This window comes from Podarcis raffonei, chromosome 6 (assembly GCF_027172205.1).
Source record: "Podarcis raffonei isolate rPodRaf1 chromosome 6, rPodRaf1.pri, whole genome shotgun sequence".
Taxonomy (NCBI): domain Eukaryota; kingdom Metazoa; phylum Chordata; class Lepidosauria; order Squamata; family Lacertidae; genus Podarcis; species Podarcis raffonei.
In genome coordinates, this window is record NC_070607.1 from 59,373,380 (window position 1) to 59,504,456 (window position 131,077).

A 131,077-nucleotide genomic window follows, 5' to 3' on the forward strand; every position below is an offset into this window, starting at 1 on the left:
TTCACTCAGAAGTATATCCTATTATATCAGTAGGGCTTACTTCCAGGTAAGTGTGCAAAGGCCTGCAGCCATATGAACCCAGTGAAATCTATAGGACCTAAGTGTGCTCTTAGGTTCCAGGGCAGGCAGTTTGTTTTTGCTGCATCAGCAGCAGTTGCTATTCAGGCAAGTCAAACAAGGCTCTTTGGGGAACATGTCTCCAAAAGGGCAGGCCAGTTCTGAAAATGTCTTGATTGTGTACGTTAAAAAACAGAATCTGAACTTCTGTCACTTTTCCTGTATTGGTCTATTTTTATTTCAACCATCAGCTAACCACCAGCGGGGGGGGGGGGGTGGACATAAATGTCATGAGAAAATAGCACATTCTTATAATCAGATATGGTTTCTTGCCTGCCTGTTCTGAGGTCTTATCCTGATTATAAGATTCAATCGGTACAGCCTCATGAGAGAAATAACCCCTCAGGGTTCCAGTCACTAAAGGGAGACATTTGATTGAGTGATATTTCTGAATACTGGCAGAACTATACAGGCATCTGTATGGTGCAGTAAATCAAGCACACAGCTGAACTTACCAAGAAACAGATCCTATAAGGAGCACCAAGTGAACTGCCTCCTCTCTTTATCTCTCTGATTTTTCTTTTTTCAAATAAACTCTTGGCCAGGCAGGGTTTAGAGACAAAGATGGTGGCATTGCTGCCCTTTAAGTTGAAAACTTAGGTAAACAAGTTAGCTTTGTAGTTCCCCTTCTTGAGGCGAGGTGTTTGGGACCAGGAAAGATTTTACTGCAAATATTGCATGTATTTCTATCCAAGGCAAATAATTGGGTGCCTAATACAAATCAATATGTGAAATTCAGCCTCTTCCCTCCTGCTGCTTTTTACCCAGCGATGCTGCAGGGACAGTGGAATCTACAACTGACAGAATTCCCCTTCTCTGCAACTCTTAAGGGCATGACTGGGTCTGGACTCAAGATGGAGTGATCCTATGACCTCTTGACATCTTGAGCCCTTCAGACTTCCCTTGCCTGTCCACTCCTTCCTGATCATAATGCACAACCCTTCTTGCTGCTCTCTGTGTGATGTTTTACCCCAGACTCTCTTTTCTCATCCTATCTTCATGCTGTGTCACCTGCAGCTCTTGTTTCCTCAAGCCACTGCTTTTCAACCCACTTCCTGCTTTCATCCATTTGCTTTAACCATCCTTTCTCTTGGCCTACCTGTGCTGCATTCCTCATAACATAGCTCCCTGATAGTGGCTACCTTGGGGTTCATTCAAAATTCCTTTTGCAAGAAGCTGCTTGGTTTCTTGTTTCTTTTCCTCAGGCCTCCTTAATCCCTTCAAGTTCTTGTTTCTCAGTTCACAGGCTACTTTGTGCCCTTCCTTTAACCACCTTGCCTCTGGATCCTCTGTTGTTTAAGCTTCCCTACCTCCTGGGGCTTTGCACTGCCCTGCAAAGTTGTTCCTGTCACTACAGCTTCCATTCAGCCTTAATCTTCAGCCAGACTGCCATCTTTCCCTTCCCTCACAGAAGTTGAACAGAAAATATTCTGACAACTTTAGTTTCCTGAACCTGCAGATAAACACATTTTACATTGACACACCATTTCAGCCAAACTGTTTGGTACAAATAGAGCCTCTCAAAATAAGGTGGTCCCTGCATATTCAGAGGGTGCTTATGTATGCCAAAGTATTTTCATCTGTAGATTAAGAGGTAAATAAATGTTTAGAAGAAGTTTGACAGCCTGTCAAGGAGCTATGCACATGGACCTCCAAGATCTATGGACTGCAGAGGGCAGTTGAGTCAGGTAATGTTGAGTGTGTCAGTTGAAGTGGGAGAAGAAAAATGGGCAGGAGGATTTGCCTGCTTGAGTTTCTTAAGAATATTATTGGGGTGGGGGGGGAGCTAGGGTTAACTGGATGCATCCCATAAGTTAAAAAAAAACACCACTCCTCAACATGCTGTATTTTTTCCCCTCACTTTCTTACTCTCGCTCAGATTCAGGGCTGGCAGCCAGCCTCAAAACTCCATCCTTAAAGCTCTGTCTTTAAAGTTTTCAGGAGGATGGCACCTTCACTGCCACTCTACCAACCCTGTAGTGGTCCTGTTCCAACCTAGAACAGGCCCTTTTCCCACCACGATGTTTTGTTACAGGTGCCTTGTAGATTTTGCAAGAGTAAACTGTAACTGGAGGCAGGGAATGTGCATTTCAGCATGCAGACTGTTCTCTTAGAGATGCAGATTTCCATTTCTGAGTCAGATCCTGCTGTTGCTTCCACAGGAAAACATCGTGTGAGGCCCACTCATTTTGGTGGTGCTTCTTTATTAGTACCTCAGAGGTTGGATTATATAGCAGGCCTTACGACTACATATACATTTACACTTCAGAACTCTTTACATGCTTCTGTTTCTAAGTCTCAGCCTTCAGTCTTGTACTTGCTTACGTGAGAGTAAGCCCCATTGAACTCAGTGGGATTCATTTCTGAATAGACATGTGTAGGATTGCCCTATTAGTGTGGTGCAGGAAAAAGCAAAGCACTTCTCTAATCAATGGAAATAAATAACCAAGCACAGCTCACCAGCTTTTCTCTTCACCATATGCAAATGAAGCAAAGTTTGAATGTTTTTGTGAAGTCGGGTTATTAGACTAATAACATATGTCCCAATAAACACTCTGTTGAGCTGAGCTTATAATGGTATTGTTTACCTCATTCCATGCTCAGATTGGGTGCTTCAAATAATTGACTGCATGTGAATGCTAAATAGTTACTTAGTATTGACTGAGCTTCGCTGGCTATAGTGGCTCAACTGACAGTCCTATTTATGAGTTAACAGCTCAACTGCCTGTTTGATCCTTAGATGAAATTGCTCCCACAAGACACCGACTAAGCAAAGCATTTAATCGTATGCTAACGCTCAGCACCTAGGTTGCCTTATGGAGATCAATACGCTAAGAATAAGGCTTCTGCCTGAGTACCTTGGTAGCTTGCTGTAATAAATCTCTTCCAAGGTAATAGGATGATAATCCATATTTCTGCTTTAAAATAATGGGTTGGGGGCATATGCCCCTTTCCGTAAAACATACAAATAGATTTGTACACCAAAAAGCTGCCTTTGGTTTTTATCTCGCCCTTACGTAGTAAAGCTTGATTCCTGTAATTCACTTGCAGGGCAATCCTAAGCAACTTTACAATGAAGCCCCAATGAGTTCGGTTTTGCTTCATCCCTATTGGGTTTGTATTTAGGATTGCAGCATATGAACAGATATTTTGGCATAGTGGGGCTTACTTCTCAGTAAACATGCATAGCATGTTAACCATCTTGAGTCCAAATTTTTGCAGATTCTAGCTTCAGCACTTTTATTATTATTCTCCCTTGGTGTCTGAAAGTCCCATTCAGGAATCTGGCAGGATTTTCTGCCTCCCCTCAGGTAGTGGCTCAACAGAGAGTTCTGAGCACCTGAAGCAAAATAAACTCTATATAAATTCAAAGCCTGCTGATGTCATACTGGAGGAGGGGGGGCATCAACATAATCATACTATCAGAAACTCTAACAAAGGGTTCCAGACCTAAACAAATATACATACCTGTGAAAAAGCATCGGCTTTAATACAACACTTCCCTAGAGAGAGATAAGAGCAGTGTAACATACATCTATCCTTTTGGGAGCTGATGGAGGGGATAACAAAATTAATGTAGTGCAGTGTATATTGGGGCCAAAGTCAAATTAGTACAGTATTCCCCAACCATAGAATCATAGAATTGTAGAGTTGGAAGGGACCCTGAGGATCATCTAGTTCAGGCTTCCTCAACCTCGGCCCTCCAGATGTTTTTGGCCTACAGCTCCCATGATCCCAACTAGCAGGACCAGTGGTCAGGGATGATGGGAATTGTAGTCTCAAAACATCTGGAGGGCCAAGGTTGAGGAAGCCTGATCTAGTTCAACTAATCTCAACTAAATCATCCATGACAGACGGCCATCCAACCTCTGCTTAAAAACTTCCAATGAAGAAGAGTCCACAACCTCCCAAAGGAGTCTGTTCCACTGTCAAACAGCTCTTGTTGTCAGAAAGTTCTTCCTAAGGTTTAGTCGGAATCTCCTTTCTTGTAACTGGCAAAGGAGTGGCAGTCAGTGCCACCCAGATGAAAGCAGTACATCCCTCTTGACTTCTTTGAGTGTCTTCATCTACACATCTTCTTGAACAAAATCCCAGAGCTTGCTTAATTGAGACTATGAAAGCGACTCTCATATTGACCCAGCAATTTCATTGCACATGTACACTAGCAACTTTCTAGTGCTGTTCCATAATTCTTATACACCTCAGTGGGATTTTCCTGTGAAAAGAATCCCAGTGTCCTCAGTTTAAATGCCCACAGAACCTCAGCAGAACTTAATGCAGTCTCATTGCAGCTGATGCATGTAACCACCTCCTACAAAACCTGACCTAAGGGATACTGTAACTGTGCCTGCAAAGTCCTTGAACAGCAGGGAAAGGTTATCCTGGCATGTATATGCAATGATGCAAAAAGCTCCTGCTGAACTTCCTTTTGCCAGTCTGCTGTTAAAGCTCTAGGAGTTTTGCTGCAGGGGGAGGGGACGCTGGCAATCCTACATAAAACTTGAAGGTACTGTATGTAGTTTTTCTGCAAGAGTGCAAATGTGTGTCACGATTCAGCAGAGGGAGTAATACACAACTCTCTTTTGTTTCTACTGACCAAAAAAGAGAGAAAAGAAACAAAACAATGCACTGTAAAACATGTAGAAGTCAAAATTACATGCTTTAAAAGTTCAGTATTCACAACTATCAAAGAATCCTGAAGGAGCATCTCCACCGGCATCATTCAACCCTGACACTGAGGTCCAGTGCCAAGGGCCTTCTGGCAGTTCCCTCACTGTGAGAAGCAAAAGTTACAGGGAACCAGGCAGAGGGCCTTCTTGGTGGTGGCGCCCACCCTATGGAACGCCCTCCCATCAGATGTCAAAGAAATAAACAACTATTTGACGTTTAGAAGATATCTGAAGGCAGCCCTGTTTAGGGAAGTTATTAATTACTGGTGTTTTAATGTATTTTTAATCTTTTCTTGGAAGCCACCCAGAGTGTCTGGGGAAACCCAACCAGATGAGCAGGGTATAAATAATAAATTATTATTATAGCTGTTTTGCACATTCACATGCCCAACTTTTCTATTCAAATTTTGCTTCAGCCTCACTCTCTGCAATTCTTGCATGGCCAAAACTTTGAGTGACCATGGATTTGGGGCAGCTGGTCCAATAAATTTTGCTACTTGTGGGAGAGCAGCAGAAAAGGTGTTCGACCTCCCTGGCTGTAAAAATACAACAAAAAGTAAATGTAAAAACCTAACAATTTTCTGCTCTTTCATGACGTCCCAAGTCTGCTACCTGAGGCAGCTGCCTCACTCTGCCCAACACCAGCGTTGGCCTCAGGAGACCTGGACAATGGTGGCTAACAAGCGATTTAATATATCAGCAGGTTCTGTTTGATGCAAGACCTGTAAAGGGAAGCAGGAACATGTGCCGGCATTGTGTAGCATGGAATGTGGCCATTCTGTAACTCCACCGAGTACATGGTGAGCTACAGCATGCTGTAATAGAGAACCAGTACAATCTAAATCTTGCCATTCCCATTAACATAAATCCTTCACCTCTTGGCTTTGTTAGTACAGAGCAGATCCAGGGTCTGAAATACAAGGAAATGTCTGAGCAAAAGACCAGAGCTGAAAAGTGCTTTCCTATGGCTATTAGGGAGAGCGGAATTAGGAACCTTCTCTGAAGCTGAAAGCCTGTTCCTGTAACTTGTTCCTCTGCCTACTATTGAATAATTTAGCCAGGTTTCCCCCACAGCTCCTTCCTGAAGGATTTCTCATTGTCAGGACGCTGTTATTTATTAGGTCATGTCTGGCTATCGGTGTGTGTTTGAGATAACCGCTTTTGTTCCAGTGCAGTTCAATGGCTCTTTACTCCTATTCAGCTAAGGGATAATTGTGTGCAAATATTTGGCTCTAGGCTGTGTGAGCCTTGATTTATAATCCTGCTTTGCTTGCCCACTCATGTGGCTTGGCAGACTCTGTTCCAGTCGGTGGCTGTGTTTGTTTGTGTTCAGACGAACACACTACCTGTATGACTTTTCCTTTTCCCTTGTGTCTGAGTAAGCACTTGCAAGTCAGTAAGTCTGCGTAGGTATCATTCTAGCAGAGGCAGTAACAACACTGGCATGTTCCCTTTTGTAAAGTCACCTAGTCCCTCTGATTGTTTATATGCACTATCTCTATTCTCTTCCCTGGAGATGACCAGACTGTTATTAGAGCACAGTGGTAAGTGGCTGCCCTAATTATTTTGAGACATTTGACTCCTCTGTATACACTACCTGTGTCCACTGCAAAGGAATCCAGCTACTTGGGCAACTTGTGGTTCTTCAGGTGTTGTTGATCTCCAACTTCCACCAGCCCCGGGCAGTATGGCCAATGGTCAGGGGTGATGGCACTTGTAGACCAGCAATGTCTGGAGGGTCAAAGCAGCCCCAGCCCTGAGCTGCAGTCCTATACATATTTTCTCTCTCTCTCCCTCTCTCTCTCTATATATACAGTCATACCTCGGGTTGAAGTAGCTTCGGGATGAATATTTTCGGGTTGCGCTCCACGGTGACCCAGAAGTAACAGAGCGTGTTACTTCCGGGTTTCGCTGCTCACGCATGCGCAGACACTCAAAATGATGTCATGTGTGGAAGTGGCGAATCGTGACCCGCAGATGTGGGTTGCGTTCACTTCAGGATGCAAACGGGGCTCCGGAACAGATTCCGTTCGCATCCAGAGGTACCACTGTGTATGTGTATAAAGGTAAAGGTAAAGGTACCCCTGCCCGTACAGGCCAGTCTTGACAGCCTCTGGGGTTGTGCGCCCATCTCACTTAAGAGGCCGGGGGCCAGCGCTGTCCGGAGACACTTCCGGGTCATTTGGCCAGCGTGACAAAGCTGCATCTGGTGAGCCAGCGCAGCACACGGAAACACCGTTTACCTTCCCGCCAGTAAGCGGTCCCTATTTATCTACTTGCACCTGGGGGTGCTTTCAAACTGCTAGGTTGGCAGGCGCTGGGACCCAGCAACGGGAGCGCACCCCGCCGCGGGGATTCGAACCGCCGACCTTTCGATCGGCAAGCCCTAGGCGCTGAGGCTTTTACCCACAGCGCCACCCGCGTCCCTGTGTGTGTGTGTGTGTGTGTGTGTGTGTGTGTGTGTGTATATATATATATATATATATATATATTGCAATGCCAATTTTTCCTTTCCTTTCTTCATCCTGAAGAATTCAGTTCCTAATAACTATATTGATTCAACAACACAAAACCATAATCTGAGGGAGCTAGATGGGACCCATTTTCTAACACAAAGCTTTGCCTTCTCCACCTTCAGCCTGAAATCTTGTACTCATACCTAGGAGTAAGACCTGTTGAACTCAAAGGGGCTTACTTCTGAGTTGACATGCATGGGATTACGTGGCCAACTACCTTGCTTTCTCAGATCTTGGCGAAAACTTGAAGTGGGAAAAATACATTATTAATGCATAATTGAAATTTTTGATTATGTTATGATTACATTTAAATCCTCCAGGGAACTCAAAGTTGCATGCATAGCTCCCTCTCTGCAGAGAGCTAGTGCACTGTGATGGTTAGAGTGTTGAACTATGACCTGGGAGACCAGGGTTTAAATCTCCAATCTGTCAACTATTCTGCTTCTCATGGGGTTGTTCTGAGGATGAAATTGTTTGTTTTGTTTATTACATTTATATTTCACCTTTTCTCTGAAGAGCACAAGGTGGAGGTACATTCTTCTCCCCTCCCCTTTTATCCCCACAACAACCTTGCAAGGTAGGTTAGGCTGAGAGTAAGTGACTGGCCCAAGGTCACCCAGTGAGCTTCATGGCTGTGACTGAGAAGGGATTTGAACTCCGTTCTCTTGAGTCTGTCCAACAATTTAACCGTTATGCTATGCTGACTCTCTCCCTTTCCTCCCTGTCGCATATTTTCTCCACCCCATCACTTCATTTCATCCCTCTTTCCCTCCCTCTTTCTCTCTCTCTCCCTCTCTCCCTCTCATGCATTGCTTTCACTTTAAAAGCAAAACAAGACTGTGTTAGAACATGACCTTGAGGTGTTCTTTTTTATTTAAAAAATTTGTTTACTTATTTAATTTAACACAGATGTGAAGGCAGTACAGGCAAGCAGGCAAATATCATGTGTTTCCAGCAGGTGCTAAGATCAGCTGATGGCAGGTTAGGAGCACAGGGCCCTGCAATGTCATGTTTTGAAGGTCCCCTTTGAAAATGCTTTCACTGTCTGACTCAGGCTCACTGGTGCCTGCCTCACACTCTCTTTCTGAGCCCCAGCCTGTGGTCCTGCTTTCATAATTGCTGAGACCTGGGATGGGTTCACTTTTGGTCCTTTTCCTTCCCTTGTCTGGTTATGGGTATGAATCCACGTGGCCCATTTACACTACATACTGGGTTTAAGTACAAAAGCAGTGCACTGTACTTCATGTGCACCGTACTTCTTTTCCTGATGAGGCCAGGATGTGAAACAGATGAGGCTTTGGAAACCAATAGCCACAGGCTGATGCCTGATCCATACTACTCTGGCTGTGCCTGTATCTACCTTAGTTCCTGTCTTGTAGAGTAATATGTGGAATGTGCCCAGATGCTCCCTTTCTTGTCTCTTGCTTACTGGTGCCCTGCAGCAAAGAGGCCCAAATGTAGCCCTGAGGTCAGAAATGCCTCCTTTGGTTTCTGCCTCACCCTCCACATCAAGTAGAGGAGGAAACTTGTGTGTATTCAAGACGGCACAATATATCCTACTGTGAACATTCTCTCGTGCGATTCATACTGAAAATACAGATAATATATTTAAATGTATTGTTATTGTACAAACAAAAGACATGTTTAAAGGGGAGATGATTGTATAAGATTTATTCCAAGTGAAGCAATGATGTTTTTAATGGAGAGTTTTGGAATAAATGGAAAAGTTACCAATATAAAAACTGTATTCATTTATCAGCGCAGTGTCTGAGTGTTTTATAAAGAATGGGTGGGTGGGTGTGGGTGTGGGTGTTTTGTATTGCAGACGTGACATGGATTATTGTGAATGTTGATCATTTTCTCACAGAGGCTTGTACTGCAAATATATTATAAACGCTACAAACGCTGGAAATAAACTTTGCTGAGTACCAGGTTGTTCTGATCAGAGATTTTATTTTGGAAAATAGAAAGATGAAATGCCAATCTCCGTGTTGTTTTTTGCTTTAAACTGCAAAGGCTGGCTGTCCCAAGTCCCTCCCACATGGTGTGGATAGAATCATTTTTAAAAGGAAGGTGCGTTTTATGATAAAAGAACAGTTGCACAGCTTAAATTTGTTGTTGTTTAGTCGTGCCCAACTCTTCGTGGCACCATGGACCAGAGCACGCCAGGCACTCCTGTCTTCCACTGTCTCCAGTTTGGTTAAACTCATGTTCGTAGCTTAAATTAAATTGACAGTTTAATGTATTTCTTTATGGTAATTATATGCCACATTTCAGGCATATAATTACCCTCCTGAAGTGGCTTACAGAAAAGTACAAAGAGATGTGCCTGATACACATTGATGACATCTGTATCAACTGGACTCATGGAAGGGAGGCATTTGAGCAGTTGCACAAGGATTTCAATAAGCTTTACTGCAATATTGACCTACGCCTAGAACAGCCCATATAAGAGATTCACATAATGAGCATGAAAACCACTACCTTATAGAGGAAGCTATGCTACGCATCCTTACATGCTTCCAGCTCCCACCACAAAACCCACTGTCTCCAGCCAAGCCATACAATGCAACCACATTTGTTCAGATTCACCAGCCAGTGATTCACAATGTAAGAATTCCTTGAAGTACAATACTTGCCCAGTAAATGGGGGGAAACAACAGATCAGCAAAGCAGGATTTGTACCCAGGAACCATCATCAACAGGGCAGACAGACTTAGAGAAGAAAACAACAGAATACCATATGTCATGGTTTGCAACTAAAACCACTTCAGCATATTAGTGATCTGCAACTTCTCTTGACCAATGACACTTTGCACAGGCCTTGGGTGGTAGGGCTATACAGTGGTACCTCTGGTTACGTACTTAATTCGTTCCGGAGGTCTGTTCTTAACCTGAAACTGTTCTTAACCTGAAGCACCACTTTAGCTAATGGGGCCACCTGCTGCTGCCGCGCCACTGCTGTGCGATTTCTGTTCTCATCCTGAAGCAAAGTTCTTAACCCGAGGTACTATTTCTGGGTTAGCGGAGTCTGTAACCTGAAATGTATGTAACCTACAGCGTCTGTAACCCGAGGTACCACCGTACTTGCTTTCTCTCTACTCAGCAGCAACAACAGACCACACATAACGATGCAGACACAGGGACCAGCCCCTGTGGCATGCCCAGATGCCAACACTGTCCCTGTAGATGCTCTGGCAACATTATTCCAAGAACTAATGCCATCCACAACATTGAGCTCATTCACCTGCTTGTCTTCCAGTTTGATATCTGCCAGCAGTGCCTTTCTGCAGTCCATGTAGCAAAAACAGGCCAGTACCAGTACCAGGAGTGGGGAACCTCCAGCCCACAGGTATAATTAGGCCCAGCAGGCCATTTTGGCACAAGCCATGCCCACCTGCCATTCACCTGGTGTCAAGGGGCAGGCAAAAAGGTTGGCTGGCCTGGGTCGACAGGGTGCACCATGCAGGGCTGTCTGCAAGGGGCAAAAATGCTTTGGAGTCCCCAAATTGGCACCTTCAAAGCATTATGAAAGGCTCTGTTGCTCAAAGTTCCAGGTCACTTTATGTCATTGTGATGTCAAGTGCTGGACCTGTCAAAATTTATCCACTGGGCAAATCAAGTTCCACACACTTGCTCTACACAAAAGAATGACAATAAAAACAAACAAACCGGAAGTAGCAATTTTCGAAAGCTAGAGGGAGAATATTTCAACCTCCCAGGGCACTCTGTGACATTAGAGTGACCTTCCTAAGGCAAAGGAGTTTCAATGGGAAACTATCACTTGTGGTCTGAAGCAAGAAACAGGGAATTTTAGCACATTAAACATGTTAGCTGGCTTACCAAGACCAGGATGCCCTTGTTATCAACACCTGCTTTGTGAATTACCAGTTAATTATGTTATTATCATTCTCTGCATTTTTCTGCAATTCACTTCCCTCTAATCCCACTGTTCACATTCCCTGCCCTAAAAAAACCAAACCTACCAGGTATACTTGCAATTTAGGAGGACACTTCATGCATATGATGCAGTGGCCTGTAGTCCACCGAAGCTTATGCTGTTTGTGAGTCTTTATAGTGCAACAGGACTTGCATGCTTACCCCCCTGGGCGTATCCAGGATTTTCTTGGGGGGGTAGCCAAGTTCTTGAACTGCTTCTGTTGGGAGGGCAGGCTTCCGCTGGGGGGGGTGGACCTCAGATAACTGCTTTCAATGCTTTTCAATAATCTTTGTGGATATTGAATATTTGTGAAAATCCCCCATCCCCGTCCCCGCTAACCCATGGTTGCCCCCATAAAAGTAGTTACATCATAATTAGCTTCATAGGCAGAACAGAATAACAGTTGCATACACAGAAAAACAATCTCTCAAAGGACCCGTTGATGGCATTTTACCATTGTACTGTTGAGAGAGTATTAACTTATGGTCTGTGTGTGTGGTTTGGGAGCTGCACGGTCAGGGAAAAAACAATGCTGTCCAAGGTTGTAAAGACTGTGGAGAGAATAATTGGGTGCACTCTTCCCACCTTAGATCAAATCTATGCTTCCAGGTGCTATAAGAAAGCTGCAGAGATAGCGCAGGATAGTGCACACCCCGGAAATTATCTCTTTCAGCTTCTGCCTTCTGGAAGAAGATACAGGGTTATAAAGACTAGGACTAGCCGCCTGAGAAAACAGTTTCTATCCAAATGCGATTTTGGTTTTAAACGCAGTATAAGGAGTCTCTATGGGAGTATATTGTATTTTAAAAATGGGGTATCAGAGTTTTTAGGGGGCTAACCAGGTTGGGATACCTGGGATACCAGGCTTGTTGGTTTTGAATGTATTATGTAGATTTTTTTTTCCAATTTCTTTGTTCTGTATGGGACAATGACAATAAAGATTATTGTATTGTATCGTATCGAGCGGGAACATTGTACTGTTGACAACTTGCAATGCTTCTAATCCTGCCCCCTTCCTTTTGCCCATTGGCATGTGTAATCCAGAAAACGTGCACATCCCTTTAACATTTTTAGTCACTTCCAGCCTCTTTGGTTCTCTCCCTTCCCCCCCCCCATGTCTCTGAGCCCCTCCTTCTCCTAGGCCTGCCTGTTGAAGACTTACCCTGAAGATAGGAGAGAAGGATTGCCAAAGGAATTGAGAGAAGTACAGAGAAAGGCAGAGAAGCTCTCAGTTAACTCAAAATGTTTAACAGCTCTCTGGCTTGCAGCACAGCAGTAAGAATGTGTTTTGACTGATAGCCCCTTAAAAAATCTAAGCACTGTTCCAAAGTTAAGAAAAAAGAAACCTTGCCCACAGGCTCACAATCTAATAAAAAGAACCCCTATATATATTTGGGACAAGTTTGCTACCACTTACTTCCTGACATCCCTGCTGATGAACACCAATACAATTTTATAGATGCTGTGTGCCATCAACAGAGAAGAAACCAGTTTATTGGGCTTGCACTCACTCCATCATCTCTTGGTGTCATTATGCCTGCTATCCAAATACTGAAATAGGAACTAGCAACAGCTGTACTTGGCAATATGTTTCTCCTCTGAGACACTGCACAAGCCACAAGCCAATCACAAACTGGGCCCATCTGTTGGGAGACGCAGCTCAGCTCAGAAGAAGACTTGGAGCCCGGGAGAGAACCATGCAAGAGCAATAGGTGAAATACGAGCACTGCATGTTATTATGCAATGGTTGGAGTTGCCACCAAAACTAATTAAAACAAAGTGTGCAGTTTTGTCAAAAGCACCGCAGTGTTTCATGTTTACAGCGCTCTCATTGAATCTGCTTCATGAAGCGCACTAGTATTTTTGACATCAAACCAACAAGCATTAATGGATGCAAGTGGCTGAGATGGCTCAGTACTGTGTGAACCCCACACAAGGGGGACCCAGACTACATGCAATGCAACCCTAAGCATGTCAATTCATCAATGGAGATTGATGGATTGGATCCAGACTAAGCAAGGTCCCTTTGGGGGGGGGGAGACAAGGTGAAAAGTTGGCCACAGCTAACTTTAAAGTCCCATTGATTTCAATGGGAACAAAATAGCATAGTCTGGATCCAACCCAATGAAACTAACTCCCAGTATGTTTGCAGCCTTAGGCCCATCACTTTACCTGGTTTTAGAAGGCAAATCAGATTACCGGAATCAGGAAAAGTGTTTTAAAATGGCCACAACATGGCCACACATTTCTACAGCTGCTTGAAGAGCACCCCTGCCTCCCACATTTCAAGGTGGGAAAGACTGATGCTCAGTTGCAGAGCAAGTGCTTTTCATGCAGCAGGTCTCGGGTTCAATCTCCAGCGTGTGTGTGTGTGTGTGTGTGTGTGTGTGTGTGTGTAAAGGTACCCCTGCCCGTACGGGCCAGTCTTGCCAGACTCTAGGGTTGTGTGCTCATCTCACTCTATAGGCTGGGAGCCAGCGCTGTCCGCAGACACTTCCGGGTCACGTGGCCAGCGTGACAAGCTGCATCTGGCGAGCCAGCACCAGAGCAGCGCACGGAAACGCCGTTTACCTTCCCGCTGGTAAGCGGTCCATCTGTCTCTTTTTTGTTTTTGTATATTTATTGAATTTTATAACAATTGACGATACAAATCTCATTCATCATGTTATTTACAATTTATTCTCCCTCCTCTGGACTTTCCCCAACTCCCCCTCTGCTGAGTTATTTAGTTTTATTTATCATATCCTGCTTTTCCTACACAAAAATAAAATCCCTTATCATTTCTCTGAAATATCTGTTGCTCAAATGAAATCGTGAAAGTTTATTCAAATCCTGCCAGTGAATCCAGTCCATTCTGTTGTTTCTGCAAATAAACTGTAAATGTTCCCAGACTCTTTTGAAGTCCTTTTTGTCCTTTTCTCATAGTTTGTCTGTTAGTTTAGCCAATTCTGCATAGTTCATCAGCTTTTCTTGCCATTGTTCCTTTGATGGTATTTCTTCCATCTTCCAATATTGTGCAATCAAGATTCTTGCCGCTGTTGTAGCATATATAAATAATGTCCATTTTTCTTTTGGTAGCTCTTGATTTGAGATACCTAATAAAAAGGCTTCAGGGTGTTTAACAAAATTCATTTTAAACGTTTTTTTCAATTCATTGTATATCATTTCCCAATATTTTTAATGCATTTGCATTCCCACCACATATGATAAAATGTTCCTTCCTTTTCCTTACATCTCCAAAACCTGTTATTTTCTTTCCTAAACATCTTTGCCATTTTCACTGGTGTGATATACCATCTATACATCATTTTCATGTAATTCTCTCTTAATAGTATGCAATCTGAATTTTATATCAACTTTCCATAATTTGTCCCAACTTTCAAATTGGATTTTGTGTCCCACATCCTGAGCCCATTTAATCATAACTATTTAATCTCTTCCTCTTTGGTTTCCCACTCTAATAAAATACTATATGCTTTTTTAACAATTTAAAATTCTCTTCCACTATTTCTTTTTGAAATCTGGAGATTGTATAGCTGAACCCTTTTTTATTGTCTTCCTTAAAAATTTCATTTAATTGCCTATGGTGTAACCAACTTTGTAAATACTGTAACCTTTCAGCTCATCATACTCTTTCAGTTTGAGTTTAACTTCTTCTTCTGTTAACAACTCTCTATATATCAACCAGCTTACTTTTTTGGTCGACTTAAGTGAAAATGCTTCAGTGGGTGACAGCCACTGTGGTGTTTCCCGCTCTAACAAGTCTTTATATCTTTCCCACACTCTTAATGACTTTCTTATTATACGGTTTGAAAAGCCTTTGCGTATTTTCCCTTTCCCATACCATAAATATGAGTGCCAACCAAATCTATTGTCGTGGCCTTCTAATTCTAACTCTTCTTCTTTTTCTAATTTTATCCAATCTTGTATCCAAACAAGTCATGCTGCTTCAAAATACAATTTCAAATCTGGGAGAGAAAAGCCTCCTCTATCTCTTAAGTCTGTTAGTATCTTATGTTTTATCCTTGGTCTTTTCCCATTCCAGATAAATTTTGAAATATCTTTTTGCCATTTTTTGAAGAATATATTGTTATTTATCACCGGGATCATCTGAAATAGAAATAGTATCTTTGGCAAAGCACTCGTCTTTATTGCTGCAATTTTTCCTAACAGGGAAAGATTCATCCTTCCCCAGATATCTAGGTTTCTTTTAATTGCATTCCATATTTTCTCATAATTATCTTTATATATATTTATGTTTCTCCTTGTTAACCATATTCCTAGGTACTTAACTTTTTTATGAATTTCAATTCCTAACTATTGGGGTAGTTCTTTCTTCTCTTCTTCTTTTTGATTTTTAAGAAGGAGCTTAGTTTTCTTCTTGTTAACTTAACTTGGCATCCATCTGTCTCGAGAGACAATGGAGTGCGCCTCCAGGGGTGAAATCAAACTGTGTTAGGAGCTATGGATGAGAGCTGAGTGCAGGGTAGGGACCAAAGGTGGACAAAGTATCCCAGAAGGACTACAACATGTCTTCCACCAGAGGTACTACCCCTCCCCTAACACCCCATACACCCTCTCTGTGTGTGTGGGTGGATGATAGATAGATAGATTACTAAACTAGATGGACCAGTGGTCTCATGGGATATAATACATCTTCATATGTCCTTCCTTTAGGATATGTTATGCAATTCAAATTCAGATCCTGCTTACACTTTGGCATCAATTTCAGCCATACCCCCTTGTTTCTCCTGTCTACCTGCTTCCCACATAGCCAAGTACCTTGCACTCTCTGAAAGTAATAATTTGATACCTGGGCTGCCATGTTTACACTGAGAGGCTCTATGACAAAGGTTGGAGCAGACTGCAAGCTACCAACATTGCAGGCTGGGTTTAATATGTAACGTGAACTTCCACTGAATGTTGGGAGGAATGTTGGTGTCTTGCCAGCTGTGCTCATGTTCAAACAAGGATGCAGTCTGGAACAGGTATGAGTCATACATACGAATGAAATGTGGGTGACAATTGTTCACCAAACAGGTTTCCTCCTTTAATATTGCTTCAGACTTGGCACCCTGGCATGGCACCTGCAACATTCCCATGGAGAACCAAAGGGAGCAGAGATGTTACCAAGTCCAAAGGCAGGGGTAATCTAGGCTTAGAGGTGTCGAGGGCAGTCTCCCATACACCCAGTCAACTTACTGGATGAGTCACCCACTTGTGTTCATCATGCAGCTGTCATAGGACAGCAGTTTTCCAAAGTCATGAAAATGGAGAGTCACAAGCTAAGAGCTCTCTTATCTTGTGAATATATTTTATCCTATCAATGGGAGGCATGCTTATTGCTGCCATGATGGTCAATCACATCCCGCAGCCTGTTGTGACCACTCTTGGCTGAACCATCTCTTTACAAAGCTTCAGCTTCTAACAGCAGCCAAAAACACCAATGATCCTTATAGCTGCTGCCTTGTCAGGATTGAAGGGAGTTTTATGTTGCTCAGCTGAGTTTTTAACTTAACCTCATTTCTAGCCGATGAGTCATTTCAAAGTGTGCAAAATAAGCTGCCTGTTCTCCCAGCTCTGTCGCATCACTTGGAAAATGGATGTGCTGCATAGGACTTAATGGGGAATGGGGGCAGTCAGGACAGGGTAGGATAGGATGGGAAAGACTCTCTACTAAGTCCTGCCTTTGCAGCAAGATAACCTTCTACCTCCCCAAACTGTCCGAGGTAGACACACACACACTTTCTTTCAGCACTGAGGGAATGCGCCCTTCACTGCTGAAAAGATGTGGGGTGGACATCAGCTGCTGATCATGTGACCACAGACCTGTATCCTTCAAAGCTAATTCTAACCAGATTGGTTAGAATTTGTTAGTAAAACAAAAAACAAGACCAAATGATCAGTTAATAGGTTGTAGAAGGGATAGTAACCCTCCTGCCTCTTCACCAAAAGGATGGGAGGTAGTTGGACTCTCTCTGTTACTCAAAGGGATCTGGGGAGATTTCTCTAGATCAGGGACGGGGAACATGTGGTCCTCCAGATGTTGTTGGATTTTAACTCCTTTCACCCATGATGCCCACTGGCCATGCTAGGTGGGATTGAGGGGAGCTGGAGCCCAAATACGTCTGAAGAGCCACAGGTTCCCCATCCTGTAGTAAATGAAAATGTTACTGCTCTTCATAAAAAAACACACACACCTAGAGGTGCTGGTGTTAAAAATGTCTTGACCTGAAACCATTGATCTGCCAGGTGAAGAACCAAGAACATACAACCTACTTATTCCAGCTGCTGGCTCCTTCTTAATGTGTTCAGCTTTTTACGATTAGCGGGATTTAAAAGCGGAGCTTCTTTCAAACAACCAGGCCCCTATGTGCAGGCACTTCCAAAGATGTACCATGTGCCCCCTCCATTACATTTGAATCAAACCTTTGGCTGCTGTGCACAGGAGATTTTCAGGTGAGCCACAGCTCTTTGGTCCTTCGGCGGTGTGTTCACCTCTGACGAGAAGCCATCCTCTAAACAAAAAAATCCTCTGACTGTGCCATCCAGAATCCCTGGCTCTTTCGCTCTTTCACAGCTGACTCACTGAAAAGAACTACCTGGTTTGTGGTGTGGGGCTTTTGTAAGCATTGTTGCTGCCTTACTAAGATCTTCAACAAGTCCTTACACCAGTCTATTGTCCCACCCTGCCTGAAGTCGTCAACTATTGTCCCTCTGCCTAAAAAATCCACAATCAGTAGTTTGAACGACTACAGACCAGTTGCACTGACTCCAATCATCATGAAGTGTTTTGAGAAACTGATGCGCCGTCATATTATTTCCTGTCTTCCATCAACTTTTGACAACTACCAGTTTGCATACAGGGCAAATAGATCCACAGAGGACGCTATCACCACTACTCTCCATGCTGCTCTGTCCCATCTGGAGCAGCCGGGGAGTTATGTGAGGCTGCTGTTTGTGGACTTTAGCTCAGCTTTTAACACTATCCTCCCCCATAGACTGGTGTCCAAGCTAGAGGCGATTGGACTCTCCAACTCCACCTGTCTCTGGGTTTTGGATTTTTTGTCAGAACGTTCTCAGAGGGTTAGAGTAGGGTCACATATGTCCACAGCCCTTAGCCTTAACACCGGCTCACCACAGGGTTGTGTGTTGAGTCCCCTGCTCTATGCTCTCTATACGTATGACTGTACAGCCACCTATTCCAGCAACAAAATCATCAAGTTTGCTGATGACACTACGGTGGTAGGGCTCATTTCAGGAGGGGATGAGTCCGCCTATCGGGACGAGGTGGAGCGGCTCTGTGTTTGGTGTGGAGAGAACAATCTGGCTCTTAATACGGCTAAGACCAAGGAATTAGTGGTGGATTACAGGAAAAAAAAGGCGGACATTCAGCCCTTGCATATCAATGGGGAACGGGTGGAGAGGGTGGCGGAATTCAGGTTTTTGGGAGTAACTATCGATCAGGGCATGACTTGGAGCGCAAATACCACTGCTCTGGTGAAGAAGGCCCAGCAGAGAATTTATTTCCTCAGACTTTTAAAGAAGAACAATCTGAGTGAGAGACTGCTGGTGTCCTTCTACCGAGGCTCCATAGAGAGCATTCTTACATACTGTATTTGTGCTTGGTTCTCCAGTTGTACAGCTAGGGAGAGGAAGGTGCTCCAGAAGGTCATAACCACAGCACAAAGGATTATTGGTCAACCTCTCCCATCTTTGGAAGAATTGTACGGTTCCCGTTGTCTTAGGAAAGCAAACAACATCCTGCAGGATTCATCTCACCCGGGATACAGTCTGTTTGCACTACTGCCTTCTGGCAGGAGATATAGAAACATCAAGTCAAGGACAAATAGACTGAAAAACAGTTTTTACCCGAGAGCTGTGGCCCTTTTGAATGCTGTAACTCGATAGTGTGACCTGGGAGATTGATGGGTGTGGGTGTGGCTGGAATGTGGTTTGTTGGTTGTTGTTGTTGTTTTGCTTTTGTTGTTTTTAAGGGATGGCATCCAATTTCGTTGCACTTGTGCAATGTTGCACGTGTGTAATGACAATAAAGAATCTATCTATCTATCTATACCCTTAACAAGTTCCTGCTTTCTCTTTGCTTTGGGCATATGTGCAAGCATACAAACACACACCGAGTGTGACCTAGAAAATGCTTATTAATTATCCACAGGGTGGAGATAGCAGGGAAATGAGGCAGGCAGTTGCTCAGAGTTGTTTGTCTGAAATAGTTACGTAATATCTCCCTCTTGACTCCACAGAAGTTCCAGAGACCATTAACTAAATTCTCTGCTATGAGAGAGAGAGAGGGAGGGAGAAAAATAGTGTAATTTGTCCAGTGCCATAGGTTTGTGATAGTGATGGGGACAAGCGTTTGAAGCTGAGATGCTCAACTATACAAGCATCCCTGCTTGATTGATTGCAAATGAACTATTGTGGCTGCCTTGAGCAGGTCCCCTGCCTTGATTCTGCTTACACCTCATCTCTGGCTAAGTGGTCCAGACTGCTTTTTGCAGCCCAACACCATAGCTATTGTCAGTGGTGCAACTAGCACTGGACCTTGGGGCCAAAGTCCAGAGCCTTGCAGTGCAGGGAGCCCCAAAAGGACATCCATAGAGTGCCTATGGCAGTGGCAAACAGGCTTCACATCACCAGCTGGGCTGGCCTAGGAATGTCAGGGCCCATTAGGTATGATGCTTGTCACTGGAGCATCATTTTTTATTTTTTTAGAAAAGATATATAGCCAGGAGGACAACCAGGTAGGCATCTACAGGGTTTCAGGTGCTCATTTTATTACTTCTACATTATATAGATACTACCCTTTTCTGCAACAAAATGGAGCTTATTCCCTAGTAAATGTGTGCATCAGGGCAGCAGAAGTAGACCCAATTTTAATTCTGTAATGATGGTGCTATGATTTTAAGTGGGTTTAAAATGCTGAGAATATATACACTTGTTTAATTGGGAGTTGGCAACTGTTTTTGTTTGTTTTTTCTCTAACATATCAGGAATTAGAAGCAGATGTGAAGCATGGAACAGCAGAGGAAAGTCCCCTTGAGTGTGTGCTTCTCATCTGCATCAATACACATGGCTATCTAAAGGGTCCAGGGTCTAAATTACCTAGCCGCATCACCGGCTGCTATGAGCATCCATGATCTTGGGTTGCGAAGCTTGCAGCTCTGAAAATGGGTGCAGCAAGATGAAAAGCTGAAGATCCACTACTGAAGATCCTCTTGGCCCAAGCAGGAGGCTGCGTTAAGCCCTACTCCAGCCATTGTTGGAGCTGCAGCATTTTTAACTCTACCCATTCAAGTAAATTGAGGCATGAAGCTTAAGTTATCTAAATTCATTTTAATAGGCAGAGTTAATAGGCAGAGCGTGGTTTTTTGTGTGTGTTTTTTTAAAGTCAAATTTGCCCATATTTGTGCATCCCTACTTTGTGGAGACCATGATCAGATATTTTGCTACAAATCCTTTACTACATTTATACCATACCTTTTGACTCCAGATGGGTCCACAAATAAATTTACAACAACTAAAAATAATAAGGAAGTTATTTGCGTTGTTAAAGCAAATAAAAACAAGGAAACCCAGGAGTCTGGCAAAAGCAGCAGCTGCTAACATAAATCCATAGCTCAATCGATCCTGAAAGCTCTCTAAAACTAAATTGCCATGATCAGATGTCTAAAACTTACCAAAGAAGGAGCAAGGTAAGCTATCCTGTGGAACAAGTTTCATAAGGTTGGTATCACAGGCAAAAAGAACTAGTTTTGCACGTTCATCCTTTGCACCACCATCAGAGAAGCAACAAAGAGCAGGAGCATTTGTATGATATAGTGTTATACAGTCGTACCTTGGTTCTCGAACAGAATGCATTCCAGGAGTCCATTCAACTCCTGGAACTGTTCAAAAACCAAGGCGTGGCTTCCGATTGGCTGCAGGAGCATCCTGCAGCCAATTGGAAGCCACAGAAGCCGCACTGGACATTTGGCTTCCAAAAATCATTCAAAAACCAGAACACTCACTTCCGATTTTCAATCGTTCGGGAGCCAAAACATACGAGTTCCAAGACGTTCGGCAACCAAGGTACGACTGTATAGTGGTACCTCAGGTTACAGACGCTTCAGGTTACAGGCGCTTCAGGTTACAGACTCCGCTAACCCACAAATAGTGCTTCAGGTTAAGAACTTTGCTTCAGGATGAGAACAGAAATCATGCTCCAGCAGCGCAGCATCAGCGGGAGGCCCCATTAGCTAAAGTGGTACCTCAGGTTAAGAACAGTTTCAGCTTAAGAACAGACCTCCAGAATGAATTAAGTTCTTAACCTGAGGTACCACTGTATAATGATTTTTTTTATAACTTACTAACTAAATAAGAAAACCATAGGCACATAAGAAGAGGTCTTCTGGGTCAGACCAAGGGCCTATCTGGTCTAGCATCAACCAGATGATACTACCTTGAGTTGGGATGGGAAACCTCCTGGAAGCCAGTGAGGTTGTTTTGAAACTGAAGATAGATGTTACATGTAGTTTGTCCCTAGTAGCCAGGGCCAGCTGCAGTTTTAGGGCATAAGGAAAACAAATGTTGTCAACACTGATCAATAGGTGAGCTGAGGAAATAACAGCAAGGCATTTTTTTTCCAAAGGAGGGGAGGATGCCCACCACTCTTTGCTGCCATTAAGTGACACCTCTGTTGTCAGACATCCTGGCTGTGTGGTGCTCCATCTTCATGGATGGTTTCTACCACCTCAGAATGTATGTGGGAATTTGCTTGTTTAAAAAACCGCCCCTGCATCAGGTTAAACTATGGAACTCTCTCCCACAGGAGGCAATGATGGCCATCAAATTAGATGCCTTTAAACAAGTACTGGACCAATTCATGGAGGATAAGTCTATCAGTGGCTACTAGCCCCAATGGCTATGCTTCAGGGGCAGTAACACTTCTGAATTGCTGGAAACCACTGTGAGAATAGGATTCCCAACTAGATGGCCCATTGGCCTGATCTTATTATATTCTTATGTAATTCTCTCTGCATAAGAAAGCTTAGCACCTCAGGTTAGATCCTGAGATATAAGTACCTCAGAACACATACGTATGACTGTGCAGCAGTGATTCAGGGAGAAGGCTGCTTCTTTGGTCAAGGTTGCGTAAGAAGTCTGAGGAAAACAGAAACCCAAATTCAACCTTTCCCAGCCAACACCCTTACTCTCAGGCCAATACTGCTCCTTAGCTGTTGAAGTGGAACACCTCACTGTCAACTGTAAAGGTTTCTGAGGTCGAGGCATTTTTATTTGGCCAACCAACTGGGCCTTTGAGCCCAAGGTTCAGGATCTGGAACAAATCCTGACTTTCTAGACAGGGTGTGCTCAGAGTGCATTTCAAGTACAGGCAGTTTCCATTTCCATTTCCACACCAACTTGTTAAGTGAGTCTTAGCCTAGCCACAAATGTTGAAAGGCTTTGATTTTGAAGTTCACACCCCTAAGTAGGAAAAGCAGAAGCTTAGGCATCTATTGTGTAAATAGTCCCATTGTATAAAGATATCCGTCTGTTGCCTCAACTAGGAAAAACTGATTTGTTTTTGTGGCTATACTGGACTAGATGGAGCAAGAAGACTTCCCCTTCAGCAATGCATTCCCCCTGGCTGGAAATCTCTTGAGTGCTCAAAGGAAGCACCAAATTAATAATTTTCAGCAGGGTGGTTCCCCCCCCCCAAAAAAATGTCTTGCCTTGAACACTCAGAAATGTAAGTGTTCTTGTCACCGAGTAAATGAACCTATCACAAAACAAGGAGTAATAACTTCTCACTACTCCAGACAGACCTGTTATTTTCCCTTTTGCTGCCCCTAAGCGTTTAGAAGTACCTCAGATTCTCAAATAAAATCAAAATATACATTTATCAGTAAGGTACAGCACACAGAACAGGGAGCAGTTAAATGTGAGTGGGTGTGCTATAAATATGGGGAACACAGTACAGATTCAGAAGAAAACAGGGATCATAATCGAAATTCATATAATGGGGATTCTGCTCTATAATAAATATGTAGCTGCTACCTGTGAAGTCTGAACATGTTATCAGATAATATCTCCGAAGTTTCACTGCTCCAAAATTCCTCTTCTGTCTTCCAAGGTGAGTTATCCTCAATGGTGGAGAATTCTTATTCTGTAGCACTGCAAGTTCCTAATTCATTTTCTTTTAAAGCTACCATTTCCTTTCTCCTTTAGAAAATGGTCCGGTGAGAGAGGTAGCAACAGAAACCACACCATAATCACATTATGCTGAATGCGAGCATCTGGCTTCCTGCTGAGAGCACTATTAAAATGCAGTCATTGTAAGTCACGTCCCATTACATTAAACAGGCTTTGGCTTGCGCCAACTGCGAAAAAGGCAACCATCTTGCAATAATAAGAGACGTTTAATAAGAAAGAGAGACTTTTGTGCTCTTGCAAAAGAAAGGCTCATGTTCTGGGTAGAGGAAGGTGTAACTGCAATACCCACCTGAATGTATCAGACAGGTCCTGGTGGCTCCCTGTGAAATGGGGAGCTGGGTGATTTTTAGCATTTAACATGGGAGAAGAGGTGGAGAAAGCTGATTCCTTCCTACCTGTCCTGTTCTCTTACTATCCACCATCTCCATGTCCAGCACTTACAGAATAAGGCAGTGGACCTTTAAAAGAGCAGACTGCTCCTCAGAGGGGGCGGGGCCAATCAGAGGGTTCAAGCCAGCCTTTAGAAAGCTTCAGCAGACTGCTGAGGTAACAGCTCCCTCTGAGTGAGTGCTAGGCTTCTGTGAGCTCTCCGGGGTGCTGATAAGGTATTTTATGCTCTGCCTGGCCCTGTCTGAGCTGTGGTAGTATCTAGTCTTACTGGAGTTGCCTTGCTGTGATTCCTGCTCTTTGGGATGTTACCTCTGTAAATGCCCTGCTCCCCTTGCCAGGGAGAAAGCAGGACACCACGGCGCTTTCCCTCCCCAAACCACTTTTTCGGTCTCATTTTCTTTCAGCTGGGATTATGTCTGCCAGAGCAGGAAATGGCTTAAATGTAGGTTTGGGGGAGAAGTACAGGTGTACCTTTGCTGCTTCATGGGGTTCAGGAGCAGTCCTGACCCTTCATATCTAGTTTAGCCCCAGTGGTGCTAATCTCAAACCCACTGAAGTATATAGCAGCTTAGATTATCTTGATTTTGTGAACAGAGAAGCAGGCACAGTAAGGTTCTATTAGCTAGTCCATGTTGTTTTAAACATCAATAAGAGTTTCAGCAGTTAGAGATAGGCCTTTTCAATGCCTTAGTCCAGTCCTGGCAGCTCCTGACATCCTACAGCTGCTGCCAGGGCCCCAGTAGGGTCCACCTGCAGTGACATCTTGTCCTAGGCTTTGTATGTTATGCCTGTGAGCTTCATGATGCCCCAGAGTGACACTATGTTGGGACACTGTGGGAAATGTAAGTGGCAGCTTCCAGCCTCCCTTGGGCAATGTTGTTGCTGCTGCCACTACTGCCATGTAAGCCTGAGGGGACTCACCAATGTAAGAGGGGGCCCACCAGAGTACATGTACTCCAGAAGTCCTTCAGACCTGGAGCTGAACCTGACTTAGCTACCCTGGTCACCAAAAGTAGCATTTCCCTACTTTTTTTGCTTATCAGTGGTGCAGTGATTCTAACTTGCAGTGAGAACCACAAGTTGTACTTATTCTGTTAATCAACCTGGAGTAAATGGATAAGATCTGACAAATGTGCCTTCTGGGTTTCCAGTCACTTGACATTAAATTGCCAAGAAGGCCTGAGTGACATGGCAATCTATAATTTTCAAAAGTGAAACATGATATCATTGATACCCCACTTAAAACTTGCATGCTGTTCAGTCCTTCAAGGACTTCAGTGTCACTGAGGCTACTGAAACAGCAAGGGTGAACCATATTATTGTTTGTCAGTTGCAGCTTTATACATTGTTAGATAGATTTGCACCACAAGCATACTGAGGGAGAGAAGCTGCTTTCAGGGGGAACTGAAATGTTCTTCCCCACCCCTCTCCATTCCAAATGTTCACCTTTTGCATTCCTGTTTGCAGCCTAATCTGCTACTATTTTGGCACAATTCCCACCTGCCCCTTGTTTAGGGAACTTACCTGCAACCTTCAACCTACCTGCCCCTTGATTAGGGAACTTACCCGCAAGAAATGTGATGGCATCCTAGTGTGAAGTAGCCAATCCTCTCTGGCTCTGTGATGCTGTAATGGGGGCAAATGAAGCCGGTTGAGAATAGGGTCAAAGAATGAGGTTGCACAGAGAACTCCAGGGAATCAGAACCATCCCTTGCCTTTATTCTAAAGCAGCTTCATAGAGAAATGCATCTGCAGCCTTCTGAAACATACCCAAAGGGTTTAAAGGGTGACAGGATGATCAGTACATTAACTAATAATACTTTGCTCTGCTTCACTTCATCCTTAAAAAATTGCTGTTAAAACAACAAGGCTAAGCACTAAAGTAACCCTGCTCAAAGGATGCCTATAAAGAACGATACACATTGCAAGTAGATACAGGAATGGGACTATTTGGTATCTGTTTCCATTCTTTAAGCTGCCTGCAATAGTAGCACAGGCAAAAGGTTCCAGGTTCAATCCCTGATGTCTCTAGGTAGGACTGGGAAAGGCTCCTCTCTGAAACCCTGGAGAGCAACTACAGCCAGTGTAGACCAGTCTTATCCAGCCTGACACTCTCCAGATGTTTTGGGCTACAGAGGCCGTGCTGACAGGGTCTGCTGGGGAGCTGTAGTTCAAAGCATCTAAAGGCACCAGCTGGGGGAAAGCTTGTGTAGACAATGCTGAGGTCTGGCTCAGTATAAGGCAACTTCCTATGCTCCTATCTGCAAACTGCATCTAGTAGCAATTCTCACTGTTGGCTTAGATTGATCAAATACCAGTTGCTGATTGGTGGTGAGAAAAATTCATAAAAATTCTGACTGAATCCCTACTCTGCTTGGAATATCTCAACAACATTTCAGCTTGAAACTGCCCTGTCATCTCTTTCCCTTTGGCTCTGCTTGGTTAAGTCCATTGAACCTTCTACCGCTTTGCTTTTAAAGATAAACTTCCATCTTTTCCGATTTTGAATCTGGCCTTCATCCTCCCTGGGAGAAAACAAGCCAGAGATAGTTTTGTTACCTGGAGATGAGAGGGTACTTGGAAGGCTGAATGTTGCGGATGTATTCTCTGCGGACAGATTGTTCTTAATTAGGCCAGATGGTGTATGACAAAGCACATTTTCATGCTTGTACTCGTTTTCATGCAGTGATCTGTTCTGTGCAGCAAAGCATGTTAGTGACTTAGGGATATGGTGCGAAAAGAGCTGGACAAGGGCGGCTCACAAACATTTGGACTTCAACCTGTGATGGGATATATAAAAACCAATATAAAATCAGCAGACACATTGGTTCAGTTACAAGGAGCCTCACCCATCAAGTCCTGGTTCACCCAGTTGCCAGCCAGGTGCCTCTGGGAAGCCCACAAGCGGTTGTCCTCCTGCAACTGATATACAGTGGCATGCTGCCTCTGAACACTTAGCCATCTTTCAAAGTAGGCTTCCCTTGCTTTTTAGAAGCCTGATTTTCCAGGGAACCTCCAGAATTCATTCAGGGTAACAGGAATAGCCATGGGAAGTGGAGCTAGCTAATATGCTTGTCCCCCATGCACACACACAAACACACACGCTTGCAGATTTACGAAATAAAATGAAGAACAACTCTAGAGGGCCACACCTCTCTTCTGAAATGATAATGTCCCATGAGGCAATTGAAAGGCATGAAGGTCATGGGTGAACAGCAAAGAGAGAGAGAGAGAGAGAGAGAGAGAGAGAGAGAGAGAGAGAGAGAGAGAGAGAGAGGTATTTCTGCCTGTGTCATTAACGTATAAAGGACTTGCCCAAGGCTGTCTTTCTACTCCAGCCATTATTCCTCTAGCAACTTGGTAGATGACTTATGATCTAATGATGTTGAGATACTTCTTCAGTTCAGCCTCTGAGTGGTAGGTTCAAAGTTGTTTATCAACTTGGCCTGTTTACCTCCTTTGTTCCGCATGCTAATCAATGCTATAAAATCTTTTACAACGAGGCCTGACCTACACTTTAAGAAGCCAACATACTCTCCTACCTCCCACTGCACCCTATTAGCTGCAGAGGCTGTCATAAGCATAAGAATGTTTTGTAACATGCACACCACTTCTAGAGCATGAGTCAAAACCAGCCGTGCACTCTTCACCCAGCTAGCGCATTAACCTAAATGCAACGATCCTTCCTTTAATGACGGTTTCCTTTGAAATTACTGTTTTGCACCAGTGACACGTTCTTGCCACTCCTCTTAATTAGCACTAATATAAATGGGATCTATCTAAATGTTTTGATTCTTAAATTTATTTACATGCTTCATTTATCTAACATCTTTCTGCCAACGCACTCCCAAAGTTGTTTGCCGTTTAATACCACAGCTTACAGTCTATGAGGCATGCTACTAGAGGGAAAAGGGGTGAAGAAAATAAGCAAATTAAAGTCACCAACTATTTCACAATGTTGTATTGTGGAGTTGCCTAAGCAGAACCACCAGAGGCAGTTCTGGGGAGGAAGGAGCTAGTTGTCAGCTGGTCCTGGCTGAGCCAGTGGAGGAGGCCTTGTTGCCTTATCTCTCACTCTGATGCAGCTGGAGGAATGACCACTGAGAGACAACCATATGTCAGGAGTGCTCTGATGGTGTTTCCTGCTTGGCAGGGGGTTGGACTCGATGGCCCTTGTGGTCTCTTCCAACTCTATGATTCTATGAGTATGAGACAATTGAATAACAGAATCAAAGAACTGTAGAGTTGGAAGGGACCTCGAGGGTCATCTAGTCCACCCCCTGCAATGCAGGAATCTCAACTAGATCATACATAACAGATGGCCATCCAACCTCTGCTTAAAAGGTCCACCACTTCTTGTGGGAGTCCATTCCACTGTCGAAAAACTCTTACTGGCAAAAAGCTTCTTCTCAGATCTTATGTTTAATCAGATCCTCCTTTGAACTAAATTGAACTAAAACAGACCAAACAGATAGAGAGCCTTTCACACTCCAGATGCTGCTGAACTACAATTCCCATCAGCCCCAGCAAGCATGGCCAGTGACCAAGGATGATGGGAGCTGTAGTTCAGCAACATCTGGAGGGCCAAAAGTTTCCTACACAGAAAATGGCTTTCTAGTTTGATTTTCTGAAACCTCCCATTCCCTACTCAATTTCCACTATTCATTTTGGGAATGCATACTAACTTTTTGTAATAGAGAATGTTTTTTAAGACATATTTTAAAAATAACTGATACATAGTTTTTATTTGGCTGCATATGTTTGACTACTTATGCGCTTGTTACATTTTATGTGAGTCATGCTGGGAGACCCTCCTGGTACTAAAAAGTGTCCTTCAAATTTTAGTATAAACCAGGGTGGGAAACCTGTGGATTTTGTTGAACTACAACTCCTTTAATCTGTTGACCATTGGTCATGCTGGCTGTGGCTGATGGGAGTTGCGGTCCAACATCTGAAAGGCCAATTTCCCTGCTCTTGGTATAAACATGGACACCACAAGGAACTGCAAGATTAATGCTATGTTTGCACAAGCCTCCAGATAACTATTGCCAGGCATGCTGCCCTTGAGACAGAGAGGGATAGCTAACTGGAAGTGTGTTTGTATATGTGTTTTTGTCAATTTGTGTGATTTTGAGGAGAAACGTGTTCAGCTGTAGCACCCCAACTGTCTCAATACTGAAGGAGTTTGAGCCTGTTTTGCTACTTGCCTTGTTGCAAGGGTGCATTTATATTGCTGGTTTTAGCTTCTTCTAACATGATTTGAAGGTGCCATGCACTGAAGTGCTGAAGAGCCTGAGCACAGTGATCTACTTCCAAAAACTGGTCAACCATCATATATACTAATATCTATGGGAATGTTATGAGACATGGATGGCGCTGTGGGTTAAACCCCAGAGCCTAGGGCTTGCCGATCAGAAGGTCGGCAGTTTGAATCCCCGCGACGGGCTGAGCTCCCATTGTTCGGTCCCAGCTCCCGCCCACCTAGCAGTTCGAAAGCTCACAGTGCAAGTAGATAAATAGGTACCGCTCTGGCAGGAAGGTAAACGGTGTTTCCGTGTGCTGCTCTGGTTCGCCAGAAGCAGCTTAGTCATGCTGACCACATGACCCAGAAGCTGTACGCCGGCTCCCACGGCCAATAAAGCGAGATGAGCGCCACAACTGGACCTAATGGTCAGGGGTCCCTTTACCTTTACCTATGGGAATGTTATGCATGTTTAGGGAAGGGCTGTGGCTCAGTGGTAAAGCATTTGCTCTGCAGCCAGATTCAATCCCTGGCATCTCCAGGTAGGCTGGAGAAAGACTCCCTGGAGGTAACTAAACTGTTTCGCAGATCTGGGAACCTCTCACCCACTGATCCTCTGTCCATGTGGAAAAGTATTTCTAGCCTGCGTTAGCCTGCATTCAGTCAAACTGAAGTATGTTCTCTAGATTATATAATCTGGATTCTGGGACACACACAAAAAAAAACCTATGATGTGGGGGTGTTGGCAGCAAAACCGCCTCCCACACATTGCTTGGATGCCTGGCAAAGGAACAGGCTGAGGTAGGTACTGTTTAGATAAGATGAGCTTTAGAACAACAATTGCATCGCACAAATTGGCACCTTCAACCTGTCAAAATACACATCTCAGAAGTGGGCAATGACATTAGGTGCCTCCCCAGAGCACTCAGGCACAGGAAGAGGCAGGAAACCGCAAGGTGCTCCAGCATGCACTTGAATCAGCTGAGCACGCCTGTGTATTGCTTTGCCTTGGAGAAGAGAGAGAGGAAGCAAAGCGAGAGCGTTCTAAAAATTGCCAGTTAGCGTCTCAAATGCAGCAGGTGAAATATTTATAAACTCAGCCTCCTCCAGAGGGAGTTTTCTGCGTAAGCAAAAGCATCAACCACTCCAACCCAGCCCCAGATTTGACAGTCATAGTAGTTACATATATCCCTTAAGCAAACAAATGAAAAAGCCATGGAGAATCGACACAAGAAAAAAATGTTTTTCTGCCTATATTGCAAGTGTGCTAATTACAGTATTAGTATTCAGAGGTTGCTGTGTGTGTGTGTGTGTGTGTGTGTGTGTGTGTGTGTGTGTACTTTCTGCCTCCTTTCTGCACTTTGTGGTATGGAAAGGCACAAGATTCCTTATTACCATTTCAAGGAAGTCAAGCAGAGCTGAGGTTTTTTAGTGATGCTGGATCCCAAAAAGTCCCTGAAAGGAAGGCACATGGCCTGCTGTATAAATACCCTTGCCCCAGAACATTATGCATCACCGGAAGTGATACATAATGTTCATGGCTGTCTTTTTTGTTACTCTTTACATGAAGTACAGTATTGCACATCAGACTCATCATCAGGTGAGCCCATTTATGTTGTTGTTGTTGTTGTTTAGTCGTGTCCGGCTCTTCGTGACCCCATGGACCAGAGCACACCAGGCACTTCTGTCTTCCACTGCCTCCCACAGTTTGGTCAAACTCATGCTGGTAGCTTCAAGAACACTGTCCAACCCATTTATATATTATTGCTATTATCTGATATCACACTCAGCTAACAGACTGGGTGGAAAGGCCCAAGATTCAGGGAAATCAGAATCCCCAAGCATGATCAGTAAAGAGTTCAACTCAACTCAGATGAAAGGCTGGTCTTTGACTAAGTGTAGCTTCTGCAGGCTTAGGGCCAAACTAGACCTAGTGAGTGCAAGTATCAGTGTGCTGCCCCTTTGGGTTTGTTATGTACACAGCAGCATACCCTCCAACATTTCTATAATAATAATAATAGCAATAATTTCATTACGTATACCCCACTCACCTGACTTGGTTGCTCATGTCACTAGGGGCAACTTCCAACATAATAAAACATTAAACATTAAATAAACTTCCCTATACAGGGCTGCCTTCAGATGTCTTCTGAATTTGTATAGTTACTTATCTCCTTGGCTCAGGGGGGTCACATAACTCCATACCCCGGAGTTGGGTGATGAAAATAGGGAAGTCCTAAGGAAAAGTGGGACATTCCAGGATCAAATCAGATATCCGTACGGCTTCTGTAAATCCAGGACTGTCCTTGGGAAATAGGGACAGTTGGAGGGTCTGCAGCAGACTTGGGGAAACCTCTGTATTCTCAGAATTGTGAGTTTAGGAGCCAGCTCCTTGGGGCCGAGGGGTCTTCACCCCCAATAAAATATTTAAGGGGGCCAGGGCCCCCACACACTTGATGGGCATTGCCATTTAAATAGTGTGCATGCACAATGTCATGTGATTGATTATGCGGGGCGGGGCTTACCAGCCCCCTCCCCAATATCTTATTCATGTTGGCACCCCTGTTTGCGGGGGTGGGAGGAGAGAGGAAATATAACAAATTTGCTGCCCTGGTCTCCACAACCATCTCCTCTCCTAAGCTTCTATGTGCATTTCAAGGGACGTTTCCACGACCTTTACCCACGTGCTCAACTTGAGTCTTTCCCTGTGAAGCGAATGGTAAGTAAGCTACTCGTGTCAGTAGCACTGACTTCAATAAGGGAATGATAATGGTGTGGATGAGAGACTGAGGTCACCTGCGAGTCTCACTTACGGGTGGGGGGAGAGAGAGAGAGAGAGAGAATAAAGGAGGGAAAAGAAACCAGCGCAAAAGAGTTGTTTCAGACGTTACGATTTACTTCCATCCCGTGTACGACAAATGATCGTCGCGTGTAATTGCTGGGGGTATTTTCAACTGCGTGCAAACGAGATAAAGGCAGGTAGCTGCGCTCGGCCACGCCAGCTCTCTCGCAGGCGGGCCGCGTTTCCGAAGTGATGGAGACGCGTGTGCAGTGATCACACCTGGCGATGGGCAGCCGCGCAGGTGTTTTCGGTTGTAGGGAAACCACTTGCAGCTGCTTCCTCGCCCGGAAGGTTTTGCTAGCTGGCGGCGCCCCTTTTGCAAAGCTGACCCCGCCGGGGCTTCGCCTGGGAGCTGGCCGGGGGAGAACCAGAGCTCCCCGCCCGGCGAGCGCAGCTTGGGACCCTCGCCGCTCCGCCGGCCCGGGAGGCGGGCGTTGCTGGCTGGCGCCTGTGCGCGGCTCCCCGGGCCGAAAGGGCGGAGCCAGTCCCCGCCCCGCGCGCGGCACTCCGCCTGCTGCTGCTGCTGCTGCTGCCTGCAAGCCCGGCGAGCGGGACGCGGGCAAGGCTGCAGCGCCCGCGGAAGGAGGCGAGCGCCGGATCCTCGGGGCGGAGGCTCCTCGCATGTGATCGACGACGGGCTCGCGCAGGGCGGGACGCGGCAGATCCGGCGGGCAGGTGTTGCTCTCCGAGGAGATTCCGGCGCGCAGAGCGGGGCAGGAGCGAAGACCCGGCTCTCCCTCTCGGCCGCGGCGGATTGCGCGCGGCTAGGGGGCGCCACTCGCCCGCTCCGGTTTCTCTCTCGGTCTTAGCCCAGGGACTTGCTCTCGAGGGCAGGCAGGCAGTGGCGGGAGAGCGAGCTGCCGCGGACGCTGCTTCCTGGCGGGCCGCGGGAGCCGAGGATGTGGCGGTGGGATGCGCGGGTGACGACGCTCTTCAAGAGGAACCTGCAGCCCACGCTGACCTACTGGAGCGTCTTCTTCAGCTTCGGCCTCTGCATCGCCTTCCTGGGGCCCACCCTGCTGGACCTGCGCTGCCAGACCCAGAGCTCCCTCTCGCAGATCACCTGGGTCTTCTTCTCGCAACAGTTCTGCCTGCTGCTCGGCAGCTGCTTGGGAGGCATCTTCAAGAGAACGTAAGGCGACCCCCCCTCCCCGAATCTCATTCTCTCTCCTCCCCCAGTTGCGGGCGCTTCGCTCTCTGGCCATTAGCATCGCCTGCCTGCCTACCCACTCCCCCCACCCCCTGCCCGCTTTCCTTCTGGAACGAGAAGGGTCCTGATGCCCCTGAGAAGCTGCCTCCCCCCACCCGCCCCATCTCTCACCTCGTCCCCCTTTCAAAGCCTCCTGAGAGGTCTACTTTGCAACGTGGTCTTTGCCAGGCTATGCCCTGCAAATCAGCACCCCATCCTATCTATTCCTATCACCCTCTGTGACGCTCCAGCCTCTCTCTTGGGTCTCTAACCCTTCTTACTTAGGGATCCTAGGCAAAGTTAGGTGCGCCTGAACCCAGTGGGAGCAGTGCCCAGCTCCTCATAGAACCAGGATGCACAGCTGCATTTCTGCCAGCACTTGGGTGAATGAACTCAGCAGGGTTTGTTTCAGAACAAATGAATGTGCATAGGAACCGTTGAGCTTGAAGCAGCCTGGGGGGAAATGTAGTCTGTGAAAGTGACCTGGTGCCTGTTTATAACGCGGGCACCTGAAGGTCTCTTGATGGTTGCCACACATTCATCACTGTGGCTTGGGGAATTTGATTGAAGTCTCCAGGGAAAGGGAGTTCTGCTGTTGTTGGGCAGCCATGCAGAAACCCAAACTGTGTGGCTGCTCAGACCTTGTGCATGGATGGTAAGATGCACTGTGCCTGGGTTAATTTTGAGTGTGTGCATGGCAATGGAACAGAAAAAATGGGAGATATTGTAGAACGGTGGTCATGTAGAGCTTTGGTGGTGAACAGCACTAGTTCAGTGATGTTTACTCAATACCATGACACCTCTAACCAGTTCTAGAGACAGAGTGGCCAAATTTATTTTTTGCCAGACATGCTTCTGTGCCTGTAGTAGCAGCCTGACATGTCAAAATCTTGCAGCTCCAGCAGTACATGTTTATCTGTGTAGGCCACTTTCGAAAATAAAGTAAGAATGAGGCATATTTGCAGTACAATTGCAGAAGAAGTGAAAATTCAGTTGCCCTAGGAACAATTAATCACTTAAGCTTCCCCTGTCAATACAACGGAGGCTATCTTTTTCCATTTTGTTGCTTTTTTCTAGCAAGTCCAGGTTCTTGCAGACGGGTCCTGTTCAGTGAGCATGTTGTCATTGTCCAAGCAGTGGCGTAGTGTGGGTTGCCAGCGCCTGGGGGCAGGGCAAGTGTTGCACCCCCTGGTGGACTGGGCAGCTGGGGTGGAGGTGTGCACCCAAGCCTTGAAGGCCTGGACACAGCTTGCCTTCCATGTGGAGCTCAGCCACATGGTCTTGATAAGGGAGCCTGTTATGGGGGAACCTGTTTGCGCCTCTCTCCGAATTTTACACCCAGGGCCACCTCCCCTCTGTCCATCCCCCTGCCCCATGCTACGCCACTGCATCCAAGTCTTTGTTTCTGAATTCTTTATACAGCGGGCATTGGGATAAGCAATGTGGCAGGTCTTGTACAATGTCTCAGATTTTAAAGGAATATTACTGTAACTACTATCCTGGGACTGTGCCAGGCATCTGCTGAATTGCACGAGGGTCAGAGGTTTCCTGGTTGGGTATTTTTGGAAGAGCTGGTAGCTTTCTCATCCAAAATGTGTGTGAGCATATGATTCCAGGAGGCAGCCTTGACTGAACTTGGTTTTAATAGCTCTGGTTGTGTATGTGTGAATGCATCTCTTCCTCTGTCTTAACTAGAGCTTTTGCTACTGCAGACCTTCACAGAAGGGACCTTATGAACTAAACACATGGTCTTGTGAAACCAAGAAAGCCCTCTTTTTAAAAAGACAAAGCTTACAATACTCTTGACCATAATGTTGTGTCTCCTATGTCTAATATTTGTATCAGAAGTTAAATAGCTTAATGTGGACACCCATTTCAATGAGTAACAGTTCAGTCAGAAGAAGCAGAAAGGATGCCCTTTGGAGAGTTCCTATTATTGATCAAAGTGGGGGTTGTATTATGAGTACTTTTCAAGATTTGATAGCTCATACACATTCCATTCTTGTTGTAGGAGTAAATTGGCAGGTAATACCTGCTATTCCACATTGAAAAGTTGGAGGTTTTCCTGGCAAGCGTTCCACCATCAGGTTGTTTAAAGGCAGCAGAGGCAGTAAAACAAAAGTTGACTAGTGTTGGTAGCAGTGTCATGGAATTTATTCACCTATTGTGAGCTAAATTCACATTTAGCTCAATACTCTTCTTTGCTCCTCTCCTGCTACTTTCCCGTCTTTCTTTCCCCATTGGCCTAAGCCCGTCACCAGTGTCTCTGTTCCACTGGCATCTGAGAAACCTTTCCCACCACCCCCATTCCTTTCCGTCTTCCTTTTTTGCCTGTGTTTATCTCCTCTCTTGAATTATTTAAGGGCATATCTTCAAAAGCATTCAAAGGGCTCATCTAAATAAGATCAAAGTAATCTGGGTGCTTCTTGATCGATCCAAAAATAATTTAGACAGGTTTGACACAGAAGCCATGCAGAATGAGCTTTATATAACTTCTAGAGCCCTGAGTCACTTGAGTGACTCCCCTGAAATCACCACGGCTGCAGGATTTTTGCTCTGTGGGACCCTGGCTCTGTTGCAGAGCCTACGCAGGCAGACTCTCGGATCTGCTTGCTGTTCCTGTGATGTCAGCGTGGATATCTGAGGTCTCTTCCCACATGGAGCTGGTTTCAGAATTTGGGAAACTGGGGGCATATGGCATGATCATGCAAAAACATGTGTCGTTGAGGAAACAGAACATTGCTGTACATTGACAAGGAATCCTCAGGCTGCAGAAATCTGCTCAGGGATTTCTCAATGTGTTTTTCTGTAACCCAGTGGTTCTCTTGTAAAGGACCTGTTTTAATAACCTTGATGTCAAAACTCAAGCTGGCCTCCCATTCTCCAGAAAGTTGGCAAGCAACATCCAGTGTCAAACAAGCACTTAAAGGTTGACGTAGGATAAAACAGGCACAGTAAAGATTCCATTGTCACACAGCGTTGCTGGAAAGAGCAGTGTTATGCTTGACAATTCATCAATGATACCATCAATGAGGAATTAGTGTCTCTCGCATAGAGATCACTTTAAAACAAACAGCTTGTGAGTGGTGACTCCTCTCTCTCTCTCTCTCTCTCTCTCTCTCTCTCACACACACACACACACACACACAAACACACACACACACACCAATCTTCCTTTGCTGTAACTCCTTAGATGCTGTCGAGCACCAATCTTGCTTGGATTTGTTTTAGGACTGAAACTTCATGCTAATATTAAGTGCTACTTTTGAGGCATTTAACTTATGAACATCTTCAAACTACTGTTTAACTGGTCTGTGGGTATATTGGCTTTCTCAGGATTATAAATTTGAGAATTGGACCCAGGCTAAAGTCTGCTGCTCTAGACAAGCCTCAGGGGACACAATGGATTTTACTTATCTGTAAACATGCATAGGATTTTGCTGTAAAGTTATTAGCACTTAGATCCCTTTGGAATATGTAAAATTAATCCTGATTTAGTTCTCATTTATTTCAGTGGGAACGAATTCATGGTTGGTTTTGCATAGATTCTAAAGGGACCCAAGTGCAACTTACTTATCCTGGATCTAATCTTGAGCATTTTAAAGATTGGAGTTACAGTTGATGAAACCAGTCAGCTGATTATTAAGCAAGGCATGAAACTCACTGAGGGACCTTGGGCCAGTCACTCACTCTCAGCCTAACCTACGTCACAGGGCTGTGAGCATCTGTGTCACCTTGAGCACATTGGACGAGAGGCAGACTATAAATGTAAAAAAAAAAATGAATCAAGCAGAAAACCCTTATCTTGCTTATAAATATTATATTTACATTATATTTAAAGAGCTGTTTCCTTACTGATTCATGCTTTAAAGATCCCTTTGAAAACACATTGCTCCAATCAGGGCAAGCATGTAGAGTAATCAAAATAGTCTTCTAGATAGAGAGCACAATTCAACAGGGAACAGTTCTGATTAAAATTAATTACACCAATTATTATTTTTCAGCCCTACAATTATGGACTGGGTTACTCAGCTATCATGGCGTACTAGCCTATATAATTTTACGTTGTTTGCACAGCACATTAGAAGTACAACTCCAGCTCTTTTAACTGTTGATATGCCCAGGTTTGCTTTATCCCGTATAATAACTTGGTATAAACCTGACGATGTTGATGGGAGTTTCTGTCCAAAACATCAACACCAGGTTGACGTTGGCTGCTATTATACACACATACTGACCTGCTGCAACACTGGGGTGTAGTAGTCCAGGACACTGTTTGGAAACAGAGGCAGAAAGCTGCTCCCCAAACTGCAGCCATAGAATCCTAGAGTTGGAAGGGACCTCGAGGGTCATCTAGTCCAACCCCCCGTGATGCAGGAATCTCAGCTAAAGCATCCATGACAGGTGACCATCCAACTTCTGCTGAAAAACCTCCAAGGAAGGAGAATCTTCAGCCTCCCGAGGGAGATGGTTCCACTGCTGAACAGCTCTTGCTGTCAGAAGGTTGTTGGAAATTTAGTGCAGAAGACCCCTTGCTTCTGCCAACTAAATTCTCGATTGTGCTACCTGCACTGCTCTCCTTTGATGCAGTCATGCCAGATACGTGGGGTTCTGGTCTAATAGATACTTAATGTCTTCTGTGGATCTGGTGACCTGGGGAGCAGCATACCTTTGAACTCCTCATGAGAGCTGGTGATGCGCTGACAGTGGGTCGTAAGCATGCTCTGTGGGAGTCATAAAGCCATGGCAGAGGCTTGTAATACTGCAGGGTGCCCCCTGACCTCGGCTGACCAGCACTCTCTGCCTTACAATGTATTAGAATGTATTGACCTTATAGGGCGATGGGCGTAGCAAAAGCCATGACCGGATGAGGTAACGTGAGACATTGGCAAACGGCCATGCGGCTGGGGAGAACAAAGGAGAATAAATCGGAGGAGAGCAGAGAAAGGAGCTGCTCTTACCATCCTGAAAATATAGCTGGCTCTCTGTGTCTTTTTTCTATGCTAAGCCATTTAATGACGGCTGGACTCCGTCAGTGCTCCTTCCATCTGAGGTCACTGAGAAAACACTGAGCACAGGCCTGTCTCTGCAGAGCATCTGGAAAGTGCATGACTCCGTAATTTCCTTTGACTCCAGTTACTGCCCAAGATACTATGTGTTCAGAAGCTGGCTTCATCAGCAACATTTCTTCTAAGCAGAAAGTATTTCCATGATGCAGGAAGTAATTCACCACCTCCTGTGTGCAGTTTGGCAGCTAGAACAAGTGTGTGTGTGTGTGTGTGTGTGTTGCTTCATACAGATGTACTGTGACACAGCTCCTTACCATACACACACCATAAATACACCCAGAGAACTCTGTTTTTGTGCATGTGCTATCTACACATGGATTTTGTGTATGAGCAGCTTGACATAGGAAGTAAGCACTCAGTAGGCAAACTTATCTATGGACTCATGTTACTGGTTGAGTAAAAACATCAAGGTTTCAAAATCAGGGATGTGGGAACCTGTAGCCTTCCAGCTTCTCCTGGACAACGGCTCTCCTCATCCTTGCTGGCTGGGGCTGATGGGAGTCAGGATCTGACAAGATGGAGAACCACACACATTCACCATCCATGCTTTAAATCTACATATTCACAGCAGTTCCTATTGAGAGGGGGAAGCCAGTTCCCCAACATTTAAAAGCTGTAGCAGAGATTAATTCTTTGGCTGTAATCAGGCTGTGGTCATTATTTCCTATTCTGTGATGTGCTTTCTTGATCTTGAGCTGGGATTCTCCAGGCTCTCTGCACAGTAGAACTAATTAGAACACACTTTTTAGACTGACACCATTGACCAATTTGTATCCTATTTACTGATTCTCAGAAGTTCATACAAAACTTACAAAACAGAAGACAGCTAATTACTTGCCATCCTACAAAAATGGTTCTAGGGGGCTTTTCTGCCCATCCCATGTAACAGTGCCAGCTCTCAGCATGGACATATATGAATTGGTGCTTATTTATTTCATAATGTAAATTTCATTCTGCTAATACTTGTTTAAAGGAGCTTTAAAATGTAGATCAGTTATGTAAACGATCAAACACACAATCATTAAGCTCAAAACAAATAAGCTGTGTCCCATCCTAATAAAAACTATTAGTCACTAAAAAAAATCCATCCCTCAAAGCATGCTGAGAGGAAGTTGCATAGTCTGAATGGATATGCACTCTTTCCCCTCACATCCCATTGGAACAGTAGTACTTGTATATGGTCCTGCCAATCTAGCAGTTCAAAGCACGTCAAAGTGCAAGTAGATAAATAGGTACCACTCCGGCTGGAAGGTAAACGGCATTTTCGTGCGCTGCTCTGGTTCGCCAGAAGCGGCTTAGTCATGCTGGCCGCATGACCCGGAAGCTGTATGCCGGCTCCCTTGGCCAGTAAAGCGTGATGAGCGCCGCAACCCCAGAGTCGGCCACGACTGGACCTAATGGTCAGGGGTCCCTTTACCTTTACCTTTATATATGGACACAACTGATCAGTCCCCAGCTCTTCCAAGCAGGACGGGGAAATACTTGGTTTCTGAAACCCATGGAGGAAAGCTACATCTAGTATAGGCAATAGGGAACCAAATGAAGCAATGACCTGGCTCTGTGTAGGGCGGTTTCCTGTGTTCTTCACTATATTTTCAGTTACTCTTTCATATAATCATAAGCATTGGAAGATACCTCAAAGGTCCTCTAGTCCAACTGCCTGACAGTGTAGGAAATCTGGTGCTACAGCATCACTGATAGGCAGCTATCTAGTCTCTTATTAAACCTCTAACAAAGGCGAGTCCTGTCTCCTTCCATGGCAGTCTGCTTCACTCAGTGTTTGAAACTCCCATTGTTCTAGGCGCATTTTGCGACAGGGAAAACTGCCGCTACTGGAAGGAAAGGAGGACCTGTTTCTGCCTCCCCACTTCCAGCTACTCTCTGAAGACTGCAGAAGATACCCTCTTAAGAATATTAGGGAGTGGGCACGTGAAAAATGAACATAATAGTTTAGCTGCAGTTCATTCATTTTCAGCTTTGTATTCTCGTTATTAAAAAAAAAAGTGCATAGACATTCTGTTGTTGTACCCATAGCCTAGGATTAAGGTGCCATTTAGCTCCTAGCTTTCATATCTCAATTTCTAACACTGGTTTCACTGTTAAACAAGTTGAACTGTTAGCAGATTCTTCTCATGTTTAATCAAAATTCACTTTCTTGAAATTTGAACCCATTAATTTAGATCTTACTCTCTGCTTCATCTCAGTAACAGCCCTTTGAAGAAGCTTTAATGTCTATGTATAGAAACGCAGCCAAACCATGATGGGTCTTTTTAGACCCCAAAACAGCATGAATCTTTGTTACTGGAACTTTTCTTCTTCTTCTGCAATAAATGCAGCGTAGGTGAGAGACTTCTGTACGTCTTGGTCCCCCTACTAGGGAGATTTAATTTGTGAGTCTTGTAATCAGTTAGCTTATGCTAATACACACAACGGCCTGCTGTGTCTCAAAAATTATCAGTCCATCCATCATCTAAATTACAGTAAATGAGCAAGCTAGCACATTGGGCTGTGGTGAATCCTGTTCTTACTATATTTGGAGAGAGAATTGCAATCGCCCCTTGCTTCAAGTGTACTGCTGGAAGACACTACATTTTTGGCCTTAACAGCTGCAGACCCCAAGCACGCCAAAGTGACAACAACCCAAACTCAGGGAAATGTTGGCTTGCAGTTCAGGTTTAGATCATCACAAAAGTTTTTTATTATTTTTAGAAGTCTCTATGTTTTTGACCAAGTCCAACTCCCAAGACTCTTTGAAGCTGGATTGGCTCATTGCGGGTGGGGAAACACAACCAAATTCAATAAGGCGCGAGATGCTATCACAAGACCTGGCAATGCTATTCTGCTGCTCTTGTCTGTCTCACTGCACACCCCTCTTGTGCTGATCAACAGGATGTTGCTAAAAGCAAAGCATCTCAAGTTGGAAGAAGCTGACCAGTTAATAGCTCCAGCTCCACCCCAACACGACGCATTTTAGGACTGAAGGCATGCATAGATTTGTACTGCATCCACCCCATGGTAATATTTCCTTCCATATGTTAGTAAGTGTTAAGGGATGTTGCTTTCTGTATTGTCAGCTCTTTATGCCCTGTTGTTGAGATGATGGGGGAAGTGTGTGGTGATCTGAACTTCTTTAATCATGCAAGGAAGGGCTGGCCAGCCTGTACGTCGCTATTGGCTTCTGCCTTGTAAGTGGCTCTGTGGTTTTACTGAAGGTTGGCAAGACGTATTAAAGAGCTCTGTTTTGCAATATTCCCTGAGCCAGGTTTCTAAGAGAGCTTAATGTGGAGTCTTCCGATGTGTTCTGATTTGGGATGCTGCAAAGGACTTAATAGCTCTGAACACTAGTCCTGTTTTTGTGCACATAGCATCTCTCCCCCCCCCCCCGCCGCCCTTTGCAAATAGAAGGGAGTCTGCTGCTGTTCTGCCTGCTATTTCCTCTGTGTTTTTCATGCACACAAAAACATACACACACACATATTTTCTCACTGCTCCTTCTCATCTGCCTTCCATCCTACCTGGGTTTTCTTAAAGTGCTTTCCTAGTTTACACATTATGCTTTTTGAGGCTCATTCTTTTCCCCACTGAAAAGCCTCCTTTAGCACAATCTGAGAAGAAGAGATGCTGTAAACATTCAGCATGTTTTGGAACGACTGCGCTTGCTTGTTTTAGTTCTTTCCCCACCCCTGATTTTTAAAAGCAGGGGTTTTTTTCCTTTATGATTGCATTTTGAGCCATTTCTGAAAGCAGAAGTTTCTGTTGAGTTTTCTAGGCAAGTTTGTCCAGAATGTACATTTATAACAACATGAGAGAGACAGAGAGAAACATGGGAGCATCAGAAGAATCTTGTTCAATAGGACCAAAGATCCACCTAGTTTAATACTTTGTTGCCAGAGGTGCTGGATGCCTGTGAAAACCCTACAAGGAGGACACTGGTGCAACAGCCCTCCCCATTTGTATATGAAGCACCTGGTGTTCAAGGTACACTGCCTTTGAACATGGAGGCTCAGTAACATGGTTTTGTGTGTTTCAAATTCCATTTAGAAAGCTTTACTTTGATTGTATCCTCTAGAGACCTTTTGCTAGCCTTAATGGCTTTCATAAAAGCACTTTCAACCCCCTCTTGCAGTGCTAGTGGGAAGCAAGAGTTCTAAGGGGAGGAACGGATATAATAGTGAACAGAGTTTTTATATTTGCAGCACAGACACAGGAAAATGCAGTAAGTTTATTTAGCAGTATGTGTGAAGGAGCCTATACTATTCTCTCTTAGACCTGGATTCCAACTTATAGCATGGAGTGTTAAACATGCCCTTCTTCACCTCAGAGCAGTTTTATTATGTGGTGACACTGTGTTGATGCAGATGGCCAGGCTTTGATGCTAAGCCACTGAGCAGCCACCAAGAGCCACTATGTCTGCATCATCAAGTTAGAATAGTCTCTAAACACTGCTGCCCTGATGCTCCACAGTGAATGGTGTTGTTCCAAAATCTGGGGCCACCACAGAAAAGGCCCTCTCGCATGCTTCCACCTTCCAGACCTCCAAGGGCACTTTAGTTGCCAGCATTGTGTCTCTTGTGGATCTTAACTCCTGAGCTAGTGTATAAAGGAGGAAGTAGTCTTCCAGGTATTTGGAAAGCAAGCCATTTGGGGCTTTATAGATCAAAGATAAGATATTAAAGTGGATAGGCAGCCAATACAATTATATCAGAAGCAGTGTGATGGGAGTGCCAGTCATTAGTCCAGATGCTGTTTTGCACTAGCTGCAGCCTCTGAGCTGTCTGCTGCCCCTGTTGACCCTGCTACCCAAGGCAGTTGCCTCACCTTGCCTTGTGGGTGAGCCAGCACTACAAGCAAGTGGTATAGAGAGGACTGTTTTGTGTTCCTGGTGCCTCCAATGGGTCAATACTTAGCATCTGTCCCAGAGAATCCTAAAAATCTCTCTTTTTTAAAAAGATATTTATTAAAATTTCCAATTTTTATACAAACAAAAAGAAAAAAGCAAAAGAGTTTAAAAACACATAAAATTCACAATACTTAGTTTTCAATGACATCTTTCCCTGACCTCCTCATACCTCCCCTTCTTGTATTCCAATTCAAATTATTTATTCAGCAAATCCTTATCTCAAAGCATTACAGCTAAAAACCCCTTGATTTCTATCCAACATCATTCAACATTCATTAATTTTACAATATTTCTGTAGATAGTCCTTGAATTTCTTCCAATCTTCTTCCGCCGACTCTTCTCCCTGGTCACGGATTCTGCCAGTCATTTCTGCCAATCCCATGCAGTCAATCATCTTCATCTGCCATTCTTCCAGAGTGGGCAAATCCCGCGTCCTCCAGTACTTTGCAATAAGTATTCTTGCTGCTGTTGTAGCATACATAAAGAAAGTTCTATCCTTTTTTGACACCAACTGGCTGACCATGCCCAAGAGAAAGGCCTCTGGTTTCTTCAAGAAGGTATATTTAAATACCTTTTTCAATTCGTTATAGATCATTTCCCAGAAAGCCTTAATCTTAGGGCACGTCCACCAAAGGTGAAAGAATGTACCTTCATTTTCTTTGCATTTCCAACATTTATTGTCGGGCAAATGGTAAATTTTTGCAAGCTTGACTGGGGTCATGTACCACCTGTATATCATTTTCATAATATTTTCTCTTAAGGCATTACATGCCGTAAATTTCATCCCAGTGGTCCACAACTGTTCCCAGTCAGCAAACATAATGTTATGTCCAACATCTTGTGCCCATTTGATCAGAGCAGATTTGACCATCTCATCCTGAGTGTTCCATTTCAGCAGCAAGTTATACATTCTTGACAAAATCTTAGTTTTGGGTTCTAACATTTCTGTTTCCAATTTAGATTTTTCCACCTGGAAGCCAACTTTCTTATCCAAATTGTAAGCCTCCATTATCTGATAATAATGAAGCCAGTCTTGCACTTTGTTTTTTAGTTTCTCAAAACTCTGCAGTTTCAGTCTATCTCCTTCTTGTTCCAAAATTTCCCAATACTTCGGCCATCTGGCCTCCATATTGAGCTTTTTCTGAGCTTTCGCTTCCATTGGTGACAACTACCTTGGGGTTTTATTTTCCAATAAATCTTTATATCTAATCCAAACATTAAACAATGCTTTCCTAACAATATGGTTTTTAAATGCTTTATGTGCTTTAACCTTGTCATACCACAAATATGCATGCCACCCAAAAACATTGTTAAAACCTTCTAGATCCAAAATGTCTGTGTTCTCAAGAAGCAGCCAGTCTTTCAACCAGCAGAACGCTGCTGATTCATAGTAAAGTTTAAAGTCTGGCAGGGCAAATCCACCCCTTTCCTTTACATCAGTTAATATCTTAAATTTTATTCTGGGCTTCTTGCCCTGCCAGACAAATTTAGAAATGTCTTTCTGCCACTTCTTGAAACAGTCCATCTTGTCCACAATTTGCAATGTTTGAAACAAAAACAACATTCTAGGCAATACATTCATCTTTATAGCTGCAATTGGACCCAACAAGGAAAGCTTCAAATTTGACCAAATTTCTAAATCTTTTTTCACTTCCATCCAACATTTTTCATAGTTGTCTTTAAACAAATTCCCATTTTTAGCTGTCATGTTAATCCCCAGGTATTTCATTTTCTTAACCACAGTTAAACCTGTTTCACTCTGAAACTTCTCTCTTTCAGTCAATGTTAAGTTTTTCTCTAAAACCTTAGTTTTTGACTTGTTCAATTTGAATCCTGCCACCTGACCAAATTCTTGAATTAGTTCTAAAACTCTTTTAGTACTAGATTCTGGCTCTTGTAACGTCAAAACTAGGTCATCTGCAAGAGAATCCTAAAAATCTCAAAAGAATTTGTGGCTCTCCAATTGAGGTGGCGTCTTGTGGTGTGCTCTTAAGACAAACAGGCAATTGAATTCCAGATACGATATTAGGAGGCAAGCAGTTCCTCCTCCATCCTCCTCATGGCCAGGCCCAGGGGATCGATGCAGTGGAGCAAAAAGCAGGCTATTGCGATGGTTGCTGGCAGTGCATAACAAAGCTTTTTCATAATCTCTGTTATAGATTAGGGAACGAAACTTAGTCTTTACTCCCCAATTGCCACCATCGCCGCACACACTCTTTTAAGTAGCACAGATCTTTATGCTGCTGCCCACAAGCAATGATTGATTGCTTAACTGCTCTGTGTGCTCTTAAGCCAGGCGAAGATAGAGGGGGAAGCTGTTCCTGTTAATTCTACAGAGCACGCATTGAGTTCCAGTCTTGGCGCAGTTCCCATCTCCAGTGTATCTGTTGCTTGCACCTGCATCTTTATCCCCTGGTGTGCTATTTTGTCTCCCAGAGGTGTCATTCTGCAGTTCTGGACCTGTTGCTGAGGCAGCATTAGCATTTGGCAGTTGTTTTTCATCTGGCGATCCTAAATTTTGTTCGCATGGCTGTGTGTTTTTACATTAAGCACCAGCTTACGGTAGGCTGCTTACATGATGCCCTCCTTTGTAAGAAATTGCATGTGTGGAGTACATCCATGTAGCTGCAAACACAGCAAGTCTTTCCTATGTAGGAAATCTGTTGCATTTGGACAAGTCTTGAGGACATTTGCTATTTCAGAGTGGGTTGGGGTTTTTTGTTTTTTTGTTTTGTTTTACTAGGTTCACCTCAAATACTGTGAGTAAACTGGTCCAGTTTACTGATTCATCACTTGCATCAAATTCATAATTAGGCCCAATATTAATTTATTTATTTCTGTAAAATGCTTAAATACAGTTTACAGGATGGAAACATACCACAATGAATTTATAAAGGCAACCATAGACAATAAAATCGTCCAGAAACACAAACGTTCAATATCAAACGACATTCGGTAACAAAATGCAACTAAAACCAACCGTGGCTCAAGTGATCTTCCTGGGGAAGGCCAAGAACATCAGGCGTCCCTTCAGAGCTTTTGAGTAGGTCTGCTGGCCTCCAGGTGTCAGGGCATCCCAAAGGCATGGGGACCACGGTTTGACTGACTTCAATGGGAGAAAGTGGAAAGATGTCTCCCTCTGGTATCATGATCCCAGCAGCTGGAGAAAGAGCTGTTGCAATCTGCTAGCTGCATTGGACCTAGCATGCAGTCATTGTATGGGATTGCAGGCACACAATGTGGCCATAACTGCATAGGTGAACAGGCTTTTAAGTATGAATCGCATTTCCTATCCAGTATGGGAGCTGTAGCCCTTATTTCTTTATTTGTAAGAATACTTTTCTACTGCAATTTCATACACAGAGAGAGAGAGCTTTTTATTTTTAAAAAATGAGGTGCTATTACCCATCTTGATTAAAGTGGGATGGGTTCTGGCACAAAATGGCTACTGCAGGCAGCAGGAAAAACATGATGGTACTCCACACTGTGGGGGGGGGGCACAAAAACATACATATTCTCCCTGCCCCTCCCCCGCAATCCTCTCTTTCTGTATATAAATATAGATATGTGTGAATTGTTGCCCCTTTGAAATTTGATCTGTGCTCAAGGGAAGCCCCGTAAAAAAACAAACCCCCCCACCGTTCTCCGAAATGTATCTGCAGCTACACAGATGTGCTCCCTACATCTGACGGCCAACACACAGGTTCACATGCTTGAGGCATTGCGGCCACCCACCACCCATTGTAGCTGGCCCCTCCCTTCCCTAGCTGCCACTACACGGGCTTCTGCAGATCTATCCTGCCCTGAGGGACACAGAAAGAAGCAGGCACAGTTTCTTCTAAACAAAGAAGTTTCTTTTCCATTTTATTGTAACTTTAAAAAAAGAAGAAGTGGTGTTTATTGCTGCAATAAGTTTATGTAAACCGCTTTTTTATGTCGACCTGAGAAGCGGTATATACCGTATTTTTCGCTCTATAAGACGCACCAGACCACAAGACGCACCTAGTTTTTGGAGGAGGAAAACAAGAAAAAAAATATTCTGAATCTCAGAAGCCAGAACAGCAAGAGGGATCGCTGCACAGTGAAAGCAGCAATGCCTCTTGCTGTTCTGGCTTCTGGGATAGCTGCGCAGCCTGCATTTGCTCCATAAGACGCACACACATTTCCCCTTACTTTTTAGGAGGGAAAAAGTGAGTCTTATAGAGCAAAAAATACGGTAAATACCTCAAATAAATGAATAAATGCACACTCACAACCCCATGTGCAAACAACCAGAACTGAAGATCACTACCTAGCTGTGAAAAAGAGGCTTGTCTGCATAAGCCCTGGCAGTGTAAAGTTTTCAACAAACACCTAAAATTTCACATTAAAAGATGCCTAGTGAATCTCTATTGGAAGAGCATTCCATAGACTTCCGGTCGAGCCATGGACCCGACGCAAGTGGGACTTTCTCAGGAGAGAGAAAGTCCGGGTTCTCGAGGGTAAAAAGGGGTGCTACAGGGCGCGGTAGCCCCCCAAAACCCCTCTGGAGGGAAACCAGAGGGTCAGGAGCCCAGCGGAGCCATTTGCAGATCGCCAGGTCGTCAGGTAACTCCGTAACAGGAGCGAAGAAAACGGCAGGCGGAGAAAGCAGGCACCGGGGAAGCCATTCTCTCACCCTCGAGAACGCAGCCCCAGACTTGCAGGGCGAGTGATCGATTCTCAATAACAAAGGATCAAAGCCAGACTGGGAGTTTGGAATTACAATTGGAATTACAAAAGGACGGCTTTGGAAAAAGAAGCTGAAAAAAAGAGGTCAGTTTTCATCTGAAATCAGAGAACGACGCAAGAATAAGAGCAGAGCGTGGAGAGGAGGTTGGTAACGCAGCAAGCGGTTAGAACTTCTCCCTCGTAAAAAACTTGCTAAAAGTCATATAAACTGTTGCTAAAAGTAACAAAGAGTTGCATAAGAAGGGAACAGTTAAAGGAGGGAGCAGAGGGTAATTATCTGAGGACTTTAAAAGGCCCTCGATACAACGAAGGGTCTGAAAGAAGTAAAAAGGACACTTCCCGGTACTTTCACTTTTAAAAAAACAACTGCGCAACAAAGTAGAACCTTTGTGCCTCCATTTTAACGGAAAGACAGAGCTAACCAGCTATAAGTAAAACATAAAGCTAATATTAGGCAGCATAATTTTTTGCTCTATTATCTTTTACCTCTGCTTTCAAATAAATTTAACTGTTTAAACACAAAGGAAGGATTGCATATGAAAGACTTCACTTTCGCAACTGGTTCCTTCTCTTATTTTTTTTAATGTTTATCCGTGGAATGAAATGAGAAAGAGCTGCCTAACAGGCTGCATGAAGGGTATGATTATTATTTGGAGCTTTGAGAATTGTGACTTGAACTAATAAACTACTCCCTGTTTTTTTACTTGTTATCTTTATCTTTCTTTTAATAAGGGAACAGTCTGGATTAATAAAAAACTACTTTGTTTTCTTCTTCCTTCTATGAACTTCGTTTAACTGAGCTTAAACTTGACACTCTCAGCTACGGATCCCTTAGCAACTCCCGAGTTGCTTTTTGGATAGAACCTTCCGGACATCTCCCTTATTCACTCTTTTTGGACATATTGGGCTTTTTTGGACCTATTTATTCCCTCGGTGTGTTTTTTTGTTTTGTTTTCCCCCCTCTTTTTTTTACTAATACCTTCAGAAACTCTGATTGGACTACGTCCATTGGATTACAATATATAATCATTGGTTTTCATCGGTTACAGCTAACTTATTTTAATAAATGGACTATAACAATTGGATTTAGCCTAAGTGGTGGCAAGAAGAAAGAAGGAGGAAGAAACTCAGGGTTGGATAAGCCTCTTTAAAGCAGAAACTTATAGGTTAATAGGTGTTCCGCCTTATAAGTTGAATTTATATTGGGAAATTTATTTAGGGGAAAAAATGGTTTATATAAATTAATTGATATACAAATTTAAGTGTGTGAGAATTTAGGAGGAGGATCTATTTATATATTTGTTTTATCCAATGCATCATTAGAGGGGAAATTTCATTGACTGTATATCTGGACGGAACATTTTATTATTGTGGACTGTAAATTAAGTATTTGTAATTTGACTATAATGTCTCATACACAAAAGAAAGGAGGGGAGGGGGGAACACCGGCAGACAGAAGAGGCTCAAAACAAGAGTCAGATCTTAAAGGGGAAATTATGAAAATGTTTGCAGAGGTTAATGCCAACATCAAGCAGAGCGAAAAGAACATAGAAGCGAAACTGGAACAAATGGATAAGAGAATGGGCCAAATGGACAAAAAAATTGATGTTACAGTTAATGAATTAAAAGGGCAACTGAAGGACGTGAACAAGAGGACACAGAACCTGGAAGAGGGAATGAAGAAGACAAGACTGGAAATGAGGGAGATGAGGAAGGAAGAAGAGAGAATATGGGTGGGGATGTCAGAAATTAACAAAACTCAAGAGGAGGTCTAGGATGCGATTTCCATGAATGAACTCAGGCAGAGAGAAGTGAATTTAAGATTGAGACTCGTCCCAGAACAGCAAGGAGAAAATATTAAAGAGAAACTAATAAAAGAAATTGCACAATGGATGGAGATGGATATAGAAGAAGTGACAAAATCTGTGCAAAGTGCATTTCGACTGAAGACAAGATCAGCCAAGGCAAGAAAGTTTCCAGGAGACTGCCTGATTACTTTTAAGGACAGGGAGATGAGAAACCAGATTCTCCAAAAGAACAGAGAAAAGAGACTGAATATAGAAGGAAATTATATAATTATTTTTAAAGACATCCCAATTAGGCTTCTTAAACGGAGAGACCCATATAAACCAACAGTACATATATTAAAAAAGAACAACATTGAATTTAGATGGGAATATCCAGAAGGGATCTCCTTTGTTTATAAAAGTAAAAGACACAGAATCACGAGCCTGGAAGAATTGGGAAAAATTTTGAGAAAATACAAAGAGCTACGAAGCGAGGATGAAGAAACAAGAGGAGCGGAACTAGGAATGGAGGCTGCAGGAGGAGTGGATCCGGAGGAGTTAGAAAAAGAAAAAAGGAAGGAAGGAAGGAAGGAAGGAAGGAAGGAAGGAAGGAGAAGGAGAAGGAGAAGGAGAAGGAGAAGGAGAAGAAGAAGAAGTAGACGAATTATAATATTTATAACAAAGAACTCAAAATGGCTAAAACGGAGCTGAATTTATGGACCTGGAACATTAATGGGATTAACGATAAAAAAAACGAAATAAAGTTGAACAATATCTAAAAAAGAAAAATTTGGATATCATCTGTCTACAAGAAACACATGTGGCGAGAAGGCATTAAAAAATCTTAATCAACAAAAGACTGGGAAATGAATTTGTATCTTCAGATGGGAGTAAGAAGAGAGGGGTAGTTTTGTACATCAGGAAAAACATTGAAGCTCAACAAATCTTTAAAGATGAAGAAGGCAGAGTGTTGGCAGTTCAAATAAGTGGCAAGGAGAAAAAATAATAATCGTCGGGATCTATGCACCAAATGGAAACAAGACAGACTTTTATAAAAAACTAGAAGAAAATCTGTTTGAATATATGGATCAGAAAATCATAATAATGGGAGACCTGAATGGAGTGGTGTCAGTGGAAATGGACAGATTGAAATCAACTGGAGTGGGTAAAGATGGAAAATTACCTAAGACTTTCTTTTCAATGATAAAGAATTGCAACCTGATTGATATTTGGAGATTGAGACACCCGCTAGAGAAACAATTTACGTTCTATTCTGATCCAAATCAATCTCTGTCAAGAATAGATCAAATTTGGGTCTCAAATGAACTAACCCCAAGAATCTCGAAAGTTGAAATCCAACCAAGAGTGATTTCGGATCATAGTGCAATAAAATTCGAATTAAAGGGTTTCGAAGAAAGAACGTTTAGATGGAGAATGAACGACTACCTTTTGGACGATCAGAAGATAGTTGAAAATGCTCAAAAATATTTGTCAGAGTACTTTCTGAATAATTGCAATAAGGGAACAAAAATGAACATGGTGTGGGACGCCAGCAGAGCAGTAATGAGAGGATTCTTTATCCAGCAGAACGCTTTGAAAAATAAGAACAGAGAGAAAAATAAGAAGGAAATATTAAAACAGATAATGGAGAATGAACAAAAATTGATAAAGAAACCGAATAATGAGAAGATAAGACAGAGTATAAAGACCCTACAAACACAATTCGCAATGATGATAAATAAGGAAGTAGAAGGGAATATAAAGAGAATGAGACAAAGAAACTGTGAATTCGCGAATAAATCAGGAAAATGGCTGGCGTGGCAGATTAAGAAGAGAAAGGAACAGAATACAGTAAACAAAATCATTATCGATGGTACAGAAATAGAAAACCCGAAACAAATTAGAAAAGGATTCTTGGATTTTTACAGACAACTATATAAAAGCAATGAAAAGAATAATATGAGAAAGATGAGAAAGATAGAAGAGTCGATACCAGAAAGACCAAAAGTTTATTGAGCACTGGGGAAAATTTACAGAATATCTGAAAAATATATGTGATACACAGACAACACTTGTTGGTTTTGAAGAGACTCTGTGAAATAGTAAGAAATACTGCAAAAAAGAGAGTAAGAGGAAAAGGAGTGGGGAAAGGCAATATCATGTTTAGAAATGCGTCAATAAATAGAAATTTTTCGAAAGATTGACAGAGAAACTGAGGGAAGTCAAAAATTGAAGCATGAGTGTAAAATAATTTGTTGACTGTATAAAACTTGTTTGGAAAATTAATAAAAATTATTTTTTTTAAAAAAAAGGAAGAGCATTCCATAAGACTGGGTCAGCGATACTGGAGGTTCTATTTCACGTTCATATCAATGAGCCTCACCGACACAGGTCACAGCCAGAGATGCTCCTTCAAATGATCTCAGGGATTGTTCAGCTGGTCGCTGAGGCCCAAGCTTATGCAACCCTTAAGCATTAGATTTTGTCCCAAGTCATTCTGAGCTCATATAGTGCACTTACAGAACGGCTGCTAAAAAGAACTGTTAAGAATTTCACCTTCCATTGTTCTTTTAAAGTTTCTCGTCCCTAACATTAGAAAGGTAGGCTTTAAAGTGTGAGTGATGTCTGGCTCAGTTGCGCCAGAGGGATGCTGAGCAGAATTCCCACCATCTGCTGCCTCTCACTTCCTGCTCCTTCCCAGGTCTAGCAGAAGCTGAACGTTGACCTGACAGATGCATGTCCCTGTTCCAAGCAGCAGTGTGCCCTAGAAGCCACTGAGAATGAAGACATCACTCTTCCTGTCTAAGGGAGATTTATATGCGGCTGCTTCTGCTCCCTGACTCCACACTGATTTTGCTTCTCCCAGCCTTTCACTGCCTGGTATCTTATTGCCTGCCTATTTTCAGTCATCAGCAGCTTCCTCTTTAGCAGTGGGCTGATCAGCTCCTTGGCCATAGTGTGAGGTGTTCTGCATGCAGGAGGGAGCTGGACCAGGAAGCGCCAATCTAGGTTGTTGTCAGCATTGCTCTTTCCTTCGTTGTGATTTATTCATTGTTATATTTATAGGCAAAGGCGCCATCTTCTCCGGATGATTGAGGGGGCCCAACGCAACGTCTTGACACCACGCGTGTGATGTCACAGGACATCCTGACATCACGTGTGTGATGTCATGAGGAGCCAGAGGGTGGAGCTGAATCACTCTGAGCATTTTGTGTGTGTGCACAGCCCTCCAAGTCCCCCCTTCCAACTAGGCCTGCCTCCCTCCCTCTCTCCCTGCATGTAGCTCTTGTGTGGGTGATGGGTAAAGTGATGGGGAGTTGCCATTGCTTCTCCTTGCCAAGTGCGCAAGGGGCCCTAGATATGCCTCTGTTCAGATCAGCTGTCCTCATAGTGTCTTGTGATTACATATAATCATTTTTTCCTGTCTTTCTTAATTAAGACTTTGAGTAATTTTCCTCTTATTAAATGTTTCCCAGCATCCTCTTTCATCCATCTACAAAACAATGCAAGATGAAGCAAAATTGCCACACCTAGCTGATTTTATTTTAATGCATACAGTGTTTCATGCATTCCATCACTCTATTCTTTCAGCGTTCCAGATAAAACAGGCATCACATAACAGTACTGTACCAGAAAGCAATTAGTTGGTTCTGCACAGTAAAAGTTAGGCACGAGCCTTTCCAATTTAGCTAGATCACAGGCTCAAAAGAAAAGGGAATCTTTAAAATTATACAGTTTTATAAAATTATTATGTTCTCCATCATGCCTACTAGTTAGGAAGGTTGTAGCAGTGCCTTCAGGTTAAGAGGCCGCATTGGAAAGCCCAAGTGAATAGAGATCTACACAAGTAGTCTTTCCCGTGCAAGCGTTCATGCCTGATGCATGGCTGCTGGGCAGATCCAGAGGCAGGTTCTGCCCCCCCCCCAATTCTAAATGGAGTTCTTCCTGCAGTGTATGTGGCAGCCTGAGTATATTTAGGCTTTTTTCTTTATTCAAGTGACAATTGTATAATTCAGAATGTGAGGCCAGTTTCTTTAATGGAGCCTTTTTTGCAAGCAGGCAACTTACATAGGGGTTACGTTTTGGGGGTCACACCTAAAGCCAAAATCGTGTATAGTGAAAACACACTGGGTTTAATAGGGGGTGGGATTACAAAAGTATTTTCCCTGAATTTCCACCCCCTTTTTATTTATTTATTTATTTAGCCAAGTACGTAAAGCTGAAAGCACAAGTTAAATGCACGTGAATTGCGGGATTACTGTAGCAAACATAGGAAAACATTTTTTTTCCTGTTGAAAGCTGCTATTATGTTAGCTTATTAACAAGTCCATCCGTCCCCCTTTTCTAGACATTGGCTGCAATTCTAACCTCATCTACATAGAAGCAAATCATGCTGAATGCAGTGGGTCTTACTCCTAGGCAAGTGGGATTGGGATTGCAGTCAGATTCAAACTTCTTTTTTTTAAAAAAGGATGCTTTGGCCTGGTTCTCTATGCAGAATTAATTGCATGTCTTGAATCACTAGATTCTACAAGTGGTACAGTCAAAATGCACCCACTCCACCAGCTGCTATCCAGTTTTATTGATGCCTCTTATAGCTGTCCTTCCTGGTTTTTCTGCATTTTGCTAACTGATTATAGCCTTTTATGAGGTTAGCAAGATTATCGTCTCACCTCTGTAACACAAAACCATAGAACACAACAAGGCTTCCTTTAGGCATTTCACTTGAAGTTGTTTTTTATTTTTATTTTTAAAGATTTTATCCCACTCTTCCTTGAGGGAGCTTAGGCAAATATACATGGCTGTCCTTCCAGTAGGTTAGGCAGAAATACTGATTTGCCCAGAAGATACCCCAGTTGAGCTTTAAGGCCAAGCTAAAATCTTCATGTGAGATTTGAACATGGTTCTAGTCTAAGGGCAGAGCCATACCATGGGTATTTGAAAAGCTCTGAGGGAGGCTATTTGAGGATTTGGAGTTAGGTGTCATCAGTATAGTGGGGGTGGGCAGTTCTGTTCCTTTTTTATATCAAATACAGGTGAGGTGAGGTGTTGAAAAGGTGGCTGAAATCAGTAATGGGCTCAATGGGGTGCCAGTAAACTGGGTCATCCTATTGGCTGGTGATACACTTGGTCAAAGACTTGGGATACAGCTTGTTCTAGGCTGGGTTGCACTGCCCCCAAAGCAGCCTTCGTCAACCCTCCAGCGCTTTTGGACCACAGCTCCCATTTGCACAGCTGTCAATGGCAGATATAGTCTAAGACAGCTAGAAGGTGTCAAGTCCCAAGGCTGCCCTAAAGAATCAAACTTGGTACTATTAGTTCCAGCCCTGCAGACACTCACGTGTCATATATTGCATAAAGCACCTCTAGACAAAGTTGATTGGTTTATAGCTGTGACTCATATTCTGTTAGCATTCAGGTTTGACTACTGTAATGCACTATAAGAGGAAGTGCCCATGAAAGTTTAGTAACTTTTATTGGTCCCAAATACAGCTGCTACTGTGCAGATTGGTAGAAATAGGAGGCAGTATGTCTGGTCCCATATTAACATTACCAATATTTTTAAGATTGGGATGGTAAACCTGGTGATCTCCAGATGTTGATGGACTCCAGCTCCCAACATCTCCAGCCAGAATGGCCAAGGGTCCAGGATAACGGGAGCTGTGGCCCTCTGGGTATTGCTGGAGTCCAGGTTCCCCACCCCTGGATGGTTGTTTTTAAAAACAACAACTGGAAACCCACCCTTACTTTTGGAGGTAAAGTAGTGGCAACCAGAGACAGGGCCTTCTCTGTGGTGGTGCCTCAGCTGTATCTCCTTTATACACTATTCTGATTCCTACACTGATTGTTTTCAGGTACTATGTAAACATCTTGTTGTACCAGAGGTCCAAGTGCTCAACTCTGCTGCTGTTTTTAATCTGCAGAAAACTGTACATTTCTGTTTATAATATATATGTGTGTGATATAGTTTTTCTTTTAATGCACAATGCCTCAAAGGCTACAGTTGGACGGTGGGCTGTCTATATTGTAAATAACGAAACTGCTTTTTTCTCTCTCTCTTTTTGGTCCAGGTTGGCTCAGTCTCTGTTCGCCCTCTTTGTGTCATCACTTGCGATCTCTGTGGTTTTTGCCATCATCCCAGTCTGCCACAATGTGGTGGTGCTTGCAGTGGTCATGGCCGTGGCTGGCCTGGCCATGGGCTGCATCGACACCCTCTCCAATATGCAGCTGGTGAAGATTTATCAGAAGGACTCTGCTGTCTTCCTACAGGTTAGACAAGTAACAGGGGGCGGTTGGCCCCTTTTTTAACTCTCTCTAGATGCTTGGAGTTTTTTCCCCATCTTGAGCCCTTGTTAGGGACCCACACATGTTGGCTGGCCTGGTATCCTTGCACCCTCCCACCAAGGAAGGGGTTGCCATCTCTTCTGATTTGCCACACTGAATGAGACCATTAGTGAGTAACTCCTGCCAGCGCTGCCATTTTTTAGCAAGAGAGGAGGATGAGGGGTATGTTTCTGTTTTGCTGAACACCAGAGGCACTTGGAAAAACTGGCCAGTCTTGCTGCTTTCTTGGGTGGCTCTGGAATCAATGCAGCCAGAAGAAAAGTCCCTACCCTTTCTTTAAACTTGGCGGAAAGGTAGGACTCTCCCTAATTCAGGACTAGTGGCCAGAACAATCAGCAGTCACCAATGGCAGGTGCATTTGTGGACCTTTGATCTTTCCTTGTGTCCCAAATCCTTGTTCCTCTCTGTCTACACACACTGTATTTTGTAAGCTTGAATGCTATCCCTAGTGTACATCTAGAATCGTTGAGTCACATCAGGACAGAACCTCTCCTGCTTTCAGCTTAGCATTTAATTGTGAAACTGGAAACAGTTTCCAGGCATCACTTTCCAAAAGAAGGTACAATTTAGCATCAGAATCTAACTCACGGAGTGTTCCTTAGTTGCTTGGATTGTTCCTTCGTTGCTGTGCTGCCTCCATGTTCTGCCCATCTTTCACATAGACAGTGAAGATCACCAGAGCATATGTCTTTTGAGAACACAGGGACTGAATGCCCTCTGTAAGCACATCCCGTTACCTCACACATGCACAACGTCCTGTGCACAGAAGATGGTGGTGTAGCCACACTTGCATCACCATTGTCTTCCTGAAGTTATTTGCACCATTATTAATCTCACTCTAAATAAGCAGGTTCAGATATAACTACTCAATTCTGTTTTGGAAGAGTTCATGCTGACATTGAATATCTGCACAGAAGCTGGTCTGTGTAGGTATTGCCAATTTTGTGTGTCTTGGGGCATCTCTGCACAGCCCATGTCCCCATCCACGTGCTTTGATATGGAAGAAAATGGAAGAAGCGGTGCTTTTTTTTCTTAAATTTTTTTAGGGGTACTCTCATTTTCCTACTCATATTGAAATACTGCCCCTCAATGAGGTCAAACTTAGATCCACAAAATGTTTAGGGGTATGCATACTCCTGTGCCCCCCAGCAAAAAAGCATGGGAAGAAGCAACCTTGTGGTGTAAAGCTGGCTCCCTTCACACTCACCCAATACTATTGCAGCAGTGGCGCCGTCTTAATTGGGCTAGCTGAAGTCCTAGTTCATACTGTTTGCAGCACATCATATGTCTGCACACACAATACGCCAGTCACTTGTATCACAGTAGCAAGAGCACTTCAGTTGCTGAGGATCACATATAAAATCATTTGCAGACCTAATGAAATAACACGTTCTAACCCACAAAGGATTTGTGTGCCATTAAAAGTTGCATGTTGGGAGTTTTTTGGAGATAATGCACCAGTGGTGATGGGAGAAGGCTTTTCCCAGGAAGGATGCTAGAGCAGAACCGTCTGAGTTGAGGGTTCTTACTGTTAAGGGTTCTAATGTGCTGTCAGAGGTGCTGTGTGTGCCTTGTTGCTGGACATCATAAGGATATTTTCTCATTCCTTTGTGTAGGCCCTTCATTTCTTTGTGGGCTTTGGTGCCCTGCTGAGCCCTCTGATAGCCGATCCTTTTCTCTCGGACACCAACTGCATCCTGACAAACAGCACGGCCACTGGCAGCAGCAACCTCCCTCACATCCGGAAGTCGTTCGTCCCCCATCATCCTGGAAACTTGTCACACTACGACCTGCCAACAAAAGGGCTGGTGGTGACGCGGGTGTCTTACGCCTTCTGGATTATGGCTTTGATCAACGTAAGTAGTGACGCCCTCCTCCTGGCTGATCGTTCCAGCCCAGCTCTTAAAGTGGTTTGACCAGCAGGGCGGCGGGGGGGGGGGAATGTGTCTCTTGGCCGGCTTCTTCAGAGGAGCCCGCATAAGGCAGTGTGTCAGGGAAAGTAACTTGATTCCACTTTGCACGTCTAAAACTGTTTTTGGTTTTCTGTTGGCAACAAATCAGCTCTTCTGTCTTCCTGCCTTCATTGTTCTCTCATTAAAGTGGAATAGTATTGAAAGAAATAGTAACTGCAACAGAATGTGGCAGTGTGGGATGCTGCTGTCCAGGATTTCAGCCACACTGTTCCATCATTCGTCGTTCTTTCCATTATCCTTTCCCACATCTACCCACACACCCCATGCAGCCAGTCAGCATTCTCTGGCCTCTGAGCTTGTTCAGTTCTCGTTGGGCCATTTTGAGAGTCCACCCCAGGTTTATTTCTAAAAAAAACCCAAAACATTATACTTCTGCAAATCTTTGGGCTTTAATATTTTATATTTTTTGTATTATGATCAATTAAAAACCACTTTGATACCACCTTTCATTCAAAAATATCAAGGTGGTTTACAGCCATCTGAAATACAAGCTTATTAAGATCAATACTTTTAAAACCACAAACACAATATAGTCAATACCCGGCTAATATCCACCTATTACCAAGCAACACACAGCTACGTTGCCCCCATTAGCCACTGAAATGAAGTCAGAAATGCTAATGGAGGTCCAAAGAGCAAAGAACTGATCAACCACTTTTGAGTGGCAGCACAGGCAGTGACTGGAAAACACTAGAAGGAATTTATTTAGACAGGTGGCACAGACAGGCATGGCAAATCACCCTCCTGGGAAAGTTGACCCTTGTTATGAAGGTCTCTAGGACAAAATAAGCATGAGAAACCTATGGCATGATTTTATTGTATACAGATACCATAGGAAACACAGGCAATCACCTCCCTTAGTGTATAGAAGGCTTTGGACATACTGATATCAGGGGCATTGTTGCCTTTCCGCTTTTCTTCCTGCTTTTGGAATTGCCTGTGTGTAGCTTCCAGTCTTCCTGCTGGTTAGCATGAATCAAAGGGGTCTGTGTTGCTTTGGACGTATGGTTGTGTTTCTGTTGGGGTGTGAATGATCTGCACATACATGCATGTGCAAAAGTAGTTGACTTGAAACTCGAGTGCAGCCTTCCCCATCCTGCTGTAGCCTCCAGACGGTGTTGAACGCCATCTCCTGTCAACCCTAGCCAGCATGGCCCATGGTCAGGAATGGTGGGATCTGTAGTTCAGCAAACTTTGGGGGCAAATGCTCTAGAGAGGGAGCACTACAGCCCTGTTCACCAAACTCCTGCCGAGATTCCTCACAAGCCGTAAGTGTGGCAAGCTTTTGTCTGGGAATCAAATGGAGAAGTGGAAGGTTTTCACTGCCTCTGTAAAAGTAGGGATTCTCACAAGTTCCCTTCTCCAGGCAAATTTGCTACTGCAGGCAGAGCCACCCCATACATTTAAGCACACCCAACGCAAGTTAAAAACATGTGATTTCCCCCAAAGAATCTGGGGAATTAAGAGTCTTCCCCTCACACAGCTACAGATCCTAGTACCCTAAACAAATTACGCTTCCCAGGATCATTTGGGGCAAGTCATGTGCTTTACATGTATGTTTAGGTGTACTTTAAATGTATGGTGTGGATCTGCATCATTGAGTCTCAGCAAATGTGCTTAGTGCAGCCTGGCTAAGCTGGGTAGTAGGAACACCTCCATCTTGAACATTGTCTTGTATAGTACAGCCTCCACTGTGAGCATTATGCATGGAACAGCTGTCACACATGCCTCTTGGTTTCCAGGATGATAATACTCACTATGCTTGGTTCATGATGAGAGGTAGGAAAGACTTGGGAGACAAAGGGGAATATTTTAGGAAATGGAAATGCTTTTTTAAAGCATCTCTGTTATTAAGGTTCTTGCTAGTTTTTGAGTGTCAAGTTCAAGCACAGGCTCTCCTCTTCTCTTCTCTTCTCTTCTCTTCTCTTCTCTTCTCTTCTCTCCATCCCTCTCTCTATCTCTTCTCCCTATCTCTCTTCTCTCTAGCCTCATTCCCTGTGCTTTGCTGTTAGTTATGAACTAAACCAGTTATTCGAGCTCTGTGAGAAGCAGGGCGAGATTCAGAAATATTACTGCCACGTTACTGAGAAAATATAGGTGTAAACTAAGCAAACAGGACAAGAGTTCACATTTAGCGAAAGGCTTTGTTTTCTTACATCATTGATTTGTCCTCACCTTGCCAGCTTCTCCTTGCCAGCTCTGGCACTGACCCTAACCTGGCTGGCTCCCTAAGCTGCCTGGATGGGAGACTGTTTGGGAAATAATATAAGCGACACTGAGCTTCTTGGATGAACAGAAGGATGCAAAAATGGCATGCCAGAGTTTCTAACTAACTGGCTTATCAGGATAGAGTAAGGTCCCTGGTGCTCACTGCCCAAATCGTCCCCTCCTCCTTTCGTCACACTGGGAAGGGGAAAGCTACATGAACGAGCTAAGAATAAGCCATGGTTTGTTCTTGGCTTGTCCCTGTTGTTGGTTTGAGAAGAGCAAGCAAGGAATACTGGTTTGCATGTAACGGTTTGTTCCCAGCACAGCAAAGGAAGGGTGGGCACCAGTGATTTGTGCAGTGTTCACCAGCATGTTTTGCTGGTAAGATGCAGATTAACTGTGCCTTATGCTTATGTGTGTCCTTGGGTTATTGCGCACTTCCCGTTTCCTTGACTGCTGAGAAGATCCAGGGACAGGGCTGCCTGGTTTGGATGAAAGAGCATCTGAAGACACGGGGTATCTTTGCCTCTATAGTTTTACCTAGAGCAAAAATGACAAACAGCAGGTGTTCCTATGAGGCAACTGATCTGCTGGCCCACATCGCATCTTCAGGGTGAGACTCCCTAAATCAAAAATGGGGTTCCAGCTGTTGCCAAACTACAACTCCTGTCATCTCTGGCCATTGTCCATAGCAACTGGGGCTGGTAGGACTTTGAGTCCAACAGTGTCTGGAGGGCCACAGGTTCCCCATGTCTGCCCTATATCCCAGCTTTAGTGAACTTGTAGTTCATTTTCTTCTCCATGCGCGCGCGCACACACAGACCCAGTTTCTCTTGCAAACTGATATCTGTTTGTGTGCAGACACACTTCTTCCCTTTTCTCTTAGCCAGGATGGGGGCAGGTGAAGTCTCTTTCTCCAAGACCTGGTAGGTGTCTCATTCAACCCAGATTTCTGACCGTCTTTTGACCATTCACTTGCAGGAGCTAACTGTTCTGGCGGAGAGCCATCAATCTCTGGCTAGTAGCCATAACAATATTGCATTATTAGGTAATTAGTGTCAGTCCTGTCCCCCGAATACATTCAGAATATGTTTCTGAATACATCAGAAATGTATTCTGAATACATTTTGGAGGTATTCTAAAGCAGCATTTTGGTACCAAATTATGACTGAACTTCAGCAGCTGAAGTAATTTTTTCTGGGTAGCATCTCCATAAGTTCTGTTGCTAAAGGGACAGTTGGTTATATTTATTTCCTCCTGATATCATAAGCCTCATCTTTTTAAAGATATCCCATACAATATGCTTGCATAATTTTTTAACACTTCGCAGCCTCTGCAAGGATTTCTAGCCCTTGGGTGGGCGTTGAAACTTCTATTTTCTGCCTTGCCTGTGAAATATTAGAACCACCTGCTTGTATGCCAGATCTGATGTAGTCAAGCTAAACATATGGAGCTGGTTGGATAAGGAGGACATGAATGTTCTCTGCCTAAAGAGGAAGCTGGTGAAAAGCTCCAGCCTGAGATTCTGCAAAATGCAACAGAAGCACTATAACCAGGTTCAGTAAAAAGTGCAAAATCTCTGGTCACAGAGGAAAGAACAGGTGAAAAATGGGCGTCAACATATTACATGGAGTTTATTAAAATGATGTGAATTATGTAGTTTCTCTTTAGTAGGGCAGTTTACAATATATAAAACATAAAAATATGTAAGATAGTGACAAACAAAAACAGTTTAGAAGGCCACTGATTGCTTAATTGGCCTGGTTGTAGAGGAACGTTTTTGCCTGACACCTAAAGATATGTAACGAAGGTGCCAGGTGAGCCTGCCTGGGGACAGCATCCCACAAGCCGGAAGCCACCACAGAAAAGGTCTGTTCTCATATTGCTGCCCTTTGTAGAGGAGGCACATGAAGAAGAGCCTCAGATGATGGTTGCAAGGTCCAGTTAGGCTCAAGACACAGGAACTACTGAATACCATTGCTCAGGGAAGACAATATTGCATTGGATGGCTCCTGCATCTAGCAGAGCCTTTGCACAGCAGCTTTTGAGACAGAGCAGTTGTATCTGATAAGTGGGAACTTAAAATTTCAGCAGTGGTACTCTTAAAGGTCCACAGTCATTCTTAAATTGCCTGAGTGCTGGTTTTGGGCAAGGTTTGTGTGTAAGTTCATGAACCCTCTCTCCTGGTTATAGAAACGAGCAGTTGCAGCACTCTTAAAACAGGTCTTGGCTAAAGGGAGAGCCTCCCGCCCCATGAACTCAGAGACTTTGTCATAGTTGGCACCTGAGCACGGAAACACTTGACAGCTCTGCTGAAAATGGTTACGTTTTTCTTCCTGTTACACCAACCTGTTGAGTAATAGAACCTGGAGGTGAATGCAGCAGGTGACAGCAAAAAGAGCAACTGGGCTCATCTCAATGTGTTGTGTGAACAAGCAAGTCCTCCTCTGTGCCGGCTGATGTGCAATTCAAGGCAAGCATTTGGGGGCCTTTCTAAAAATGGACCCTTGTCCCAAAGGCTTTTGTTTGTTGAAGCAATGGATATGGCCATATGTTGGTAATGAAGTAATGAAGAAAACAAGGGACTTTTTAAAAACTGGGATGATAGTCCATAGAAATCTCTGTGTTTGGGGAACTCAGAAGTTTATACAGTCATACCTTGGAACTCGGACATTTTTGCTCCTGAATGCCACAAACCTGGAAGTGATTGTTCCAGTTTGTGAATGTTCTTTTGGAACCCAAAGGTCCGATGGGACTTCTGCAGCTTCTGATCAGCTACAGGAGCTTCCTGCAGCCAATCGGAAGCTGCGATTTGGTGTTCGAACGTTTTGGAAGTCGAACGGACTTCCGGAATGGATTCCGTTCAACTTCCAAGGTACGACTGCATCTATATCTATAACCTCACTTCTTACGGGGATATACTATATCTGGGTGAAATATACTCAGAGTCGCAAAGTGATTTCATGCTCTTTATTCAGCTCATAGTGGTGAGGAGGAATGAATGTCCCCTCAAAGTATCTGCTTTATATACATTATTTACACAATGGGCTGCACATGATTGGCTAATTCCGGAATTCTACTGTAAGCCAATCAGGTTGTGGATTCACTTCTATCTGGAGCATGATTGGGTAGTTCCTGCCAACCAATCATACTGCTGCATTGTTCTAGGACCAATCAGACTGCTGCAGTTTGGATCCTATTCAACTCAGTACATAACACTGGGCTATTTTCCTGAAGGCCAAACACGCTAATAAACTGGGTGCATTGTGCTGAAAAATATGCCCACATATTGGTAGAGGCACCTTGAAATGGGATCATGACTCTTTTAGAATTGGGACAGAGGGCAGGAGGTACAAAGGAGGGTGGGGGTGCTAGTCTTCTGCTTACAGTAGACAAACGAGGCAAGATTTGTACTGTTTTATACAGTGGACGCTTGGGTTGTGAACGTGATCTGTACGGGATGCACGTTCGCAACCCGTTTCTGCGCAGGTTGTGATTCGGCGCTTCTGTGCATGCGCACAGCGCAATTTAGCATTTCTGCGCATGCGCAACCACCGAAACCTGGAAGTAACCTGTTCCAGAACTTCCGGGTTTCGGCGGTCCGTAACCCAAAAAAAATGCAACCTGAAGCGGCTGTAACCCGAGGTATGACTGTACTAGCAGCAAGCTTGTTCATGAGCAAGCTTGGACATAGAGCACTAAATAAAAACAATTGGGTGATGGGTCAAGGGATATAATGGGAGAGGACCAGTTCAGTATGAGAGCATCTGCTTTGCATGCAGAAGGTCCCAGGTTCAATCCCTGGCTTCTCCTTTCCTCTAATAGTTGTTTGATATGCAGAGATTTATCAAATGAAGATATTCCGGAGCTGGCTGTAGGAAAAGGTTCACCTGCCAAATTTTCCGTGACAGACTGCTGTAAATAGCACAGGAGCAGGGCCAGAAGAAAAAGCTGGCAACTGAAGTTGCATCACTCAGCCCCTGATGATCACCTGAAAACTACCCAGTTCAAGGCACCCTTAGATCTATTTGTGTGTGTGTGTGTGTGTTTATCATGTCCAATGTGCATGGCTGAACACCACTAGTTTTTTAAAAAATTGGTGTGTGATTTACTCCTAGCGGCAGATATGTGAGATGTTCAGAAGAGCAAAGTCACCCAAGTGTGAAACTGCTAGTTTTGTTAGAGGCAAAGACCTACTTACTTAAATACTGTTATACTTTTCAGATCAGATCAAACTAGTTGTTTGGACCATATGCCAGCAATAACAATAAATACTTCTTATACGGCATACCGAATGTGAATTCATAATTAAGCCAACCCACTGCATCCACAGGATAGCAAAACCTCTTAGATGAGCATTCTCTGCGGCAAAGACATATGATAGGTAGAGCCACCTTTTCCGTGACCTTTTCCATCAATGCACTGGCTGGGTTTTGCTTCGCATTGTGGGCAGAGCATTTAGCCATGAAATGATTTTGCTGTTTGTTTAGGCTGGTGAGGCCTGTGCCAAGGCCTCGCATTAAACAGTGTACCAGGAGGTCTAGTATATTACCCCAAAGCAAGCATGCCGAGTTGTGAGATCCTGTAATAAAATGCCTTGGCCCTGCCTGTGTGTATCTTGGCAGATGAACCCAGCTGTGGAAGCCAAACAAGCTCATCAGCACCATTCAGCCTCCCCTCCCCCTTTTCTTAAAGGTGAAAAACACAAGCAGATATTGAAAAGGGATCGTTGTGCCCCTGAAACACTTGGATGGACTTGGAAGAGGGATTTCACCCAAGCATAGTATTCAGTTGTCCATTCATCTGAGATTGTGATACAATCAATCTGTTAAGTCTTTCAGGGGCCACAATATTATTTTATTTTCCTTTTTTTAACAAAGAAAAAGAAAGAGTTGCCTGCATGGAAGGTTCACTCCCTCCAAGTGGAGGCTTAGCTCCCGTGCCCCAGATGTTTTGAGTGGGGGTTGTGCTTATTAAGGAGGGGAGAGGAAAGCACTCTGCCCATGCTCAGTAACATTTGTTGCTTTTTCTTAACATTTGGATGCCTTCCTACCAAGTCTGAGCTCAACTTCGCAAGCTGCATTTTTGCACTTGGAACTTTGCAAAATAAAAATTGCATTTGCAAAACTGATCCTTCCACCTGTGTGTTTCCAATTTGGTTGATCTGTGGATTGTTTCTCCTCACCTGCATCCTGGCTGCCCCAGCACCACTATTGCAGAAGGCAATGGTGCTCCCACTATCTGGGAGGCAGAATGCCACCTTCACATTTCCCCTTGAGTTCAGGATAGAAATTGGCTGAAGCCATGTGCTCCTTATCCTGCCATGTGGCATGGCAGTTCAAATGCTGGACTAGATGTGACACCTGGGCGGTTAAGTCCAGTCAAAGGCAACTATGGGGTTGCGGCGCTCATGGAGTTGCGGCGCTCATCTCACTTCAGGCCGAGGGAGCCAGAGTTTGTCCACAGAAAGCTTTCCACGTCATGTGACCAGCATGACTAAACTGCTTCTGGTGGAAGGGAACACCGTGACAAGTGCTAGAGCGCACAGAAATGCTGTTTACCTTCCCTATTTATCTACTTGCACTGGTGTGCTTTCGAACTGCTAGGTTGGCAGGAGCAGGGACAGAGCAAAGGGAGCGCACCCCATCACACAGATTCGAACTGCCGACCTTCTGATTGACAAGCCCAAGAGACTCAGTTGTTTAGACCACAGCACCACCTGCATCCCAGATGACCCCCATATTCAAATTTTCATTTGTTAATGAGGCTGGGTGGAGGGGCAGGGAGATCTTGAGCCTATCAGCCAAAACTACCAAGCAGGTCTGTTTGAGGCTAAATTGAGAGGGGGAAAGAACAGTGTACAGTGTTCTTGGAGGCAGGGTAGGATGGAAATGAAATAAATACATAAATCACAGCCCTCTGCATTATAAAATTGCTTTGGGCATAGTTTTATGGAAAAGCAGGACCAAACAACAACTCCTCTTGACTAAATATTGATTTCTCAATAAATACATGATAAGTACCCACACTCTTCTGAGAGAAGCTGTCTGTGCAGGTATGCAGGCTTTAGATCTCATTTGTTCTCATAGCTCTACCAGCAACATCCCCAAATTTCTCTTTAAGTTTTAATTCCTGGAAAAGGAGGATATATGGCAACCATAGAATGCATTCTGCAGCTTTGTTGATACTTCTGAAGTTCTGGTACAGTAAGCCCACAACCTACGGACATTGAACATGTGCATTCAGTTTTATGTGCGTGGCAAAAATAAATTTAAAAGGGTTGGGGTTCCGGGGGAAATGACGTTGGCAATCAGAGCTGCCATTGCACCCAATGAATTTTGACTCTACACAACTCTACACTGTAACCTCTGTGTAAGTTGCGGGCTTACTGTAATTGTGGATCAGGATCAAAGTTCTGAGTGGGGTTTTCAGCGTCCTGACTATTGGCTGATACTGGGAACTTTCCAGGGGTGCGTGCAGAAAATTTCACCCCAAGGAATTCTGGCAGTTGCAGCTTCAGGGCTCAGAATGTGGCTTGCATGGGCAAAAGTTGTGCCAGGTGCCACCTGCAAAATGAACCATGCAGAGCTAGCAGACAGTAGTGCTGAAGGTTCCATTGGGGTCACTTTTTCCCCCTAAGAGCAGCATCCCATATTTCAGCATAGGCAATATGGCTCGTACTCCCAGTAGTGTTTGCTGCTCTGTAGGCAGAAAAGGAGCTTGGGCCTACAACAGATTAGCAGACATTGGAGGTGCATCACAAGCTACTGAATGCTACCTTTAAAAATTATCATTTCAGCTGTACTGCACCAGCACTTAAACCAGAAGCAGGAGACGGTTGTGCATGTAGGGTTTGTGTGTGTGTGATATCCGTAGACTGTAATATCTGAAGGCTGTGCTGCATGTGTTCTCTCTAATTTGGCTTTGTTTATTTTTAGAGGAGCTAGCAGAAGAAAAGCTGTAGCAAAGATTCTAATTACCATTTTCTTGCTTTTGAACTGGACTAACATGCTAACCCAGTTAAGCAAATCACGGCAATTCCGGGATAATCTTCCAACCTTTGCTCACAAAGGTGACACTCTAGATGAGATTCCTCTTCACATATTTAATTCTCTGTGTTCATTAAAATCCAAGCCTTCCATTTGTCTTGAGTTTTCCATTCTTGGGAGCCTGAGATTGATTTCCTCATTTTATTCTGGAGCATTGTGACGGCTTGTGTGCAATTCAGAGACCAAATCTTATTTATATCCCACAGGGATCCCACAAGAAGATTAATACGGATATTTTGTATGCTACTTTAATGTTTGGTAGTGCTTTTCCCCAGCCAGAACTCACCTTTGCAGCATTTGCAAACAAGATCACTATTGCCATTTCACAGAGGGCAAAGTAAAGGCTGAGACAGTAGGGGAAATACAGGATACCGGCCTTATACATGTCTAGCCTGCTGTTCTCCCAAAGGGCAGCGTGAGGTCTGTTTATTCTGCTCTGATTTTCATGGCCATTAATGCAAACTGCTCCTGACCTCCGGAAGGATTCTAACTATTAGGGGAAAACGTTTTTCTTCCATGGGACCGAACTGGCTGTTCTTGTTCCTATTGTTCTGTGAACAATGGAGGGCTCTTAAATGAATTCAGCTGAGGAGGGGGAATCAAGAGGGAGCAAATGCTCCATACATTGAAAGAATACCTCCAGCCAACAAAAACCAGGAAATGTGCACTTGCAGCTCCTGCTCATTCACAGAGGAGAGCAAAAACAATATATGTGAAGCCAGCTGTTAATGACAGACGACCTGGCTTCTGCCATCAGTCTGGTGGGGAGAGGAGGAAGACGGCTTCATTTATTCCTCTCATACCCCATCACCATCCCACACATGAAAGAATACACCCCAGTAGATGTTAACTAAAAGTAATGTGAAAGCACTGTGACATTTCAGAGTTTTAAATTCATATGTTCTGTTTTGGTACCGCAAAGGAACAACAGAGGGCGCTGCTTCTGTGTACCTGAACACAGAATTACACAGCGGTCTCTACAGTAAAGCAGGACTGAATTGTCCCATGTGAAAGCTTAGGCAACGCCTGTTCAGATTTGTGGGGAGAGAGGCGAGGCGACACGGTGGCTTGTAAGCCCCTCCTTTCCAAATGTGTAGCTTCTCAAGGCAGTTTGGGCTGGACACAAACGCTGTGGGCATCTATGCTGCTCGCCTACCATCTGCTGGCAGAGCAAGAAATGGCACTGCATTCTGGACATCAATATATCAGCTGAAAACGGGTGTATTCTTTATAACTCACAGGGAAAGTTAGGTTTAAAAAAAAAGGAATGAGCCATTTAGTGGTGGTGAGCTGCAGAAGGATTTCTTTCCAGAAGATGTCTGAAATGTTATGTTCTAGGTTAAGTTTTTTGCAGCTTGGCTTGCTGGGATTCCCAGTATACCAGGGCAGGGCTGAGGAACCTCTTTCTTTCTTTCTTTCTTTCTTTCTTTCTTTCTTTCTTTCTTTCTCTCTCTCTCTCTCTCTCTCTCTCTCTCTCTCCTTGTGCAGTGGGTGGGGGTGTTATTGTTACAAAACTGTTGATTTTAAAGATTTATAGCCCACATTTCATCAATTCAGCTACAAGCAATGTTGCTGGACTCGCAGCTCCACTGTGAAACAGAGTGCCAGACTTGGACCTGGGAGGCCTGGGTTCAAATCCCTGCTCAGCCATGAAACTCACTGGGTAGCCTTGGGCCAGTCACTGCCTCTCAGCCTCGCCTACCTCACAGGATTGTCGTGAGGATAAAATGGGGAGAGGAGAGCTATGTACATCACCTTGAGCCTCCTTGGAGGGAAAAAGTGATATCTAAATGCGGGTGGTGCTGTGGGTTAAACCACAGAGCCTAGGATTTGCTGATCAGAAGGTCGGCGGTTCGAATCCCCGCGACGGGGTGAGCTCCCGTTCCTCGGTCCCAGCTCCTGGCAACCTAGCAGTTTGAAAGCACGAAGTGCAAGTAGATAAATAGGCAGGAAGGTAAACGGCATTTCCGTGCGCTGCTCTGGTTCGCCAGAAGCGGCTTAGTCATGCTGGCCACGTGACCCAGAAGCTTTACGCCGGCTCCCTTGGCCAGTAAAGCAAGATGAGCGCCGCAACCCCAGAGTCGGTCACGACTGGACTTAACAGGGGTCCCTTTACCCTTTACCTTTAAATACAACAGATAAATAACTCCAATCATTCCTGACCATTGGCCATGCCAGCTGGGACTGGCGGGAGCTCAGTGGCATTTGGAGGTGCAAAGGTTTACAAGCTCTAGTTTTGAAGATGTGCCCTGAATAAATAAATAAAAATCTGAGCCAACAGCAGCCCCCTCCCGTGGAGAAGCGCAGATATCAACCCTGGGGGCTGAAAATTGTTATAAGACACACACCATGCGCCCGGCTGACTTTTCTTTTTGCCTGTTGTTCTGCAGCTCCCAGTCCCCTTTGCGGTCTTCCTGCTGCTCTACAAGGAGAGGCTGGTGCCTTGGTGTCAAAGCGGCAGCCCCCCACTACTGCCTGCGGATGAGCTGGCACTGGAAACGCGGATAGCCGACCGGGATGACTCTTCCACCTCCTCGCCAAGAACTCAGCCAGAAATAGGTGAGAGCTGCCAATCCGGGCTGTGCATGCAGAGCCCATTGCCATGGTATCAGAGCCTTCTTCTCTCCACAGGTTGTAGCGAGACGGTGTGTTGTTTTGCTGTGGGAAAGGGATGAAGCAAAGCACAGAGTGAAATATTCTGCATTAAGCTTCCCAGGTTTTTCCTTGTCTGTGGCTACTGCCTTGATGGCTGTGTTCTACCTCCTCCGACAGAGACAGTGTGCTTCTGGCTGGAAACTGCAAGAGGGCAAAGGGCTGTCAAGCTCAGGTCCTACTTGTGAGCTTGCCATGGGCATCTGGTTGGCCACTGAGACAGTGGCGTAGCAAACCCCTGAGTACTAGGCTAGAACCCTATTTGTGCTATCAGCTACATAGTTTTGGTTATGTTCCCAGAACACATATAAAACTAAGGAAGCCAAATCAGTCCAAATAGGTTGAATCCTATTGATCCTAGAATATCGTACATTATTTGTCCTTGGCTTCTGTTTAGTATTAGCTCTGTAGGCAATGAATTGAAATTCCTGGGGGCAGGTTTCTCTGCTGGCGTTTACCCAGGACTCAGCTATACAGCTGCAAATAAAATGTTTTAAATCTGTTTTACGTGCAATATAAAATGTGACACTAGATGGTGATCGTGAGCCTTATAGAAAATTCAATGTATTTTTAAAAACGCTTTTTAAAAAAAAGCATTTTCAGAATGATTTTTATATGTTTGTAGATTCCACCCCAGTTTGTAGCAGAGAAGGAATGTCAGTGTGATTGCAAAAGCTTCTCACCTGTCCTGCATTTAATACCAGCCTTTGTTCTGGTCCATGTTAAGGCCTTTGCCAAATTGGGAATGATCTTTTATGCCCACTCTGGCCTCCTAGCAAGGAAGGTGTTTCCTTCTGGGCCAAGGCATCTGTTTCCCTGCATTGCGATAACTCCCATGAGCAAAAGGGAAGCAATTATCTCACACACAGAGTGGTTTGAAGACGAAAAGCAGTCTGTCTTTCTGCCAGGAAGGTTATTACTGGAACTCTGAAAGAAGCAACTTCTGTGCGCCTTCTAAAAATGTCTCATTTATTTATTTGGTGGCTTTTGCTGTGGTGTGTAGCAGCTTACAGATGCATTTGCCCATATGCATCAAGAATGCCAGGTGTTGCATATTTCTGTCGTTTTCTATGCACACACACTGGGATGCATTTATATACATGCAAACATTTCTGGCTGCTCTTAACCCCACAAGCCATGCAGCAGTGAGATGGAACACATTATTATTATTATTATTATTATTATTATTATTATTATTATTATTATTATTTAAATTTGTATACTGCCCTTCATCTGAATATCACAGGACATTTTACAACGTAAAGAAAATGAAAACACAAAATACATAATAAAAGCAAAAGCAAAATAAACCAATACACCATCTCCCACAGACACATTTTTAAAGGCCATAGAATATTAATGCGCATTCCACTTTGGTGCATGTAGAAAACCAGTAAAATGGTGGTATCTGCCTTGGGGCCTCACCTCCCATAGTGCCAGCTGCATCAGACCAAAGGTCCATCTAGTCAAATTATGGGCAGCCTTTATCCTGCCAAGGACTGCATTCCTTCAGAAGTAACCTGTCAGAATAGAAGAAGATATCTTTACCCTGGTATGGCTCCCTTTATCACATACACAGCCCAACAAGACAACGACAAGAATCCACCAACAGCATATGAATCAATATGGCTAACCTGATCCAAAAACACCCACTCACACATGAAAACAAAGTTCACCACAGCCAATCACAAACAAACAACTACACCCTAGGCCAACCCCAACTTCTCTCACCACCAAAGGAACACAAGCAAATAGTAAAGAGAACCTGCACAAGCGACGCTGACACAAAACCCCACACATACATTAAGCAGAATAGAAACATTGCACATCTTTGCTGCAGAGAGAGAGACTGTTTGGGTACCCAAGAAGCTTCACTACTCTTGTGTGCTATTGTTTTCTCTACCCAGGGCATGAGGACCTCTTCAGATGCTGCCAAAGCAAGAACTTCATAGGAGCTCCTTGCTCTTACTTTGCTGTCCATGTGATGGGTGCCCTTCTCCTCTTTATGACCGATGGGATCCTGGTAAGAGCAACAATTGAGGAGTCAGTGTCAGACCTCCCCAATTTGCACTACTGGGGCACTCCAGATTCCCTAGAATGGGCTGAGCAAGTGCTTTCAAGACTGTCTTTTACTTGATCTGTGTAGCTTGGCTTGAGTGCTCATGGAGAGCTTTCAGCTAAAAACTTGTCTCCCTCCACCCAGCAGGTACTGCCTGCTGGTTCACTCTTAGTAGCATTGCTTTAGTTCAAAGCTCATGGTCTTCTCTGCCTTCTTTTGACTGCATCTCACCTAAGAGTATGAGGAATTGGCCCTTTGTTTAATTGGGCTGTTCACCCAAGATTGGCACTGCAGTTGCTCTCTTACACTATATGTTGAATTCTCACCCACTTAAAGTTGAGGACCACCCCACCACCACACACACCTTTTACAATTTTATCCTGTAAGCCTTTCATGGCCTGAGAGTGTTAAATGTGGTGACCTATAGCGGGCAGCCACTCTTAAAACCACAAGAAACAAGGCCCAGAGAATTGTAACTACTATTGGCTGATCTCAAATGTCCCTTCGTTGGGCAGGTTGGTGGAGTGAGTGCTTTTCTGGTCAACTTCAAGCACTCATTATCCATTTGAGTCTGGATTCTGACTTTGATTTGGAACTGAAACTGCCAGGGTTGCCCTGATAAACGACTTCTGCTAGGAGAGGGTGGGGGGAATGCAATGTAATTCTGTTGATTCTACTAAATCTCTCAGCAGTGCTCAACACCATTGGCCATGGTTTCCTTCTGGAAAGGGTTTCTGACTTGGGGATTGGGGACGGATGTTCCACTCCTACCTGGAGGGCCCATTCTGGAAGGCAGAATTGCAAGACTTCTGGCCCACGGCATTTTGGGGCAGAGGTCCCTCAGGGATCCATTCTGTTCCCCCCCAATATGTTACAGCATTTTTATGAAGGCATTTGAATGGAGTTGAATGGAGTCCTCCACCTCTGTCTCTTCCAGCTGAATTGGAAGAAGCGTTTATCTGGGGTTTGGAAGCACTAATTGACATTCATTCCTGATAAGACAGAGGTGTGCTGTGTGGGTCAGCAGTTTGTCTGCCCAGGGAGGTGGTGTTCAACCAACTTTGCTGAGGATTGTACCCTCTGTGAAGGATAAGGTGCCAGTGTGGGAGTGCTGTTAGATTCATCTTTATCTCTTGGGCCTCCAGGATCATGAGTTTCTTCTGTTGGTTGTGGCTAATCCACCAACTGCAGTCCTTCCTGAGTAGATACAATCTTGACCGTTGTCCATGCCCTGGTAACTTTGAGGGTGGGCTGCATGGGGCTGCCTTTGAAAACTGTTCAGAAATTGCAGCTAGCCCAGCACACTAACTTCATTTCCTAACATGGACTGAGTGAAGAGCTCAAATCTGGCTGCACTGAAACACCATCCCTGACTTCCAATGAGATTTAAGGTGCTGGTCTTAACTCTTAAAGCCCTTCATGGCTTAGGACTCAAATATTTTGTGGGATTGCCTTGTCCCATCTCAATCTCTTCATTCGCCGACATCCCCATCACAGGCCCCTGCTGTCTGAAATGTGGTGTGTGGTTACTGCACAGATGGAGGGCCTTTTCCGTGGTGGCTCCTCATCCTTGGAATGCCCTTTTCAAGGAAGCCCACCCAGAGACCTAATGACTAGAACTTAGGTGCCAGGCAAAAGCATTTCTGTTTTCTCCAGGCTTTTCAGAACTGCTAAGGCAAGCATTCTTAAACGCTAAAAAGTAAAATAAATTTAAATGCACTATTGTGATTTCAGTTTGTTTTAATTTTGTATATTGGTTCGCATGTGTTAGTAAACCAATTATTTTACATTATGCTTTTTCTTTTCTTACTACTGTGTGTGTGTCCTGGGAATATAGATCTATATTGGAGGTTTGTGTGATATATAGATTATGTAAGTAATCTGGTCTCTCCTGCAGGGCGAGTATTCTGGGTTTGTGTACAGCTACGCTGTGGAGGAACCACTCTCCGTAGGACACAAGGTGGCTGGTTACTTGCCCAGCCTCTTCTGGGGATTCATCACTCTGGGCCGGCTCATCTCCATCCCCGTGTCCTACAGAATGAAGCCAGCAACTATGGTTTTCATCAATGTGGTATGGCGATATCTTCTTCTTCTCCCTCTCTTCCAAGGTAGCAGAGAGGCTTATTCTGCCTATGGCGTGTCTGGCAGACCAGTAACATGGATATAACCAGCGATTGGCACCCTTATTTGGAAGCAAGAGCGTATTATTCTTGCAGCTGAGGGCAATGCAAGCAAATGGGTTAGAGCAGGAATGGGAGACCTGTGGCCCTTCAGACATCATTGGCCTCCAGCTCCAAGAGGCCCCAGGCAGCTGAACAACCTCTGGGTGGCCCCAGGCTCCCTACTCCTGGGACATTTCATTCAGAGAACCCTGGATGTTGTGCTGAAGGGGGGGGGCGACTGGAGATCTCTAGCAAAGCAGTCTCCTTATCCTTGCATGCTTTCCAATTCCAGGGTTTCTTGAGGGAATTGTTATTAGGGTCAGGCGATATCTCAATATACTGTCTTATATCGATATTAAGAGCAGTTTGTGATAACGGGGTTTTTTTAAAAAAAATTACCTGGCAATACAGTCGTACCTCATGTTACGTTTGCTTCATGTTACGTTTTTTCAGATTGCGCCCCGCAGCAACCTGGAAGTACCAGAAAGTGTTACTTCCGGGTTTCACCACTCACGCATGCACACAAATGCCAAATCGCGCTGCGCACCTGCGCAGAGATGGTGTTTCACACTGCGGGCCTTTCATGTTGCAAACGGGCCTCCGGAATGGATCCCGTTCGCAAGCAGAGGTACCACTGTATATCGTGAATCGTGTGTGCGTGCTTGTGTGCAATAGTCAAAAAACATGATACAGTGGTACCTCAGGATGCGAACGGGATCCATTCCAGAGCCCTGTTCGCATCCTGAATAGAACGTGTGTGTGCACTGCAGGGTAACTCTCTGCCATCTCCCCTGCCTGCCTCCCTCCTCAGCGCTCTGTCTCCCGAGCAGGCGGAGCTTGACAGCCTCCAAGTGGGAACTTCCTCCCTCAGAGACCCCAGGTTCTTGTTGAAAGGCAGGCACCAGGCTGGTAGGTGGCTTAGGCAGAAGCATGGCTTCTGGAACCAAGCCCCTTCTCTCCTCCTGTTCTCACGTAAAAATATAAACTGGGGTAAAAAGAAGAAGAAAAAGAAAAACACACTGCTCTAGCATAAAAGCCGATTCCCTCTTTCCCCTGTTGTGTTTGTGGGTGTGCAATTGTCTGTGTGTATCTCTCCCCCCCCCCATGTTTGTATTTGTGTGTTTTGTGAAGAAGCAGTACACTTAAAAATTTTTTTAATTAAACCAGCCTCTCTCTGCTGGCAGGCAGCAGGTCGTCTTAACTTTACTATAAAGTATTTATCTCCCCCGCCCCGCCCCCCCCCGCTTCCCCTGTCCCAAGCAAGCTGCAGAGAAACTGCAACCACCAGCAAACACGTTTATTATGCCTTAATCTTATATTAGGCAGGAATCGATTTATGCCACAGTAACTGTGTATGCTCTTACCCATGTTCACCCCTGAATTCCACGGAGCTTACTCCCTGACCCTGACAAGCGTGTATAAAAATGCAGCCTAAATTGGTTAGTCTCAAAGGCCCTAACTATGTAGGACTGTCAGCAAGGGAAGTAATAAGCTTCTAGTCCTTAAGGAAAAGAGCATCTGCCCCCCCCAACTTCTTGTCTTCTGCATCTTATTTTCAAGAGTGTGGAGTAAGGTGGGAGGATATTATGTGGACTAGGACCTTGGAGACATAAATGAAGCTCACTGGGTGGCCCTGAGCCTAACCCACCTCAACAGATTGTTGTGAGGATAAAATGCAGAGAAAGTAAAGCATTGATGCCACCTTGAGCTCACTGGATACACACACACACACACACACACACACACACACACACACACAATAAAGGAGTACAGCCAGCGGTGCAGACACGCAGAGTAGAAGCAGTTTGCTGTGTCCTGGGTTAGTGAAATGAGCCTGCTCTTTGCTCCCGCTGTGATGTCTGCTGGGAACATCAGATACACTAGTTGAGCTTGGTGGCCATATCTGTAAAATCAAAGGGGAGTTTTCGATGTGCTGCACTAGTAGCATCAAGTGGTGATTTTCATGCATGAAATGGCTCAGATCAGCCGCCTTCTGCTAAAGCTCTCTTATCTCAGACACACAACACGTGTCTTTTCTGAAGCATTTTCCATGTTCAGCTGGGCATTATCGGGAGACAAGATACCAAATGATGCCCACGTGTTTGTGAATCTCTCCAGAGGCAAGGCTCATACAGTCAGGGGGGGGTGTGTGTGTCCCGGTGGCAGTGGTGGTTACTCAAGTCTTTTTAGCTGAGCGCAAAAAAAAATCTTACTCCATATTTAATTTTATTTTTTTTCTCCATTCCTTTTATGTCATTGCAGCTTGGAGTGCTTGTAACATTCTTCCTGCTCCTGATCTTTTCCTACAGCGTTGTCTTTTTGTTTGTGGGGACTGCCTCCCTGGGCCTGTTCCTCAGCAGCACTTTCCCTAGTGTCCTGGCCTACACTGAAGACATTCTCCAGTACAAAGGTAAACCAGGTCTCCCCTTGTTCTTTCTTTCTACCAAGAAAGAATAGCTTCAACAACCACAATAAAAGCAGAGCCCTTTAAATGAGGGCCATGCTTTTAACTTTCCAATATAAGGTAATCCCTGGTTTGTTCTTAATTTTTTTTGTCACAAGCTAAGCAAACAACCAAATCCTCTGCGTATTTCTTTAACTGTAGGCATACTCTGTGAGATGCTGCTGGACTACAACTCCCATCAGTTCTGACCACTGGTCTTGCTTGCTGGGACTCATGGGACTTGTAGTCCAACAGCATCTGGAAGGCAACAAGATGGTGACCATTGTCCTGTTATGTTCACTGGAGCTTACTGCCAGGGGAAAATTGCAAGGACGACTGCTTTAAGCACTTGGTTTATCATAAAAGAGCAACATTCATGTATCTTACTCACTTGCATAGGAAAGCCTTCGTCCTTTCCATCAGCATAGCATTTGTACCACAGACGTCTGCCATTTACATTTGGGTGCCCTCTTCTGTTTCATACTTTATCACACACCCGGGGGGGGGGGAATATGTGTATATTTAAAAGCATTTCAATACCACATAACATTTCAAAAATCTCCAAGAAATCTCTTAAAGATGGGACATGTGCATCTTGCTGCATCTGTTCAGTCTTCCTTATCTGCTTCTTGCAAAAAGTGTAACGTGGTGCCACTTTCATTCCAGGCTGTGCCACTACTGTGCTGGTGACAGGAGCAGGTATTGGAGAAATGGTTCTGCAGTTGCTGGTAGGGTCGGTAAGTGTGCAAAATCCACCAACGCCCTGCTGGGCATAAGCTTTCTGTTGGTCAGTGCTTAGGACACTGATTCTCAGGGCCATCAGCTAGAGCACCAGTTCAGTATTGTCTACAATAGGGCAGAGAACCTGCTTGCTGGTTTCCCATGAGCATCTGGTGGGCCACTGTGGGGAAAGAGGATTTTGGATTAGATGGTACATCGGTCTGATCCAACAGGCTTCTGATGCTCTGTGGCCCTCCAACTATGGTTGGATTCTAGTTCCCACAATTTCTGACCATCTTCAGTTATCCCTAGTCAGCACGGCTGGTGGCCACGTATGATGGGAGTTGGGAGTCCAGAATATCTGCAGGTTACCCATCCATGGTCCAGCAGCTCAACATGAGACTTTCCCAACCTTATCTACAGAAGCCAGCAATTGACCCTGGGACCTTGTGCATGCAAAGCATGGATGATATCCTGTGTACTTGTTCCATTAGTGCAAGGATTTAGACTTGTGCAATGCAACTTCTCCTCCCTCTGTCTGCACCCCATGCCCTCCCCACATCTTTACCAGGGGGTTGGGGAAAAACTCAGCGCAGATTGCGGGCAGATCTGGGAAGGTAAGCAGGAGAAGCTCCACTGTGCTAATGGAATACATTGCTTAGCACTGCTTTGGCTACAACCCTGTGTGTCCCACCACTGTCCTGACATGCTTCATAATGTTAATGGCTGTCTCCATCCAAATACTCCTGCAAGAAGGAACTCACCGTGTATGGAAATGCTGCTCATGGTTTTCTGGAGTTTTTAGAAAGCCAGGCTTGTTCTGAAGCAAAGGGCAAGTGATCTGTTTCTAATAAAGTGTGAAAGGAACAGAGGAAGCAACCTTCTGCCAAGGCACTTTGTCTACCTAGGCCAGGATTGTTTGCAGCTCTCTGGGGTCTCCATAGGAATTAGTCCACACCCCTTGCCACTTTTAACTGGACTGAATCTCTTATCTGCTGTATGCAAAGTGTATGCAGTACTACTCATGACGGCTATCACCTGGGGGCCTCTCGTGGCAGAACATGCAACCTGCAGCTATCCTCATGTCATCTGTCCTGCAGCATAGAACCCTGGGTGGTATTTTAAGCATGCCCCGGCTTGGGAGGATGCACTTGTCCAGCTTCTCCGTCTTGCCTTCTTTCAAACCCTTGAGGAAGGCACCGTGGTGTGTGCTCAAATCCCTCAGTGGCATTTGGGGTGGGGACAGTCTTTCTCGCTCAGCCTAACCTACTTTGCAGGGTGGTTGTGAGGATAAAGCTGGGGGGGTAGGACAGAGGCGGAGCTAGCTGCTCCAGCACCTGGACCGGCCCACATGCTATGCACTCGGGGGCGGGGCGAGCATCCCACAGGGGTGCAATGGCTATATCCACCTCTGTCCCACCAGGGGGGTGCCACCTGTGGCGATGTCACCCCCTCTCAGGGATGACACCTAGGGCGGACCACACACCCCGCACCCCCCTTCCTCCACCAGTGGGGTAGGAGAAGAACGGCGTGTATTACCTTGAACTGCTAGGAGGAAGGGCAGGATACCAAATTAAGAAATCACACAGAGATTTAACTCGAGCAAATTTCTTGACAGAAAGCCTCCTCATCCAGTGGGTGAAAACAAAGTTTTTGTGTTTTGAATCAAGGCGTTGCATAGAGTGGCTCAAGACACCTTTGCAGTTGAAAGCTGGGCAGTACATTTCTTGAACTCCTGCTCTTTCCCTTCTGAGATAGGTTTTCTGGCAGGTAGACACCCTAGGGAAACAGATGGCATCTGCTGCTTTCTCTGAAGGTCAGACAATCTGTCTGAAACAGCCCACTCATGGGAAATGGATCCTATCCAACCCCCGTCAGCATGGCTGGTGCACTCTGACGTTATTCCTCTGGCTCCCAGACCCATTCAAGGCAATGTGTGGCTCTCATTAGGTGCGAAGGCTGCCCTGAACCTTGCTGTTTTTCTTTTGCGACAGATCATTCATGACCAGGGCAGTTACAGTTTCCTAGTGTGTGGGACCATCTTTGGAGCCTTTGCCTTCATTTTCTACATCTTCCTTCTGTTTTCCCACAGGATGCACCCTCAACCCCAATCAGGTAAGGACTGCCAGCCCATTATCCCAACCTCTCCCCCTTCCTTCCACACTTCTGAAAAGAATGGAAGAGGGGGGTACGACATTAGTGCAAAGCAAGCCAGGGTGTCTTGCTCCAAGGAGAAAATGCAAGGAAGTGTTTGCTTTACAGCTGCTTCCTGCCTGTTCTTCCTGCCTGGCTTGGCCCACAATGATCTGTCTGGCACCCCGAACTTTACTTTCTTTACTGTTGGACAAAGTGGCTAAGGGGTGAAATAAAGCACTTTTTAAAAACAATATAGCAGGAAAGTGGGGGTGGAGGAAGAGCTTAAAAGGTGCTAAATCAATTTTTAAAAACAAGCATGAGTCAGCTTTCCTTGCTTAAGCTGCAAACAGACTTCAACATTTCAAAGCCAGGAGTAGCCAATGTGGCATCCTGGGAATGTTGGGAATTCAACTCCCAACAGCCCCAGCCAGCATGGCGGACACTGGGGGGTGATGGGAGGTGTAGTCCCAACACCATCTTGAAGGCCACAGATTAGCCAGCCTGCTCTAAAATCCTAAGCTGGGAGGTAGCGGTTAAGGTGCTGCACTTGCACATGAGAGACCAGGGTTCAAATCCCCCATTCAGCCAAGAAGCTCACTAAGTGGGTGACCTTGGGCCGGTAATCAACTCTCAGCCCAGCCTACCTCTCAGGGTTCTTGGGAGGCTAACATGGCGAGGGGGAGAGCCATGTACACCACCCTCCAGCTCTTTGGGGGAGAAGTAGGATATCAATGCAATAACAGCTAAATAAACATGGTTTGTTTTACCCACACGTTACATGCTGGTGCACACAACTCACCCTGTAGAATGGGGAAAACAGGCTGCAAAGCTGTCAACTCACCAATAGAGAATACAAAATTGCAGTCTCGGTAGAACCAATAATTCAAAAATGACAATCTAAGTCATGGCAGAAGACAGCTGGTGTAGCTTTGCATCTGTACCAGCACTTGTAGCATGAAAACAAATAAGCCATGATCTGAAGCCAAGGCTTGTTCCTGCCTTCCCAGTCGTGGCTTTATTCTCCCCAAAACAAACCAGAGTTTGGGCTGCACCCAGTGGTTCCATGAACTTTCCCTGCTTGGTTAAGGGAGGAGCAGAGCAGGTGCACTTTGTGCTTTGTACATAGGATGGTTAAACTAATCCTATTTCCACTTCTTGTTGCATCTGCACACAGCTGCTGTCAACATGAGCATCTTACTACAGTGTATTAAGTCCATTGTTTTTCCAGATAAAGAGATATGAGCTCAACTGAGTTAAGTGTAGAATGTATTATGCAAGTAGTAGCAAATGTCCCATTATGAGCTGAAGTGGCTCACCAGGTGGGGGCAGAGCCACTGGCTAGCTTCCTAAGAGGTGGGTTGCTATTGCTTACCAGGAGAGAGATGGATGAGGCAGTGGACACAGTGCAAATGCACTGGTAGGAGCACCAGATTGGCTCCACTGGTGCGTTCATGCCACGCCGATTTCCGCACGATCTCGCCACCCTCCTGCAGTAAACAAGAGTGACCCACCTGATGGGAAGCTAACGGAGCAGCTTCACCCCGCGACCCGATTAAGAGCCAATTGTAGGCAAGACTCTGAAGCACCCAGTGCAGTGCCACAAAGACACAGTGAACCAAGAAAAGTGAAATGGAAATGCATGTCTTAGAACATGCAGAGAGCTAAACATAGCTCTCTTTGATGTGTGCACATGGTTGTGTAGAAGATACATAGCCTGCCAATGACATCCACCTTAAAAGTCAAAGCTCATCCACCGGCTGTTTCGTTTCTTAATGGCTGCTGAGAGGAATCTTGTTTTGCAGATCTGGATCTGTCACCGGACAAGCCACCACCATCAATGGAAGAACCTGGACTTTATCAGAGTTAAAGGAAGCCGTGAGTTTGTATTTGGATCAAGCACACCGTCACACCAACCAAAAGAAAGATTTGCTCTTACCGTCTGGTTTAAAACTACCTGGATTTTCTATTCTTAGACTTGTCGGTTACAACTCATTCACATCAGCCAGTCGGTCCGTCACTAGAGAAGAATCACTGTAGCAAGAATGAAGACTAGAAGGGCTGGAATCTTGACATGTGAAAGTTTAACTCCTCTGGTAACCTCCCATATCCCTTCAGGAACACAGGCAGTGAAAGGTGTATTCCTGTCACTTTAGAACCTTGGGGGTGGCGGGAGCCTTCCTAAAGTTCATTCACTGCAAACCAAGAGGCAACTGTAGATATTTCTAATTTGATCAAGTTGCAAAATGTTTGCTGCAGCATTATGAACTCTATTCACTGATGCTGTACAACAGGCATCCAGAATTTTATTTTTTAAAAAAATACTGCATCACCCAGGTTGAAGTATTCAAGTTTTGTGCATCTGCAGATGGGATTTCACATGGCGGAAATGCCAGGTCAGTGGGAAAGGTACAGTGAAACTAATGGTGGGTTGAGTTCAGTGGAACCAGAATATACTGACGGTTCACAATTAGTACAGTAGAAGGAACAGGAGACCTGTAGGCTACTTCTGTTGATGGGACAGCTTTACCCATGAAGTATGAAAATTTTGAAGTACATGAAGCCAAACATCAAGTCTCTTCCATTTGTGCAATATAATGAGGTGCCTTCCGGAAGCAGAACTTGAGAGGTACTGAATATTAAGAAGGCAGCCATGTTCTTGACTGTTCTAAAGAGAGAAGGTATTGGGATAGTTTAAAACTTAGCTTTAGCAAACTTGAGCTGGCTTTGTTGCAATTTCTGTCCCACAGATAGATATACATGTGTGTGTATATATAAAGGAATGTTTAATGTGATTGCTCTTGTCGCATGAACTCGTGGAGTAACTAAGATGGGACCCAGCAACTTCACTCAAGTAGAGCTATTTCCCCCTAGAAGCTTGTTGCACTGCTCATTTCAAAATTGTGCATTATACTGAATTTTTCTGTTGTCATTTGACTTCAATTGCTATGTTGCATGGGTATGCACCCTCATCTTTGATTTCCATGTTGTCCAATCCTTAAAATATACCCGCCTTGATTACAGAGCTTGTGTCATCTTGTGCTCTAAGTTTATATATGTGTGTGTTGGACCACAGCCTTTTCCAGTGGACTACCTACAACAACTGCTCCCTAGGATTCTTGGACAAGGCGGCAGAACCAGGTAGACCTTAATCTGATTAAGCAAAACATTGTATTTCTCATGTGAACCTGAGCAACAATATAATTTGTCTTTAACAGAATGTTAGCACTGCAAGAATATAGAGTTCTCATGCTGCTTTACAGCAAGCCATGGTTTACCAGGTGTGGGTGAAACAGCAAAATATCATTTGCCATAAACCAGCAGTGGGGACTTTTAATTTCATTCCACTGTGCACATGAAGAACATGCTTGAGCAAAAATTACACCTGCTTGTTTATGGCAAACCATGCTTTGCTGTTGCATCTGATAGCAACCATTGTGTTAACAGCAGGAGTAAAAGTTGCATTCCCGATTTGGCTTATTTTGAGGTTACACCTCACATGCAATTAATCCATACCTACTTCATTACTTTTTTAACAAGCATAGACACTTTACATGTACTGCAGCATCACTGTTCATCCCAGTAGCTAGCAGCCTTTATAGAAAGTTAATTCTTTCAAGTTAATTCTTTCAATTCAACTTTATAGAAAGTTAATCCTTTCAAGTGTAGAGAGAAAGACAAACAAGCATAATTTTACAATTATTCTACTAAATAGGTATAGCTTCTGTAACTGAAAAGGTGTATGAACTACATAAGTATACGTTTTCATCTCAATTTTGAAAAAATATTGCTGTAATAGCTAAAAATAACTACAAAAACAACACATGTGCCTGCTCAGGAAATATCAGTTAGAAAACTGGAACCTTGATAAATTCTCTTGAACTGTTTCAGATGCACCACGGGTGCAAGGCAAGAGACATGAATGCAGAAAATCTGAGTTAAAGCTTTAAGGTATTGGGCTCTACGAAAAAGGAAACTTTTTTGGGGGTAATTTAATTCAAGCAGAAAACTGTAGTAAACTGGCACTGAACGGCTGTATACACATCATCCCTTTAAAACACCCCAAAATCCTAGGCACTGTGGTTTACCCTCAAAGCTATACTTCCCAGCACTGTTAAACTACAGTTTCCATTATTATCTGGGACAGGAGGTGTTTTAAATGTATGGTTTGTAAATAGCCTCGGTCTCTTAAATTTGCTTCTCCAGTCTGATTTCCTTGCTATTCATGTTCTTCAAACCACAAATGGGTTAATAGTTGCAGATACTTCAAATGCCAGAAAGCAAAAAGAAAGTAGGAGGTTCAGTCTGTTTCTTCCAAAGCAGGTTTCTCAAATTGTACCACGATGCCACCAATCTATTTTTGCTTACAGTGCTACAGCTGTGGCTGAGAAACCTAGAACAGTACTTAGCAATGAATAGGCATTTGAATACATTCAGATCTTTGAGAATGGTACCATCACTACTGATAGAGAAGAGGCACATCTACATTGATATATTACACGGTTCAGACAATGCTTGGTGATTACACTGCTGCTACCTCTATTTCAAGAATCCAGAGTCAAATGGCTATTATAACTGAACTGCAGTGACAACTTCTTTCCACTGCAGAAGAGTAACACTCCAAATAATGACATTTGTTAAAAAATATTTATTTAAAAAAATACAATTATTTTGCAAGTCTGGTTGCACATATTAACATGATTTGCTACACTGTTTAAAGCCATCTTGCATTATTATACAAAACATATCCCTCTGTCAGTTCTTAAACAAAATAAGCAATGCTTCCTCCAAACTTTTCTTTTTTTTAAAAAAAAAAGATTACCCTAAACCTTTTTTGCACAAAAGTCTAAGCAATAGAAAATAGTCACCTGATTTTGCAGCAAAGACCTTCATTATGTTTGGATGTGCAACAGCCAATATATACCGACTTTTAATAGCAAACCAATCCACAAAAATGGCATCACTGTACAGTTTCTTGAAGACTTTTAAGACTAGCTTTTGACCGAGAATTATACTCCTGTAATAAAATTGTTTCTTAAGAGGCAGATTTTTCTTCCTTTTCTAACCTGTTAACATTTTGAAGGCCTCCCTCATATCTTACCCAGAGGTGCTTATATAGTCAAAACAATAACACTGAGAACATACTTAGAACTTTGGCTATTATGCAATTGCATTACATATCAGCAATATTTTACAGAATGGCATTAACATACTGGATATATATCAAATGGTACAGATTTTCAGTTTTTTTTAAAAAAATGGGAACAAAACATCAACAACCTACTCTCACCCAGCTAAATTCACTTATTTTCCAAATAAATCCTGTTTAGCCAGCCAAACCTTCCACACATGGAGGCTCATATATTGCATCCATTCTAAGATGCACCAACACAGTCCCTTCCATGTTTGAGACTGCATGCATATTGCAGAACACACATGCAGCCCAAGGTCCTCTGTACTAGAATGAGTACTTCCCTGGTAGAAGCTAGAGCCAATTTTATTTTCTCTACAACCAGCCGCACAAAGGCCTTGGGAGAAGAACAGGGAATTTATTCCCAAAGGGAGCTAAAATAAGAAAGCCCTTTCCCTTCTGTAAACCTGCTCTGTTACTTCTTGTAAGCAACAATAACCTGAGGACCTAGCGTAATCCACTGCCAGTGCTCTTCCCTGCATTGGTCTGCTTGGGGGATAACCAGTTGGAGCCCTTGAAGACTCAAGACAGTTCTACTTTTGATGCCAGAACTGAGCAAAAGCAGAGACTCTGCTCTAGGAACAGCAGTCATTTAGGGGGGGGGGAGAGAGAAATCAATAGTGCATGAACTTATAAGTAAAATGGCAATTGCAGGAACATGCTCTGCCATCTTAAAACAGGTGTAACCCAAACAAAAAGAGATGGAAGGCTCAGATCTGAAAAGTACTGTTCACTGAAATCCCAGAGCCACCACCTGAAACTCATCAGGAGCCTCCAAACTTGTTCCTCCTGCCACAAAATGGTGCCTATAAATGCACTAGGACCAGGAGTCCTCAAGCCTTTTCAGACATAGCATTACCTCAAACATGCATTTGGAAACCCATCCCCCTGGGTGGCATCCAATGAAGTAATTGTTTGTGCAAGGACTTCGTTGTGCTACAAAACTTCTCCTGCTTCCCCTCTGATGCCCCCTAAATCTGTTTTGGGGGTTCCCTAAGTCCTCTGAGAGGTAGCTCCATGGCACTAACAGAACTCATTTGATGGATACCGTCCTTAATTTTTACCATATATTTATATGGTGCAGCCAGCTTCAGATCAAGTCTCCCATCATGGTAATGACTCTTAACCCACCAACTGAAAACCAATGCACTAGATAGTGTCCTGCTGAACAATATAACACAACACGAAGGCCAATAACAATGGCACTAAACACTATCTATAGACTAATACAAATAATCAGAAATTACAACCAAAGTCTCTAAATCTTCTTCACCAGTCACAGTAGAATAATTCAAAAGTTTGATATACAGTGGTACCTCGGGTTACATACACTTCAGGTTACAGACTCCGCTAACCCAGAAATAGTACCTCAGGTTAAGAACTTTGCTTAAGGATGGGAACAGAAATTGTGCTCCAGCGGCGCGGCAGCAGCTGGAGGCCCCATTAGCTAAAGTGGTGCTTCAGGTTAAGAACGGACCTCTGGAACGAATAAAGTACTTAACCCGAGGTACCACTGTATACATAATCTGTCACCAAATATCACCGGAACAGAGTTTCCGGATAACCAATCTGTTTCATTCAATGCTTCATCAGCCAAGCCAGTATCATATGAGCACTGATCCAGAGCATATTTTCTACAGCGTTTATATTTGCTTACATGTAAGACTGGCTTGTTAAGAAATTGAACTGCATCCTTCTCATATTAATTCTTACAAGTCTGGCTGATGAAGAATTGATCAAGATTGGCTGATGAAGCATTGAACAAAACAGATTGGTTATCCAGAAACTCTATTCCGGTGATATTTAGCGACAGATTATGTATATATCAAACTTTTGAATTATTCCACCGTGACTGGTGAAGAAGATTGAGAGACTTTGGTTGTAATTTCTGATCATTTGTATTAGTCTGTAAATAGTGTCTAGTGCCATTGTTATTGGCCATCGTGTTGTGTTATATTGTTCAGCTTGTCTATATTGCAACACAGGGGTCTGTTTATGGACTAGATAGTGTCCTGACAGAAAAACAGAACATTGAAGCATTTTGGAGTCCTGGAATTTATGTAAAGTCATCTGCTCCTTCACAATATTAATTCTGGCTTTTTTCATTTGCCAAGTATTTCATGCTAGAGCACTATGTTCTAGCCTCTCTCATTAGCTCCCAAGCCTCTAACTTTTGCGTATTCTTAGATACACATGAGCATACTATTTACGAATACAAATATAGAGGGGGGGAAATGCATGAATTATGCTACTGTACCCACACTGTGACGTACATAAGGCCATCTGGTAACACTGCTATAAAAAATACAAACACTATTTTAAAAATACTTTAGAACAAGACTTTTCTATACAAGTTTGAAAGAGTAGATAAAAAACAAACAAAAAACTTCTAGTATGTAGCATTTAAAAGTGGTGCAACTGAACAGCAAGACCAAGCCACAGTTTCAAAACATTTCCCCAAAGAAATCTCACCACTCAAGAAGGACCAGCTAGAAAACCTGTGCATTCAACTCACTACTTGCTCCTCTGATTACACAAAGCTTCCCAAAGAGAGACTTTCTAAAGACTCCCAAATGGGAAAAGAAAAGCTTCCAGTTATTAATACAGTGCTCCACTTACGTTACGGAGCTCACGGTGACAAGATGTTCTGATGGCCGATGGCTTTAAAGCAGGAATCAGATCAATTCATGAAACAGAGGGAGGGTCTTCTCCTTTCAGGGAAAAGCTGTCACCAAATATCAGTTGTTAGAAGCAACACTAAGTTCCTGCTTTTGGACTTTCTGTAGCACCCATTTAGCTATGCAGGGGGAGATAAGACGTTGGATTACATAGACCTTTTAGCAGGATTCAGCAGGATTTTGGCTACTCGCTGATCTTCTGTGAGAAGCTCTGAGACCAAAATGGTTAGCCAGCCCTGATCATTTCTGCATAATTCCTATTGTGGCACTGCCCAGCCCTGAATTAAAGGGAAGAAAGCATTAATATATATATCAAAGCAGATACTGGCCCATTTTGGAGTTCGCAGCTTGCTTAAACCACTGTTCAGTAGCTGGGGAACAAATGACAAAACTGTGTGCTCCGGCCACAGCAAGCTGTTATGTCAAAAATGGGGAATTGTGGTTTAATGTTGATTTACTAGCCAGGATATTAAACTAGAGTTTGAAGATGGTTTAAGATCGGGGTGAACATTCAGTTCCCCATTTGGGATGCAACAGCTAAACATTGCTTTATTAAACCAAGAAGCAAGCAGTGAAATAGTCATGCTGCTAAGCTATGGTTTAGCAAGCTGGGAATTATCACCTTTTGTTAAGATTATTAGTAACTTTACCCAAGCATCTCCAAGCAACTACCAAATATGATACACAACATGTGAAAAGCAAAAAAAAGCAAAGCACAATACAAGGTAATCAAATATTATCCATCCATCTTTTAAGATAGATCTAACCACTACAGCCCCTGGGGGGGGGGGGAGAAGATGCGTTTCCAAATCAGGCCACAATCCATTAATTGTACTTCAGTTTCACTTTGCAAATGACTGTGTTAAATACTCTCCTCTACCTTGAGCCCTTTAAGGACCACATTACACTTTTCTCCAGGGCCACAGACATCAGCCTAATGCTTTCTCCACAAGAAAAAAAGGCTGTAGACATTGGCAAGATTAGGAGTTGTTGTGTTCAGCAGCACTAGATTAGGTCATTCCCTTGTGGCTTACTGATACTATTTATGTTGTCGTTAACAGCCATGGAGAATTTAAAGTTCTCTGGCATTTCTTAGAATCACAGAATTTTGGGTCTTCTAGTCCAACCCCGTGCAATGCAGGAATCTCAACATAGAATCAAAGATAATAATGGGTTCATTGCGCCCTCTCACAATCTGTTTCAACCTCAACTACTGTAAAATTTGGTGTGATGACTGTGAATGGCGGCTGAAATCCAATACATGTGCTTGGGGGAACTGACACAAGGTAAGAGAAGGAAGTCCTTTTTGCTTACTCAGAACTTTAAAAACAACATTTAGTTTCTTGGGCATCCCTTAATCACTCTTTCTGTTTTAAAAACAAACAACAGCCCTCTTGCTACAATACAAAGATGTGCTGTGTGAACAAGTGCTTACATGCAATTAGATACTTCAAAAGGCAATAAAACGGTTGGCAACAATATAACTCTAGCAGATACAATGAATGATTTAGGCTACCCCAAAGACTGCCAAAACTGAGCGAATGAGGTAAAGAGCAATCGGACACCAATTCATGCCAACATAGTATGCAGAATACAAATCAGGATTGCTCTTCTCTCCCAAATAACTCCCAAATAAGAAACAGTTAACTCCCTTAACTCGGTGACACACCTGGTTATTTTCTTTTCTGCATACACACACACACACACACACACACACACACACACACAAATATAACATCCAGCATTTAAAGTTAGATCAGACCCTAACTTAAGTTTGCACACAGTTGAAAGCATAAGAAAAACTTCTTGTGAAAATTAAAAAGTTTTCAACACATCAAAAAACAAAACTAAAAGAGAACATGCATGAAAGTAAAAAGATCTGTCCAACCTTGGAACTGGCTGAAACACAAATACAAAATATCTATATTAGCTGGTTATCTCTTTTGAAACCTTGCAGCATTAAATCCCAATTCTACTAGCACTTGGATCACTGACAGAATAGAGCTGCACCAATTCCACCCTTCAAAGGTGGCACTGGGGTGGAGGGAGGGTGCTGTAGCATAGTGGCTAAAAGCACGAGACACTTGTTTGCTGTAAGCCCTCCAACAACCTACCATGTCAAGGATGAAGCAGAGAGCTAGTCAAGACCAAATAGAAAAGCAAAGCCTCCACAAAATGAAGCCACAGAGCTCTATCAAATCACTTGAAACAGAAGAGCAATAGGTGTATGTATACCTCAGCCCAGTATAACAAGCCAGCATACAACAGTGCGTCTTTTTGAGACTGGTGGGGCTAGATTGTGAAACCTGGATAAACAAAACTGCTACCAAGATGGCCCAACTTTGGTTCACTTACATGTTTTTAAATATACATACGGCACAGGTGCACCATATACCACACAAGAAATATTTGACGAAAGATACCCTGCCTGTTTCCTTTGGTGATGGGACAAAGAAGACAAAAGAAAAAATAGTTTAATTGCATTCCTTTAGTGCTCAAGAAGAAATGTAAAGCAAAACAAAACCTCACTCTGACTTCTCTCCTACCCCCAATACATATGCCAAAAGCAGCCAGCCTAGATTGGCTGCTATTAAAAAGTGCTGTCATTACTTTAGCCCATGAGGCAGAATACAAACCCCTGTGCAAACTCGGGAACGCAGGTTGCCTCCTCTCACTTACTACTTGCAGCTATTTTTCTGCATGTCTGCATTAAACAGAATATATGGAAATATTGCACATTCAATTTAGGCACAACAGACATGGACCTTTCAAATGACTTAGCTGATCACGTCTGGAAAATGAATGACAGCAATGCACCTTCAGTAACAGACAAGAACACACCTCCTGCTGTCTCTTTGGGTTCTAAGCTATATTACACCATTCCTTTCCTCTTACCAGAAGTGGTTTTGGAAGGGCAGTCCAAGAAATTAACTTCTGACTGTTCTTGTGAATGGTGCATCGCAAACTCTATGGGAGAAGGAGAAATTTAGTTTATGTACGGTATTTCAGTGGACGTGGGGGGGGGGCAGCCAATGTCTTCTCCTTTAGCATGGTACTCAGCCCTAGGGGACTCTCATACATAGGTACATATTTTGAAATTAACAGAGATTTTGCAGAAGCACCTGGATGACTGTGCTCAAGTCCCCTGCTGATCTTAAAGAATGGGATGGATGCAAAACACAGCATTTCAAGCTTCTCTCAAATCCAGTAGGTTTAATCTTGCACTGGAGGTACCATTTCAAATAGTTGCTTCCTTTTCAAGCTCTCTGCTTCTGAAGACTACTAAAAGTCATCATTAAAATTGCGGTGGGAAATTGTATTTAGTCCTTAATAAGTAGCTGGTCAACACTTCCCAAATTTTTTTTTTTTAAAGCAAAACCCTGCCAAACACCATTCCTGGTATTTATCTTACCTTTCCATCAAATAGCTATGTGATGCTACAGGTCTTGTGGTACTTTCGGGACTTTGGCCCAAATCTAGAAAATAAGGGTAGCACTTATGCAGAAATACTATGCCTCTCAATGCATCTCTTTCTACAGAGAGATAACAACTAAAGCTGTAAACATCTATCCAGGTTCCCATCATACTTTCAATTTCCAGTCATATAAGCCAGACCGCCTCATCAAGAAGCCAGCATGACATGACCACCAAATTACATCTAAACTATCCTCATAGTGGAGACATCCAAGAACAGTTCAAGTATGGTTTAACCACTCCCTTGCTGCAAGATTAAGTGCAGTCTGAAAGCAGCTTTTAGCTCTTTCAGGCTATAAAGCAGCCCACACCACCTTGCCCTTTCCCACTCACACCCTCCTCATCAACAGGAACACTTTCAAATAACCACACATTATTTCTACTTTTAGGAGCATCAACATGCTCAAACCTTAAATCCGAGTGAGAGTGTGGCCAAAAAGAAAAGTGGATCACCCAGAGGTATCAGGGGCCAAGAGCAGCACTGACTGTTCTCTGGATACCTTATTTGTTGAAAGGGGACAGGGGAGAATAAAATAATAGAATACAAGCAAACATTCACTGCTCAAATGTCAGATCTACATACGACCTTATCAAGCATCAAGACAACACCACACACAGCATATCAGATATATGGTAACCCCAATGCCACAAAACATCAGTTGCCAAGATCTGCAATTAGAATGGTGTGCTTCTTTAAATATCAGGGTTTTGTTTTTTAAACCTACCAAGCAACATCAGACGTAAAACATCCAAATATTTCTAAAGACCAAAACGATTCATTCATTCCATGTGCTATGCATTTCTCTGGAGATGAATCAACAATTTTGGCTAAAGGATACACAACTAGATCTTCTCTATTTACAGGCAACACCCTTAAAATTTTGCCCAGTTCTTCTATATCACTATAAAATGCTCCTGAAAAGTTTCCTCTTACAAAGAGATAATATATTTTCGTACAGCATTCCTGCATTACTAATAGAGAAATTATCAACCCTAAAACAAGCCTTAAAAAAAAACAAAAAATTTCCAAGTATTTCTTGGAATGCCAGCTTCCAATGGAGATTAATATTTTGATAGGTTATACAAGAAGCAAAGGGGCAAAAGGTTACCAGTCAAAAAGGAAAGTTGTGACTGGTATCAGCTGCTGCAGAGTCAATCATTGCATTCCACCCCCCTCAAGAAAAATCCCTTTACCAAGAGAAGCCTTCTTAAATCAGAAGAACCAGGTGAGAAAAGTGATCTTGGAGAACCGTCTCCAATTAAGGCGTTTCCATAAAAATTCCCTTATGTCTTGAAAGGAATTTTTGAAAAGGCATTTAAACCGGGAATAGCAAAAAAAACCAAGCCTGTTCATATCGTCTCTGTGGAATTGCAAACCCCATATTGAAAACCAGATTCCATCATTTCGATGAAACCACTTTATCTTGATTTCCACCTGTCCTTTTCCCAGAAGGCCATACCCTATGTCTTCTGCAAATCTGGGGAGAAAGGCCCAGGAGTGGAGGGCCCGTCCATTCCGGAAATCGTAAATGGTCCATGAGTATTCAGCACCGATGGAAACTGAAAAACAGAAACAGATGCCAAGATTGCACCAGTGTAAAAAGTTTTCTGTGCACTAGCATTTATCTTTTCCACCGATAGCTGGTGTGTTGAGACTATTCATTTCAGCAGAATAATTAACAATTTAACATTACCATTTCTAAGAAGCTCAAGTCTGTTCATACTTGCCTTTTCAGTTCACTACTCACACTGTAAAATGATTTACAGAAACGAATCAGGGGAGCAAAGCCACCAAAGATGACGTGGCGACAAATGCCTCCGTTTTTCTAAAATGGTACTATAACAGTTTGTCACTAGAGGGCGTTTTCACTGGGCCACTTTTGACTACAGTACATGACTGAGATAAAAGGCTATCCTGGGTTGAATTCTTTTACTCCAAAATGCTTGTGAGATTGTTATTTTTTTCTTCTGCCCATTAACAGATCAACTGGAAAACCTTTTTAAAAAGCAGCTTTGGACAGCTGTTCTTAGCTCCTGCCAGCACATAATATATAAATGCCACTTCAAGCTTCAAAGTTTGCTGTAGATTACATTGAGTATTCTCTCTCTCTCTCTCTCTCTCTCTATATATATATATATATATATATCTCATACGCATACCTGAACCTGCATATCACAACCTTGGTTCTTTCATCTCAGCATCCATATACAAGAACTGAGTAATTTACTTACGCCATTTTGATGTACACACCGCGTCACACAAATTAAAGATACAAGCTGTACCTTAATTTTTCTGAAAGGCTTGAATAATAGTAAAAAAATTGTACACCACCCTTCATCCAAAGATCACAGGGCGGTTACAACAAAAAAAATTACTCTTATGTACAGTGGTACCTCGGGTTACATATGCTTCAGGTTACATATGCTTCAGGTTACACACTCCACTAACCCAGAAATAGTACCTCGGATTAAGAACTTTGCTTCAGGATGAGAACAGAAATTGTGCTCTGGCAGCAGGAGGAGGCCCCATTAGCTAAAGTGGTACCTCAGGTTAAGAACAGTTTCAGGTTAAGAATAGACCTCCGGAAAGAATTAAGTACTTAACCCGAGGTACCACTGTACACAACATAACAACATACTCAATGTGTTCCTATTCAATCACTAAATGGTATCCTTCACCAGGAATCGGGTGTGGCACTCAGAGCGAACAATTATTTGCTCATCTTACCATTGGATTATCCCAATGACAAAACTATGCTTACTCTTCGGGATTAACACAAGGTCTCCACTGTCCTCATGTTCCATGTTTCATTAAGGATTTTCCATTAAAAGAACAAAGCTAAAAAGAACACATTAAAAGAACATTTTCCAGTCCATTGTGCTTAAACTGGAAGGCTTCCAGAACTAAGGGTACTGCAAAGTCTGGATTACATGGACTATTGTTAGCACTCACCCTCCAAGTCAGAATTGGAATAGCATGCTTTTTAAAAATTCTGGTTTGCAGTGCAAGTGTTAACCACAGTTTTCTGATTCACTGTCACAGCGTCTAAAGTCAGCAGTAAGCTGCAAAGTGAAAGTGAAACTGTGCAGAAGAGGAGGGAGCGCAGGAGCCCATGGCTTGTTTCTCAAATGGACAACCATCTGAATTGAGATGAACTTCTAAATGAACCTATAAGAAGAGGAGATATTTCTAATTTTGCAAATCTTGTTGGCTCTTTTACATAAGTCATCCATTGGTGGAGTAAGGGGGTTGCGGGGGGTGCGGCCCGCCCCTGGTGTCATCCCTGAAGGGGGGGTGACATCGCCCCCCACCCCCCTGGGATGCTTACCCCGCCCCTGGGTACACAGCATGTGCGGCACTCTGAGTGCCAGAGCAGCTAGCTCCACCTCTGAAGTCATCCACTAGAACTTACCTGGAAAAGGGTGTTAGCACCTTGCAATCTTGCTGGGCTGAGAGGGGCAACTGGACTGAGAGTGCTCCAGAAATGGATACTGGAGAGCAAGGGGCTTGGGGTCAGCAAAATAGGCGTCTGTGAGACATACAAAACAATGTCACAACACCAGTTTAATATATGAACTTAACATAAGAAACTCTTTAACACCTGAATTTCCATTACCAGCAGTATAACTAGCAAGCATTTAACACTTCCAAGCCATCGAGGTCACCTGGGCTTAGAATCATTGAATTGTAGAGTTGGAAGGGATCCTGAGGATCATCTATGCAAACCCCCTGCAATGCAGGAATGTGCAGCATACAGGGATCGAACTTGAAACCTTGGCACTATCAGCACCACGCTCTAAGGAAGCCAAGGCAGTTGTTTCAGCACCAGACACCCAAAATAGCAGGTGATCAAGTTTGGAAAGTCAATCCTTAAGTTTAATAGCTTTTGGTGAATGTGTGCAAATCTACAACTGAACATGAGCTAGACAGAACAGATTCAAGCAAAGATGGCCACTTTTAACAGTGATCTGAACTAATTTCTGACATCTAAGCTCTGTTCATGCTGTACTCACACAGCCCATACATAAGTATTTAAAAAAAACAAAAACATGCACCTAACCTTGCTGTATACTTTCTCTCTTTGAAATTAAGCTAGCACAGACACACTGCAAAAAGAGCATTACATTTGCATTGGCTTTTCGTGTATCCAAACATGAAAAATCAGCTTAGGAAGTTTGGCTCTCTCAAATGATTTTCATGCCACCCTTGCCAAAAAGTTCCAGAAATGTGAGGCATTCTGAGCTGACTCTATGCTCTACCTCCATCATGTAAAGATCAGTACACGTTACACTAAACACACCTTGGTCTGGTTAGCTATGTACCTGATCACAGGCAACAGGTTAGATTTCTATACAGCTTCGAAAAATCCCTGTCTGTTCACTCATAACCTTTAGAAAAGTTAGCACACCTCTTCTGAAGAGGTCATCTCTCTCCCATGCTTCCTTGCACATATACAGGATTTCGTTTAGAAGTAATGGAAGACAGGATTACCTGTGAAAAAAGTGCTGGTGTAAGAGAAGCAGTAGGGAGAGAAGGGCTTAGTATCCCCAGCGGACTTGGGTCACTGCCAGTAATGACCAGAGTGGGAGCAATTTCCAGCCCTTTAGGCTTTCTAGTTCGGCTATGACGAAACTCCTTTTCTAGCATGGAAGAACCCTGCTCTTTGAACTCCAAGACTTGGTTCTGAGAATGTTCCAGCTGCTGGCACGACACAGGCTCAGGATCTGTGTCTATAGCCAGATCAGAACTTAAAGGTGGCAAAGGAGACCTGGGAGGAACCTGGAGAGGAGGAGAAATGGAGGCTGCGGGAGGCGTAGGGGCGAAATTGGCGGTCAAGCATGGCAAGGATGTGGACGTCTCAGCTTTCGGTGTTACCAGGGACTCCAAAGCCTGGAGACTCTCATCTGAGCCAGAAGGGAGAGTGGAAGCAGCTGACAGAGTAGAGGGCGGCTGAGCAGTAGAGGCGAGGGGGGAGATCGAAAGCTTTTTGGAGGACACGGTCACAAATTTTATGACCGACGGTGTCAGATCCTGAGGACCTTTCCTCTCCACCGGTTTCTCAGTCGGGTTCTCCATATTGATTGGCTTAAAGAGTTTTACACAAGAGGAAGAGTTCAGGGAGTTCAAAGTGAATGAAGAATATAGGCCTGAGTGGATGTAATCATTGCGGCTGGAGGACTTTGCACAGGGCTGAGGCTTCTCCTTCCCACAGTTCTCCACGTCCTTTGCAGCATTGCTAACGTCTATCAAGCCCGCCTGAGACTCGGCATCACCCTCAATCCTGCCAACCGCTAAGGGGTCCATATTCAAAATCTCCGGGTAAGACACAAACTTGTAAACAAACTTCTGGCCATTCACTTTTTTGATGATGTTCTGTGGAAACATCAAACAATAAGAAGGCGTCAGGCACTCCCCTCATTTGAATTCTTGCTTCGGCGGCTCAACCCAAGGACGCCCCACTTCGAGAAAATTACTTACCTTTGTGGACAAGCCTAGTTACATAGTTATTATGTGTTGGATCCAGGCTAAGTTGCTAACACTTAATCAGCAATGACCAAGCCCCATTGATTTCAATGGAAACGAAGTACAACTAGCTTAGCCTGGATTCTGCCTACATTTATATCCCTCCCTTCCATTTAGAAACTCAGAGTGGCTTAAGGGGGTGGGGGGAGTCCTGGGTACTGCTCATCCCTTCAGTAATCAGGTCACACCCACAGTTAGCTTCAACAAGGCTACAGCATTGGCTGAATCCAGAACATTCACCGATCATGGAAAGTTTTGCCATTTCTCTCCTGTCTGGCCACCCACACACTAAAAAGCCCATCCGCAATGTGTATTAAATCATAATTGCCCTGAACTTATGTCACACATAATGGGCCCAGACTCAGTCTACTACCTACACATTTTATGGCCTTGATTTAAAAGGCAAGGAAGCTTAAGCCCAAATACTGAAGATGGGCACTGTGTTTGCATCTGTGGGCGCACTGTGTTACAGCACCAAGGTTAAGTACTCAAATGAGAGAAGATTTATGTAACTTTTATGTAGCTGATGGGAAATAAGCAGCTGACATTCAGCAGAACAACATGAACTGCAGCCACTTCAATGCCTCTAAGCTGTATTCAGCAACACTTATTTCCTTCTGTACTTACTGAAGTACTGAATTGTAAGTTTAATGAGCAAGCCAATGTTATCTCAACTTTAAGTTCTAATCTGCAGGCCTCCGGAACATTTATTTTCTTATCCCATGCACCCACACAAGGACAGTTTGCAAAATAAGATCATATGAAAATATCCCTCTTCCTTGTTCTTGGGTAGCACTGAATAGGCTCCTTCTAAGGGGGGGGAAGCAATGCACGTGAACAGGAGATGGGGTAACTTCCTATGTCGTTCACTATTCTGGAAAAGGCAATGCATATATATGTGAAGTAAAAGGGTGGGGGAGATTAAAGTCTACTTGAATTCAGACTTAAAACAAAATATTTTAGGATAGTGCCAAATACAAAATGGCATCACAGGAGTATAGCAAGTTGTAATGACTTTTGTGTTTTTAGGGCTTTCATTTCCCCGAAATTTGTACTCATTTTTGGCAACCTGACAGGTGATTTTCTTGGAAAGCCTCACTTAAACGTCTAAGACACTTAATAACTCTTTAGAAGTAGTTCAAGGCCTGAAAATCTAAACTCTAAGCCACAGAAAACAGCTCTCATGATACCCAAGCTTGTACAGTGGTACCTCGGGTTACACACGCTTCAGGTTACATATGCTTCAGGTTACACACTCCGCTAACCCAGAAATAGTGCTTCAGGTTAAGAACTTTGCTTCAGGATAAGAACAGAAATCATGCTCCGGCGGCGCAGCAACAGCTGGAGGCCCCATTAGCTAAAGTGGTGCTTCAGGTTAAGAACAGTTTCAGGTTAAGAACAGACCTCCAGAACGAATTAAGTACTTAACCCGAGGTTCCACTGTATAGCATTGCATTACCCTTGGAAAACAGAAAAGCTCATTAGGCTGAGGCAGAAGGAAAGGAGGGTTACACATCTGATACAAACTAAATGCTGGAGTTACCTTCACATAGTAATATCTGAGAGCACGACTGAGTTTGTCGTAGTTCATACTGGGCTTGTTTTTACGGATCCCCCAGAGGCGGGCCACCTCTTCCGCCTGCAGCAGCTTGAACTCTCCGTCATTGGAGGTCCAGCAAATGATATCCTTGTTCCGAGGCTCCTGGAGGAGTTGTAAAAGGAACTGCCACAAGGTGATCGCACTGTCCATAGCAGTGAGCTGAAATGCAGAAGAAGAGAAGCTGAGAAGATTCTCACAAGGGTCATGCACAATGCTTTTGGGGGAGGGCACATACCGTATTTTTTGCACCATAACACTCACTTTTTTCCTCCTAAAAAGTAAGGGGAAATGTCTGTGCGTGTTATGGAGGGAATGCCTACGGGTGGCATGCCTACGGATTTTCCTCCTCTAAAAACTACGTGCGTGTTATGGTCAGGTGCGTGTTATAGAGCGAAAAATACGGTACACATCTCTCCTAAAATAAATGGTATGTTTGCAATAATCAGTACTGCCGGAGGAGAAACACGAGTTACCAACAGAAACAAAAGACAAAAGTTTAGGAGGGCCACATTCTCTACACTGGGACTATTTAGAGTCTCATTTAGTTAAATCAAAACCGTTTGGAGAGCCACACTAACTCATTACATTTATCTATGAAAAGTCCCTCCATAAGTCTAGCTTTGCTCATCAGAAACTGTGCCAGTGCAGCAGCCAGATCAGACTCTTTGCAGAATGTTCAAAACAAAAATAGCACAAATAGCACACATAAAGCGAAACAGCCACAATTACAATTTACATTTTTTTCTCTTAAGAAAATGCATTACTACTGATGCTGGAGGGGCAAAGGGTGTCGTCTTGTTCAAGGATTGGCCACCATGTTGCTTTTTATTTTAGCACTCAAATTCTACTTCTGAATGAAACCTGAATTATAAAATAGAACACATTAGAGAAGGGATAGTCAGTGTGGTGCCCTCCAGATGCTGTTGATCTCCATCTCTCATCAACCCCTCCTAGCATGGCTAATAGTCAGGGATAAAGGGAGCTGTAATCAACATCAGGAAGCTACTACATTGGCCAGCTCTAGATAGATAATGAAAGGCGCCCAGGCCAATTTTCATATTATGCAAACAAATATACCCTTCATAAGCAACCACCAATCCTGGCTATCTGATGAATGTTCAAGTAAATCCACACATTTGCAAACATGTGTTGGGTCATAGTCACAGGTTACCACCTTACATGTACACCTGAAAAACTGCAGTGTCTGAACAGACAGAAACCTGCTACCACATCCTTGTTCAAAGAAGGAGAGATGAGCAGCCAGGCTGGTGCAGGCACCTTGCAAGTTCTAGCTTTAATATTACATTGTCCTCCAAACTCCTACAACTGAAGAAAGAAGGACAGGTGCCCAGTTAGATATGCAGCACACTGAAATAAAGAGGTTCTTCAGTGGTGGAAATATTCATCTCACCTAGCTCTTATTTCACCTGAGTGAAATTCACCATTGGCAAACCGTGTGGCAAAGTCCAGTCTAATGGGGGCTATCTTTTCCTCTCACACAGGCCAAAGCGAGATGTAGACACAGCAGAGGCTGTAGCAGCAGGACATATCGGAAGGTCACTATGAGGATGGAGCTGAAGTCTTGGCCCACCACTATCCTCAAGGTCCTTTCACTAAACTAACTGCTGAGATATACAAACTGCCACTTGCAGGGCAGGTGGTGCAAACTGATACCCAGAATAACTTTGGTAGCATGTACATATTACAGAATCAACACAAAAAGTAAGAAATAATTCTGTAGGAGAAACTCTTCGGCCTATTCAAAGGAGATGATGGAATGTAGTTGACTCTATAAAAGGATTCGTAGGACAATCTAGCATGACAAAACAGGGTTAAGCATTCCTAATTAAATTTTGCCTTGGGGAAGGTACTTCTCCCTGCTCCCCCTTTAGGTAGAGTCTGTCATTCCGTCTGTTTTTAATGGGACCTTGCCAAGGGAAGGACTCATTTAAAGAACTCAAGACAAACAGCACACAGATATGCAACACTAGCAGACTGTAGTTAAAAGAACAGGCCTGTGTTGAGTCTTTTAATCTGTTTCTTGCTGGATATTCAGAAGGAGCAGATCACAACCCCCCTCAACTCCACTTCTGACTAGAACCAACAGGATTATCTGCCTCAAGACACAACCAGGTAAGATAACTGAGGAACACCCAGTTTTACATGCAAAGGATCAACTCTGTCACTTTGCACTAATCCAGCTAAGAAACTAAGATTTGGTGTTTACTTTTCAGTATAGAAGCCACCTTTCTAAGGAACTGCTTACCGTTTTGCTTCTGTTCAGGTGGGTGGCGCTGTGGGTAAAACCTCAGCGCCTAGGGCTTGCCGATTGCATGGTCGGCGGTTCGAATCCCCGCGGCGGGGTGCGCTCCCGTTGCTCGGTCCCAGCGCCTGCAAACCTAGCAGTTCGAAAGCACCCCCGGGTGCAAGTAGATAAATAGGGACCACTTACAAGCAGGAAGGTAAACGGCGTTTCCATGTGCTGTGCTGGCTCGCTAGAGCAGCTTCGTCATGCTGGCCACGTGACCCGGAAGTGTCTCCGGACAGCGCTGGCCCCCGGCCTCTTAAGTGAGATGGGCGCACAACCCTAGAGTCGGACACGACTGGCCCATACGGGCAGGGGTACCTTTACCTTTTTAATGATGTCTTATAGGTAAAAAAACAACCTATAGTTATGCCACTATCCTATAGCTAGGACAAAAATACACATGCATCCTCACTACAGGGATGGGTGGGAGCTTTGTGCACTAGTACACTTTCCTTTTTATCCCTCAACAACTCTGATTCTACTCCAGCACAGCTGCAAAGGTATTCTTATTTACTAGACCTATTAGTTGCTTGTTACTTAAAAGGTCCCCAGGTAGTTTACATTGAAACGGAAGCATAAATTCAACTAAGTTGTTGCATGTGCCATGGAACAAGGTCTGCTCATGCAACTAAACTTTCCTCCCCTCACACACACCCCACCAGCTCTGGAGGGTTAGGGGGCATGGAGGTCCTATTATGCAAGCACGCCCCAGTCAGAGCTATGTTAAATTCCACCCCAAATAGCACTGACATTTTCATTCAACACCTGGTGCCAAAAGGATGTCAGTATGGGCTAACTTCAAATGGTGCCTGCACATTTTGCTTCACGACTTTCATTCTACAAGGTTTAGAGTCTAGGTCCCCTACTGGGGACAAATACAGCAGCAGCTCCTGTACCCCACCCCCCTTTGATGGCTCTGTCCTTGAATATGCCAAAATATGTATAAGTGATAAAGAAATAACGTTAGTGGCATTTAAAGAAGCTCTGTAAAAACTTAAGAAATATTGCAAAAAAGAAAAATAGATGTGGAAGGGTATGTCAAAAGGCAATAGCAAATTCAGGAAATGTGTAATTAAAAAAGTTTAATTCGGATGATTGTCAGAGAGGCTGAAGGAAGTCCAAAAAATGAGAAAATTTGTGGAAGTTGTAATGTGGTGTGATATGTATTTTTTCTTGACGGAAAATTAATTTTATATATATATATATATATATATATATATATATATATATATATATATATATATATATAAAAATAAAAGAATATGCCAAAACTATTCTCCCTGGGTGGCCCCATTTCAATGCCATCTTTTTTTTGGCACAGAGTCATTCGCTTTGTTATTATAGGGGGGAATATTTATAAATGCATCCTTATTGTAGTTTAGATATTTTTGTTTTAAGAAAATGCTGTGATCTCTGTAAGCATTTCCGGGAAGGAAATCAAAGTTCACAGGAGAAAGGGTAGGCTTGCAGAGCTGATTACAAATAGCTACCATAGCCTTACAGAGATCAAAGTCCTGAACGGAACTGCAAGATTTCAATGTTTTTAGCAGTTGCTTTCATTTTCCAAGTTCCTGGTTTGTATATGTACACATGCACGCACACACGCGCACACACACACACACCCCAGACTTCAGACTTCACACCACAAAAATGAAGCCCAAGGATTTTCATACAAATAACTCAGACACTGACAGTGCATCCCATCTCACCAATTGCTTTCAGAAGCATTTCTACAGGGATCTTGTGCACTCAATGAAAAGAGTTCTTAACATACTTTTTGCGACTTTTTCCAATGGAAGAGAGGTAGAAAAATCCCCATAATAAGCAAATTCAAGTGTTTGCAGCAGTTTGCAAACATGAACCCCTCTGCCAGTTTAAGTTTTCAAAAATATACATTTGTTTATTTTTCTAGTTTGCTCCCACCAACCACAAAAACATCCCGCTATGTCTCCCTGCTCCAGTTCCTGCCCACAACTACTGTCCCATCTCTTGGCCAGGTTAGCAGCAGCAAACCAAACACAACACAAAGCTGGGCAGCTGGGTATGAAGCAAGCAAAGTGGAGCAAGGGGTATTTTGCCACAATGGCAATAAGAAGAGGGTGACAATGGATGAGGATCACATGCAATGAAGCAAATGGGGATACTTAAGGAAAGATAGGACTCCCTTAGAACAGAAGCAGACTAGTTGCTGCAGGAGTAAAGTAAACTTAAAGGGAACAAGAATGTGAGGAAATGCAAACAGATTTTGAAAATCTGAATGGGGCAGAAAAGTAAGCATGTTGTGTAAGGGGGGAAATTTAGGAAGGGTCCAGAAAAAAGTAGCAATCTATGGGCTGAATGGATTTTACTATGGGGCAGTGGGAAGAAAAGACAATAGAGATTACAGGACACCAGGAGAGGAGTCAAATGGTAACAGAGGGACATGTCTGGGATGCAGAACTCAGATCACATAACACAGATCAATTATTATCTCTTCTAACTGGTTTTAGGAACCACAGGATTGTTATAGAAAAAGGTAATGGGCCAGAGTTTACCCATATATCCAAGTGTCTTGTTTATAGGTAAAGAATGCTAATTTGTGTTAACGACTGGAAACCAGAGGCATACCCTAGTTAGCTTCATAAGGTTGTGAGTTTAGCCAAGAATTTTATTGCTGAGCAGTAGGAGAAATGGCAAGGTGATATGAAGGCAGACCATGGGAGACTATGGAGTGTACGGCATTTATGTGTGTGGCAACATGATGCCACTATCGTGGCAAGATCAAACACAGAAGTGATTTATTTATATTTTTTACAGGGGGGAGCTGATACAGCTCCTTGCCAAGCCCTAAGTATGCCTCTGCTAGAAACACAGAACTAGGCTTAGGGTATAATTCAACCCCAACTGCCCACACTGGGGTATGTGTGTGTGTTTGGATTGCATCACTCCACTGGTACAGAGCTCCTTTTCCCCTCGCAGCAGCTGGTATGGGTGACAGGGCTATAGATACAGAGGTGTCTCTGCCACACTGTGCAGCTGCCAGGCCACAGTTCAGATTGTTTTGCCAATCAATCTGATCTTGTATAATGGCAGGCTCTGAAGGGGTGATTAACCTGTATTTGGCCTACAACTCACATCATTTGTGACCACTGGCCACACACGCTGGAGCTGATGGGAGTCCAACAGCTTCTGATAAGCCACAGGTTAGCCACCTTGATACAAGTCCAGATCATTTTCGCATTAGGAATTTCAACTAACAAATTATTTTTAAAGTCACAACCTCTTGAAAAACGCAAAAAGAGAAACTAAAATGAGCACAGACTCTTCTTTAAAGAGGTATTTGTTCACATGAGCATTACAAGAGAAGGGCTTATTCTTTCCACTCCCAAACTGTAAGTTACAGAGTGTATTTTAGGAAGGACATAACTCTGGGATAGCTGTGTATGACATCCCGTTATGACACACTCAACCAGTATAGAAGCTGTGTCCTCCTGAATAAACCCTGCAGAAATACCCAACACAGTTTACTCACATTCATGCAAATGCAGCCTCGGGTAACAAGAAACTGACTGTCATAAGTGCTAGAAACCAGAAGAAACAGACAACACAAAATAGGGGGACATGAACTCCAGGAAAGCCATGATGAAAGATTCTGAAAAGCGAGGCAGCTGGGAAGATAACAACATATTTGAGGAACCACATCTTAAGATTTCTGCAGAAACCAGAAGACAAAACTGAGATTAAATTCCATGGGCTGGGTCTGTAGTTAAGCCCCAAGGGATGCAGGACAATGTTATAAACATCAGTTATAAAGAAAAACTAATGGGCTTCTGCCAATATAGTCCAGCAGACAGATTTCAGCTGCTCGGGCCAGGAAGGCATTTCTGAATTATTGCTTAGCCAGAACTCTCACACCCATTCCCTCCTTCCTTCACCTGTAAAAAAAAATGGCAGTAGTTTGGGGCAGGGCTGCTTGAAACAAGCCAGCGAGATAACATGCTGTAGAGAAGCCTATGCACCAGCAAGTGGAACTAATGTAACTGGCAGCAAATGCTGACCAATTTGATTCTACTAATTACAGAAGCGAGTGGGTACAACACAGCCAAGTCTCTGAGTACAGTTGAGAGAAGGAATGGGAAGAAACCCATAAAGCAGCTGCAACAGAGAATGGGGGAAAGTGGTTAGCAGCCCCACATGGAACCACAAGGGCGGGCGATGGGGGGGGGTGAGCTTAACCTTGTACGAAAGCCCTAGCTTAGCCCCTGGATTAGTAACAAGGCGATTCCCCTGAGCATGGGCAGAGAGCACTTCTGCCAGCCTTCGAGGACGCAGCCGACCATCCCACCTAGGGAAGCAGAGGCCACCGCGCGGGCTGAGCGTCTTCCAGGGCGATCCTGGCCGGGCCGGTGGTGTGGCAACGGGGCGCGGGGCGGGACGGAGGTCGACGGGGAAGGGGTCCCGGCCCGGCACTCACCTAGGCGGAGCCCGCCCGCCCGCGCCAAGCGGTCCCCGTGCGGCGGCAGGTGCTGAGCTCCCTGCCGAGTCCCTGCCTTTCATGGTCGGGAGTCCCCGCGGAGACTCCGAGTGCGAGTCCCCATCCCTTCGCGGCCGACGCGGAAGCAGGAAGCCGCGTCGCGAAAGGGGGCTGACGGGGCAGCAGCTTCACTCCGTAGCAGGCGGACTCCGCGGTCTCATTACGGCCGCCGTACCCACCACTTCCGCCCCTCCACCCTCCCGGGAAAGGGAGGAATGGAACTTGCGGGCCAAGCCAATCGTAAGGAGGCGCAGTCGGAGCGTGGGCCAATGAAAACGCTCGGCCCGCCTCCCGCCCGCAGGGCACTGTGGGGATTGGAGTTTTTCCCCCTTCTAATAAGTGGTTGCTGGCTGCCTCTACAGGCCAGAGAGAGAGAGAGGGGAGGAGTGTATGTGTTTTGTCATTTTGTAATATTTATTGCATGGACTCGAAGCAAGTGGCCAGGGCGCCCGTGGAGGCACGCCCACTTTCTTGTGGATAATCTGTTTAGTTTGCTTTTATTCACGTTTAATGCCACGATCATTTTGTAGAGCTTTAAAGCGATAGACCCACAGACCAAAACCCATACTAAGCATAGGAGCCAACTCCTGAGGTCTCTTTGCGCACACACACTCCAATAAAATATTTGAGGGGCCAGCCCCCTCCCTTCCCAAGTTGTTGGGCAATCCATTCAAATGGTGTCTTGTAATTGATTATGTGGTAGAAGGGCTTACCTGCCCCCCCCAAAAAATATTTTATTTAAGTTGGCACCCCAGATAGAGGCCAGTGGTTTCTAAGCCAGAGGATGTGATTGCAGGATGAATAGGTAATGATTTAAGGGGAGAGATGGTGTTCTGCCAATTGTCTGATGTTAAAGAACAAGCAAGAGATAACTTTCAATAGGGAAAAAGGCAAGGATTCAGAGACAAAGGAGCGCGGGTGGATATACTCTTTCTAAAGTAAAATTCATGTTCTGAACAAACTTTGCCCCCCACCTGCCGCAGTAAAAGCTGCCCTGTGGACACTTTGCCAAAGTCTGTGGCTGCAATAAAACACTGAAACCTGTGGTGTTTTTCGATTTATTTTTCTCAGTTTATTTAATTGGTTTACAAATGATGATGTGCCTTCCTCAAAGGCAGAGGTAGGATGAGTAGAGGGAGAACATTGGATGTCTTGCTGTAAAACTAGAAAGGTAAAGATTGATTTTGCTATATTGGATTATATAGCACAAGTGTCCATAAAGGCAGCCCAATTATCAAGTAGCTAAAGTGAAAATTCTAAGAGTTACAGAGATTGCACAAAGTAGGCAAAGAGTACTTGTTTCACAATTATTTGGTAACCCTGCTCACAATAAAGATAAAAGGCACAAGATGCAGCCATGAAAAGCCACTTTTTTGAACTCTCCTCTGGGCTTGCTTTGCTTAGCACTTTAACCTCTAGGTGCAATCTAGATGAAGTCAGATGAGACACAATTCAGATGAGGCTACATGCTGTTGGAGCTGTTTCATGCTTCGCATGCTAGAACATCTGCCACTGCGTGCCAGTTTTTGCTGCAGGAAACACCGTAAACTATAAAGGAAAGGCACACAGCGTCGGCATATGTGCAGTGGGAATGCTCTGGAAGTTAAAAGTGTGCTTAGACTCCTGGTACATGCCAATTGTGCATTTACAAGCTTGCCTTCTTCACACTTTACTGCTACAAACACCAGTGTGCAAGCACATAAAGAGCCTGAATTATATGTTGCTATGTTTGCATCCTACCCTTCTTCCAAGGACTTGAAGGTGCCAGGCATGGTGATTTTATCCTCACAACCACCCTAGGAGGCAAGCGTACAGGAAGAGAACGTGGCTGGCCCACAGTCAGAGTTAGGTTCATAGCAGAATAGGGATTTAACACAGGTCCAACTAATATCACTTAAGCTGTGCAAAGCATGCAGATAACCAAGTAGCCCCATGTCAATCAGTGAAGCAGGCTAAATAAATAAATACTTAAGTACAATCCTGCATATAAAATGGGACAATATCTTCTAATCCAAACTTTTTCAGCAGGGGGTCAGTCCACTGTCCCTCAGACCTTGTGGGGGGCCGGACTATATTGGGGGGGGGTGATGCAAGAGCACCATGAGCCCCAGTGGCTGTTTACCTATGTCTTGTGAGCGGCAGGGACTGGCGGCAGAGGGACAATGAGTGGCACACTAAAGGGCTCTGGAAAGGGGCTGCTTAAAATGGCCGCTCGAGCGCTGCTGCTGCTGGCACCAACAAAGCCCAGCCCCCTTCCTCCTCTAGGCAGGGCAGGGAGAAGCCGGGAGGAGGGAGGGAGGAGGCTGCGCCGTGTGAGGAGAAGGGAAAGCATGTGTGTGCTGGCGATCCACGCAGCGATTCCTGGACTGTCTGCTGGCCGGCTCCAGAAGCCAATTGGGCCTGATCCGGCCCGCAGACCTTAGTTTGCCTACACATGTTCTAAACAGTCAACAGTACAGTGCATATGTGTATTATGTGCCTCACTTGCCTTGTATTCTGCCTGTGGTACATTTGCAATGCCACACCTTCCTGAGCTGCCTTTATATGCTAAGTCACACCCCTGGGCCCACCCAAAGACATATTCACATGTCTAGGCCTATTTTCCCCTATGAAATGGTGGAGGTTATGAGGAAAATTGTGACATGTGAGTTCCAAGTAATTCTGTGGAACAAAATTGCATATAGCTGACCCATACTTTATTGTAGGTAGCTGGAAATCACACAGCATTAGGTTTTTGTATTGCCGCCTCCTCTAGCACTTGCATAAATACAGTCAGAGCTCTCATGCATCATGTAGCAGCCCAAGTGCAAGACGTCTCTCACACAGGAGCAGGATACAGCTACTGTGTGAAGCCATACTCTGTCTTCCCTATCCAACATGTATTAATGTAAATATTTTTTAAAAAAACAAAAAACCAGGCAATTTAAACAGACCTCAAGAATTGCAGCCTTGATAAGTCTGGCACAGATAGCCAAGCGTGCCTAAGTGCACCACATCCCTTGTCTTTGCTTGAAAAACTATTGCTGTCAGCCAGGCATTCCTTTCTTTGAAGCCCAACTTGCAGGCATCTTTGTGAAAGTAAGAATTCACTCCCGCCAACGCCAAAAAAAGGTCGTCATGCCAGTTTTATCACAGTTCTTTATCTCTTTAAATCAGGGTCCAGGAACCCTTTTTTTTTCTTTCTGCAATGGGTTGTATTCCTGTGAAGATAATATCACAACATGCCAGCACCTTGCTGAAGTTAAAGCAGAGTTCTTTAATGAGTGCCTCCCTGGAAACCAGATGTACACTGCCTAGGGCTCCATGATGGAAGAAAGACAAATTATAAGCATCATGAACAAACAAGAGAACATATTGGCAGCTGAATGCTGGTAGTGGGTAGGGCTAGAATTAAAAGTAGGAAGGAGTACCCTTCCTCTGTGGTTCTTCCCCTCCCCTCTCTCCCTCTTTCATTCAATTTTCTCTGTGTGTAACCCCCTTTTCCCCCTCCTTGTCTCCCAAATTGAAAATAGGCTGAGGGCATGTTGCTTGCCCCTGATTGAACTTACGTTATATCTGAAGATACTTGTGTCAGCCCATCTATAGGTTGATTCAGGCAATCAACAATGGTACCTGCTATCTCAGGTTTGTTAGCCCAAGGTTGTTATCCTGAGCTAACCACCCATCTGCTTAAATGATAATCCAGTCTGTTTTCCAGCTATCCTTCCTTGTGGGCTGAATTTAGAAAATCACTGTGACTGGCAATCGACCTATGAAACTGTGAACTGTTAATGACTCTGGTAGTATTGACATGATTGTGTCATGCTAGGATGAAAAGGAAGAAAATGGGGATTCCAGTGTTGCCATGGATTGTGGACTCTCTCAACTTTCAGCAACCTCTGATTGACCTTTTGAACATGTACTTTGTTTACACAGCCAAGAAGTTAATCTGAGGCCAATGTGAGATAAAGGGCTTTTATCACAGGATGACTGATGGATGCCTAAAAAGAGATATTTATATGAAAACTAAGAAAAGAGTGGGGGCGGCGAAGAATCACACAGATTGCCAAAACTTATTTTCCTTTCCGAGAGGGAATGCAGCAGTTGACAAGTAACTCTGTCAGCTATGGCGACTGATTCAGTTTGTTTTTCTTTACTGTGATATATGCAAATATATCTGTCTGCATGACTGGGCATGAATCCTGGATTTCTGCACCTGTGAGCACAAGTTCTTTTTCAGGGCTTTAAATAGCTAGAATTGTCATAGCACAGTTTCCCGTAGGAGGTGCTTTTCAAACATCCTTTTAGACTAGTCGATATTGCCAACAAAAGCTCATTCTGTGGGAGGAATAATGGTGACAGAGCTTCTTTAGATGTTCATTTAGAACCCAGTTCAGAGCCTGAACATTAGTACATGCTCTACCTTGAAAGCACATTCAAAACACATTCTTTCCCTCAAAGAATTCTGGGCACTGTAGTTGACCTCTCTCAGAGTTAGAATTCCCAGCAATCCTTAAACTACAGTGCCTATGTTTATTTTATTTTTTTGAGGGAAAGAATGTGCTTTGAATGTGCTTTCAAGGTATAGTGTGTACAGATCCAAAGAAGGTAATGTGAGATAATGAAGCTGGAGAAAGGAAAGTTATTTTTATGTACAGGAAGCTGGAGAAAGGAAAGGAGATGGAGGTGGTGTATGAGTCACTCAGGCTGGCACAGACTGGAAAAAATAAGGTGCCTGCAGGGGAAGGAGGCTTGAATAACCAAGGCAGGCAACAACAAGAAGCACGCTCAACATATGAATCTCAGAATCAAAACACTTCCAAGTAAACATGTTTGAGAGCAGGCTACTAGACTTGCACTTGGTAAGCTATTGTTCTCAACTTCTGCCAAGAACCATTGCATCAAAACAGGGTGGAGACACATAACAAACAAGGCATCTTGCCACATAGGTTCAAGACACATGAGCATTGGAAGCTATTTTATACAGAGTGAGGCTATGAGCCCACTTAGCTCACAAATGTCTACACTATCTGTAGCAGAGGCTCTCTGGGGTCTCCACTCCTACCAGGAGATGCCAGGGACTGAACCTGCAACCTTATGCATAACGACATAAGAAAAGCCCTGCTGGGTCAGTCCAAAGGTCCATCTAGTCCAGCATCCAGTTCTCACAGTGGCTAACTAGATGCCTGTGGGAATCTCACAAGCATGTCCCATGCACAACAGCAACCCTCCACCTTGTGATTCCCAGCAGCCAGCATTCATAGGTAATACTGCGTCCAACAGTGGGGGTAGAATGTACCCATCACGGCTAGCAGTTACCACCCCTGGCCACTGAGTATGCTGGCTGGGACTGATGAGAGTTGGGAGCCCAGCAAGTGGAGCACCACAGCTTCCCCACTCCTGCTTTAAGGTGCTGCACAACTCTTTGTCGTTTTAACTATAGAAACTTCAGGTGGAAGTTGCCATAATGGCTACCACAAGGGACCTGGTAAAGGTAAAGGGACCCCTGACTGTTAAGTCTAGTTGCGAACGACTCTGGGGTTGCGGCGCTCATTTCGCTCTATAGGCCAAGGGAGCCGGTGTTTGTCCACAGACAGCTTCCGGGTCATGTGGCCAGCATGATTAAGCCGCTTCTGGTGAACCAGAGCAGCGCACGGAAACACTGTGGTAGACCTGTGTCAAATCCCCACCCAGTCATGAGACTGACTGTGTTGGGACTTGCATCAATCACTCTCTCTCTCTCTATCCAGCCCTGAATTCCATGGATGCAAGGTAAGTTAAGCAACCTGAATAATAAAAGCAAAACAAACCATAATGACAGCTCTGGTGGATTAACAATGATCAAAATAAGTTCAAATGAAAGGCATGTGAGGCATTTACAGTGCAATGCTATAAATGTCTTCTCAGAAACAAGTCCATTGTATTCAGTGGGGCTCACTTTCAACAAAGTGGCATGGAATTGTAACCATAGGCAATGTGTGTAATGCTTAAGGCTGTACCACCAAACTTCATAGCAAGGATGGAGAATCTGTGGCCCTCTGGCTTTTATTACACTTCAACTCCCATAAGCCCCAGCTAGCATGACTAGCAGCTAGGGATAATGGGAGCTATAGTCCAGCAATCTGGAGGTTCCTCATTTCTGCTTTACAGTCTGGGGCAGATTCAGGACACTCTTGTTTGCCTTATTTCAGAGACAAATCAGATTACATTTCCCACCATGGATTAACATGTGTACAGGTTAGGTCTTGGGCCCCAAGTCCCATTCTCAGGCACAAGCGGTGTACAGCTCACAGAATAAACATTTAAATTGGGGCTAGAGAATAACAACTCACAGTAATCCACAATGCAATTCCTTTTCCTAAAGACAAACCATTACGCACCACACAAATTACACTGAATGCCATGAAACCAATTTGGCTTTAGAGAGGTATAGTCTGAAAATAAAGACTTGGGAAAATATGATTTCCTGGTACTGATATTCAAGCTCTGAACTTTGAGATTTGCCATTTTAGTGAATATTTCACCTGTAATTTCATTGCATTGGTTATAGTTTCAGAATCAGTGGCTGAGTGATCAAGCAGGATGCTAACTCAGAAAGAAATGCAAAAGAACCCACACCCTCCCATTCAAATACTGTTCTATGTGTACACCACAGGAAAAAGCATTAGAAATGACTAAACCACAGATGGAGAACCTGTGGCCTTCCAGATGTTGTTGGACTCCACCTCCCATCAATCTCACCGAGCACGGCCAATGGTCAGAAATAACGGAAGCTGTAGCCCAACACAATCTAGAGGACCAAAGGTTCTTCCATCCTTGGCCTAAACAGTCCATATTCTAAAATTCAGATCTAAACAGTGAATCTCACCCTGCCCAGCCCAACATCCTTTATTGTCACATATTTCCCACAAACTTAATTACAAGTTTTACAAGAGTTCACAAGTATCAGAGACCTGTTTGGAGGCAGGTCCTGATTGAAAGGCATGTTCAGGTAGAAGTAGGCTTTGGTCTTCCTAATAGACTTTACACAAGTCAATTCCTTTCCTCCCTTCCAAACAAAGCCGTCTTTTATATATGCATTTGTCATCTCACTTGGGCAGGAATTATTTTCTTGGCAAGGCAGCAAAAGCAGAGTCAGCTATGACCACAACCCTGAGCTGTCCGGATTCCCAAACTGAATGACCCTTTGTGGATCTTCATGTGTTTGGATAAGTGGTCACTGCGGGCAAATTTCTTCTCACACACTTGGCACTGGTAAGGCTTGAGTCCAGAATGGGAGCGCTTGTGGCGAGAGAGCTCATCCGAGCGGGAAAACCTACCAGACAGAAGAAGAGATGTTTACTGCACAGTTGCATGAACCAAGGAGGTTGTTCTCACCCAATGGCTTCACACACAGTCAAAGCAAACTACAAGAGATGATTCTGGGATATAAAACAGATTTATCTAGCAGATGCTGCTCTAGCGTGACTCTCAAGAATCCAGTGTCTATTTCAGAAATAGAAAAACATGCTCCCTACTCACATTTTGAAACCGCAAGATGCTAGAAAGCAGCTTCTCTAGACATAAATCTTTGCCACTTGGAAACAGGCAGGTGCAATTCATTGGCTTCTGGTGCATTGGGACTATAGGTCATGAACCACTCTGGGGCTCAGACAGGACAGGGATGGCACAACCTGATGGTCCTTCAGATGTTGTTCATCTTCCACTCCCAGCAGCCCCAGCCAGCATGGCCAATGATCAAGGTTGACAGCAGCTAGAGTCCCAACAGCTTGTGAAGGGTCACAGATTTACCATCTCAGGTGAAAAGGATACTGTAGTAGAGTGAGATTACTAGGACTTGAGAGCCCAGGGTTCATAAAGCTCACTGGGTGAGCTTGGGCCAGCCACAGTCCCTCAGCTTAACCAAACTCACAAGGTTGCTTTGAGGACATGAAGGGGTCAGGGAGAACTATGTATGTCACCTTGAGCTCCTTGGTGGAATATAAAGGTGATAATAAATAAAATATAAACCTCTCAAGGGTGCACAAAAACAGAGGTTTAATGTCCCATTCTTGACTCTTTACTCTTGTGTACCACTGACATTCTGTCTGTCTCTCTCCTTTCCACCCCTTATTGGTTCCTTCATTTCTTTTCACGTATGAACCAAGGCCGACATAATGTAGAACAAAATCAGCCTTCGACGATAGCAGTAAGCCTTAAAACAAGTTCAAGGAGTGCCTTCCAACAAAGGAACTCAAAGACCTTGACAAATATTAACAAAGTCATCAAGCTTCTGTGAAATACTGTCTCTCTGTTTGGAGTGAGGAAAACAAAGAAGAAGAAGGAAGCAGAACTTGTCCAATGTTACATAATAATTCAGGAACAGACCAGACATGATCTCACTGACAATCCACTCAGAGTCACATCAGAAACAACCCTGGACAAGATTCTTTTTTTAATTGTCAAGGGGCCTTGATTGAACCAAAGTGGTGCCATTGAGTGGGGAAATGTAAGGGAATACCTTTGTCTCTTTTTCTAATCTCAAAAAGACTTATGGGCAGACAAGAACCCCTGCAACTTCAGATTGTGAGAAATAGCTCATGACCAAGGATGATTAGAAATCTGTAACTAGGAAATAGTGCCTGAAATCATGCCATTCCCCCCACCTCTTTTTTCCCAATCCCTTTTCTTTCTAGAAGTCTTTTTTTGGATTAAGAGCAGAATAAAACACTTTCAATGAATATGTCACATATTAAAGATTTTGTACATGTACATACAATATACATTCTTGTATTTGAAATGGTATGTGTCCATCTCACCCATGAGTGCATGCCACTGAGTTTGGCAATTGGCAACAGATCCTCAGGGCGCATATGCATGCAGGTTATATGTTTCAAATATGCCAGTACATGTGCAGCCTTTGAAAGCAGTTCAGAAATCCCAACTGGTACACTGCCCTTTCATAACTTTCTGCACCTTGTAAAGGCAAATAAATAATTATGAAGGAGATCTCACAGTCACCAACCCTAGAAAGAAGGAATCCAGTTGGATCATCTTTCTGATTCCTTGGATTATCTGATGATCTGATTCCCTGATTCCCTGGATGATCCCTGGATGATCTGATTCCCTGGATGACTCAGTGGCAGTTATGAGATCTACTCTAACCCACTGGGCTACTGAAAACTTATTTAACAAAAATAAAATAAAATTTATACCCCACCCACCGGGCTGGGTTTCCCCAGCCACTCTGGGTGGCTCCCAACAGAATATTAAAAAGGCGATAAAACATCAGACATTTAAAACTTCCCTAAGCAGGGCTGCTTGCAGATGTCTTCTAAAAGTCAGATAGTATTTTATTTCCTTAACATCTGATGGGAGGGCAATCCACAGGGCAGGTGCCACAACCAAGAAGGCCCTCTGCCTGGTTCCCTGTAACCTCACTTCTTGCAGTGAGGGAACCGCCGGAAGGCCCTTGGAGCTGGACCTCAGTGTCTGGGCTGAACGATGGGGGGTGGAGATGCTCCTTCAATCTTATTTAAAAATCTAGAAAATATAAAGCCGGGGTGGCTAACCTATAACAGCCCTCCAGATGTTGCTGGACTACAACTCCCATCATCCCTGACCATCCACCACTGTAGCTGAGCCTATTAGGAGTTGTAGTCCAGCAACATATGCAGAGCCACAGGCTTCCCATCGCTGATATAGGAGACGCATACATGCTGCAGGAAAGAACTAAAAACCGTGCATTCTCAGTGACCCAGACATATGGTAGCGTCATTAGATGAGCCCATCCATAATGTCCACAAAAGAATGTGGAATCAGAAGCTTGTTATGCTCACTGACTCCTCCTCCATTTGCAGCTCATATCTAATGTAGCAGAGAAGTCTGGCTTTATAGAGCACTGCAGAGATCAAACAGATTCCTAATACATTTACCAGAGCTACAAGGGGGAGAAAGAAGCCCCCCGACTTCACTTTCTGCAGTTAAGCAGGAATACATTCCAAAGTCTCAGGTCATTACAGCCAAAGAAGCTGGAAGGAAGCAGATCAGCCAAGATCACACAGGACCCCCCTTGAGAACGATTCTCAAGGAAACAGTAAATTCAACCCTATATGTTGTCAGGGATTTCAGGTTGCTTGAGAGGAGCAAATATGTGCAACCCTTGCCTGGGGGCCTGTTCCAGTCCCTGCCCTTCTCCCTTGTTTGGGACCCTTGGAAACTGCACATGCCCTCCGTATTTTGGAAACAATATCGATATTTTACTGAGCTCCTCTTTTCACAAGATGCCCTGAGCAATGGCTGCAAAGCCCCTGCAAAGTCTGGCAGCTGCAGGATCACTAGGAGCAGCCTCTCCACATTTGGAAAGTCCCTGCCACCGATGCCACGACAGCTGGAGGCTTTCAGATTTTAAACAAAACCATCTGCTTGAGGAAAAGGTACAAGGGGCAGCATGGGCAGACACAAATGCAATCCCTGAAGGCTTTGCGACTTCAGCACATCATATGTATGGGAAGGATCAGCAAAAAAGGGGAACCTATTAAAAGAAGGAACTCCTTGCCACATGACTGTCCTGAGCTTGTACCTAGACTATCAGCTACACCCTAGCAGGTCACAGAAGTCTGTAAACTGCAGTTAATCTACTAATAGATTTAATTCTGGGAAATGAAGAACAATTAAGGTGAAATTATTCACAAAGCTGTTGAAAAAGAATGGTGGGTTGCACAATTATAGTGCATGGGGAGGCTAGTGCAAGGACCCTTTTATTTTCCTCTCCCATCAGGGAAGAGGTCCTATGCCTTTGAACAGTTGCAAGATAAGCAAAAATGCAACACAGGAAGCCTTTCCCCCGTACAGTGGTACCTCAGGTTAAGTACTTAATTCGTTCCGGAGGTCCGTTCTTAACCTGAAACTGTTCTTAACCTGAAGCACCACTTTAGCTAATGAGGCCTCCTGCTGCAGCCGCACCGCCAGAGCCCGGTTTCTGTTCTTATCCTGAAGCAAAGTTCTTAACCTGAAGCACTATTTCTGGGTTAGCGGAGTGTGTAACCTGAAGCGTATGTAACCTGAAGCGTATGTAACCCGAGGTACCACTGTACTGCTAATAAGACAGACAGACACCTTCTACCAAATCAGACCGTTGGTCCATGCAGCTCAGTATTGTCTACAACTGGCTCCAGGGGTTTAGGCAGGGGTCCTTCCCTAGGAAGCTGGGAAGTGAACCTGGGCTGCTTTCCATTGAATCATGTGCTCCGTCACTGAGCTATGGCCTTTCCCCCAAAGAAAATAAAAGCATAGCAATAGCAATAGAAGAGGAGCCTGGGGGATCAGGTCCATGGCCCATCTAGTCCAGCATCCTGTTCTCACAATGGCCTCCCAGAGGCCTGTGGGAAACCCACAAGCAGGACTTGAGCACAAGGGGGCTCACCCTCATTGTATGCAGAAGCATTACAGCCTCCAGCCATGGAAACAAAGCAGAGCCACCATGGCTGCTGGATAGCTTTCTCCTCCATGAATTTTCCAATTCTGTTTTGAAGGCATCCAGTTAGGTGGCTGTCTCCCGGGGGAGCAAGTTCCATAGTTTAATAATAATAATAATAATAATAACAATAACTACAACAACACAATAACAAATTTTATTTATACCCCCCCGGGCGGCTAACACCAATAAAATCACAGTAAAAACGTAATATTGGGGGGGGAGAGAGAAAACACAATTTAAAATACAGGTTAAAATGCAATTTAAAATGCAGCCTCATTTTAAAAGTAGCCGATAGATCAAGACCATAAGGGGAGGGAAACATAAGGGTCAGATTGAGTCCAAACCAAAGGCCAGGTGGAACAGCTCTGTCTTGCAGGCCCTGAGGAAAGATGTCAAGTCCCTCAGGGCCCTAGTCTCTTGTGACAGAGCGTTCCACCAAGTCGGGGCCAGTACTGAAAAGGCCCTGGCCCTGGTTGAGACCAATCTAACCACCTTGCGACCTGGGACCTCCAAAATGTTGTCATTTGTGGACCTTAAGGTCCTCCACAGGACATACCAAGAGAGGCGGTCCCGTAGGTACGTGGGTCCTAGGCCACATGCACTGCGTGAATAAGTACTTTCTTTTATCTGCCCTGAATCTTCCAACATTCAGTTTTATTGGAGGTCCACAAGTTCCAATGTTAGGAGAAAAGAAGAAAAACTTTTCTCGAGCCACTTTCTCCACGACATGCATCATTTTATGATTGTCTATTACAACACCTTTTACTTTTACTTTTTTCTGTAGTTCCATATTCTGCAACCTTTCCTCATAAATAAGTTGCTCTGTCCCCTTGACCAGTTTTGGTTGCCCTTATCTGAACCTTTACCAGCTCTACAATATCCTGTTCAAGGTGAGGCCACCAGAATCATATGGAACAGTATTCCAAACGCAGTCGCACCATAGATATGTATAACGGCATTATGGTATCAGCAGTTTTATTTTCAATTCCTCTCCTAATGATCCCTAGCATTATCATTTCTGCGCTGCCTGGCAGTCAAAGGAGGAACAGAAACCTTGCTGAGGAAATAAAAGAATAAAATATGGCAACAGTGCTGTGTATGGATCAGTCATTATCTGACCAGGGATGGAAAAATAACATGAATTGCTAATTGAATCCCATCAGTGAAAGATTCATTCACTGTTGACTAAATATGAGATTTGTTTGTTTTCATTGGAGTTTAAAAAGACACAGATGGTAATATTAAAAAGCACCAATGATGATCACCGATGTTCTTAAACAGCTCCAATCCATTTCAGCAGAGCTTGTAGAGAAATGTCTAGTGGGTTGTGTCCAGGACGCATGTATACTTCAGTTCAGGCAATACATTTTAAATTATTTCTCAACCAATACATAACCTTGCAGTCCTAAACACACTTCTACAGGATTTAGGAGTAGGCCTTGCTGAACACAATGGGACTGGTGCCTGAGAAATATACATCATTGCACTGTTGGATGGAAGTACTACTTTATTCTAGTAGTTAAGTGAGCCTATCTGATCCCACAAAGCTTCCATTGAGCAATGAAGTCAACTTTTAAAAAAATTATCAAATAACCAGGCCGTTTTTATTGTCACACACTTACCTCCAGCCACAGTTGGGCCAAGTACAGGTGTAAGGCTTTTCTCCAGTATGGCGTCGGAAGTGTGCCTTGAGGTGAGAACTCTTAGTGTACATCTTTGTGCAACCGGGATGTGTGCACTTGTGGACTCGGATGACAGGAGGGGAGGCTTTGGGGGTCCTGGCCTCCACATTCTTCACGCTTCCAAGAACTCCAGGCCTCAGCGTCACAGGCAAAGGGGCTATCCGTACATATTTTTGTTCTGTGCCTGTTGAAGGGCTTTGGATGACCTGGGGAAGAACGGTCAGGCTCTGCCCTTGCATTTTGATGAACAACTGAGCCACCCTAATACCACCAACAGGGCTCTGGGTTGGCGAGTTGCCTTCACTCGCTTGGTTGGGTTGGATCTGAAGGACAACTGGGACAGTCCCCGCAGTTCCTGGGATGCCTGTACCACCAGAAACCACCACTCCTGACTGAGCAAACCTGGAAAGGCCTTCATCCGGAACAGCTACAGGAACAGACTGTTCCCCGGGGCTGCCCAAGCTGATCTCAGACTTTCTCTTAAGCTGTCCTCCTGCCTGCTGCTTGTCATTCAGCTCATCTTTGAGAATTGCCATTTTCTCATTCAGGAACTCCTCAATCTCCTCCAGTGTAGGGCTAAAGTCCATGGAGAGTTCTGGGCAAAAATCAGGAAGTCTGAGGTAGGCTTCGTAGATAGTGGTCTGCGGTTTCTCCCCATCCTTCTTTACCTTGGACTGCGAAACACCCGTCTCTGATGTGCAGATTAAGTTGGAGATAGCTGATGGGTTAGAAGCCTGCTCCCCACTGCAATCTTGCAGCAAATTCAATGGTGGCATCAGATGCTTGAGAGCATCTGAAGGGTTGGCTAACTGAACAGGAGCTGAAGCAGTCAGCTGACTTGAAGCAGACACCAGTTTGCTATGATTTACTGAGACCATTGGTTTGCCGCCTCCTCATAAAAAGATGTATTGATAGCTGTATATAATATAACTATTATGCCAACGAGCTGAAAATTATGAATATTGGTTATAGATCCACCTGCAGGAAGACAACCACAAGGAGGTTCCTTAATTTAAAAATAGTAATACAGGGAATACAGAACACCTGAAGGGATCTATATACTACTTTGATTTATTACTATAAACCGATTCAATATTAAAAAAAAAAACCCACTTCTCCTCCCCCTTTTAAAATCCTTATTTTGGAAAAAAAGATAATACAAATTCAAATTTGCAAGAATCTGTTTGAGAATCCACCCATTGTTTGAACTCTAGCCAACACAGTGCATTGAATGCACTCATTCAGAACCATCTGGAAGGATGTGCCCTAAGGGTTTAACAGACTGAAGAACAGAGGCAATTTCTTTAATGGGGTCCAACTCAAGGCCTATCTGCCAGGGCTCTTTCCCACTTGAAAGCAAGAATGTAGTCCTTTGAAACAAAATAAGGCCTGCATCTGATAACCAAATCAAAAGAAATATTGGTTAACCTCAAACAGGTCATACTATGGATTACAAAACTATGTGGTAATGATAGACAGGTTTGCCTGGGAAAAATCGTATTTGTCCCATTAGTGGTTTCTCAATTTCACCCAAAGTTAGAAAGGGTCAATGTGAAAAGCATTTCAAAAAACAATGGTTACCTCAGATTCTGTTCCATGTCTCTGTTCACACTTACATCAATATTAGTTTTAATGGGCTCGTACTGGTACCCAGTGCTTTTCTCTGGGGGTATGCAGGGGTACTCATACCCCTAAATATTTTGTTAATCTAACAGGAGAAGAAACTTCAAAAAATCAAATTTTTAGTTTCTTCTCTAGCATGGTTAATTGTCAGTTCCATTCTTACCCCCCTTGGTAGCTTCCTTTCCTTTCCTGGTGTTTCCCAAGTCTCAGACGGAAATGAGAGCACCCCAAAACATTTTTTAGGGGGAAAAGCCCTGGGTACACCCTATACATTTAAGGCAGATGGCTTCCAGCAAATCATCCTGGGAGCTGTAGTTTCCCCGCTGGGAGCTGTAGTTCATCCTGGGAGCTGTAGTTTCTTAACCAATTGCAGTTCCCAGAATTCTTGGGCTTTAAATATATGATGTGTACACAGCCAAAGGGGTGTATGGGATGTTAGGGAAGGATTGTAAAATCTGGTGGTGCTCCTTCTTGGGTAGTTTCTCCATTTTTGGTCCCCACCCTGCACTCAGCTCTCACCTGGGCTCCTGGAAGCTGGCCACATGTGACAGTGGCTCCACCCCAGGAAGAGGTTTCAGCTGGCTGTCTAAACCAGATGTGGGTGGCCAATAGGTCTCAAACCCTTGATGTTTCAGGGACTTCCCCTACATGAGAAGACAGGCTCCAGGGGATTGAGTGGATGAGACCAATAGTGGGTTCAACTGCCAGGAAGGCAGTTTCTGCACATGCTGTAGAGGGGAGTGAGGGGCAGATGGGGCTGGTCAACCTGGGAAGGAAGCCCATCGAGAAGTAAAACTCTCATCCTAAACCTCCACTGCCTTGCAGGATATCTTTGAGAGAAGAAAGGGCTAAGGAGTAAACCCTACACAAATCCGGAGTGAAGTCCCTACAATGGTTGGATGATGCCCTCTGGTAACTCCTGCAGCCCAGCTGGTGCCAAACATGCTGCTCTGCTTTCCTTTGGACTACATCAGCAAGGTCGAGTGGAGCGGTCTTGTCGTCTGGGCAGCCCAGGACCTCCAAACACATTGCCCTGGCTTGCATCCCAGGAGATCATTTCGGTCTTGCTAATACAGCAGTTTGCTGTAGTAGCAAGGGAGGCACACTCCATTGCTTCTCAAGACAGACAGGTGCCAACAACATAGCCAAAGTGGGGAGGAGGTAACCCAGACTGGATCAAGAGAACCCACAACCTCTGAGAGTGTGTGAAGGCATGAAATTCCTTCAGCTTTGTCCATGTTGCTCTTTGCCATTGCTATCTTCTCAAATTGCTGAAAGCCCAGCTGAAGACTGGGGAAGCATTCTTCAATAAACACACCTAGCCTTTAAGGGAGCAGCATTTAAGGTATTTCAAGGTCTGCCAGCGGCAACACAGGGGTCAAAGACCTGATGTTGCTCAATGCATTTCATAACCCCATTCACAAGATTGGAAGTGCCTCTTGTCTTGCTCCCACACTAGATCAGGACCTACTCCAGCTGTTTACAAAGGACAGAAGGGGAGGAACCAGCCTCATTCTTCGTTTCCCCTCCCTCTAGGAGTGTTTGGTAGCAGGCTTTGATTAAAATGAAGTCCAGAGGTTGTTGAAACTTAATTCCATGTGTGTTTCCCCTACAAATCCACAGCATAGAGATAGTAAGAGCTAGAGACCTGACCATTAGTTTCTTACAGGCCAGTTTTCAGTCGACACCATTCATTTTTCACTTATAAAATGTTTCCTGTTTGTAATTACATGCCTCTTCCTTCCTTTTTTCCTTAAAAAAGTGTTTCTTAGGGCTTTTCGCCTATTAATGTTCTGGCAGGTGGTAAATAAAATGAACACTGTCAAGGCAGGAAAGGTACATTTTGTATTTGTGGGAATTTTGCTACAATCCATTTTTAAAATCTCACCTGTGTTTTAAAGCATCCTCACTTCATCTTTTATTTTGGCACTGTAATGGCCTTTGCCTATATATACAAAGTTGTGTACAATTATTTTGGATGTTTGTGCGCATTCCCAAGAACAAACAGTCAAGTGAAAACTGGATGTGTGAACTTGGTTTAGATACAGATATAAGTAAAGTTTTGTGAGCAGAGTTAAGGTGTGCTCTGCCTATTTTTGCCAACAAACATAAATTATTTTTTATTCCCAACTTACCAAACTAAACACTGAAAAACAAAATAGCCAGTTACATATTTTAATTAGTGCCATGTCTCTATCATATTTTTCCTCTTTAATGTGTATGTAAGCATATACGGTATCTAAGATCCTCTAGCAACCTGAAGATTTTCTGTATACTTCATCATAATATTACAGTTCATACTTTAATAATCTGATGAACATCTGTGATAAATGTTTCTGCATATGTCACTGATTTGTGAATGTGATAAAATTACACCACACTATATACAATATCAAATATATTATCCCTACGTTTAGCTAATTTAAGCTGCTGGTCCATTTTTCTGCCATTGCTATTTGCCACAGCTCACTGTACCAAGCACTCAATGCCAAAAGTTCTGTAGTTTCCCAATTCTGTGGTTATCTCTGTTGCAAAAGGCACATAAAGGAACAGAGAGCTATAACCAAGATCATTACAATATGACCTCAGTTTTTAAGTTTTGGGATTTTTCCATGCTCCATTTAGGAGCAGAACCACAGCTCAGTGGTAGAGCACATCGCTTTGCATGTTTAAATTCTTGCAATATTTTTAAATGTTTTCCTTATGTTTCTTATTTTACTTTTAATTGCATAATTGTTCCACTTTGGTGTCTGCCACCCTGAGCTCTTTTGAGGGGACAAGTGGGATAGGAACTAAATATATAAAAACATCTCCTGAATGTTTTTGAACTTGCTACCATTGTAGCAAGTGATGGGCAAGGCTCTACGAGGTCCCGAGAGGCCCAGGCTACTTCCAGCTTTTGCCGTCCTTGGCCATAATACAAATAAAGGATAGCACATGAAAACAAAATAAGGTACCCCCCCACACAAAAATGATGCATCGCCACACATGTATATGACATACAGCCCATAGTCTCCACTCTCCAGTGATCTACTTTCATACTAGATTGCCATTTCTCCCACCCCTCAGTTCCCAGCTCTAATCTAAAACTCATGACCTTACGCAGAGAATTGGAGAGGGGTGCCAACTTGAATAAAATATTTTTGGGAGGGAGCAGGTAAGCCCCACCCTGCATACTCGATCACATCATGCACACACATCATTTGACTGGCAATGCCGCCTCAAATATTTTGGCTGAATGGCTGGCCGCCTCAAATATTTTACGTGGGGCCTCTGCCCCTCAGAGTTGGATCCTCTGACTGCCGAGAGATTTCGAGAGTGGTTGTTGTTTACACCCTGCCCTTGCCCTGCACCCCCAATGGAGGCAGGTTTCGCCAGCGTCTAGATATGCCTCTGGCCTGGGCAATGGTTAAACACGGGGTGGGGGAGGTAGAAACCCTGTGAAAAGTGTCTCTCACTCCAGCAACCACCGGGCTTGGGGAATGGAGAAGGCGGGGCCGAGCTTCTCCTCTGCCTATTTGTCCCGATCAGATACTGAAGGGCATAAATAGGAACCGCGCAGGCCACGCGCACCCTGCTCAGTCGGAAATCATGCGTTTGCCCAGCGCAGACCACCCGCTGCAATCGGGCAGCGCTCTTGGCAGCGCCGAGCTCATGCGACTTGCCCTACGGAGAGGTGACGACGGCACTCTTTCCTTCTGCCCTCCCCATTCAGGGCAACCTGGAATCCCGCCCTCCAATCAAGCAGCAGGAGGCAGGCTTGCCGTCAATCAACGGGTCCTCGCGCTTCCCATAGGGCGGCGCAAGGCCACATCCCGCCCCGTTGCCAGTGTTTGTTGAGGGACGAGCACGTCGAGTTTCTCGCGTGCGCCAGGCAGCCTTTTTTTCTCGCGATTTTTTTTACGCGATTGCAACACGTCTCCCTTGCCCTAGAAGTTGAGCGTGCTTGGCCGGATTCCCGCACTTAAAACCCGATTGCATCTGTCAACGGGGAGGGAGCGACGCGCATAGTCTGCATTTCTGGATTAGTGCTTTCGCGGGGCGAGGATCGGCTGGAAAATCCTCTCGTCGTCCAGATTTCCCTCCGAAGGTCATGGGACTCAACAGCAAGCCCGAAGTTAACTTGGCGCGCGAGATCACACACCCCGCCTTTCCCCCCGGGCTCCAACTCAAGAGGGGCGGATAAAAATCAGAATAAATCTACAGGAAGATCCGCCTCCTGAACTCGTAAGATTTCAGTGGGAGCGATTGGGCAACGTCTGTTATCACATTCATCAACAAACACATCACACACCTCGATTAGCCTGGCAGGTGAGCCCAAATTTCCATCCCCCACCACTCAGCCAGTTGTGATCAAACTTCTTAGCTTGGGAAAGGGCGCGTGCGCTGAACAGGATGGGGCAAGTCGCACGCGCCCCTACACTTAGTGCCCCTTCCCCACCAGGTCTCTAACTCGGGGGCAGAACTCCACCGCTGGCTCGCTCCAGGCGCGCGCGCACCCCAGCGACCCCATCCCTTTTCACGGGCCGTATCCCGGGGGGGGGCGCTTATCTTGCACCCTCGCACCGGCTCGGCTGCCCCGCTCGCCCTTACCATCGCCCAGCTGCCAGCGACGTCGCGCTCCTTTCCCTGCTGGCGCTCGGTCTGCTTCTAGATCTCTTGCCGCTCACATGACGCGGTGAAAGTGCCAGCTGGAGCCAAGGGCGCCGCCCCCTCGAAGGCTTGGCTCCATCCTAGCTGCCCCATTGGGCAGGCCGTCGCAGGGGCTCGCCTGCGTCCCGGAGAACCACGTGGCGGCCGCTCGCGGAGAACACGGCCCGGCGGCGCGTGGCTGCAGAAAGGGGCGCAGGTAGCTAATTGGACTTAATGCGTGCACACAACGTCACCTGATTGTGTATTAGGTCATTTACTTCAAAGTGCGATAAGCTGTTCGTCTTGAGCCTGGAGACCGATCTTATTTGGCTCATTTGAACTGATTTTAAGCTTATAATGCCGTAATTAAAAGTTGTGCAGCTGTTGGGTCACACAACTTGGCATTAATTAAGGAACACATCTGTGGACACATCTGCAAGAGCTGTTTATTAGGGTTATTTGGGGAAGTCCTTCCCTTGCTCAACTATGCTGAAATCCCAGCAGAGAAAGAAGTCTGATAGCATGCAAACCTTTTGAATCATGGCAATATATTATTCAATTTAGTTATATCTGTGTTTCTCAACCCGGTGTGTGTGTGTACCTCCCCAGACCTAGGTATGTGAAGATCGGGGTGCATGTGTTTCCAAAAAAATATGTCCAATGTAAGTTAAACATTAACAATATTTTAAAAAATGAATGAATGAAATGTTATACTTACAAGGTGGGAAGATCATCTGCAGTTTATTATATGATCTGCACATCATATGTATTTCATTAAATTTATATTCCACTTGATTGTAGAAACCAAACAAGAAAACCTCAAAGTGGTTCAGCATTGTTTCACGAGTAGTGTGGTGTACAATATACACACCACAGCATGGTGCCGTAAATTGGTCACATGTTTATTGGTACTGTTCACTTCCATTAATTTTGAGAACTTCGAACATACCATATGCTATTGCTATTGCATATCAGATCATCAATTTAAGGCAAGGGTTTTTTTAGTGTGCAGTTGGAAAAATGGGGAGAAAACTAGGCATGCTGGATGTATGATTTAAACACTCCCCCCCCCCCAGTGATTTAAACACTGGGCCAAAGGGATGTGGAGCCTGTGGCTCTCCAGATGTTTCTGAATTACCATAATCTCTAGTCATTGGTCATTCTGGGGCTGATGGGAGTTGGGAGTTCAACAGCACTGCAGCATGTCTACTGAGGAGTAAGCTCCACTGAGCTCATGGAGACTTACTCCCTGGCAAATGGGTGCAAGACTGCAGCATAAATAGCCTTCCGCAAGCCACTGATGCCTCAGCCCCCTCTCCCCTTGCAGTGGGGGGATAATCACAATGCCCCATCTTACAGGGCTGTCTTAAGGATTATTGAGACAATATGTGTTAAATGCTTCAAATAGCAATATTTTAGTGCTAAGCAGCAGCAGTAGAAGAAGATGACAGGGCTTGTCTATAGTGGTATCATACCACTTTAAACAGTACTGGTTTCCCTCAAAGAATTCTGGGAACTGTAGTTTGTTAAGGGTGCTGAGAGCTGTTAGGAGACCCTTTTCCCCTCAGAGAACTACAATTCCCATAGTTCTCTGGAAAAATGGTATTGGCTGTTTAGAATCTGGCAACATCTTGAGGACCACAGTTCCCCACTCCTGCTCAGGAAGGTGTTTCTGAAAACCCTGGGATGTTCCTGAGTCTGCAGCTATTTTTATCTCGTGTCCTGATGATGATGATGATGCCTAAGGACCCACAAAGAGAACCAAGTTTACTGTTGTTATATTTTATTATTAGTTGCCCTTGAAGCTTTGAAGACGAGTGGCATATGAATCTGTTAAAGTAATTAATTAATTGCTTACCATCCAGAATAATCAAAAAGTGGTGTAGTGGCTTACCTAGACCTAGAGAAACCTATGATTATTCTTGTATGCCAAACAAGGGAAGGATCAGCTTGCTGAGCAAAGACACCATCACAGGTTTAACAAGCTGGCAGCAGCTTGTTCCAGAGTGGGACTTGCTGGATCACTAAACTGGGATTTATGACCAAAAGTTTAGTAACATAGAAGGGACTGATGCACTGACAGTAACCAGAGGACTAGCTGAAATCCACAAAATAAAGGGACTTCATCGAATGTAAAATCCTAACCACAGTGCTGCTTTCTAGATTTTACAGTATCTTATAGCACCACCTACTGGACAAGATGTGTATCAGCCTCAGTTTTTGATGAGTTGAAAAGTTAAAACAAAAAAATTGTACTCATACCAAGCTCATACCAAGAACTAACTTAGTTGGTCTTTAAGGTGCTACTGGAAGAAAAAAAAAATTTGTTTTGACTATGGCAGACCAACACGGCTACCTTTCTGTAATTGAAAAGTTAAAAACACCTTAGTTCAAAAAGCAAGGCCACCAGCACTGGAGCTGGCCAGAGCTCCTGGCTGAACATAGTACATGGTCGTCCTCCTCCCCAGTTCATCATCACAAGAGCCCTGTGGGGTACGATAGGCTGAGATACTGTGACTGGTTCAAGGAACTACTCTTTTGGCCAATGTCCAATATATATTTTAAAGTAAAAATACTATAACAAGCATATACTGTAGTAAACATAATAAATGTACATAACTGGCTGGTCACCTCCTGTCTACAAAAGATATTTTTAAAACATGCCCACTTGGGTCTAGGTGCTGACATAGGGCTTGTTTGCTGCTACCCCCATAATCTGCCACTCTCTGGATACTAATGTGAGGGAGGAGAGCTAAATTGTGGGACACTGGACTTCAGCCTGAAGGTTCAGCCCTCACTGTACCACTTTCCCCAACAAGTACCTGCTGCCAAATGAAGTTGGTCTGGAACCGAAGCAGTGGAAACAAACCAGATTTATTTCCAAGCCTAAAGTTGCATGGGCCTGTATCGATGGGTCGGTTGCCAAATTTCTCTTGGGCTGTTCCTCCTTTTTAAATGCTTAAATAAATGGAAGCATACCCCAAAGTAGTCCCTCCTTCCATTTCTCAAAATCATCATTTATAGCTGAGATTTCCCCCTAATTTAGATCTAATTACTACTGTTAGTTTATTCAACAACATAGCATTCCACGCTTTAAGCCACTCCTCAGCCAATGGCTTGTTGTTGTTCCACTAATTTCTTTAATGGCTTTGAAGATATGCTCAGCTTTTGGCAAGATAAATGCTACACTCCCAGCATGCAGGCAGCTAAGAGCTTATTAGTGACAGCATCAACTGGGGGGGGGCTGTACATACAATACTACTAAGACCTTAAAAAAAGTTTTAAGTGCAACATTACCTGTTAAAGCAGAACCCTTTGCACATACTCATCTCTACTAGTCTATATTATATCTAGTACTACATCCCCTATTCCCATTTTGTCTTCGATGTTTATCAGTGCTGGGGCCTAGGGTTACCATACTGTTGGTCAGATTTCTGTTCATAAAGCCTTTATTTTTGCAACCAGATCCTTTGCAGAGGAAGGCCACCAATATGATCAAGGGTCTGGAAACCAATCCTTATGAGGAACAGTTGAGGGAGCTGGGTATGTTTAGCCTGGAAAAGCAGAAACCGAGAGCAGATCTGATAGCCATCTTCAGATATCTAAAGGGCTGTCACATGGAACAAGCTGGTTTTCTTCTGCTCTGGAGTGTAGAACTTGAACCAATGGATTCAAGTTACAAGAAAGGAAGGAGATTCTGACTAAACATCAGGAAGAACTTTCTGACAGTAAGAGATGTTCAGCAGTGGAACGGACTCCCTCAGGAGATTGTGGGCTCTCCTTCCTTGGAGGTTTTTAAGCAGAGGTTGGATGGCCATCTGTCATGGGTGCTTTAGTTGAGCTCCTTCATTGCAGGGAATTGAACTTCAGATGACCCTCGAGTCCCATTCAACTACCATTCTATGATTTTATACTTGCAAAGTCAGAAATAGCCTCAAAGGATGATCCCTCAACTTCTTTCTTCATTCAGTGTTGCAGTAGAAATTAGGTTAATATAAGATCTCAGGAAGAAAAATATTTCACCATCCTTGCCTCAGCAAATTCTGGGTATTTGTAAGAGAGGCCAAAGGTTGTTTTATTGAGGCAAACATGTTTTGATATCTTCTATTTCCTATTGCCTTGTTCTGTTTGTGTACACTTTTCCCTTTCTGACATTGTGCCAACAGCTGCATGACAGGCAGCAATCAGCGGGTGGTTCCCCCCCCCCGGCATGAATATTCAGTGATGGGTAAAATTTAAATCTGCCACCCCCCCACATCCAGTGTAGTTCTCTGGGAAGCCTGCTAATGGAATTCCATATGGAAGCTTTAGCAAAGAAAATACTGAGCTCAGTTTTTCACTTGTGTGTTTATACCAGTGGTGGGGAGCCTCTGGCATGTGGGCCAATTTGTTGCTCTCTAGACCAGGCATCCCCAACCTGCGGCCCTCCAGATGTTTTGGCCTACAACCCCCATGATCCCTAGCTAACAGGACCAGTGGTCAGGGATGATGGGAATTGTAGTCCAAAACTTCTGGAGGGCCGAAGGTTGGGGATGCCTGCTCTAGGCCATTCCTTTTCTCTGTAGGCCACACCTTTCACTGCCCCTGTTCAGTGACTTCCTTGAGCATCTTTGCCTGGCTGGAATGCATCTTTGAACTGTGTAATTCTCCTACTTACCTGGATGAAGGCTTGCAGAATCATAGAATTGTAGAGCTGTGTGGCATGGCTTGTTTTGGAGGAAACCCATGCTGGGGCTTAGTAATCACAGCATCCTTTTCTAAGTGCTTAAAGACCAACTGTTCTAGGACCCTTCCTGGTACTGACATCAAGCTATAAGTTGGTAGTTACCTGGATCTTCTTTCCCCCCCGTTTTTGAAGATGGGGAGAGCAGTACCCAGGGAGCTCACCTGTTCTCCAATAATTCTCAAAGATCTGAGATTACATCTGCAAGCTCTTTTAGTAGCCTTGGGTGCAGCTCACCAGGCCCTTGAGATCTGAATTTGTTTAGTCAGGTGTTCTCATACTCCCTCTTTTTCTATCTTGGGCTTCATCTCCCTCCTTGCGTAGTTTATTCTGTTATCCCAAGCATGGGCACTGCTTTCGTTTTGGGTGAAGACAGAGTCAAATAGACGTTGAGCAGTTCTGCCATCTCTGTCACCCAGCAGCATTTCTCCTTCTCCATGCAAAACACCTACTTGCACGTTCTTCGTCTTGCTTCAAACATAGCTGAATAAGCCTGTAATATTATTTTTAACCTCTCTCATTCTGAGCTTCAGCCCACCTGACTTCACCCTGCAACTGCTGGCTACTCATGTATACTCTTTCTTCACAATTTCCCCTTTCTTCCATTTCTTATGCATGGATGTGTACAGCTGGAATGTAACCTTTCTTTCCACCACAAGGGTATTAGTCTGTTCTGAATGGGGTTGCACTCCCACTGAAAGAACAGGCTTACGATTTTTGGGATGCTCCTGGGTCCATTCTAGTGCTTTTTACCACCTGCAGTTTGTGCATCAACGACAGCCATTCTTGGAAAAGGATAGTGCGGCCACAGTGATTCACACATTAGTAACTCAAGACTTGATTATGGCCATGTGCTCCATGAGGGTCTACTCTTGGGCCTGGTCGAGGCTCTAATTGGCACCAAATGCTGCAGGTAAAGTGTTGATGGGGAAAGACTATTGTCAGCAGTGCTCAAAGGCTTGCACTGGTTGCCCATATGCTACTATGCCAGGTTCAATATTCTTGTATGAATTTATAAGGTCCTTAAACAACTTGGGTCCAGGGTGCCTCAAGGACCACCTAATCCCTTATATCCCTGCCTGATCACTGAGGTCTTTGGGGGAGTCACTGTTAGTGATCCCCAATGACTCGGGTACATAGTTTGTATCTACCACATGGACCCAATTTTGTAGAGCTCTCTTCCAGTTGAGGTTATCCAGTGTCTTTATTTTATATTATTTTATATTTTATATCATTTTACCAGCAGGCATTTTGGCTGAAGTCAGATTTTATAGTTTTAACTGATTTTCACCTTTTCTGTATTTTATTTCTTGTATTCCACTTAGAGACATTGTAGTAAAGTGGTATACAAATTGTTTTTAATAATTAAAAAAAAAACCTTGGCATCCGTTAATTTAAGAAACAAACACATACACTTTTTTTTAAAGGTTTCCACTCCTTAATAAATTTTAATACCCCCTGCACATAAACTGTACAAAATATTTACTTCCCTAAATAAATAGAATCACAATTTGTTTGCAGACAGTGCTTTGCAAGACACAGAATAGGAAATACATTCCCCCAAAACAAATGATCCAAAGGAATCTCTTGTCGAGAAGTAAAGGCACCACCCAATCACTGGCCCAAACAATGATAATAAATTCCCTTTAAATAAAGCTGGAGGGTGGCAGGGGGGACGACGACAGATGGAGCACATCAGTAACATAGGAGTCAGAACTTGCCACCCAACTGATCTCTAAGAAAGCTTGCAAAATGGACCCCAGATGTATCTGAGCTAATACTGGCCATACAGCAATAGTAGGGATGTGTCCATCCGTTGCCCAATGGCTGGATGGATTCTTCAGTGATCCATATCAAGTGTAAAAAGAGAGCGTTCCTAACAACCGTGCTTATTTAGAGCTGGCTATTTGCTAGGGGATGAAGGTTTGTGGCTGGTTGCCAAATACAACACTGCAGATCACTGGAGCTGGTGGATGCTCAGAACAGACCGGGAGGTAGAGAGGTCTCCCTCACAGGAAGCATTTAAGCAGAGGCTGAGCAACCTTCTGCCAGGGATGCAACAGTGCAAGATTCCTGCACTGGACAGTGTTGGACTAGGCAGTGTCCTTTCCAACTGTAAAATTCTTCTAATCCATCTTGGGGCAGGGTTAGAAACAGCAACATTCTCTTCCCTCCCAAATTAAGATGCAAAAAAAATATGGTAGAAAGCAGCAGCCTGGGCAGATATAAGTTTCAAAATATTCTTTTCCAGCTGCACAACCACAGAAATTTCATTGCTTCCAGGAAAAAGGAAATTAAGAGACTCAAAGAGGACGGCACACAGCTTCAAAGTTTCATATTGCAGAATACAGGCACAAGTGACA

At 44.1% G+C, this 131,077-nt stretch overlaps 3 protein-coding genes across 5 annotated transcripts; 1 reads left to right on the forward strand and 2 right to left on the reverse strand.

Moving 5' to 3' along the window:
- The first annotated feature begins 31,696 nt into the window (after positions 1-31,696).
- MFSD4A (major facilitator superfamily domain containing 4A) lies at positions 31,697-82,352 on the forward strand. Of its 2 annotated transcripts, none has more exons than XM_053393328.1 (10): positions 31,697-31,807; positions 55,657-55,855; positions 57,547-57,786; positions 69,551-69,719; positions 71,720-71,835; positions 73,769-73,942; positions 76,296-76,443; positions 77,143-77,213; positions 79,191-79,311; positions 81,135-82,352. In XM_053393328.1, the coding sequence occupies exons 2-10, from the start codon at positions 55,760-55,762 to the stop codon at positions 81,197-81,199; spliced, it is 1,200 nt and encodes a 399-aa protein (XP_053249303.1). In that variant the 5' UTR covers positions 31,697-31,807; positions 55,657-55,759; the 3' UTR covers positions 81,200-82,352. The 2 variants fall into 2 exon arrangements, with proteins under 2 accessions (XP_053249303.1, XP_053249302.1); XM_053393327.1 differs by lacking the exon at positions 31,697-31,807 and adding an exon at positions 32,531-33,062.
- ELK4 (ETS transcription factor ELK4) lies at positions 69,714-104,781 on the reverse strand. 2 transcript variants are annotated; one of them, XM_053393330.1, is made up of 6 exons: positions 104,558-104,781; positions 97,740-97,955; positions 95,165-96,046; positions 94,086-94,202; positions 92,133-92,232; positions 69,714-69,818 (listed from the first exon to the last, which is right to left on the reverse strand). In XM_053393330.1, the coding sequence occupies exons 2-5, from the start codon at positions 97,944-97,946 to the stop codon at positions 92,134-92,136; spliced, it is 1,305 nt and encodes a 434-aa protein (XP_053249305.1). In that variant the 5' UTR covers positions 97,947-97,955; positions 104,558-104,781; the 3' UTR covers positions 69,714-69,818; position 92,133. The 2 variants fall into 2 exon arrangements, with proteins under 2 accessions (XP_053249305.1, XP_053249304.1); XM_053393329.1 differs by lacking the exon at positions 69,714-69,818 and adding an exon at positions 77,207-77,377.
- Positions 104,782-107,853: 3,072 nt separating this feature from the next.
- LOC128416117 (Krueppel-like factor 15) lies at positions 107,854-124,166 on the reverse strand. The gene is made up of 3 exons (XM_053393332.1): positions 123,953-124,166; positions 117,677-118,714; positions 107,854-111,911 (listed from the first exon to the last, which is right to left on the reverse strand). Exons 2-3 carry the CDS (start codon positions 118,612-118,614, stop codon positions 111,731-111,733), a joined length of 1,119 nt encoding a protein of 372 aa, XP_053249307.1. The 5' UTR covers positions 118,615-118,714; positions 123,953-124,166; the 3' UTR covers positions 107,854-111,730.
- Between the last annotated feature and the right edge of the window lie 6,911 nt (positions 124,167-131,077).

Coding starts and splice junctions, on each gene's coding strand:
- LOC128416117 (XM_053393332.1), bottom strand. CDS start 118,614: ATGGTCTCAGTAAATCATAGCAAACTGGTGTCTGCTTCAAGTCAGCTG. Junction 111,912..117,676: donor TGGCCCAACTGTGGCTGGAG/GTAAGTGTGTGA, acceptor TCTGTCTGGTAG/GTTTTCCCGCTCGGATGAGC.
- MFSD4A (XM_053393327.1), top strand. CDS start 32,830: ATGTGGCGGTGGGATGCGCGGGTGACGACGCTCTTCAAGAGGAACCTG. Junction 55,856..57,546: donor ACTCTGCTGTCTTCCTACAG/GTTAGACAAGTA, acceptor TCCTTTGTGTAG/GCCCTTCATTTCTTTGTGGG. Junction 77,214..79,190: donor TGCAGTTGCTGGTAGGGTCG/GTAAGTGTGCAA, acceptor CTTTTGCGACAG/ATCATTCATGACCAGGGCAG.
- ELK4 (XM_053393330.1), bottom strand. CDS start 97,946: ATGGACAGTGCGATCACCTTGTGGCAGTTCCTTTTACAACTCCTCCAG. Junction 96,047..97,739: donor TCAGATATTACTATGTGAAG/GTAACTCCAGCA, acceptor ATGTTTCCACAG/AACATCATCAAAAAAGTGAA. Junction 94,203..95,164: donor CACCAGCACTTTTTTCACAG/GTAATCCTGTCT, acceptor TATGTCTCACAG/ACGCCTATTTTGCTGACCCC.